At 30.2% G+C, this 137,328-nt stretch overlaps 7 protein-coding genes, 2 long non-coding RNA genes and 2 pseudogenes across 12 annotated transcripts; 5 read left to right on the top strand and 6 right to left on the bottom strand.

The window, feature by feature from the left end:
- Nucleotides 1–9,241: 9,241 nt before the first annotated feature.
- Nucleotides 9,242–11,162, bottom strand: LOC146887152 (uncharacterized). Its single transcript, XM_085672146.1, has one exon. It carries the CDS (start codon nucleotides 11,031–11,033, stop codon nucleotides 10,203–10,205), a length of 831 nt encoding a protein of 276 aa, XP_085528272.1. The 5' UTR covers nucleotides 11,034–11,162; the 3' UTR covers nucleotides 9,242–10,202.
- Nucleotides 11,163–16,056: 4,894 nt separating this feature from the next.
- LOC114181351 (uncharacterized) lies at nucleotides 16,057–18,308 on the top strand. Its single transcript, XM_028067777.2, has 2 exons — nucleotides 16,057–16,453; nucleotides 17,640–18,308. Exons 1-2 carry the CDS (start codon nucleotides 16,127–16,129, stop codon nucleotides 18,108–18,110), a joined length of 798 nt encoding a protein of 265 aa, XP_027923578.2. The 5' UTR covers nucleotides 16,057–16,126; the 3' UTR covers nucleotides 18,111–18,308.
- A 25,800-nt stretch (nucleotides 18,309–44,108) lies between these two features.
- Nucleotides 44,109–48,967, bottom strand: LOC146887151 (silicon efflux transporter LSI2-like). 2 transcript variants are annotated; one of them, XM_085672823.1, is made up of 4 exons: nucleotides 48,877–48,967; nucleotides 47,078–48,355; nucleotides 46,568–46,757; nucleotides 44,109–44,593 (listed from the first exon to the last, which is right to left on the bottom strand). In XM_085672823.1, the coding sequence occupies exons 2-4, from the start codon at nucleotides 48,248–48,250 to the stop codon at nucleotides 44,313–44,315; spliced, it is 1,644 nt and encodes a 547-aa protein (XP_085528949.1). In that variant the 5' UTR covers nucleotides 48,251–48,355; nucleotides 48,877–48,967; the 3' UTR covers nucleotides 44,109–44,312. The 2 variants fall into 2 exon arrangements, with proteins under 2 accessions (XP_085528949.1, XP_085528950.1); XM_085672824.1 differs by having other exon boundaries at nucleotides 44,109–44,575.
- A 3,519-nt stretch (nucleotides 48,968–52,486) lies between these two features.
- LOC146887149 (uncharacterized) lies at nucleotides 52,487–55,047 on the bottom strand. Its single transcript, XR_014994479.1, has 2 exons — nucleotides 54,859–55,047; nucleotides 52,487–52,833 (listed from the first exon to the last, which is right to left on the bottom strand). It is a non-coding gene; the product is annotated as an uncharacterized LOC146887149 (long non-coding RNA).
- Nucleotides 53,412–54,417, bottom strand: LOC146887150 (uncharacterized; annotated as a pseudogene).
- Nucleotides 55,048–65,384: 10,337 nt separating the features above from the next.
- LOC146887148 (uncharacterized) lies at nucleotides 65,385–68,274 on the top strand. Its single transcript, XM_085672045.1, has 8 exons — nucleotides 65,385–65,564; nucleotides 65,763–65,863; nucleotides 66,008–66,090; nucleotides 66,418–66,574; nucleotides 66,864–66,999; nucleotides 67,102–67,209; nucleotides 67,714–67,776; nucleotides 68,005–68,274. The coding sequence occupies exons 1-8, from the start codon at nucleotides 65,385–65,387 to the stop codon at nucleotides 68,272–68,274; spliced, it is 1,098 nt and encodes a 365-aa protein (XP_085528171.1).
- A 5,775-nt stretch (nucleotides 68,275–74,049) lies between these two features.
- LOC114182730 (silicon efflux transporter LSI3 pseudogene) lies at nucleotides 74,050–78,146 on the top strand (annotated as a pseudogene).
- Nucleotides 78,147–89,199: 11,053 nt separating this feature from the next.
- On the top strand, nucleotides 89,200–90,462 carry LOC114181239 (steroid 5-alpha-reductase DET2-like). Its single transcript, XM_028067642.2, has 2 exons — nucleotides 89,200–89,601; nucleotides 89,904–90,462. Exons 1-2 carry the CDS (start codon nucleotides 89,281–89,283, stop codon nucleotides 90,372–90,374), a joined length of 792 nt encoding a protein of 263 aa, XP_027923443.1. The 5' UTR covers nucleotides 89,200–89,280; the 3' UTR covers nucleotides 90,375–90,462.
- A 2,125-nt stretch (nucleotides 90,463–92,587) lies between these two features.
- On the top strand, nucleotides 92,588–94,258 carry LOC114182645 (uncharacterized). 2 transcript variants are annotated; one of them, XR_014994195.1, is made up of 2 exons: nucleotides 92,588–93,261; nucleotides 93,745–94,258. It is a non-coding gene; the product is annotated as an uncharacterized LOC114182645 (long non-coding RNA). The 2 variants fall into 2 exon arrangements; XR_003604155.2 differs by having other exon boundaries at nucleotides 93,610–94,258.
- Nucleotides 94,259–104,878: 10,620 nt separating this feature from the next.
- LOC114181910 (sterol 3-beta-glucosyltransferase UGT80B1-like) lies at nucleotides 104,879–116,479 on the bottom strand. Of its 2 annotated transcripts, XM_028068579.2 has the most exons (15): nucleotides 116,272–116,479; nucleotides 115,547–116,155; nucleotides 114,494–114,645; nucleotides 112,342–112,581; nucleotides 110,575–110,686; nucleotides 109,476–109,646; nucleotides 109,001–109,064; nucleotides 108,354–108,411; nucleotides 108,062–108,239; nucleotides 107,463–107,593; nucleotides 106,773–106,875; nucleotides 106,271–106,347; nucleotides 106,014–106,061; nucleotides 105,752–105,901; nucleotides 104,879–105,390 (listed from the first exon to the last, which is right to left on the bottom strand). In XM_028068579.2, the coding sequence occupies exons 2-15, from the start codon at nucleotides 115,701–115,703 to the stop codon at nucleotides 105,187–105,189; spliced, it is 1,845 nt and encodes a 614-aa protein (XP_027924380.2). In that variant the 5' UTR covers nucleotides 115,704–116,155; nucleotides 116,272–116,479; the 3' UTR covers nucleotides 104,879–105,186. The 2 variants fall into 2 exon arrangements, with proteins under 2 accessions (XP_027924380.2, XP_027924381.2); XM_028068580.2 differs by lacking the exon at nucleotides 115,547–116,155 and having other exon boundaries at nucleotides 116,272–116,475.
- Nucleotides 116,480–128,585: 12,106 nt separating this feature from the next.
- Nucleotides 128,586–131,151, bottom strand: LOC114180762 (UPF0496 protein 3-like). The gene is made up of 2 exons (XM_028067055.2): nucleotides 131,115–131,151; nucleotides 128,586–129,550 (listed from the first exon to the last, which is right to left on the bottom strand). Exons 1-2 carry the CDS (start codon nucleotides 131,149–131,151, stop codon nucleotides 128,586–128,588), a joined length of 1,002 nt encoding a protein of 333 aa, XP_027922856.2.
- Between the last annotated feature and the right edge of the window lie 6,177 nt (nucleotides 131,152–137,328).

The raw sequence follows: 137,328 nt of genomic DNA, 5'->3' as shown, positions 1-137,328 counted from the left end.
TCACTACAACTGACCCAATATACTTGCTGGAAAAGTTGGGCATTTCGTTAGGACCATCAACAGGCCACTACAAGTGTAAATTTCCAGTGAATCCGATTTCATTACACATATCTGGATAATTGAGTTAATATGTCTTCTATGTTTGGTAATACATGTTGATTGTGTTTAAAGTGGCTTGACGATTATTTGCTCATTTTATTTTCATTAACTTATTCTTTTCCTTGTGTTTCTATTTTTCTTGTTTGTCTTTTCTTTTGTAATGATCACCAAAAATTGGTGTGAACAAGTGAGGAGGTGGTTATCCTTACCTGGTGGAGGGAGATGTTGTTGTTAAATTAGATGTTATAAATCAATTTCTTTCTTTTAACGTCCTTTTGAAAAAAAAATTCAATTATTTATGTTCGTAGTTTGTTCTTTGAATTGTTTTGTACCATTTGATATTATGTATACCTTGTATATTTTGGATGATTGTAACAATTCCTCTTGTTGCTCAATTATATTATATTATCTGATGTTTTATTTAATAGTGTTTTTTAAATAAAAAATTATTGTGAAATATTTGTAAAACCTTTTAGAATTATTTTTTTAATAAAAAATAACATTATAAAATAAAATTGTTGTTATCACTATGTTTTGCCTTTATTTGACATTTTGAGTCTTCCAACTTGAACATAGACCTCTTAAAGTCGCTTATTTACGCGTTCTTTTGCGCCGCACCAAATTTTGAATCTTCTCAAGTAGAATTAGAATGGTTTCGGCATAAAAATTGTATTTTTAATAATTATATTAAAATATTAATATAATTATTACAAATATAATTATACTTTTACGCGTTCTTACGCTTCTTTACGCATTCTTACATATTAATAATTATATTTACAAAAATGATACTAAAATATTTTGTTAACAGAGGCAATGTTTTACGTATTAATATTTATATTTATATAAATTACAAAATAATATTTAAAAAATTCAACTAAAACTTTTTAGAAATATTTTTTTAATAAAAAATCAACATAATAAAATTGTTACTATAATTCTCAGTAACATCTTTTGTTCAATAGAAAATTATATAAAGGTTATTAAAATATTTTTTAGTAACATTTTTTCAATAAAAGGTAATATTTTAAAGATGTTATTAATATATATATATATATATATATTGTAATTTTCAAATAATGGTACTAAATTGTTTACTTAAAAATAAAATGAAATGTTTTTTAATAAAAAATCACACATTGCTAAATATTATGTTTTCATAAAATTACAAAATAAATATGAAAAGGTTTAAAAGATAGATAAAAGAAATTAAAATGTTGATTAATCCAATTCGGAATCATAAGTTGTGGATCCAATTATTTTACCATCAATAAAACGACCAAGCATATTCCTATGGCTTTGCTACGATATTTATTTATATACAATCAGAGAAAATATATTTGTGAAACTTTATTACAAATTGGATGTGTATGTCGTTTAGGATTTTTATTTCAGAAATAAACTTTGCTCCCAACTAAAACCTTTTTCTACGTTACGTGAGTTGAAATCTCATCAGCTTGTATTTACACAACCTCACATGAATCAACATCATTAAAATAGAAAGAAAAGCCCAGCAGAAAATAAAAAACCAGGGGCCGTGTGTACACTTAAAATAAGGGTGCAAAAGAAGAATCGGTCAAGCCACATGCACTCCATCTCCAGGCCCACTCACATTTAACATATCTTAGGTTCAATCAAGGACCGTTTTTCCCTGCACCTCCAATAATTTCTTCCGTACCTCTAAACTTTTCAAAAATTCCTCAAAGTTACCTTTTAATTTTGATCCGCTCATCCCTAAAAATGAAGGTACTGGATGTTGAAATCCAGTTAAAAAAATTATCTAACCAACTTTCGACATCCGAAATATATATATATATATATATATATATATATATATATATATAAATTTAATTTACTAATTATAAAATGTATAAGTACTCAAATGTAATCAATAGATTCATCTCATTCTTTTTGTTAATAATTTAAAATAAAAAACTTTTGTGAGTTGTAATTATAAACTTTTTTTTCTCAAATAATATTAGAAGTCTTTTTTTTTTTTTTTATCATCGTGAAGATTCTATTTTCATTACAACTATTTAGCTCTTCTTTTTAAGGGAATTAAAAATTGTAAAATCTTATGAAAATTTACAATCAATTCATTCGATTTTTTTCTTTTTCGAAGTTGAACTTATATATTTAAATCATAAGTCAAATATATAAATACCTCATCTATCTATTCAGAAATCTTGATTCAAATTTTTCGATATTCGATAAAAGATATTATTATAATTAAAATAGTATTTCACACACATATATTTTTTAACTTAATTTATTTCACAATTTTATTCATTTATTAATATATTATATGAAAATAAAATTATATATATATATTAACATTTTATTTTATTTTTAAAATATGTATTAAAAATATTAAAAATTAAAATATAAAATATATCTTAAATACTATTATTATTGATCTTAAAATTTTGAAACTTGAATTATTAAGCATGCATTGTGTTTGATATTTTTATTTATCTTTAAAATTTTCCTCTACCATAAAACAAGTAACGAAAAAACTAATGTAATATTATATCATTGTATAGTTTAAAAATTACATAAAATTAAACCAGTATAAAATAAAACATTGTTGAATCTTATAAATTTTTACATAAATTAGATACAAATTTACTCAATATATATTATCAAGATAAAATATATATTATCAAGATAAAATAATGTGAATAATTTAACTAAGAGAAGTATATTTGGTATGTTAAAAAAATTGCATGATTTGTAATTAATTATTTAAATATATTAATATAATTTCTAATTTTATAAAATAATAATTAATCACTTTTTTTCTATTTTTAATTCATACTTATTCTTATTACAATTAAAACAGTGGCATTTCATTATTCATAAATAACGTTAAAACAGACGTTATCGTGCCTACACATATTTTAAGTATTTAAAAATTATTTAAATTGAAAAAACAAATATATATATATATATATATATATATATATATATATATATAAATAGCAGTTATATATAAAACAAATTTTAGTTGAAATAAAAAAAGATATTATAAAAAAATATTGTGTAAATAATATTATGAATAATTAAGGAATAGTTACTAAAATTATAGAACTGAAAAATAGTTTTTATTATTATAATTATTTAAATTTAAAAAATAATAATTAAGAGGATAAAATTGAAAAAAATAAAAGAAAACATAAAAAATATATCCTGTTATATACTGTTATATACACTTATAAATATGATCTAATTATAAAATTGGAGTAATAAGTGAAATCAAAGAAATTGAAAGTTGAATTAAAAGCCAAGTATAAACAATTGAAAATAAAGCTCAGTCAAGTCAATGATGAGGTTCTTCAGTTTTCCTCCTTCTATTTGACCCACCAGTGTGAAGAGAGATACATCATTCATATACACCTTCTTTCATATACAAAAAATTCAAACCAAACTACAAAGTAAATAACAAATTTTTATGACATGCAAAGAAATTAGTTATTTTACTAACAAAAATAAATAATCTATCCCCTTTTTGGGACCATCTAGATTTAATTTCTGTCTCCGTTTATCTGGTGGAAGAAGAAGACATAAAAATTATACATTTGAGCAAATATTATGAAAAACATACAGGAGAGTTGAAACATACTCATAGAAAAGAATATGGGCTAAGCTAAATTAAGATGAGGTGAATTGATTTTAGAAACTTTTTAAAAGATTTATCCTTTTAAATTCTTTGAAAAACTATTTCAATATAAAATTTGAATGCAATAGATTTAGAAATCAAATTTGATGAAAGATTGGTAAATAACAAAATAAAGAAAAAAAATACACAAAAAAATTATATAAGTTCAAATTACACACGTTGAATTTAGTTATTCAAGTTAAAAATATATGAAATCCAATATCTTTTGTATGTTTGTATAAATACTCACCACAGGTAAACCATATACGAGAGAACAAACTGTTAGAAGTGGGTTTTAAGTCTAACTCAACCTCATAAAACCAGCTTGTAAGGTGAGATTTGTACCTTACTTATATATTGTGAATTAACCTTATCTCTAGTTGATGTGGGACTTCCAACACACCCCCTCACGCCGAGGTATATTTATCTCGTGCGTGGGACAAGAAATTAGTGGGTGGTTCGTTAGCGGCTCGATACAGGGTGAAACAAAATGTCCAAGAAAGTTCGCTAGGATAGGCTCTAACATGGCTTTGTTACCATGTTATAAGTGGGTTTAAAGTCTAACTCAACCCCACAAAATCGGCTTGTAAGGTGAGGTTGACACCTCACTTATATATTGTGAATTAACCTTATCTCTAGTCGATGTGTTTACAATTGGTTGCTGCTGGGTTTACAAACTCAAACATAAACCAGATGGCAGTAGATAGGTTTAAAGCACGGTTGGTGGCTAAGGGTTTTACTCAAACCGAAGGGATTGATTATTTCGAAACTTTCTCTCCTGTTGTTAAACTTACTACTGTCCACATCCTTTTAGCCTTGGCCACTGCTAGTGATTGGTTTATTCATCAGTTGGATGTTGACAATGCTTTCTCCATGGAGACTTACATGAAGATATCTATATGAAGCCTCCACCTGGTCTTTCTCTTCCCCAGCCAAATCTTGTTTGTAAGTTTAACAAATCTCTATATGGTTTAAAACAAGCCAGTCGTAATTGGAATAAAAAATTAACTTCAAAACTACTTCTTCTTGGTTACACACAAAGTTCTGCTGATCACTCTCTCTTTGTGAAGAAATCTGCCTCTGATATTACTGCTTTATTGGTTTATGTCGATGATGTGGTTCTCACTAACAATAGCATTGCTGAAATTAATGCTGTAAAAGCTCATCTTCATTCTAGATTTCATATTAAAGATCTTGGCCCTATCAAGTATTTTTTGGGCCTTGAAGTTTCTCGTTCTCTTGATCGATTAGTTTTGAATCAAAGGAAATATTGTTTGGACCTCATTTCATAGACAGGGATGCTTGGATGTAAACCTGCACCAACACCATCTGATCCTTCTATCAAACTTCATGCCGACGAGGGAGCTCTTCTACCAGATCCTTCTTCCTTTCGGCGTCTGATTGGTCGATTACTTTACTTGACTAACACCAGGCCTGATATTAGTTTTGCTGTCCAACAACTTAGCCAATTTGTTTCTTCTCCGCATGAACCACATATGCAGCAGGCTTTACGGATCATTCAGTACTTGAAAAATGCTTCTGGATATGGCCTTTTATATAAATCCAACACCTCTTTTAAAATTTAGGCGTTTTCTGATTCTGATTAGGCAACATGTGCCACTACCCGACGCTCTATTTTTGGATATTGTGTTTTCTTAGACACCTCTTTGGTTGCTTGGAAGTCTAAGAAACAAACCACTGTTTCACGGTCTTTTTTTGAGGCTGAGTATCGCGCCTTGGCATCTCTGGCATGTGAACTACAATGGATTCAATACCTTTTTCAGGATTTGCATTTTTTTGTTCCCACCCCCTACACTGCCTTTTGTGACAACAATTCTGTTATTCACATTGCCAAAAATCCCTTTTTTCATGAGAGAACCAAGCACATAGAACTTAATTGCCACATTATTTGACAAAAGCTTGTTGATGGTCTTATTCACCTTCTCCATGTTCCTTCTAGAAGTCAACTTGCTGATATGTTTATTAAGCCCTTACATCCTTCTACTTTCTGGATTGCTACTTCCAAGTTGGGTCTTTACAATCTTCATGCCCACCTTGAGAAGGGGTGATAAAGATATTATATATCTCCTGCTTTTATTTATACTGATAGAGATATCATATATTTGATTCTCTTTTATTATTATTATTATTATTATTATTATCAAATATTCTATTTTATTTGGTTTTTACTTTTCCCTCTATATGATGGGACATTGTAGTCTATATATTGAACAAATGTTCTAATAAATCAATAAGCAAGTAAGCTCTCTTTGAGTTGTTTTTCACCCAAACTTTTCTTGTGCGTTTTTTTGTATGCATCCTTTCTTCTTTCTCTCATGGCTTACACATGTCTAACACGATATGATGCACTTTTAGATATAAAATACCGGGATGGGTAACGTTTAAATATTTTACTGCTTTTAAGATAAGTCATCTTCTAATAAGACGATTTCAATATTGAATTCGTATCATATGCACATGACTTTAAATAAGTCAGGTCCCATACATACAACTTCCTATAAGTCGTGATCTCAAAACGCGATTTATGTGCAAATGGGATTATGCTAACATTGTGATCATTCATTGCTCATGACTTTTAATTTGGAATCTGAGTGATCCACACCAAATTGGTAAAAAACAAAACTTTCATTCTAATTCACTAGCACATAACCGATGATCTGACCGGTGCAGCCCAGTTCTAGCTCTGGTGGAGAAAGACCAGCCATGGAGGATTGTTTTATTTACTCTAATATAGATGTTGGTTAAGGTAACATATGCATGTGTTGTTAATTATTGGTTAATTATTGGAGTTTTATGATTGCTATCATCTTGATAAGCCAAAAGATATGAAAAGAGAAAAATGAAAGCAGAGAGAGAAAAAAAAGAGAAAACTTTCTTATATATTCACTGTACTGTGGCCAAACATGGCTTATATATATAGAGTTTAGAAAAAGGAAAACTAACTATATACATAGAATCTAATTAACTATATACGTAAAAATTGGTAAAACCCAACACCGCCCCATAAGCTCAGGAGTGAATATCAAGTAATCCGAGCTTAGACACAACACTTTTGAAGATGCCAGGATCAAGTGCCTTTGTGAAGACATCAACGGCTTGATGTGTGGAAGTTATAGGTAGGAGCTGGAAGAGTTTGTCCTGAACCTTCTCACGGACGACGTGACAATCTATTTCGATATGTTTCGTTCGTTCGTGAAAAATGGGGTTCAAAGCAATGTGACGTGTTGATTGGTTGTTGCAGTATACCACAACTGACTCTTTTGGTTTAATTAGCAGTTCATCCAACAAGTATTTCAACCATTGAATATCACAAGTGAGAGTGGCAAAGGCCTTATACTCTACTTTTGATGAAGACCTTGAGATGGTGGATTGTTTTTTTGATTTCCAACTTATTAAGGATGAACCAAGGAAGACACATAGTCCAATTGTAGATCGACGTGTGTTGGGGCAAGTTGCCCAGTCAGAGTCACAAAAGCCCTTTATTTGTAGAGTTGAGTTGCTAGGGAAGAAGAGACCTTGTCCAGGTGCTGCTTTAATGTAATGAAGGACACGATTGGCAGCTGCGAGGTGTTCTTTTGTGGGGGATTGGATGAATTGACTTAGGAACTGTGCGGCATATCCGATATCAGGCCTGGTGTTTGTTAGGTAAAGAAGTCGCCCTATCAGTCTTTGATATGGGGTGATGTCTTTAAGAGGAACTCCTCCTTCGAACAAACCTTTAGTGTCTTTGGTAATAGGGGTAGCACAAGCCTTTGAAGCAAGGAGACCGCTGTCAGCTAAGATGTCTAAGGCATATTTTCTTTGTGAAACATGGATTCCCTCACTTGATCTAGCAATCTCCAACCCGAGAAAATATTTCAAATTTCCCAAATTTTTGACTTTAAAGGTGTCACTTAGGGATTGTGTGATTTGCTCAATATCAGAGAGATGATTTCCTGCAAGTATAATATCATCAACGTACACTAAAAGAACAATGATGTTAGTCTCGAATATTTTTACAAACAATGAATGATCATATGCAGATTGAGAAAAACTAGAGGCTTTAAGGTGAGATGACAGTTTTGCAAAACATTGCTTGTTGGCTTGCTTCAAGCCATACAAGGATTTCTTCAATCTACAGACCTGCCCGCTTTTATTATTAGCACACCTAGTGGAGGAAGCATATAAACTTCTTAATCTAGATCTCCATGGAGAAATGCGTTATTCACATTCAATTGTTTCAAAAACCAATTCTGGGCAGAGGCAATGGCAAAGAGGAATCTGATGGTGGTTAACTTTGCTACAGGGGAAAAAGTATCCAAATAATTGGTGCCCTCCAGTTGAGTGTAATCCTTGGCTACCAACCTTCCTTTGTAGCATTCTACCTCACCATTAGCATTATATTTTACCTTATAAACCCATCTGCAACCTATGGGCTTTTTGTCTCGAGGTGGATCAACAATTTCCCAAGTCTCATTTTGTTCAAAGGCTCTAATTTCTTCTGTCATGGCCTTCCTCCATTCGAAAAAATTGATAGCTTCACTATAAGAAGATGGCTCTCTATTGGTGGACATAGCAAGAACATATTTCAAGTGTGAAGAAGAAAGTTTACTGTAGTTGAGACATGAAGATATAGGATAAAGGATATCTTCACTATTTTTGTTTATATAAGAGCTAAGTTGGCAATGATAGTCTTATAATAAACTAGGTGCTCTTCTATTTCGAGTAGAGCATCTCAAAGAATCAGTAACCTTTTCAATTTGAGATTCAGTGTGTGGATGATTGTGTTCAGTTTGCACATTTCCAGCGCTGTAATTGACTGATTCAAAATAAGGATTAAAATATGATATTTGACAAGTATTATTTGTTTGCAAAACAGGATCAATATGGTTGGCATAAGGAAACGCCTTTTCATAAAAACCAACATCTCTGAAAACAAAAATTTCTCTACTTTTAATGTCTAGCACAACATATCCTTTGGTTCCATTCTGGTAACCTAAGAACACACATTTTCTAGCTCTAGTGTCAAATTTAGACCTATTTCCTTGCAAGCTAGAGGCAAAACACAAGGATCCAAACATCTTAACATCATTTAAATTTGGAGTGATATCATAAGGGATTTTTTCTTTCAAGACTTTAATTGGTAAATAGTTTATTAAAAAAACAACTTGCATAACAGCATAGGGACCAGAAAATCATAGGAATGTTAGATTGAAAAATAAGGCTTCTACTAACTTCCAGAATATGCCTATGTTTTCTTTCCACAATAGAATTTTGTTGGGGGGTTTCTATGTAGCTGGTTTGATGAATTATACCAAGATTATCATACAAGTCTCTACACATAAACTCACTTCCATTATCAGAACGTATGATTTTAATTTTCTTGTGAAATTGAGTGTTAATCATGATCACAAACTTTGTTAAAGCATCTCTAGTTTCAACCTTCGTTTTCATTAAGAACACCTAACAAAACCTATTGTGGTCATTTATTATAGTCAGAAAGAATCTATGTCCATGTATAGAGGTGGTGCCATAGGGCCCCCAAATGTCAACATGTATCAAATCAAAAACATGCTCAGAATACGAGCTACTATTACTAAAGGAAAGTTTAGTCTGCTTTGAAAAATGACATACATCACAGGGTTTGGTTTCACTAAAAACAATGTAAGGAAAACGTTTACTGACAAGATGTAGAACTTTATCTAAGGGATGTCCCAGCCTTTTGTGCCAAATTCCCCCATCTTGATTCTTCGAGTTATCATGATGTCCCTCAGAGATACTAGAGAAGGAATTTACAATCTTCTTTGGGGTTGACAATTATAGCAGGTACAATCCTTCTTGGAGCTTAGCTTCTCCAATCATCTTCAAAGAACGGGCATCTTGGATCTGACACAACTCCGAGGAAAAAATTAGTTTCCAGTTGTAGGATCTAACAATCTTGTGCATAGAAATAAGATCGGGTACAAGAAACATATTATGCAAGAAAATATTATCAAATTGTTGTACAGTCCCATCATAGTGTGCAAATATATGTGACCCATTTGGCAGTTTAATACATGTGGGTCTTATTTTTCTAAAATCTACAAAATTAGAAACATCAAAGGTAACATGGTCTGTTGCTCTGGTATCTAGAATCCATGTAATGTTTATGTTCTTACCATTTGAAACCTTCTCACCAGTAGAATCAAACATCAAATTGTTAACTTTGTGAGAAACGTCACCTTTGGCTTCTTGGATCATTTTTATGATTTGAAGCATTTGTTCATCTGAGAAAAGATTACCTTCCTTGCTCTGTCGTTGATCATGCTTTTTTAATCACAGTTTCGTCTTTTTCAGCAATAGTGTTGTTAACCACCTTTTCACCTTTGGTCTTGTACCAAGGGGGATAGTCGTGCTTAGCATAACACTCATCTATGGTGTGGTATAGTTTGTGGTAATAGTTGCATTATTTGCCATTATTATGATTCATGCTTTTGCCTCGTCCTTGTCCTTGTCCCTTCCAATTCTCATGATTCTTAGAATTTCTTTTATCCTCAGTGTTCACTGCAGCCACCAAGATCTTACTGCTTTCTATGGTGGTCCCAATTAGTTGTCGTTCTTGTTGCATAACAAGAGAGAAGACACGGTTTATACCTGGCAGTGGCTCCATTAGAAAAATTTGTGTCTTCACAGTACCATAAACGTCATTGAGCCCTTTCAGAAAACACATGATGTACTCGAATTCTTTGTGCTTGATAACAGTTTTGATGAAGTCACATTCACACTTAACCTTACAGGTGCAGCTTGGCGTTGGTCTAAGAGACTCAAGTTCCTCCCACAATGCCTTTAGATCCGTGAAAAAATCTGTGACAGATCTTTCTCCCTGTTTGGTTGAATGTAGTTCTTGAAGAAGATCAAAGATCCTGAAGTGGTCTCCCTTAGAAAATCGCTCGCATAGATCATCCCATAAATCTTTTGCGTTTTCAATGTACACGACGCTTTGGGCGATCTGAGTATTCATGGCACATGTAAGCCATGATATCACCATCATGTTACATCTTTCCCAAGCATCATGGAGGATGGTTCCATGTGTTGGAGTTTTGACACTATCGTTAAGGAATTTGTGTTTATTCTTGGAGATCAAGGCATGTTTCATGACGCGACTCCAAGCATGGTAATTAGCCCCATCAAGCTGAATATTGATTAACGTTGCTCCTGAGTTTTTACCAGGATGGAGGTACAAAGAACTCAAAGGATTATGGGATTCATCCGTCGTGGCTGTGTTTTCTGATGCCATCAAGAAAAAACAAAAGAAAGATTTTGAAAGACGAAAAAAGAAGCAAAGAGGGAGACTTGGCTTTAGCGGAAGGAAACGCTCTTGATACCATATTGGAGTTTTATGATTGCTATCATCTTGATAAGCCAAAAGATATGAAAAGAGAAAAGCGAAAGTAGAGAGAGAACAAACAGAGAAAATTTTCTGATATATTCACTGTACTGTGGCCAAACATGACTTATATATATAGAGTTTTAGAAAAAGGAAAACTAACTATATACGTAGAAACTAACTAACTATGTACGTAAAAACCGGTAAAACCCAACATTAATCCATATACATTGTATATAATTAAATATAATATGAGTTGGTTTGGTTGTCTAGATGATTTTTGGATTGAATGGATCAATGTGCGATGCAGAATGGAGCGGTGGCTGAGTGAGCTAGGGAAAGGAATAGGGATAGAAGGTTGGGTACGTCAAAGATATTGACTATAATGCACTTAGAATAGGAAGTCATGAAAATTCACTCAAATGATTTTTCCCTTTGTTTATTTCGAAAAAAGTTGAAAAATATTATGTTTTTAAGTTAGTTTTGTTATATATGTGTATGTCACTGATTAGTAAACTTATTATCAATTAAATGGATTTTTTTCACTTGCGCACACTTTCTTAGTCAGAAATTTTATTCAGCATGACTTCTGGAAGTCGAATGCATAATACATACTTTTGTATTTTAGGTTGAAGTCGTATGCATTAGATACAAATTCCTCATAAATGTTATTAGGTATAACATGACTTACTTCAAGATTGTAATAAGTTTTAAAGTTGCCCATTTTGGTATTTTATATCTAAAATTGCATTACATCTGTACAAAAATCAATAGAAACACTCCAACAACTCAGTAAAAGAAAAAATGTATTGTAAATTTATCACAACATAAATAATTCTTAAGATGGTTTCAACGTTACAACACAACCTTTTGAATTTGCAATCTTGAAAGCACTATTTAACAAATTAAAACAACTACAATGATTCTGAAGGATTTTTCTTTTTAAAGTAGTATTAGATATATAAAATAATAAACCGATGGTTGTATTCACATAGTTCTGTAAATGTTAATTAAAAACTAATTCAACTTTGACATTGTTTTTCAAGTCTAACATTTTCAACGTGAAAAGTTACTTTTATTGTAACACCAAATGCACTTAAGTCACCACTAGTTCCTTTAACATAGTCAACAATCTTTTACATATCTTGCTTCTATCACAAACTACCATGCATGTTAAATTTATTAGTTTCTAAATCATATAGTTTTAGATTTTGTTGACTAGAGTATAATTACAAAGCATAACAATTAAACACAAAATATAATGAAAAATAGTAACTAAACTTTAAACTTAACTCAATCTTATAAATCTAATTTTTAAGAAGAGATTTACATATATTTATATACTATCCACTTACTTTATCTTTGGTCGATATAAAATCTTTATCAAAAATAAACAAAAAAATTTCCCTAATATTAGAAAACATATGAGAAACCTTTTTCACAAAAATCACATTGTGATTCTAGTAATACACATGTTTACGAACCAAAAGCACAACTGAACAATTGAAAACAATATTGGAAAAGTCAGACTTGGATCTGGCTTTGAAAGCTCTGAAGGACATGTTTATGACTATAAATGTGATATGCATCTATCCTTAACATGATTAATGTGTAAATGGTTATTAATTTTTTTTTTCTCTAATCAAGCTGGTTAATTTTCTTTACATGTTGTCTCTTGTAGGCTGAAGAAATAGCTGAGAAATTATGTAGATATGTGACAACAAGTTTGAAAGATAAATTAAATAGTGTATTTTATGATGAGTAGTGTATTTTTTTTTAATATTTTGATAGAAAATGAATAATATCTGGAAATAAATATTTATTTGTTGTATTCTAATTGACGTCCACATAACTTTCTGCGTTTTAATTATCTATCTTACACTCAGTACATTGTTTGGTTTCAATCAAGCATGAAAAAAAAAAACTTGTCAAGACTACAAAAATAATAAGCTTAGTAATATTTTTTTAATTCATTCATATTTTTATTCTCATGATTTTCTTATGGTTTTAAATTTTTATGTTTTGTTTATTTATTATATTTCATTTCAAATTTTAAATCTGTTATATTCATTATTTAAGGTATCACCGAGAATAATAGTTTATTTAATTAAGATATAAAATATATCGATATAGAATTTACATTTGGATAAAATCATAATAAAATAATATATAAATAATAAAATAACAATAATAGGTTTCAAAAAATAATTATATATTTTTTAATTTATTATAGAAAATTCTTGCGAAATTTCTTGTAAAAATATTGGTGAGAAGATATACTTGCAAATTCAATCTTGCAAGAAAAGTTAGTTGGGATTATTGCGGTTTTCAAATTGATTTTTTTGAAGAAAAAATGTTTTGAATATTCTTTTTATAAGAAAATTTGTTACGAATATATTTTTTTTAATTTTTGCTAGAAGTTTCTTACAAATTTTTAAATTTCATAATAAGTAATTATTCACAAAAGTATTACTGCCTATTAATCAAAATTTGTAGAAAAAATGGATAGAAAACATTTTTCCAAAATTTTTGTAAGAAATCCACGACAAAATCTCCGTGAAATATAAAAAATTCTAGTAGAGGAGGATATACTAGTCTACTTTAGAAATAAAGTTGTAAAACTATTAGGAGGAGAATAAATAAATAATGTATAATTATGTTTGAATTTATGTAAAATATCAATATAAATATAAATAAAAATGTAAATATTTTAGGGTGTTTTAACTTTTCTTTAGAGACTATAAAATATTTTAGAATTGTATTAGTATGGTAAAAGAAAAGATTACTAACAAAATTCATAAATAGGATGTAACACATTTTATTTATTATAATATCTATAACAATATATAAAGGGGATTCTCCTTTTTGTGTCCACATTTCAAAATACCAAGTTTACCCTTTAAATATAATAATTTATTAAATTTTTTAAAATTGACCATTACTTTTACAAGTTTTTTATAAAATCGGCTATCTATGCTTCTTTTCTTCTTCTTTATTTATCAATGGTTATTTTTTCATCTGTTCTGATATACTTCACTTTATTTTTAATAAATATAATTTTAGTTTATATATTAACTTAATAACATTACAATATTATCATCTACTAATATTATAATTTTAGCTTATATATTAACTTAATAACATTTAAGTTTAAAAGATGCATACACACAGGCGCGATAGCGCCTGTGTTTACACTAGTAATAATTTAATATCATTGTCATGAGATTTTTTATCGTCATTTAACATAGACTGAAATTTAAAAAGTCTATGCTAAATTTACATTACTATTAGGTTTAACTGTTGTTCTTTGTACAATTTCATTCAAGTAATGTATTATAATTTTTATTAGTATATGAAGATAGAGATTTTACTAGAATATAAAAGAACAAAATAAAGAGACATTTGAAATATTTTTAAACTTGAATATTTGTTTTTTCTATATAATATTTAAAAAAAACATTTTTTTATTTTATCAACTTTGCTTCCTTAACATTTGAAAAATCAATAAATATTTTGATTGTCATCAAATTTTATTTGATACTCTAATTTGAACTAAAAAAGTTATAATTTCTCTCTAAATATTTAATGTTAAAAAAATAAAAATATATTTTTTAATATTAAATATTTAATAATATTATATTTCTAAATATTATTGAAAAAATAACATATTTGTTAATGTTAATTAATAACCAATAACACGCGAGGAGATAGATAAGCACCTACATTAGAAATACGAAGTCTTACAACAAAGGAAAAAAAAAACATGAAGCAAATTGGCTTGACAAATCTCCAAAGAAAAAACTAACGTATTTATGAATGTCAATTAATAAGCAATAACTGCCAACTGCCACGAGAGGACATAGATGATCAGCATCCTTAAGAAATATGAAGTTTTAGAATCACGAAAAAGATATATAAACCAATGAGAACTTTACAAAGAAGTGAATTTGGATTTGAATACACTTGTTCATACATCACACACACATGGTGTGTGGGAACAAGAAGAAAAAAATTAGAGGATTTTTTATGATTTCTTTATAAATATGTATGATAAATTTTAAGAAAAATAAAACCAGTATTTTAATAATTAACTTTATAAAGAGTTAAAAAATAAATTTTGAATAAATTAGTATTAAAGTTTTTTTAATTAACTTGTATACATAATATAAAAAATACTTACATGCACATTAAGCTCATTGTATATAAAAATATTTACTTTTAATAAAATAATTTAGAAACTAATTAGAAGATTATTCAATGGAATTTGTTAATGTACAACTATATTCAATTAAAGCAAGATAACAATAACAAATATTAGCTATTCACACACTCGGATTAAATATGTTTTTTTCCTTTTTAACTACAAATAAAAATTAAAAATATTTTTTTTTTAAAAATTTGGACTAATTTAGTCTTCCAATAATTTTAAAAATACGTGTATTTAGTCTTTTTAACCAATTATTTTTAAGTTTATCTATTGTTTCAAATGTGTTTCAGATTAGTATTTGAGTTGTATACACGTTTAACATAATCACATTTTCACTTCAATCTTAACTGAGAAACGCGTTTAAAACATCAATTAAACTTAACAAAACTTGGTTAAAAGAACTAAATTCATCTACTTTTTAATGATGAGAGACTAAATTAGTTTAAAATTAAAAAAAAAAAGACTAATTTCAATTTTTAATAAAAAAAATTAAGAATAAAAATATATTGAATCCTTATTTATCTCGTAATTTTTCTGTTACCAAGAGTATGATGAATATTTTAATAAAAAAAAAACAATCAAACACAACAAATTGAAAAATTGAAAAAAAGAGTAATTTAACTTTCATCGAATTTATTATTTTAATATCTTTCTTTCATTATTTCCTTACACAAGTATGGATCCCACTACTACTATCTTCAACCCAAAATGTGGCTATAAAATTGCTTCATCATCAACCCCTTTAATAGGTAAAGAAACAAACCATAACAGTGCGTAGCATCTTAACACCTCAACAATGGTGATGTCTACGTTTCTGAGCTTCATTTTCGCGCCGCCACCTTCTCTGGTGGTTTCTACCTTGTCAGTGGTAAGCCTCGTCTCGCTGGCAAATGCTGGTTTGTCAGAAATTAGAGGGAAGCATTTGAACTATTCGAAGTTTTGGAATGCTAATCCTTCTTCAGAAAAGCAGATAAAGTTGTCAAGTAAAACTGGCATGCTTCTGTTATACACTCCTGCTTTTCTTGCTGCCCTTGCTTCCTTCTGGATCTTTCCTCATGAAGGTCTCAGATCCACCCTCCTTCAATCTGCTGTTACCCTCCATTTTTTCAAGAGGGACTTTGAGGTTAGTAACACTGATTTTATGCTTCTGTAGTTATGTTCTCACACTGCTACTTACCAATTACCATGCACGAAGTTAGTATTATATACGGACGAAAAAAAAAATAGTTGCTTGGGTTTTAAATATCATGGCTTTAGGTTCTGTGAGAATGTTGTACTTACATTATGTGAAATTGTTACCGATGCAGTCACAATTGTGGTTGTGAGTAAGAAAAACCTTTATGTTGCGGTTGCAATTAAACTTTAGAGTGCTATTTAAACCCATGCTTTAATGGTTTGTGATGAAATGAATTTTAGGAGTGTTTAGTACAGGGTTGTTTTTTTTTTTTTTTCTTTCCCTTTTTGTAATGATTTTTCAGTTTAGGTTGCCATTTAATTCTGAAAACTGTCTTGGTAGTTTGTTACGATAATGGAGTATATATAGAATTTAGCAGGCTTGGTTTTGGGGTACCTTATATTTGTCAGTAGTTTTCTGAAATATTACAGATCGTGTTAAAAACTCGTAAAACCTTGGAACTGAGTAACTTGTAAAAGGGTTCTATCATATACTTGATTTTAAAGGACAAGGTTTTATGTTGGGGCTAGGGTTTCATTGCGATCTTTGTCATCTCAAGAAATCGAAGTTGCAAAAAATATGGTTAATGGAGTTGACTGGAAATGACTGGGGGTTTTTATTTTCAGTGCTCAAATAGCTTTTCTTTTTCTCTGTTTTGGTTTCTGGTACCTGGGCTTATGGTTTTGTTGCTGCTCTATGATTGGTTTTGGGAGTTGTAGAGTACACAAAAATGAATGCAGTTTTAACTCCACTGTGTAGATTCTGTTTGTTCACATGATTTGGAATAAAATGAATTGTGTGGAAGAAATTATTTGCCTTGCTTATGATGCAAATGAGTTTTAAATTATGGTTTTTGGTCACAACTGTGTTGGGGCTGTTCTGGTTTGATGATGTCCATAATCATGGCTTGAAAGTATTGTGGAGGCTGCCAGATCACCATGATGCAATCTGCAATTTGAATCTAGATGACACCAATTTCAGGAGGATTTTTCAATTTGAATAAGAGAGAATCTAAGCTCTGTTTTGATGGGAAATCATTAATTCTTGTTTTGATAACACTAAACAACTCATGGTGCCTTATTTGCTTGTTATTTTATTGGATTTCAGCTCAATTAAGAATGCTGCTAATGTGTAGGTTCTGTTTATTCACAAATATAGTGGGGGCATGCTTCTTGATTCTGCAATCCCCATCACTCTGAGTTATTTCCTATCAGCTGCGACTATGGTCTATGCTCAACATTTAACACAAGGGCTTCCAGAACCACCAATCAATCTGTTGTATCCTGGCATTGTGATGTTTGTGGTTGGCATCATTGGCAACTTCTACCACCACTACCTTCTGTCCAATTTGAGGGCAAAGGGTGAAAAGGAGTACAAGATTCCAAAGGGTGGCTTGTTTGGGATTGTGATATGCCCCCACTACCTTTTTGAGATTATTCAGTTTTATGGGATCTCCTTCATTTCTCAGACACTATATGCATTCTGTTTCACTTTAGGCACTACTTTCTACTTGCTAGGTAGGAGTTATTCAACTAGGAAATGGTATCTTTCTAAGTTTGAGGATTTCCCTAAGAATGTTAAGGCTATCATCCCTTTTGTCTTCTAAACTTCTATGAACAACTAGTTTTTTACTTATATGTGTGTTAGGATTTGTTTTTCGGAACTGTGACTCACCAATATCAGAATTTTGGTCATCCAATCAGTTATTGTAACTTTGGGTGATTATTTATAGTGAATCTATTGAAAGAGGAAAAGAAGTAAGTACCTAACTTTATCTAATGGCATTTGGTGGCTTTAGAAAATACTTCAAGTCTTCTAATCTTCATGTTGACACAGAGAAACGTATTCTGCAGTGTCAACCATTTAATAATGATTAAGATATGGAAGTTTTATTACTTTCAAAAGTTGTATTGGCTAAGAGAATGATGCAATAGAAACTCCTAAATTGAGTGTGGAGAGGATAAGTTTAAATTGGATGATAACAACAACTTTCAAAATATCTTTCAAACGATTGGAGTCTCAGTCAGAGAGAACTTGAAGATTCTGGAAATGTGATTGTTTACTGAATAAGAACTGCTTATTGCATTTTCTGATTACTCAACGTATGTCAATCAATAAATATTATTGAAATCGGTTTTAAGATGCATTGAACACAATCTAAAATATACTTGCTGGAAGCAAATATTGTGGAGAAAAATTTCTTAAACTTATCAATGTCTAATATAATTATGAAGATTATTAATTTAATTTGGACATATGCTATAAATTCATATAATTTTAAAATGTATTATACTCTATTTTTTTTTAATTAACTAGTTTTCATAATCACGAAACAAATAAAATGTTAGTCTATGTCAACTGTTGATGTAATTTATTATGAATTCAACCTTATTTTCATTAGAGGTCTCAATTGTGAAGTTGAGCAAGGGAATGCTTTTTCTTAATAGGCAGAGCATTACTATTTGTAGAAAGTGTAAGTCAATTAATCCGGGAATAAATATATTAATAAATTGACTAAATTATAAAAGAACGTTACCAAAACTTTTTTTAACATAAAATGCATTTTTATCAAATAATAACTATAAAAGTTGAAAGTTGAAAGTAGTTAATGTGAATAAAAACATATTATTTACACAATAAATTAGGTTACATTAGAGAGAAGATTTGTTTGAAGTATTCTCCAACACTTTCTTGGACAGCTTCTTTGTGCACCCTATTTCTTTTTGCACTTCCAAATTAGTTGATGTTAACAAAAATTGGGACCTAATTGAACAAAAATAACAAATATAAAAACTAAATTGAATATATAACATTGACTTTGACACATGGCACGTTACTGGTTTGACACATGAACATTTATAAAAATTTTAAAAGAAATAAAAAAAACCACGAAGTGACATGTGGCACGCTACTGGGTTGACACGTGTATATTTTATAAAAACTTAAAAAACTTAAAATTAAAAAAATTTAAAATAAAAATAAAAAAAATTCAAAAAAATCACAAAGTGACACGTGATCGTCACTGTTCATGGTCGTTAATATTTAAACGGTGTTAGAAAAAAGGACCCAATTAAATAAAATTGACAAAAATTGGGACCTATTTGAACATAAAACCAAAATTAGGACTTATTTAAAAAAACTTGAAAAAATTAGGACAAAAGGTATTTTAGTAATATATTTTTTATTTGACTCCTTTTAGATATTCTGTTTCCGTATAGTTAATTTTTTGTATAGGGTAGACATATTTCCGACACAATACTAATAATATTAAACTTTAAAAACTCATGTACAAATTTTTATTATAATTATAGAAATACGGTACAGATTCTATGTAAATCAATAATATTTAAATTATATATATATATATATATATATATATATATATATATATATATATATATATTATTAGAAATATTTTTATTTATCTTTTATATTTTTTAATATAATATGAATTTCTTAAAGTTGTAAATGTTTTTATATGAATCTCTACTAAAGAACATGACATGTTGTCTTTTTGTGGTTGCCATTGTAAGTTTTAAGCCTACAACATCTTCATCTTTGTCTTGGAGTAATATTGATTCCTTCTTTACCATACCTGCAAACCTATACACCAACACAATTATTTAGATTAATTTTGAAAGAAATAAATTAATTCAATATTATCATTTATTTATTTGCAAAATAGAGATTAGTATATATCTTGTCTAATAGTTTTGCTTGTCTTATCCTAAACATAATTAAGAAAATTTATTTGTACTATCTTTTCCTTTCTCATACCTGTACTATCTTTCTTCTTTATGAGAACTTTACAATTAGTAGAACTATCATTTTGATTCTACTTTCAGCTAACTAGTAGAACTTTATTTTCTCAATTTGATTTGTTTATAACGTGCATAAGCGTCATGATCAAGAAATTGTTATGTTTTGCATACAATCTATATATTGGAAATGTGTTTCTGCTTGATCGATTATTTGCTTAATAATTTTATTTGTGGGATTATTTGTAGATGGATTTGACCATGATAATTTTATTTGTGGAATTACGTGTAGGTGGGTTTGATCGTGCGGTTTTTTTGGTTTGTCTAGGTACAATACATCATGTATAAAGTCAGACATTAATTTTGTTTGTAAATGTAAGAATTAGAGTTTTCTTGTATCAGTGATTATGACTAAATTTGAATAAAAGATTTGAATTAAGAATTTTATTACCATAAGAAATGGCAGAAGTTCTTCCACTATAATTCATTTTATCAATGCAATCCATTTTTAAGATTGAATATAAATTCTGTTCTACCAAATATGTTTTTCGTTTCGTGAAACATAATTCATTTTTGAAATAGTGTTGTATGACAAATTGTTGATTAACACACCAAAAAAAATTATGAAAAAGAAGTGAAAGAAGAAATTACGGAAGCATAAGAACCGACACACAAAAGTTGTGTTGTATAACAAAGTGAGTGAGTAATCGTGTCATTCTCTATTATGAGTTGGAATTGTGAGTGTGTATGCAACTAATCCATCTTTTCTTTGATTGAGTCGCATGCTTTCAACTTTGAATTTCATATGAAGATACATGAAGCTAACCAAATATTGTGTTCCTTGCAAAAATAAAAACAGTAAAATGCATTCATCTAGTGTCTTCAACTTAAAGGGCAAATTGTTTACTAATCAGGTTATTCATCCAATTCTCGATTCACCAAATGTTGGGATTTTTTAATCTATGATCCTATGCCACTTTTTAGTGGGAACTTTTAATTTTCCACTTTCATCTCTAATGTTGGATTTATAGTGGGAACTTTGTGTTTTGTCTTTAACTTAAACTAGCACGAGACCCGTGTATGCACGGGTCGTGTTTTTTTTTTTTTTTTATATTTTGTAAATTTTAAAACAAATTTTTTTTTATTATATAAACTAATTATTTGAATGACTATTATTAGTTTAATTATATATATAATAATTAGTTTAATTATTTAAATGTATTATTAATTTAATTTAGATATATATATATATATATATATATATATGTATATGTATATATATGTATGTATATGTATATATATATATATATCGTTGTTGTAGTAAAATGTAAATATATGATGTATTATAATCCATAAAATATTATATAATATAAAATTGATGTTAAAATTTTTAAATAGAATCACATATAAATATAAACATATAATTATTACTTTGAAAATATTAAATTTATAAATTTTTAAATTAAAAATAATCAAATACACTTTTATTATTTTCGCAATACGAAGGGCCAGAAATCATAAAAGTAGAAGTAGAAGGGACCAATATTGATTCGATCAACCGAATTTGAAATAACAGAGTAAATCACATTTTTTTTATAATTATTTAACTTGTTATCATATAATACTTGTTTAAACCACAAATTTTGGTCAAGTCTCGGATAGATAGCTTATTCATACAGTGAAATGCTTATAATACAAAATCATCACATAATCTCCTCAAGAGAAACTATTGTTGAGAAAAAATACATAAAAAAATGTATTAACTTTCTTGTATTTTGTAAAAAAAATATTGTTATGAAAACATTGATATTTTAATTTTACGAAGACTAACACAATTATAATGTTTTAAAGCCGTGCAAAGATGGTTAACTCTTTCGATATAATGTTTTACAATGTTTTACTAACACATTTACAATGTTTTACTATAGCTTCGTAACCATATACAATATAATGTTGTTACTCTTTTTTTTTTGTGAAAAACAATATAATGTTGTTACTCATGTTTTTTTTTTTTTGGTGAAAAACAAATTGTGGTAAGACTTTATGTTCACATCACATTATTTTACTTTTAAGTTAAAAATTAACGTTAATTATAATTTTTGTCTCAAATATATTATATAAAATATATGTATTATATTTTATTTTATGACTTTGTTTATTATAGTTGTAACAATATTTAGTATTAATTTACAATTTTAAAAGATACATAAAATGCATATTATATACAGGTTTTATAAAGTGGTCATTTATTGTAATTATTTAGAGTTATATAAGATTTTATGGTTATATAAGATAGTAGTTTTAATTTGTTTCAATAACAGAATATTATGTATTATTATTACTGTTTAATTTATTTAATGTCACATAAAGTAATTGCATTTGACAAATTATTTGGCACTAGACTATCCACCTCCCTGACAATGGTTACTCTTGGTTTTTACTTGGCCTACTATCTATCATTGCTTCCCTTGCTTCAGTTGCAAAGAATCACTACCAGGAGTTTGTTAAGTGTTCTTTATTCAATGTAATGATCTTGCACCATTTCTTAGTTAATATTTGATTGAAATAGATTCAAACTACCCAGTGAAGAGGTTGTGCAGAACCCACAACATATTGAGTGTAAATGGGCAATTTCCTGATCCAATTAATTGTGGAAGCAAGAGATGGAGATTCTCTTGCAATCAAAGTAGTAAATGTTGGACCATATAACATCTCCATCTGTCTTAAGGCAGACACAACTCATGGGAGATAGAACATGAAATTGGATAACAATATTAATGGTTGAAATTATGTATAGATTGAAAAAGCAACACTACTGGAAAAAACAAACACCACAACCTTATTGATCCTATATGGAGCCAAGCAAGTATGCATACAACATCGCTAAACAAACACCCCAACATTCTTCATGATGTCAATGTTAATATGTGTAATTTAATGCTCCAACAAAGTCTCATAATTGTAACTCAATCGATTATACACCACTCACTCAACTATGTTTACCATTGCTCTCTCCATACAACTAAAAAAATAAAAGGGGAACATAAAAAGCTCATGCTCCACCATAGAAAATAAAATGGAGTACATGCTACTATTTAAGTTAATAACAAGACACCCTTTTTTCATTGATATCTTTCTTCAATACTATCTTCTCTTCTCTGGTAATGTAACTTATCTTTTGATAAAATGTATAATCTATAACAATATATAAAGGGGATTCCCCTTTCTGTGTCCACTTTCTTTAATTCCTATTTTACCCTTTTTAATAATATAATAAATTATTTATTATTTTTAAAATTGTTTCAAAAGTAACCGTTATTTTACAGTTTGTTTTTCTCTGCAACCACATCATTTCTATTCCTTTCGTGAAGTTGTTTTGCCTTGCTTATTGTCTTTGTTTTCACACTTACTTTGTCGATGTTATTTATCTTCATTGGACTTCATTGGAGAAAACAATAACGGTATTTTCCATTGTTCCTTTTCATTTATGATTATTCGCTTTGGGTAATTGTCCAATTTCCTTTTTTCATTTATGTTATAGATGTTGGCGAGATCTTCTTCGTTGGTGATGGAAATCAGGGTCTCCAAGTCTCCCTTGGGTAATTGACACTTCAAGATCACGAACGAACCGCAAAACTCAGTAAGTTTGACCATCACTTCTGCACAACGACGCATCAAAACGTTAAATTAAATTCATGAAACAAAGTAGCGAATGAAAATGTTACGAAACGAACCTGAAAAGGAGATGAATGAACAAAGGAACAACAAAAGCACTTACTTTCGGAACCTCCAAAACATGCCAGATTCAAAGCCAACTTAAGGATACTTCATATCTGGAACATTGTAATATATTTCATATCTGTTTTCAAATTAAATTAACGCAATGTATTCTAATTTATTTTAAAAAGTACCGTAGCCACTATAAGATAATTATCTAAACAAAAGCTGTAGTTTATATATAGATTAAATTATTTTAACTTTGAAATTTGAAGGTTAATTAATTCTTAAATTATCAAGCACTGTGCAAAGGAACAGTGTAAAGTTTTTCGTTATGGAGATGGAAGATGAGTGAAGATGGTAATAGAATAATGTTTGGCGGGAGTGAAAAAGAAGAGAAACATCATTTTAGAAAACAGTAACAATTATAAATATATTTTTAACTTATATCTATTTTTAATTAATTTTATCAAATAACTACATATCAAACTTTATTTACTACATGTGCATAATGAAATAACAGGGTTTTCAATATAAAAATAATATTCTTATACATAAGAGGGGTGTGTTTGTTTATATCATATATAAACTTGACATAAAAGCTACCATAGTTATCACAATATGTTTTAAAGTTCAATTTTGTGACAGAGAATACCGAAGAGTATAGTTTTCATCGGTTTTTAAGTTTGATTATTTATAGAAATCAATTAAACTTAATATTTTTAAAAATAGATGCTTGAACAATTTTAATACGGTTGGAAACAAAAAAACTTAAGGCACTAATGTTAGATTTATTTATATTTAGCCAGTATACATCTTAATGTTCTAATTAAAACATATTTTATAAACTTTTTAATTCAGCCTACATTTTATATCCATTAATCTCTTTGTAATATGGTTATCAATTTATTTCGCTATTTATCACGTAAAAATTTATGACACTTGATATTGGTTTTTAAAATTATAATAATAAAAATTAATCAATGTATTGTTTTGTGATATAACAATTACATTTACATTACACTACCCCTTCATGTATTATTTATTTTATCAATTTACCAAATAAAAAATGTAAATGGTCACAATGGTCATTTGATAATAAGATTAGTGTTAAAGTAATAAATTATAACAGTATAATCATGTATTAATATGAAATTTAAGATGTAATTTTCTTCTTATTATTGTACAAATCTCTATGTCCCTAGCCTTATGTCCAAACAAAACATAAAATATACTAATACTAAGCAATTTTTTTTAGAAATTAGCAACTTTTTTACATTCTGTGTTATTTTAAAACTGACAAATTACTTTTTTTAATTACAAATTTTTTTTTCTTCAGTAACTTGCTAACTAGCCTGTCATCATCTGCATTGCTGCTCTTCATTGTTACATCAAATCAAATTTTGTAGTCTTTCTACTCACACATTTAGGTATTTCTTCCTATATCATTATCTTCTTTTAGTTTTATTTGTTGTACATATTATGCACTACTTTCATTGTCCTTCTTTTCATTCATTACTTTCTTCCAAGTAATACATTTTTAAATTTATATTAATTTTGGATTTATTATTTATTATTTTTTGTTTAAATAGACAACATACCTAAATGGAAAATATTCCTTCTAACAAATCAACATCAGAACAACAAAGACAAAGATGGAGAATAAATGTTGCAAATAGAAGACGTAGAATGACCCCCCAACAAAGACTTATTGAACAGTCTAAAAGAAGGAAAAATAATCCTGAAAACACAACCAACATTGTCCAAATGCCAAACAGAGCTCCCCGATTGAGAATGACATCTATTCGACAAATGGCTCGGTCCGTAACTAATGCAGGTAACATCACATTTTTCCTCATCACTATTGTATGTAAACTATATATTCGATTTAAATAAAATTTAACTTATCTTCTAAATATTAGGTTATGGTTTGGTCCCATAAAGGTTTGCAGGACGTAATGATAATGACGAAGAACCAAGTAATACACACATTACTGAAACTCTACATGGTCAGTCAATTTTATTCATCAATATTTAATCCATGTTATTTACTTACCATTTTATGAAATATTTACATATTTATATTTATTATGCTTCATGCTTTCACATAACAGGTTCTCCTCATGCACCGCAAAGGTTTGAAGAATATAATGTATATGAAGCATTGTCAAGTACTTCACCTGTCAGTAACATAGATTGTGGTTAGTACACTATATTTGTATTATGTACAACAGTAAAAAACATATATAAACAATAATGTATTCTAACAATCTTAAAAATACTTCATAAATAATTACATTTACTTACGCTTAAATGTAAAATTATATCTAACCCTATACAAAAAAGTATAATACAACTTCTTTGTTTAGGTTTAAACCCACCTCATCACTACTGTATGTCATTAGCCGAGAAAATCCTTCCGAATATGCTTACATTCTTTTTTGTTCTTTCCTGTAAAGTATATATTTGATTCAAATACAATTTATCTTATTTTTTAAATATTAGGTTATGGTTTTGCCCCACAAAGGTTTCCAGGACGTAATCATAGTGAAGCAGGACCAAGTAATACGCACATTACTGACAGGTTTCCAAGACGTAATGATAATGAAGCAGGACCAAGTAATACGCACATTACTGACAGGTTTTCAGGTCGTAATGATAATGAAGCAGGGCCAAGTAATACACACATTACTGGCACTGAACATGGTTAGTCAACTTTATTCATCAATAGTTAATTGATGTTGTTTACATTCCATTTCAAAAAATATTTTCATTCTATTTATTTACTATTATAGGATTTGTAATTATGATTTTGATATAATTTATTACGATGTTGAAAAATAAAACACCTTTAAGTATCGTTAATTTTCGCAATTACTTCCTTTTTTTTCTCTATGTATCAAGATATGATTATACTTTATTACCAACTATCATGGTTTTTAATTTACTCTTTATTTATTACAGTGATATTGGTTTTTTATTATGCACTTTTTTTCATTGATTTAATACCACACAGGTTATGGTTTTCCTACACAAAGATTGGAAGGATGTAATCATAATGAAGCAGGACAAAGTAATACACACGTCAATGCCCTTCAACATGGTTAGTAAATTATTTCCATCAATAGTTAATACTAATTTTGGTACCATTGAACCTTATTTGTATCTTTTTCCTACCATAATTAATACATGTTGTGCTTTAAGAATGCACTTTTCATACTTTTGGAATTTATAATACTACATTATTTACTATTCCTCCAATTTATCACAATAATGTAGATATGCTACATGGATTCCCCCGAACACATAATAGTGCTAGAAATTTTTTAAATACGGTTCCGATGCTCAAATTTCAATTGTTTACACCAACTACATGTCCACATTGTCATGCACGATTATTTTATCATGAATCGCGCGATATGTGTTGCTCTGGTGGGAAAGTCTTACTTCCACGTGTTCCTCCTCCACATGAGCTTCTTCAAATATTTTCAGATCAAACATTTGAAAGTAGACATTTTAGACAACATATAAGAAGTTACAATCATGTCTTCTCATTCACTTCTCTTGGTGTTCATATGGATGAAACTATAGTAGCAAATGGTCGTGGTATATATAGTTTTCGTGCTCAAGGTGCAATCTATCATAGGATAGGAGGATTTTATCCAAATGATGGGTCCAGACCCCGGTTTTTGCAGTTGTACATTTATGACACTAAACATGAATTACAAAATAGGATGTTGGAAAACCCTCAACTTCATCAAAATATTGTTCATAAATTGCAACAAATATTACACCGGTGCAATCCTTTTGTGCATGTATTTCGACAACTTGCTGAAGAACCAAATATTCAGATATGTTCTTTACTCATTAAAGAGCGTCCTGCGAATCAACCACAGTATAATCTTCCAACTTCATCTCAAGTAGCAGCTATTATTGTTACTGCAGACACAGAATCAATGGCACGTGGCCGAGATATTAAAGTTGTAGGTCATGATGGAAATTTAATAAACATACAAGAAACCGTAGGATATTATGATCCTTTACAATATCCTTTATTATTTCCATTTGGAACATATGGCTGGGACACCAACATAAAAAATCATAATGGCCAAAGTATCTCTTGCCGAGAATATTATAGTTTCATGCTTCAGGTAACTTCTATCATAATTATCCCAGTTTCATTAAATTATGTAATATTAAGAAGGCTAACATATTTTAGAAACACGTGATTATTTAATGTAGATTCGTCCAAATGATCAGTCTGTAATATTACAAGCGGGACGACTTTTACAACAATATGTTGTAGATAACTACGTTAAGATTGAGACCGGAAGGTTACGATGGATTCGTAATCATCAAAACAACATTCGTGCTGAAGTGTACCAAGGTTTGCAGGATGCTTTGCATGAAGGACAAACTCATGCATGTAAATATATTTAAAACAACATTTATTACATCTAATTATATTATCATTCACTCTTTCATTTCTTTGAAGATACTGTTGGAAAGAGGACAATATTACCAAAGTCATTTATTGGTAGTCGTCGAGACTTGACACAACGATATCAAGATGGTATGGCAATTGTTGCTCACAATGGAAAACCTGATATTTTTCTTACAATGACATGCAATCCATCTTGGAGTGAAATTTCTTCTGAACTACAAAATCAACAAACTCCACAAGATCGCCCTGACTTGCTCACAAGAATCTTTCGAGCAAAATTTGAGCAATTGAAGGAAGATGTTGTTAATAAAGGAGTCCTCGGAAAAGTTAATAGTTATATGTATGTTACTGAATTTCAAAAACGTGGGTTGCCGCATGTACATATGCTATTGATCTTAGATAATAATGATAAGTTACGTGATCCATAAGATTATGATAGCATTGTGAGGGCAGAAATACCAAATAAGGCAGAAGAACCACAATTGCATGAAGCTGTGTTGAAAGACATGATACATGGTCCTTGCGGAACTCTCAATCCTAGATCACCATGTATGAAGCGCAATCAATGCCAAAAGAGATTTCCCAAGGATTTCTTGGAAGAAACACGACAAGGTAATGATTCATATCCACAATATAGAAGACGTTTTGATGAACCAATTTCCATAAATAGAAATGTGACTGTTGACAATAGATGGGTGGTTCCTTATAATCCTTGGTTACTCTTAAAATACGACTGTCATATAAATGTTGAAGTCTGCAGCAGCATCAAAAGTATTAAATATTTGTATAAGTATGTTTACAAAGGACCGGATCGAGTAGCAATGGAGATTCATAGAGGACCAATTATAGATGAAGTCCAGCAATATCTCGATGCTAGATGGATTTGTGCTCCCGAGGCTTTATGGAAAATCTTCAGATTTACAATCTATCGAATGAATCCAGCTGTTGAAAGATTGCAAATTCATTTACCAAATCGACAACAAGTGCGATTTTATAAGCACCAAAACATCAATGACGTGTTGAATGATGATAACAACTCCAAAACCATGCTCACACAATTTTTTGCACTCAATCAAAGAGATCCCCAATCTAGAACATTTTTGTATCGGGAAATTCCAGAGCATTATTGTTGGAATAATAGACATAAGGAATGGTATCCAAGAAGGTCAAACAAGAAAGTTATCGGCCGAATGTATATTGTATCTCCTTTTGAAGGAGATAAGTTCTTCTTGCGGGTTTTGCTTTCTCACATAAGAGGAGCAACCAGTTGGGAATATCTATTATCACCAAATGAAACATATTGTCACACATTCAAAAAGGCAACTGAGAAATGGAGATTTTTAGAAAGTGACAATAGTATTCATGAATGCTTAGTTGAAGCATCAACTTTACAAATGCCATATGCTTTACGAAGACTATTTGTGACCATATTACTTTTTTGTGAACCAACTGATATTAGAAGCCTTTGGAATCACTTCCACACCTATATGCTAGAAGATTATACTTCAACCAACACTTCTGTCAATGAGAACTTGATTCCTATGTTATTGAGGGATTTAAATGACCTTTTAATTCAGCATGGTAAAACAATCAAGGATTTTGATTTGCCACCTTTATCTTATGATGCATTGGCAACTACTTCAGTACCAAGAATTATACAAGAAGAATTATCAATACAGATACCTAATGAAGATGTTGACAATGTACACAGATTGAATCATGACCAACTCATTGCCTTCAATACCATTTTAGATGTAATCAACCGTAATCAAAGTCAAGTCTTTTTTGTGGATGGACCAGGCGGAACCGGTAAAACATTTCTTTATCGTACTTTAATTGCACATTGTAGGAGCAACGGTCAAATTATTTTAGCTACAGCCTCCTCTGGTATAGCAGCAACATTATTACCGGGTGGTAGAACTGCACATTCTCGATTTAAAATACCTATCAATATCGAGGCCGGTTCATTTTGTTCTATAAGTAAACAATCAGATCTTGCAAAACTAATAAAAATAGCAAAGGCAATTATTTGGGATGAAGCACCCATGATTAACAGATATGTTTTGGAGGCACTAGATCGAATATTAAAGGACATTCTAGATTCTGATGCTCCATTTGGGGGGAAAGTGATCATATTAGGAGGTGATTTTCGTCAGGTACTGCCAGTTGTTCAAAAAGGTACAAAAGCACAAATGATTTCTGCCTGTATTATTAACTCTCATTTATGGAGTAACACAAAGATATTACATTTACAACAAAACATGAGATCATTACAAGATCACAATTTTGCTGAATATCTCATGCGCATTGGAGATGGTATTGAACCAACACAAGTTGATGACATGGTTAAAATACCCCAACAACTAGCAATATCATGGGAAGGAGAAACCTCAATACAACACCTCATACACTAAACTTTTTCTCAGTTACAATTTCATACATGGGATGCATCTTATATGGCTGAACGAGCCATACTAACTCCAAAAAATGAAGATGTAGAAAAACTTAATGACATAATTATCGATCTATTTCCAGGAGAAGATCGTAATTTGTTGTCATTTGATGAGGTTGAAGGAGACACATATCATTTATACCAACATGAGTACTTACACACTATTTGTCCAGGAGGTTTGCCACCACATAACTTAAAGGTTAAAAAAGGATCACCGTTAATGTTGTTGCGAAACATAGACCCTAAATCTAGGTTATGTAATGGGACAAGATTATTATGTCGTGGGTTCTATATGAACATGCTGGATGTTGAAATATTGACAGGTCACCATGCAGGAAAAAGAGCTTTCTTACCAAGAATTAAACATAAAACAACAGAGAGTGCAGGTCTTCCTTTTGTGCTTATTAGGAAACAATTCCCTGTGAGATTGAGTTTTGCAATTACTATAAATAAATCACAAGGACAAACTATACCTACCGTTGGAATTTACCTTCCACGACATGTTTTTAGCCATGGTCAATTATATGTTGCTTTATCAAGAGGTGTTTCTCAAACTTCCACAAAAATCCTTATTAAAGAAGGACACCTTGAAGGACAAGAAGGCATTTTTACCAAGAATGTTGTTTATAAGGAAATTTTGTTATCTCAAAACTAGGTATTGTTCGTTTTTTACTTCATTTATGTCATTAAAATGACTATATTTTCATATTCTACCTAATTATACTTATATTTACAACTACGAAAATAAAATTCATCATATTTATTTTATACCTTGCAGGTACGATAATAACTAAGGACAACTTACACCTCAATGAAGAATTACATGTAAGTCATTTCCACACATTTATACCACAAGAGGTGATATGCGATAAGTGTAGTTTTAAAAGTTTAGTTCCCAATCTTGCAATAGTTGACATTTTCTTCGTAGAATGCAAAATTTATGAACCAATGGAACACTTGGAAGGATGAATATTCACTTTCATTGGTTAAGCCAATAGACAACAAGGTAATCAAAATAATTCATTTCAACTATAATATGTCATGTTTACATATATCAATACAACTATATTGTGCATCGTGTTTACATATATTGTTCTTCAATTGTAGATTCATCATTTGAAAATTTATTCTATTGGTTGGGGATCCACTGTGATAACTGATAAAACACAACTTTCAAATCTAATCAAACGAGAATTACTTTCTCAAAAGACATGCAGGTATTATGCACATTTAAAATTATTTACTTTCTTCCATTATACTTTCTTCCATTATTCTTCTATAATACCACAAAAAATCTTTATTCTTTTTTATTTAACTTCTTTCCATTACCAGGAAACAACAAAAATCATTACCAATCCATACTCGCTACAACAACAATCTTTGTGTTTATCAAAATATATGCATCAATGAGGTTATTACTATTTCTTCAATATTTGTATACCATTACATATACATTTAATGACTCATAAGTAAATAACATTATTCAATGATATTTTTTAGTTCTTTAAAACTCAACAACTTATGGACCATGTCTTCTACAAAGAATTAAAAAGACTGCTTCAAAGGTAAATAAAGTTTTTTTTATTATCTATACATAATTCAATTGCTACATAATATTTCTGTTATTTGCATATATATTAACAATAATATTTACTTTTTTTACAATGCAGGGAAGCTGAAACACATCCTAGACATCAATCTTTATTTGGCCTCCCAATTAAAGAAATGTTTAAGGATGTCAATATATGATACTTTCATTTACTATTTTTTTCTGCATCATGTATGTATGAAATATATATTTCATTCTTTTAATGAATGTATATTTATAGACACCTACTAAAATAGTTTGTATATTTATAAACAACTACCATTGACTCCATCACATATAACTCATTAACTCCAAATCTTGATCAAATGTATTAAATATTAGTTGATATATAATTTTATGACTTAGTAATTTACTGTTTTCTTTTTTAACCAATCTACTTATACCCATCATAAATTGTAATCGATTATTCTTAATATTATACGTATAAATACATAAAAAAAAGCGAACACACAGGCGCGACAGCGCCTGTGTTTTCGCTAGTAACAATAATATAAATAGTTAACAATTATAATGATAATATTAGCAAAAGTAATACCAATTATACTAATAGTAATATAATACAAATAATATTAATAATACGCGCGAGTGATTGCTGTTTTTTTTTAATTTTTTTTTGTTTTTTATATTTCAAAAATAAATAATATTGTTATTATATTTAAATTGGCAATTTTTTTGGAATAATTATATTTATACGGTTTAATTATTTAGTGTATGAGATTAATAGCTATCGAGCTAAATCAAAATTTTCAACCGTAAGTTGTCTAAGATTAAGTAACTAAATATGACTACAAACAATTTGAATATAAAATAATTGAAATAAAGTAAATCAAATACCACAAAATATATGACTTACCATCACCCTCCAACAAACAACAAAATTAACACACGTCCAATTAAATATTAGCACAGGAGAAAAAAAGTAAAGAGAACCACACACCTAATCTTATTCGTAGCTGACATTGATTTTCATAACAATAATATTTAATAAAGATAATTTCTTTTTAAGTCTCTTTGTAAGAATAATATTTAAAGGAACATTATTTTATATATTTATCTATATTATTTTAAGAATAACCATATTATTTTTTGAGATATAAATCGTAAAATTACAATAACATAAATATAATTTAATAATATAAACGTAAATTTAAATTTAGTAACTAAATGTATCAATTTAAAATGATGATTATAATATCATCTTATGGTGGTGTATTTTTTAGATTATAAATATATATTATATTATAAGTTATTTAGGTATTTCGCAAGAGGTGATAAGAAAATAGTTTGTGTATTTTATAATTACTTGTTAAGTTGTTAAAAAATTAATCAAATGCTCGTGACATAACTGGTGTTAGAAAAATTAACAAATATATGAAATAAATACTAATTTTGGTTCTAAAAAGATTGAAATGGAAGAATGGTTTATGAATGTTAATTGATATAAACTAATCATGTGTTCTGCCACTAATATTGTAATCATTATTACAATAAAATAAGATCTTGTAGGATCTCAAAGAATCTTGCCATTAATTATCATTCCAAGGTTTTAGCATAAGTTATATCCTGCAAACATTGAAAAAGTCAATTATCAGCACCACAATATTCACATACAATGTAAAAAAATAGAACATTCATTTTGAGTGAATATTCTTGAATGCTAAAGATACGTACTTTCTTATTACAATTTAGTGTTAAAATGATATATACAAAGAGATACTTATATCTAATACATTACAATTCAAAGAAGGGTAATTAAAATATCTCAATTTTATGAGATACAGTGAACCAAAGCTAATTGCAAAACAACAAAACAGAATCAATGATAAGACTCTAGACTTTGTCTTGCAACTTCTCATTGTAGGTGATAGCATCTATAATAATTGTTCCTCTGTTCATCTAAAACAAAATTTAGAATCTTTAATGAGATTATATTCCAAGAATTTGAAAATCAAACAATGAAATTGAATATCGAATGAACTCTTAAACAAAGATGCAAGAGTCAAGAAAATAAGGACTTAGGTAGTTGCATTTGTGATGACAGGGAATCATACATCTATAGTTTACTCTAACACACTCCTCCTACAATTGAGTTCAAAAATAGAGCATGCAAGATCAACACCATCCATGCTAATAGCTTGAATAAAATAGTTTTTTATTCAACATCAAAACCAAAGCTCTCATATTATGTAATTTAGAAGAAAGTAATATTTGTTATGCCTGATTGGTCAGAAATATGTGTTTTAATAGGAAAAGATGGCTAGAATAAATACTAATGATCCTAATTACAAAATATAAATAAGGAAAAGATGCAAACGTACTAAAAAATATTTATGGTTGTTGAGTAGTTTATTTTTTTCCCGTACAAGATGGATAAAAATTCTCAACACATAAAATTCAGATATAGGGTACCCATACTAATTTTCCACACAATACTAATGTGTTCCTTTATGTAATCCCCTCGGAATGTGATCTTAATGTATTCAAATTCTTTTCCAAGCTTCACATATGCCCCAATACTTGTAGTACACCCAAGCAACTGTAATGACCAAAATTATGATGAACTCGTTAAAACCAAAAGATAAAGTTTAAACAACACACCCCGATTGAATTAAAATAAAATCATGTCAAAATAAAATATAAAAAATGAGTATGAAGTACACTAAAACAAAACACAGTAAAAAAAAGTCAAAATTTCCTAATTTTTTAATTTCAAACAAATATTGTCTTTCTTCTACAAATTTACCTCATCTGGACAATTCCAACATTGACCACCTTTTGGATCTTGTTCATCATCATAGGATTCTTCGTATGTTCCTATGCAGCCTTGGGATTTTTCTTGAAATCAACCAACACCTGCATATATAGTACAAATCTAACTTTGTTAAGCATGTCTGATTCTTCAATCCACAACCATAGTCATCAAAGAAGCAACTAAACACACAACACTGAGATTAAAAACGAAAAATAGTAAATATGTCTTCTAAAATCAAAAGGTTTAACCTTTTATTCAACCCACAATGATAGGTTTACGAAACAGAAAAAAAAAAGTAGAAAAAAAAGTAGAAGAAGACCATGAAGAAGAAAGAAAACTCAAGCTATTGACTTTCAACAACTACTAAAATGTACTAATCCACGATACACCATCTTCAACACAAAAACCCTCGAAAAAATTAAACCTTTATTGAAGAAAAAGAAGGAGCACAATAAGAAACAAAAGAAAAATAAATAACACCATAAAAAAAACCTAGTAATATAGTTCATGAAATTGATATATACCTCTTGAGCAGCATCTCCAAGCTTGTTTTTGTTGTCTACCTTACCTACTTCTACATAATTTTTCCATGGATATCTAAGCATTTAATATTGTACCATGATGTGGCTCCCATACAGAAAAACCCATATTCAATGAGAAATACGTATTAATGAGTCTAGGATTATCAATATTTTGTTGTGTAAATGAAACAGAACAAAAATAAATGATAATAATGAATCCTTTCTGCTTGTAGATTCAACAATTGGTCTTGTAACCTTTGAAAACCACATCCTTTATTCAATAGTTGTAGTTCCTGCTGTCATTAAATTTAGTTAATTTCCTTAAAACTTGAAGATGTAGATAAACATAAGTGACACATTTATATTTTGTACCTTCGTGCAGGAAAAAACAATTTGTTCATGGAGGGATCTCCTATTCTTACCCGCTTGCCTGTTTAAAGTTCTTTCAATCAAACATATAATTTGATGGAATTGTATGAAGTACTCAATATCTTTCAAAGAAAAACATGCATGGGTGTTTATACTTTTCGGACATTATGAAACTTCCCAAAGTAAAATTGATCAAAATCAGGAGCAATTTCTTATAGGATGAATATTATTTTATCACATTGTTAACTTTGTCAAGTAAGCATGAACACCTACATATTCATAGTAGTGAAAAGATGAATCACATCTCATCTTTAAGTTTCTTATGAATTTGATAAATAACTGTAGTAAAAAATAGTCTTGATTATTATCATTCTCAGAATCACCTGTAATCATAAATGCTCCTTCTGTAGTAGTGAGATTAGTATCCATGAGCTCAATGCTAAAGTAATTGAGTGTCTTCATCACCTTGTTGAACCTTCCCCTCTATTTGTGCCACAAAGACTTGTTATTTCAGAAAGTAAGAGTGTTAAAATTAGTAATAAATAATTTTTGGGATCTTTTTAGAGTATATCTATCATTGCATTCATACATATTAAGAATATCTATGAATTTAGAGTGATTTCAATTTAAAACCATGAAAGAAAAATATGGAGAAGGCAAACTTATAGTAAACCTTCAGCAACTCCAAACACACATATCAAGGATTATGCTCCATAAGATTTCATAAGGATAAAGAAAGGAAAAACATTAGATACACATTCACGTGTAAAGGCTTTTTTGGATTACAAAAACATATTCAAGATACAAAACAAATAGAAACATCGAGATAGAAAACAAAACCTTAACAACAAAAGCCAAAGCAAACCTTAACAGCAAAAGCTAAAGCAAACCTTAATAACAATCTTCTCATGAAAGAAAATAAAACCTTAATAACAAAAGCAACAAAGCAATCCAACCATCAATATAATAAACAAATACACAAAAATAAAAATAAAAACGCAAACCCATTTGATAGATCCACGGAAATACGGTAATAGGAGATGGAAACAAAATAATCATAGGAAATGGAAATAAAACAATTAGTTGATTAAGGAGAACAAAACTTTAACAGAAAAAAGTCAAAGGAAAAATATATAAATCTGGGGTTTCAAAAATATGAGCAGGAGAGAAAGGAGGGACCGTTTGCGAGTTCATTCCACAAAAGCATCACAAAATATAGAATTTCAGTTGTGGCTAGAAGCTTCCTCGACAATTTTTTCATTTTGAAAAGAAAGCTAAATCACGTCCTCTACAGTGTTAGCGCCATTACAAATGCTCTGCTTAGCAAAAGTCCAATTGATTTGCAAAGGGCCTTAGATCCTTATCCATGAGCCTTATTTTCTTCGACGTCAAAGCACTTCAATCTAAAAAAAATCAAACCTTTCATAAAGAACAATCAACACAAAGTAAAAAAAAAAAAAACAGAACACAAAGTAAAGAAAAAATAACAAAGTATGAAGAAAAAGAAAGTAGAAGGATCCACAAAGAAGAAGAAAAAGAAGAAAAAAGGAAGAAGAACAACAACAACTAACCTTGATGAACCAAACGTTCTGTTATGCATGAAAAACAATAAACAGGAAGTTGAAGAAGAAGAAAGAAAAAGGATCGCGAAGAAAGAAGACGGAAGAAGAAAAAGAAAAACAAAAGAAAAATATGCACAACTTCTGTAAACCTTCAACAACAACAATCACAAAAAAAAGACCAACAAAAACAATAAAAAAACTTAGGCTGGTATGAAGAAGAAGAAAGAATAAACATTAAAAAGAAAATCCACGACCAAAAAAAAATTAAGAAATAGAAGAAAAAATTACCTACACCAACCAAAACTTCTGTCAACCTTCAACAACAACAATTAGCAAAAAAAAAACAGACAAAAAAAAATGAAAACACTTACGTTGGTATGAAGAAGAAGAAAAAAGAAGCAATGAAGTTGAAGAAGAAGAAGAAGAAAGAAAACAAAATAAGGAAAAGAAGAAAATAACGGAAGAAGAAAAAAAATCAAACACCTCGATCAACTGCAATGGCTTGAAGAAGAAGGCTCCGCCTACAGCAAACGTCAATCACCATTTAATGTTGTCAAAAAAAAAAATCAAAAGACTAAATTACCCTCAATTTGAGACAGGTGTCAATGAGTTACGATGTCTATCTCAGTAAATTACCTACACTAAGAATTTCTTAGATATATAGTAGACTAAACATTGCATGGTACATGTCTCACTCATGCTCTCCTATGATTCTTTCATTTTAGAAATATGCTTGCCATTGCAACGTTGAGGACAGAGTTTGGTGATGGTAAGTTGAAGAAGTGGGAACATTAGTGGAAGACATCGGGGATACGAGTGCTTGTTCTTCAGTAAAAGTGAAAATAGTTTAAGTAAATGTGTGAAATGTTATTTGTTTATTTTAATTATGCTTTTGGATCATTTATAACAATACATATTTCGACCAAAACTCAATGATTTATTTTATTTTTTTATTCATCTAATATTTTTTACGGTAGATATTACTTATAATTATATTTTTTATTTATTTTAGAAAATTAAATCAATAATGTTTCTTTTTTGTAGTTTTTAGAACACGAATCAAATTAATAAAATCCAGAAACTGACACATGGCACCCCCAATGGTGTTACTGTACCACTAACGAAAAGGACTTTATTGTAACAAATTTGCCAAAACAGGGACCAAATTGAGATAAGAAAAAAATAGAGGGACCAGATTGAGATTTTACTACGAAAATGGGGACCAAAGACATAATTAAACCTATTTTTAATATATAAAAGCTATAACATATTTCTACTGAAACTTTTCATTTCCATTAACCTTTTATTTAGTTAATTTTAATTTCAAAATAAATTATGAAATATATAATAAATGTTTTATTTTTGGTTAATCCATGCATAAACAATACGATGATTGTTATTGTTCATAACCGTTGAATAAAATGATTAATAGGATGTCACATTGTTTAATTTAGTGAAAAACTTCATGGTGTCTCCCTAGCTACCCCACTTATGATAAAGAGTTGTACAATTTGGTGTGAACCCTTCAAACTTGGAAATACTATTTAGTGTCCAAGGAGTCAGAGATAGTTATGTAAAGGGACAAGAGGGGGCCATGACCCCCAAACTTTTTTTAAAATTATATATATATATATATATATATATATATTAAAATTTATAATTTTTTTTTAATTTTTTAAATTGTATATTATGTTTCTTTCTTTTATAAAGTACAATATTTAATGTAAATAAATAATAAAACATAAAATCAAATACAATAAAGAATAAAAATAATTATTAAGATAGTTTTTTATTTTCTTTTGATTTTCTCACGAATTGTATTCATCTCTTATTCTCACCCATTTTCTTTTTGTTCCTAAAGAAAAGATGGAAGCTAGACACAAACTAATTATTTTTGCTCATATTTCTTATTTGTTCTCTTCCATTCTTGAAAAAAGAAGATAAATGTCTCTTATCTCACTTGATACTTAAATATTAGTTTGATAGTTAACATTATAATATAGAAGAAAAAATAATGTACTATATTTTTCCATAATCAACTTTTTATTTGACTTGATTATGATATATTTTTCTTTTAGTAATTACATCTCAATTTTTTATTAGATTATGATAAATTTTTTTTATTCTTAAACTTGAAAAAGAAAACAAGTATGTTGATAAATAGATGATTAGTTTATAATTTCAACTGCAATATTTCATTGTTGATGCTCCTAACCATCCATATCTGAAGAATTTATCAACTATTATTAGATTATGTCAATCTTTTGCAAGAACAGAAAAATCAAAGACATTTTACTTGATTGATCGTCTAATTCATCTTATTTTATCTCTTCATGTATCATTTCCTACAATAAAGATTATCAAATAATATTGCAGAGTAAATGAAAAAATGAATTTCTTGCCAGCAGTATGGTTATTTACATTGAAAAGGGAATAACTGAAAAATTTAGTTCTTATTCAATTATTGATGAGTCTAAACTTTTTGAGTATATTATTTTGGCTCTCCAAAATTATTGACCAATATCTGTCACTGCAAGGAGTTTGTTATTCATAGTGACCTTGAATCGCTCAAGTATTTAAAGGGTTCCACGGTGGCGGTGGGTGCCAAATGTGAATTAAAACAAAAATTTTCAGGTACTTCTTTTATATGTGTAAGAAATCCATCTTCCATCTTATTTTGTAATCTCATTTTAATAATTTGAATTATATAGAATGGTCTCTTTTTTTTGTTGAAATAGTAGAAATAAAAAGAATTAAAATAAGACGGATTAATAATTTGAATTATATAGAATGATATCTTTTTTTTGTTGAAATAGTAGAAATAAAAAGAATTAAAATAAGACGAATTAAGTTATTATTCAAGTAAAATATACTTGACTTCCCAATTTTTGTCAAATATTGACATAGTTCATGATTGATAAATTCTTCAAATCTTGATGGTTAAATGCATCAACAAAGTTGAAATTTCAAACTAATATTTTTTTTTCAAAGATCTAAAAGATAAAATTTGTTCATATGTTAAAAGAAAAATTGTGTGCTACAATTGAATTGATTTTGAATTTTGTGATATAAATCTAAAACTTCTAAAAGTAAAATGTATTTTTTGATAGATTACGTCATCGTATTAAAATTAATTTAAATTTTTAGATTTAATAAATTGGCATAAACTTTACAATACAATGTTACTTTCCATTTTTTTAAACTATAATTATTTAAAACAAAATTTACCCAAAAGTTTATCAACTACATTGTCTTAAGTGTATTTGGTTTGCAGGAAAAAAAACTGCTTTATCATATTACTATTATTTACAAAATCTACTCCACTAAATAAAAAATATATATTTATATTTAAATTCTTCTACATTGAAAAAATTTACTAAAACAAGTGAAGAAAAAGTCAAGGTTCAAGACTAGGGATGGCAACGGGACGGGTTTCGCTATCCCATACCCATCCCCGCAGAAAAAATTCATCCCCATACCCATACCCAAACCCAACGGGTATTAAACTTTTGTCCCATCCCCATTCCCATCGGGTAACGGGTATAATCTCGTACCCATACCCGTACCCGTGTTCTAACAACTTCAATATTAATTTTTATAAGAGAAAAAAATTACGGTAAAGAAAACATAATATTATCAAATATTCAATATTAGGAGGATGATTGTTTCTTCCATATCAAATACTTTGAAATAAATTATAATTGTCTACATTTTATATTAGAATATCAAATAAAATTTCATGAGAACCAAAACATTTATTAAATTTGCAAACTACAACATTAATGAAACTTAGTTGATAAAATTAAAAAATATTTCAAAAAAATATAAAAGGAAAACAAATATTCAAATTAAAATATATTTTAAATGTTTGTTTACTTCAATTTTTTAAATTCTAATGAATCTCTTTTTTATCTATAACAGTATATAAAGGAGATTCTTCTTTTTGTGTCCACATTTCAAAATACCAAGTTTACCCTTTAAATATAATAATTTATTAAATTTTTAAAAATTGACCATTACTTTTATAAGTTTTTTATAAAATCGACTATCTCTGCTTCTTCTCTTCTTCTTTATTTATCAATGGTTATTTTTTCATCTGTTCTGATATACTTCACTTTATTTTTAATAAATATAATTTTAGTTTATATATAAACTTAATAACATTACAATATTATCATCTACTAATATTATAATTTTAGTTTATATATTAACTTAATAACATTTTAGTTTAAAAAATGCATACACATATTCTACATGATGAAAATAACCAATAAATAAAAATATTAAAAAACTAACCAATGTGTGTTTTAGAAATAATTTGAGAGACTATCGAAAGAAATCGCACAAAGAAAATCAAATGTATAATTAAGGTATGATAAGATGAAAAATACCTTAGAGAACTAAGGAATTTTTTCAAATATCAACATATATACTCAATAGTTAAAAAATAACGAAAATTATTTTAATGAAACAAAAGAGTTCTTCAAATTAAACAAAAATTAATAATAGTAAGTAAAGAATTTTTTTATATTACCTTAAATTGAGAGTATAAACATTCTTATGTGAAAGGAAAATATATAATAAATAAAAATATTAAAAAATAATAGAAATATTCAAATGTAAAGCATAAAAAAAATTTAATTAACATACATCATTTTAGCATAATTACATAAAGGTTATGATAAGATAAAAAATATATTGGAGATGTGAATGAGTTTCATGACAAACCAAATAATTAAAAGAAATAAAAAAAAAAAAAATATATATATATATATATATATATATATATAGAGAGAGAGAGAGAGAGAGAGAGTTACTTAATTAATTATGAATATTTTAATAATTTAAAAGGAGACAGATATGGCGGGGACGGGTATTATGGTGGGGATATATACATCCCCATACCCAATTGAAAAAGTCGGGGATTCCCCATACCCATACCCATACCCATACCCAGTCAATGCGAGGATTCCCCGTCAAAATGAAAACGGGTTCGGACAATACCCACTAGGACGGATTTATTTGCCATCTCTATTCAAGACAAACATTCCTCCGTGCACACAAGGGGCTTCTGGTAAGAAAGTTTATGGGCCAACTCTTCCTGCATCTCCATATATTTCTTCCTGCACCCCTATAGATGTGATAAAATGATCACTTACCTTTAATGAAAAAAATAATAAAAACCTAGATTATTTTCCGATTTAGAATTGAAAATACACTGTGCAACTTGGAAAACTTTCAGATTACACGATCTAGAAGAGATAAAAAATAATTAGTTATAATAACCCATTTAAAAACTAATTTATAAACTAAATTTAGTGTCAAATAGTCTTTATCATAAATAAAAAATTATAACTCATTTATTAGATCGAAAAATACATTATAGATAGTGCACTCTTTCTCCTTGCACAATATCACCTATGTTGTTACCTTGGGCCACCACCGTTATGCCATTGTCTCCATCATCGTCGTCACGTCCTTTTCCAAATCTAATATAGTCATTTTTTTCAATTAATTATTATTTAAGAATAATTATATTATATTAAATCTTTGATAATATATATATATATATATTATAATTTTTTCATCATATATTTTATAATTTATATTTTTCTCAATACTAGGAAATGGAAAAAAATAATATTATTAAATAAATCTTTTAAATTTACGTACTTAATTTGTATCATATTTCATAAAAATTGAAATTAATTTTGTAATGGTTAGTCAAATGAGTTTTACCTTGATTAAAACAATAACTCAAAAACTTATCATTTTGAGTAAAATTAATCCATTTAAATATTAAAGGTCAAAATTTCAACTACAATAAGCAAATCCTTATTTATTATAAATTTTAACATTTCACACTAACTATTATAATTATATTTACTTGTTATAAGCAAATAAAATGATAAATATTATAAAATGATAAATATTATAATTGAATAAATAAAATGTTGTATAATTATAAGTAAATATATATAAATAAATAGTGTCTAATTAAAGATAAATTTAAATAAATAGAAAAGATGTTAGATAGCTCGATTAATACAAATATATAAATAAAATATGAATAAATTATATATATATATATATATTAAATAATTTTAGTTGTTCATTCTTTTCCTATGATAGCTTTTAAAATTGCTTAAATGCTTACCATTATAAAATGAAAAGTTATGATAATTCATTTGCGATCCATTTTCTTTTTGGAGTTTCATAGTTTATTAGGCTCTCAAAATTCTTATATCAAAATAAGATTATGTTAGTCATCGGTACTAAACTCTTATATCATTGAATATATAAGATCCCAAATAAGACCAACATTTATGATCAATTTAACAAACTTCTAATAGAATGATAGAAGACTCACAAAAGCATGTGTTTTATGAGTCACAATTAACATTTCCTTGTATAAAGAAACATGTCTCAAATTAGTCTTTTGTTTCATAGTTGAAACATAAACCAACTTTTGGAATAATCATTGATTATATTTGTATGTAACATAAATGATAAGAAGACAAAAAACTGATTATTGTTACATATATTTTTTCAGAAATCATAAACCACACTGCAATAAGCTTATTCTACTATAAGTATTTGTGTTGAATGAAATTATTAGTATAATCATCTTATGAGTGTCAAACCAATAGCAGTGATTACGAGAGTTGAAGGAAGACCAAATTTGAGATGGTTCCAGAAAGTTAAAGTGTATGCAATGTTAGGAGTACGACGAGCTTGTTCACACACTATTAAGTTTGCTGCTGATCCTAGAAGTGACAAGTTTCCTGCAACTGTACTTGCCCAAGCCAGTATCAACCATGCTTTCTTTTCACTTTCTTGCGAGATTGCAGCAGCTGAGGCTGCAACCGGTCCTCCGAGTAATAGAACTACAAAAAATATAACATCTTCATCCGGTGTTTCATGTCTCGTCAAAAAATAACATCCATAAACATTAAGTTTTAAGATTCGATGTTGAAAATGATATCTAATCTATTATATAAACAACTTATTTTAGAAATGGTCAATTTGAATCTTTTATGATAAAACAAATTCTGAAAGATTTAACTATTTTTTTAAGCTTTTGAAATTTTCAAAAGTTATTCTAATTTCCATATAAACTCCATGTACTATATCTCATTTATGTACTTATTGTTACAATGACATTATATGCTATGAATGTCTTGAAAAGTGAAAACTATAGGAGAAGTACAAGCTTAACACATTTATTCATGGTATGAAACTCTTCCAAGCTCTAAATTAAAAGTTTAAAGACTATTCAAAACTACAATATTATAGAAAACATGTATTTGAAGGTTCCTTTTACAAAAGACAATAACTTAAATTTTGAGGATTATTTCCATTGTTTATTTCTTATAAAATATATAAACCTTATTTATAAATTATTATATTGAAAACTGAAAATGACTTTTATTTATAATATTTCGGTTCATTGTCCGTGTTACGTTGAATTATTAACTAGTGTTTACACCCCTTTTCCAACTCTTTTCATTAGTGAAACATGTCAATAATGAACCTAAATAATAAAGTGGAACTCAAATTTTAAAATTTAATTAATGAAAAACTATTATACGAAAATAGAAGATACAATACCCAACAAATATGATAGAAAATATATAAGATTAAAATATCTACAGAAAACTTCATAAACAAGATTAACCCAATGTTTAATTTTTTTAAAGTAATTTTCTTTAAAAAAAAATGTAAGTTAAAAGCCAATCACTTAAAAGAAAAGTCTTTTATACCCATGAAAAAGAAGAATTTACTCCGCGATTTAATTTAATTCATTAATATTAATATTATGATTTAATATAACTTAATTATAAGTATTAAAATCACAAAAACAGAACTATTTTTATAACATCGTTGATAAAGAAAACAGAGTTGTCATATTATTTAATAAAGTTATAAAAGAGGATGAGAACTATATACGGTCATAAATTAAAATGCACTTCATCACAAAATAAGGACATTGTATATTTAGTTTATTAACGAATAAATGCATTTACAATTATTTTTATATTTACTCATGGTAAAAAATATATCTTAATATATTAGGGAATTGGTAAATAAATAAATTAATAATACAGTTATATTCTGTTTAAATAAATTTATCATGTTCATAATATTAATAAATTGGAAAGATAAGTTGTTAATTAACATAAAATCTTTTTTTTTCCACATATGAAAATTCAAAGATAACTTTTTGGTCTCGATGTGGACCATCATTGTTGCAAAATTCTAAGCAACCCTTCCCAACTTTGACGGAATAATTTGATATTTGTGAAAATAAAAAGTTAACAAATTAACTTTAGAATTACATTTTATGATATTAAACAAAATTTATTGTAATATATATGTTCTAAAAGAAAACAAAGAATAATCACAAGGATAAATTTGTGACATTTGGCACTTTCTTTAGCAATGTAAAATTATTTAAACCCAAACTAACTGAAATTAAACTATTAGGATATATATATATATATATATATATATATATATATATATATATATATATATATATATATATATATATATATATATATATATATATATATATATATATATATATATATATATATATATATATATATATATATATATATATATATATATATATATATATATAATCATTCACAAGTTTTTATTTGGATACTGATAAAACTTTTTTTTAAAAGAGCATTTTAAATACCAATGAGTGAACATGGACAAAGAAAACATTACAAATCAAGTTTCTTTTCCATGACAATGCATTCAACATTAAAAACAATCATGTGACGTGAAGAACAAAAAAGTTAGAAGAAAAAATAATTGAAAAAAGTAAAAAAGTAAATGGAATATTTGAGTAACATGACACGTACCAGTTGGAACATTAGAAGCCACATTTGATAAGATAAGTATAACCAGAGCAAGTATTGCTATTCCACTAGCACGATCAACTCGAGAATAAGGTTCCATAACCTCCCAAAGAGCACCTGGAATTCCAGTTTTATTGAAACCATCTACTGTTATGAACATTCCACAAAAGAATATCAACAGTGAATAAGAAACCTGTTCCAACAAAAACCATTATCCAAAGTTAAATTTGCACCAAAATAACAATTTTTACTTGCTGATTTTGTTTCAAGAGAAAAATAAAAATTAGGGTTAATTATTGTTTTTGTCCCTATACTATAACACGATTTTGATTTTCGTCCCTATCTAAAATACTTTAATTAGGCTAAATCCCTGTACTTAAGATATAGACGTAGTCCTTTCCACCCAATAATATTAATTGTTTTTTTTACGTGACAAACGACAACTCAATTCGGATCAGTAATCGTGTTATAGTTTAAAAACCGAAAACATAACCCATGAAAGATAAATCTGACCTTTTCTAAGGATGGTCCAGCATCTTGGAAATCAAGAACAACCAAAGCTAGAGCAGCTGAAATAGCACTCCATGACATATTCAAACCAAGAAGCATTGCAACCAACATTCCCAATGTGATTATGTAAACACACGACTTCCATAGTATATATCTCCATCTTACACTCAAATTCTCCTTCACTTCTAAAGTGTTCAAGACAGTTTCCACAACTGGTTTAACCCCTTTCGCATCAATTTTTGAAGGACTAGTAGTTTCCTCACGTGTCTCATAACTCATACCATTTGTCTCCTCCTTTGATGCATTTGAGTTTCTCGTGGAATCCAACGTGTTACTGAGAACCTTGTCGATTTCACCATCACCCACTACCGATCGGTTTCTTAGAGTCTGAACGTGAGGGGAACTCGGAAGATTAAAATTTTCCATGCGTGTATTCCACTGTTCAGAGTTGAGTGAGCTAAAATGAGACATTGTGGCTGGGGAAAAGTGATGAGAATTAACCTCTTCCTCTGCTGCATGACTTGCTAGTGGATCCTCTTCATCCTTTTGAATAGACAACACCCTCCAATACATGACCATGAGAATCAAAGCATTCATTACAACCCCTACAAGCATAGCTGGAAGAACACCAATCAGAAATTGCCCAAATGAAATTTTACCCTCAACTGCTATGACAAGGTTTTGAGGGTTCCCAATTGGAGTTGCTGCAGAGCCAATGTTAGAACTTGTGGCAAGTGCAAGCAACAAAGGGTGTGGTGGGAGGTTGTGTTGCTTTGCGATTTTCAATATGAATTCTGTGAGAACAACACAAGCAGTGTCGTTGGTGAAAAGAGCACTTGAAACAGCAGAAATCACACAAATTCTGAAGAGTAAGTCCTTTGCTCCTCTGCTTTTCCAAGAAAGCAATTTTCCTATGTATTTGAACATGTCAGCTCTTTCTAGGTAAACACTAACTACCATTGTGCCGAAAAGAAGACCTAGAATTGGAAGATCGATTGCTTCATATGCTTGATCTGGACTAATAACTTGGAATATGACCATCAACATTGCACCTAACAATGACCCTGCAGTTCTTCCAATAGGAAGGAATGGCACAGCAGGAAAAACTGCTAGCATCCAGAAGATTGCAAAGGCAACGGATCCAAGCACTAGTTTTGGAATAGATGCCAATGCCATTGTTGTAACTCTTGAAGAACCTAGTTTTGATCAAAGACTCAAATTGTCACCTCTAACCGTTATTCCAACTTCATAATAGAATGAAGTTTTGTAGAATGAATTTTCCTGAACATAAAAAGTCATTTGATTTGTTAACAAAAATGCATGAAAACCAGAAAATTCAAGTGAGATTTCCTCCATAAAAGTCTAATCTACTACTCTATAACTTTAACTTTTACAAAGCATTAGAAATTTAAGTGAGTTTTGAATTGATTTTCTAACGCGGAATCACTACGTATTTAGTTTTTAAAATCAATTAAAGAATAAAAAAATCACGTTAAATGATGTTACTTTTGCATTGGAGAATTGATTCTAATCAATTCTCCGACGTTGAATCAAACATATTCTAAATCTCATATTGAATAAAAATGAGAAAATTTAACCATAATCATAAGATTTTAGGTTGAAAATAGTGTTAGTCTCTTATATAAGTTTAACTTAATAAAAGTAGAATATATGTGAGTGAAAAATGGGAACATTCATAAGCATGAATTGATTGTAATTTTAATCGAATCATGTCAAGTGTATCATGGAAACCATTACCAAAGATAAGAAAAAACGACACTACACATATTCAATTCACTTACCTTGGAAAGCCACAATCTATCACGCCCTCTGATTTAACGTATACGACCTTTCACCAATTTGCTGTCTTTGAATAGGAATTCATGCCATCTGCATGAAAAGCTGTGAACTTTAACAAACTAAAGTTTTTTTTTTTTCAAATTGAAATTGAAAAATAAAAAAATATCTTATTCAACTCATAAGTGTTCTCAGGACAACTCGTAATCACATGGAAGAAAGTGACCCTTTCTCAACATTATATAAACACGGACAAACATTTATGTAACCATAAAGAATAAAAAATTTAGTTATAACTTCATTAACTCAAATGTATAGGCAATGTAAAAACTATGGGTCTTCTAAAAAATAAAATTGATACCCGAAAATTGATAGATATTGAATGCAGTACCAACTTTGTAATAAAAAAATACATACTCTGACGTATTTATATTGGCATAACGTCACTCTACATTTACTGTTTATTCATTAAATTTTAAGATCAAGTTATTGCTTGATAATAAAGAATTTATATTAACACATTACTTAATCTAAAGATAACTTGTAAATTAAATACAGTATTAATTATAAATTTAATTAATCAATATAATTTATTATATAAAGTAATATTATTAGAATTCGAATTCGGACCATTTGATTAAGGGACAAAATCTTAAAACATTTCACTAACATTTAACATTGTATAATTATCTTGAATTACTAGATATATTAAAATATTTAAAATTAAGTTAAACAAATTTTAAAAACTACATCTAGCTTTGTAAATTAGATTTTATTTTATGATGGTTTTCAGTTTTAAATTTATAAAAAATGAATTTTAATTTAAAGGTTGTTTATCACATGTCAAAAATATTTTGAATGTATATTTGTATACTAGGTATATGGATAGACTAACCTACATAATAATAATTTTGATATTATACTAACAAGATAGGGAGAATTTGACAAAATACAATAATAGAAGTAGTATATTATGACATTTGATTTTTAACGATGATGGAGATAAAAGAGGAAGTCATGGTAAAAAATAGTAAAAGTGTTTTAAAACTAAAAATCAAATTCATAATTTTTTTGTGAATGTAAAAAAGTATTTTAAATGAGTTAAAAATTATTTCAGATTCGTTATTACCAGATTTATTTTTGTTTTTAAAAAATAATTCACCACCATTTTGGAATGCATCTTATATATTTTAAGAAAGCTTTATAATATGACAATGCAATATGGGAGAACGCACAAATCGTTTAAATTTAGTGATGATAACTATATTTGAACTATGGGACGAAATGAGACGAAAATCAAAGCATCGTTATTTCTACGTAGCTTTCAAAATGACGTGGAAATTACAACCAGATGAAAGGTGCAATTTCGAGATCTTACAATTTATGAACGACATTTTTCAACTTTTGTTCGAAAGAATTATATTCTCCACTTCAACAAAATTTGTTTTTAGAAACTAAATTATTGCTATCTCAAATAATAAAATTACTCAGTGGCTCAAATAAAGAGTAATTTAAAATCTAATCTTAATAAATATAATTAAAACTTTGGTAATTAATGCTGCTAAACAATTCAGATTTTGATCTAAAAACAAATTTATTTATCATTATATAAATTTAATTATTTATCATTATACAAATTTAATCTAGTGACCAACTATATCAAAATTAATTTTGTTACTATATTATATAAGAATTAGTTCCGTAATCATGTTAATCAATGATCATACTTTGTAAGAACTAATTCATCTACCATAACATAAAAATTATACATATATATATATATATATATATATATATATATATATATATATATATATATATATATATATAACTAATTCCCTAAACCATATCCCATAGAAACTCATGACCACATAAATAAGGTCTAGGAGTTTATCACACTATATTGATCAGAATAGTAAATATTTATTATTCAAAATTTTCTACTTTCTTATATGTTTATTTGATGTTTGAAATCTTTATCTCAATTTCTAAATAAAACATAATTTTTTAATTATATTTATTTATTATTAATTATAATTATAATTTAATTTTAAACATTTTAAAGAAATATTTGGGTTAACACATGCCTTGGGTGTGGATAACAAATAAATTTTCAAAGGCAAGCTTTTCATGCTCCCTTATACAGAACAAAACTGCATCAAAAGTACACAAAAATAAGATTAGAAAATGTCAAACAAGATAATTTGACTTACTCGAAAAGAAAAGGGAAATAAGGAAAACACAAGAAAACAGAACATGGGAGGCACAAGAAACCAACAACATCTTATGACATAAGGTGTTGTCAAAAGTGACAGGGGTTTCCTCTGCCTCTTACTTATTCTTGGATCTGGTTAAGGTAACTGAGATAAACATAATAGAAACATTAGTGTAGCTGGATAAAAGACAATGAATTTTTTCATGAAGTCAGAAAGAATGTAATGTATTTTAAGTGAGCCTTGTGCTAGAGGACTTGAGGCTGTTATAGTCAAAGTAACATAAATAGGAAGAAGAAAGCCTCACATCTGACGCAGAAGGAGGAGTAAGGGAAAATGTAGCAACTAAAAATGGTTCTAAGAACTAAACAAGATCGTATATGAAGGAGTTCGTATTCTAGGAGATGGTTTTAGGAGTAACAAGCGTTCAGGGTGCAGAATTCAATTCTGATCTGAGAAGGTAGAAATAGTGGGTTATTCTTGGCAAGTTTTGACCCAATGGTTCAGGATGGGATAAAGAATTTATAAGCCGTACAGAGATTTCAATATTCTTAAAGAGACCTATGTTAAATAGAAGCTCTATGGTCTAGAATGTAAATGGCCCTCTAAGTGGTCTGTATTCAGGCACAATCGTTAAGTGGAACCTATAGGCTATGGTAAACAGTGTGAGTGGTTAAGAGATAGCTATGTTTTTTATCTGTTAAATACAAGCACTACAACTCTCTCTTTTTTGTTATCCCTTAAGTTCTCAAGCATGCCCTTTGACTGGCTGCTGGTGAAACTATGCAAAACAATATTCAGACTCGAGTCTAGAAAATGCTTTGTTGATGCTTGCAGATCAGACATGGCTTGGAAATGATACAGAAAAGCTTCTGCCTAGTGGTGGTATCAGAAGTTTTCAGTGGAGGCACTCTAAGATAGAGACAAGAACAACAGGATTGATAAAAGTTTGGGCGAGACTAGTTAACCAGAAAACTACCATACTAAGAGTCAGGACCAGTTCCAATACTCTGCATGGAATTGCAGGAAGCAGTCAGGCAGTGTGCCAAAACAAATAGTTTCAAGGGGTTTAAACACATCTCTGTACTAATAGGTATGTTGGATGGTTAATAATTATTTATACTTTTAATTATATATATATATATATATATATATATATATATATATATATATATATATATATTAACCTTCTTTTACTCATTTTTTTCACAGATTTGGTTGTTTTGTATATGGATTTGAGCACCCCTAGTATTCTTTATATATATAGTTTTGTTGTCAGTAAAAAAGAAAAGATCAAGCAACATTATATAAATTCTACTGCCACATTCTCATGCCTCGCATCTCTCATACAGGATTATGCAGAAAAACCAAAAGTGCAATAACAATAATAAAATTAGAAAAGTTGTTTGAGTTATATAAAACAATATTAAAGTATGTGACATTATTCAACCACTGAATAAGCTCACAAGAGTAGTTATTATTACATTGTATTTTTTTTAATAGACTACCAAGGACAATAGAGCACAATACTGCAAGTCCATATAATAAAATACCAATCACATAATTTTTCCAAGTCCATAAAACATGCACATAATACTTCAAACTCAAGTAACTGTCGTAACCACCACAGTAGAAAATAGACCAAGGAAAGCAACCTTACTTCCCTATTATGATTCCTCTCAAAACACCTCCAATATTTGCTTCAAAACCTTACTTCTTTGCATGATGAAGGGTGTGTTGCAGGATATGCTACACAAAGAAGATAGTAAAATTAATATAATTGCTGCAGGGCTATAGTTTGTATTTTAGACAGTAGATACATGGAAACACAATAGGATGACTTACAATAATTTTACACTGATCAAGGAGTCATCCTCCAGGAAAAGTAAAAGAAGCCAGAAAGCAAACATAATTTTAATAAAAGAAAGGAGGAATTATAATTGAAATGTTTGCTAATATTGAAAAGACTACCGTGTATATGCTTTTAAAATCAAATTTGGTTTGAACACAACTTTGTATAAGTTTATTTTTTTATTTTTTAATAACTACATTATTAGTATTAATAATTTTTAATTTAGGATTTTCACAACAATTATAGAACACAATAGGCTGGCATTGTGTTTTCATGTGCCTAAAGTTTATACGTACTTCTCTACTAGTTAAACCTGCATCAGTGCATTGCATTGCACTAGGTCTGCTAAGGATCTTTGCTATTCAAGGGTACAATGATAATGGGGTGGAACCTATATAGCCTAATTTCTATACAAGTGGTAACAGATATTGTGTAGTTCAACGGCAACATCATCTCCGCTGCATGCATCCTTCAAAATCGGAAAGGGAAACACTATGCCCTGTTCAAATCAATGAAATTTTCTGAATTTAAAGCACACTTGCCAATAACTAATATTTGCCTCACATGGATACAAGTATGGACAAGTATAAGTTCCTGGGCATTCCTTCTCATGGAAAGTTGCTTAAGGAATTCATAAATAGTGATCATACGTGTCGAAAACATTGACATTGAAGCCCGCCTAGGTCCCAAACCTCTATAACATGCCATCCAAGCACCCTCCCTAAACCAAATTCATCATTGTCTGCACAACAGTAGGTCCATGGCGGCCATTCTCATCTCCATCCAACACTTGCATCCTTGTCTTCATGGTGTCCGGTGGCATAGTATTCAAAGCAGACATGCACTAGCCACTGCTGCACTTACTCCCTGAACTGCCATCATTGTCTTAGAATCTGGCCTCAATTCACTCTCATCACCACCTTTTTCGCCTCAATTCACAGCATTGGAAAATGCATATGTCAAAAAGGTCATATCCCAGAAACTCCTATACAACTACTACCACCATAATACTTGATCATTTTGTGGACGGCATCAATCCCACAGACATTTCGAGGTGATGAAATAACTTAAACACATCTTGAACCATCAAGCGCTGACTCACAACATCAACTGGGGTCCAAGCAAGTTGAGCTGCCAAGAATGCACTTAACTTAGCAGCAGCATTGGCAATAGTGGCAGCGGTAGGTTCAGCCACCCCAGTTGGCAATAGTGGCTATAGTGCCAACCTATTGCACAATCAGAGAACCTAGAAAACTAATTTGGGTTTTGTTTATAATTTTAGGAGTCTGAAGATGGTTAAGAGATACTTAAGTCATTCGTTGATATTCTATTTAAATTCAATTTCTCTTAAAGGATCTTTTTAAGAAGCCGTGGATTTGTATTGTATTAAGATAATTTCATTAGCTACTTTCAGACAAATATATAACCCACTCATTACTCATTAAATCACCCCAACGCAAAATTACGGTAGAAATACTCATTACTCATTTTCAAGAATCACTTCAACTCGATGAGCCTAACATTCTTATATTTCTTCATTCATCTATTTTCTCAACTTCCCTACCAACTCAAGAAAGGTATCAGAAATGGATACTACTACGTCTAGACAAACTATGTTTCGGGCAAAATATCGAAACAAGCATATTCCAAAAAACCAAATCAGAATATATGTGTGTGTATGTTTGTGTAAACGCCAAGCCAATGACGAAACCCGAAATGCAAAGCACAATCACTGTTCACAATCAAAATAATCAAATTGATTAAAACTGTAATATATGCTACTCACCGTAAAGATTAAAATCAAGAAATAGGAAGAGAAGTGGAAAATAAATTTTAACAAATATCTCAGTACAATTTCAAATCTGAGACATATATGAGAGGAAAAAGGGAAGTAAACGATGGATATAAAGTGAGGAGAGAACCTGAGGGAGGACAGAACGACACCGTTAGGAGAGATTGCTCGGCAGAAATGACGGTGACTGGCCAGCGACTTAGCCGGAAAACGGTGCTAGAAGAGAAAAAAGAGAACGGAAAAATGAGCTGAACGATGAACCGTGGCTTCGCCGGAAAACAAGAAGAGAGAAAGAGAGGAAGAGAATGGCCTCTAAATATTAGAAGAAGTAGTGGTTATATACAAAGAGGAAAATAATTTTTTGACAAAAATTTGATTTTAAAAGTTGACAAATTATTAAATAGAGTAATTTTTTATTTTTTAATGGAAGTTAAGATAATAAAATAATTAAATTTTTAAGATTTTTTTATCAAAAATAGTTATTTGTTTAAGTTTGTTAAAAAAAACTTTGTTAACGTATATAGACATGTCAAAGAGCCAACTCGGCTCACACAGGTTGGCTCACCACGAGCCGGGTTCAAAATGAGTGAACCCAACCCGGCTCACTTTCTGGTGAGCCAGAAATTTTGTAATCCGGCTCAACCCACCACGGGTTGGTGGGTTAAGTGGGTTGGCTTACCAACCCACTTAAAAAAATTATTTATTTATTTTTTTAGTATTCAAAAATTTTTAAGTAACCCATGAGATGACAATCATAGTAAAATCAAGAACCAATGTTTTGATCATGCTCACTACTAATATATGAAGAATTATTTCCAAGAAAGTATCCATTAGTCTAAGAAAGCATGACTAATATTACAAATTTTCTGTCATGTTATTCAACAAAATATAAATAAAAAAAACTATACATTTTCTTAATGCTAATTTAGAAAAAAATGTTTATAAGATGTTTACTTGAGTAATTTACTATAAAGATTATAGTTAAAGATTAAAGTATCAACATATATATAACTTACAATCAAATTAATTAAACATTCAAACTATTCAAATATAATTAAGTAACATTCTAGCATTTAAAAATACGAAATTGTGAACAAATATAATAGGAGTATTAAAAAAAATTAAAAAAAATTAAAAAAAATTAAAAAAAATTAAAAAAAATTAAAAAAAATTAAAAAAAATTAAAAAAAAAATTGTAAAAAAATGTTGGTGGGTTAAGTGGGCCACCCACCTTCAACCCGGCTCGAACCCGTTTAACCCGTGGGTTAAGTGAGCCGGGTTGAATTCAACCCACTTTTAAAAAAGTTGAATTTTTCTCAACCCAACCCGGCTCGAACCCGTAGTGAGCCGGGTTAACTCACGGGTTGAAACCCATTTTGACATCTCTAAACGTATATAAAGAAGACATGTGTACTTCAATTTATCAATGGATCATGCAAAGTTATTAATCTATTACATATTAAGAAAAGAAGATACTATCAAAACTACTACAATACCCATTTTCTTTTATTGACACGTGTCATAAAAATTAGTTTTTTCGTCATTTAAAAACTTTGAGACAAAAGGATTCGGATTCAAATCCTACAAAAGTCAATTTGTTTATATTTTTTCATTTATTTATGATTTCAACTATAATATTAATTATAAATAATATTATTATTGGTAGTATTTTTATAAGTATTAGTATTTCTAATTATTAATAATATTATTATTATAAATATTATTTATAGTGATAGTAGTAAAATTATAACAAATATTAGTATTATAATAATAATAATAATTGTTATTATTATTATTATTATTATATGTTACTATTACATATTATTACTATTAGTATTTACTATTAGTATTATTAACATTATCAGTAGTTAAGTTATTACTCTTATTAGTAATATATAATAATATTACTATTATATATTTTTATTAGTAATTATATCTCAATCTTTATTAGATTATGATAAATTATTATTTTGTCTTAAACTTAAAAAAAAAATAGGTATATTGATAAATATATTATTAGTTTAAAATTTCACTCCAAAATTTCATTGTTGATGTTCATACCCATTCAAATTTAAAGGATTTGTCGACCAATATTGAATTATGTCAATTTTTGACAAAAACAAACAAATTAAAAATATTTTACTTGATTGATTGTCTAATTCATTTTATAATGAACTCTTAATGTTTCATTTTCTACAACGAAGATTATCAAAATAAATTTCGGAATAAGATGAAAGATGAATTTCTTGAACGGTTATTTACATTTAAAAAGGAATAACTTGATATTTTTATTTCAAATAAATTATTGATGAGTTCAAAATTTTTTACTATAAATTATTATGGCTCCTCCAAAATTATTGGTCAAGATCCATTACGGGTTATAATTATCAACTATAATTAATAATCATTATTACTATCAACTATAAATATTATTATCATTATTATTAATTATAATTATTTCTATTATTATATTACTATTATTATTATTATTAAGAACTATAATTATTATAATAGTTATTATTATTATTATTATTATTTTTATTATTATTGTTAGATACACATTTTTAGGAATGTCAACGGGACGGGTAGTAGTACCCCCATACCCTAGTCCACTGGAAAAATATTTGCTCCATACTCGTATGCATATCCATCGGGTATCCGTTATGCGGGTATCCGCCTATTTTTTTCATATCTACGGATATCCACGAATACCCGCAAATGTTTACAAAAATATTTAAAAAACAAATATTTAATCATAAATTCAAATAAAATAAAATAAAATACATCATTGTCATAAATTTTAAATAAAGTTCAAATAAACTCAAGTTCAAATAAAATAAAATATATCACTGTCATAAATGACCTTCAACACAATGAAAATTATTTAATTAGTGCTTTGATCAATAAGCTCACTTTCTCCGATTGATTCCTAAAAAATAAACAAAATAAACAAATAATAAAACTCAACTGCCACGTGCCAAGTATTCTTATTTTGATTCCATCATTTGACAACAAACATACCATAAACGTCACTGTTTATATAGGGTTTGATGTATATGTCCAATTTCAAAGAAAGGAAAGAGAAGAATGTCAAGAGATGTGTATCTGGAAGAAGACAATGTACAAATTTACTCATAATAATAATAATAATAATATATAATAATAATGTTAATAATACCAATAGTAATAATATATATTAGTAACATATAATAATAATAATAATAATAATAACAATACTAATAATTATTATTATTATTATAATATTAATAATGGTTATAATTTTATTATTATCACTACACATAATATTTATAATAATAATATTACTTATAATTAATATTATAGTTAAAATCATAAATAAATGAAAAAATAAAAACAAATTGATTTTTGTAGGATTTGAACCCGAGTCCTTTTGTTACACAATTTTAAAATAAAGAAAAAATTAAACTTTATGACACTTGTCAATAAAAAAAGAAGGATAATGTACTATGTAAGGCCCACTTCTTTTATATGCCTTTTATCTTAAAAGTTGCCCCAAACCGTTGGGCCTTAGGGCTGGCCTAAAAAGGGGAAAACAGACCCTAAGTCTGCCCTAACCACCCTTTCCCCTCACTTGTTGAAACAGATCTCCCAAACCCTTTGAGCAGCCGCAATCACCTCCGCTAGGGTTCAATCTTTGGTCTCCGCCGCGCTTGTTCGAGCCAGTTCCGTCCCGCGTAAGTTGTTCCCACCCCATACATCTTTTGTTTAGCACTGTTATTTCGGATTTCCAACTGGGATCATACTAGGTAGCTTCGTTTCATAATATTCTTTTGTTTCCAGCTCGCTAAACTGCTTTAGGAGCTGTTGTAGTCCCAGTTCATGCCCAAGAACCTAGCTGTTAGCCCTTTTTCCAGGTACGGGAAGTTAGGATTTCGAGTTATATTGTTTGTGGACTGTTTTTGAGTTTGGTTGTCGTTGTATGGATGAATCATTATTTTGGATGCGTGGAGTTCTTGGCATGTTTCGTTGGTTTGGAATGATACATCTGTTGCAGGCGAATCAGGGCGAGAACTGTTAATCTCGCCCAGGCGAGTCGGGCTCGCCTAAGCGAGTCTGACGAAGGCTCGCCCACCCCTTTTTCGCGAAGAGTCGCCCAGGCGGCCTGCTCATCATTTTGAGCGAGCGAACCACTCGCCCAGGCGAAAGGGATCTCGCCTAAGCGAGACTCCGCAGTGGTTCTTGTTCCTTGTTTCGAGCCCTCGCTTAGGCGGAGGGGGACTCGTCTCAGCGAGACTGTCTCGCCTGAGCGAGGCCCTTCCGCCTGAGCGAGGGGCTGGGCGAGACAGCGTGTGGTTTAGTTGCTTTGTTACCTTCGGATGAGTGGTAATTGCTTGGGTATGCTTGTATGTTGAGACGTATGTGTATATATATATGATGGATAGCCATGTGTGTGTGACATGATTCTTGAATGGAATGATGGGTATTGTGGAAGTTCGACATGTGAGACTTATGAATGAGTTGGAACTTATGGGACATGTTATCGTTATGAGGTGAGGCCCTATACTCATGGAGGGGTGGTGATCAATGGTAAGAATTAAACATGCGATACGAATGAGGTGTCATTGTGTTGAGATAGACGTGGGATTGTGGGTATGATTGATATTCTCCTATTGTGGATTTATTGCTTGTTGGGTCTGTGTCAGTGCGTAAGTCCTTGGGGATCTCTAGGTGAGATTCCCAGGGCTGCGCTTCAGTGGTCGGGACATAATTCCATGGTCCCTGTTAGTGGGTGTCCATGGTGGTGCCCCATCTGTATAACTAGGTAAGGATTCAAGGTAAGGACTGCATCTTAACACTCTAAGGGGCCAATTAGTCTCACTTAGAGCGGATTGACTCCTGTGGTGAGAGTAGTAGGAGGCCTGAAATTCATTAAGGGCTAACCTTGTGGTGAGGGATATTTGATTCATCGTAACACTTGTAACACATAGCTCGGAGATGAGCAGCTCAGGGTCGAGCAGGGGTATCCACCACAAGTGCAAGCATCCGCTGAATCCGACTAAGTTATACGTATCCGGATGAGTCGAGTCAAGTCGTAGTGTATTGATTGAAGATTCATAACATGCTTGGTTGTTGTATGGACATTGGATGGTGAAATCATGTTTAACTATATGATGATTATGTTATTGGCTCTAGCTTACCCTGTGTATTGTATGGTTGTCTTGTATGTGGTTCTTCTTTCTTGCGATGATCATCAATTTAATTGATGGGAGCAGATGGGCGAGGTTCCAGAAGTTAGCAAGGAAGTGGAAATTCTGCTGCATAGTCCGTGTGGACTAGTTGTTATTTCTGCATGAGTTCGTTTAGGGTTGCGACCCATGTATCTGTTCGTCCTTAGTTTTATACACTCTGGTTAACTTTTCCTCTAGTTTCTTTTGGGCATCATGGTATGCCATGGGTTGTATGGAGTTGATCCCAGACCGCGTTTTTATGTTATCTCTATTGTGACATTCCTTTAATTTCACGTACTTAATTAAATGGGGTGTTACATTTATGGTATCAGAGCGGTCATTCCTTAGGTCTGTGGACTTGGATGTCCACTTAGCTTTCTCTATGTATCTCTGAGTGCGTGGTTAAAATTATTGGGGTTAAATATGTTTTTGGTCCCTCAAGTTTGAGCGAAATTTGGGTTTAATCCCTCATCAAAACTTTTGACCAATTTAGTCCTTCATCTTCCAAAATGCGTGAATTTAGTCCTTTTAACCAAACTTTGTTAAGTTTATCTAAAATTTAGTCCTTCATCTTCTCAAGCGCATTTAAATTATTTATACTGTTTGACACATTTTTGCTTCAATGTTAACTTAAATACTATCATGAAATGCGCTCGAAACGTCAGATAAACTTAACAAAATTTGGTTAAAAGGACTAAATTCACGCATTTTGAAAGATGAAAGACTAAATTGGTCAAAAGTTTTGATGAGGGACTAATTCCAAATTTCGCTGAAACTTGAGGGACCAAAAACATATTTAACCCAAATTCTTGCCTTTATCAAGCCTAACCAAGTGATTTTCTGTGTGCCAGTGAACTATGGCACCTCCTCGTAGGACTTCGCAATCGTCTCAGGGTGACGTGCCCGATATTGCCAAGGCTATCGAGGCGATGGTAGCTGCCATGACGCAGCAAAGTACAGCGATGATTCAGCAGCACGAGGCATCTATGCAGCGACAGGCAACATCGCTAGAGCAACAACAGTTGGTGATGCAGCAGATGGAAGCTGCAAGGGTGGCTGCCGAGGATGCTCATCGACAGCATATGGAGGCCCTCCGCCAACTGGAGGAGAACAGGGCGACTGCCCCTGTGTTTGGCCCTGAGCCACGACCACCAGTCAGGGAGTGAAGTCTGGAAGACTTCCTGAAACACCATCTCGTGAAGTTCAACGGGAAGACCAGTCCAGATGCAGTCGATCAGTGGCTGAAGGATACAGAGAGAATCTTCGATGCGAAGTGTAAGACCCGGGAAAATTAAATAGTTATTTAATTAATTATTTAATTAGGACGGGTAGCGAGAACATTTAAAGCAATAAATGCGAGGAGCTATGACATGGAAGAGTACTAGCTCATGTGGTTGAGAGTATTTTATTGTGTGTGAGGACTTGGGTTCGAGTCCTATGAGTGTCACTTGGATGTTATTTAAATTATGCGTTTTTGTGTGCTTATATATTGAACTCGTATGGATGATGATAAATCCTTAAAATTGTGGGAGTCATCATGAAACATGTGTTGGTTGAGTGGTTTGGCCTTGGCTTGGTATGTGCATGAGAGTGGGTTCAAACCTTGGTGAGAACTAAATAATTCCTTTTTGCCAAATTTTCTTATGCATGAATGTGGAAGGGTTAGAAACTTAGCCTCCAAGAGGGAGGTAACTTAAGGGCTGGAAAACAGAGGGTTAATTAAGCATTTTGGTTAGCTTTTGTATCATTTTTATTTAAAATTCGTGCAAGTCACTAAAGGGACAATTAAGTGAGGGTGATAGTGGAAGAGAAGGTTAAAAGAGGGGGAAAATAGCATTTAGGGTCGTGGTTATCATAAGAGAAGTCTTTTTCAGAGGATTGGGGCTGATAGAGTAAGGCAGTGAGGCTGAAATTGAAAAGGTTGGAGTGGGAAGTCAAGGCTAGAGAGGTTTTGGTGAAAGGATAAGCACACCAACTCGAATTTAGCAAGGAATCCAAGTAAGGGGAGTTGCTTTCGATGCTTTTAGATACATACACATTGTTTTATGCTTTTGTGATCGAAACTATATGCCTTCCATCTGTTTTTCTGTACTGTTCGATTGGGTTTCTGGGTTTTTCCCAGAAACCGCCTGGCGGTTTGATCCCTACCGCCAGGCGGCTCATCAGGGATGAGCGAGTGTTCTTATTTTGGTTTGAGTCGCCTGGCGGCGATGAGTTCCTGCCTGGCGGCGCGACCTTGATCGTGTTCTGTTTGATGGCGTTGATGCTAAATTGGGATAGTGTAATGAAATGTTGAGTGCCAAATGATTGTATAAGATTGTGTGATAGATTATTGTCATATACCCCTTGTGGGAATAATTGTGTTTATATTGGGGTCTTGTAAGTGGGATTGTTGCGTGAATTAGGAATCAACTGGGATTGAGGAATGTGATAATTATAATATTGTTAAGTTTAGACGCTGAAAAGGTTGGAACTGTATGGTGGTCATCTGGGAAGGAGGAAAATAGAATAGGTTTGTGGGAAGTGCAGAAACACATTGCAGAGGGTCTGGTTCTGGTGTGCCGCCTGGCGGGGCTGTTCTATCTGCTAGGCGATGACGTGGGGCAGCCTTGAATGAGTGATGTACAGGGGAGTTCTACGAGAGAGAGAGTCTTGGGAATTGTAAAGGTTGTTATAGTGGAAATGAGAGAAATGTGAGTGGGAGTTGGAAGGGAGAGATGGCTTGAAAGGAGGCAAAGAAAAGGGGATAGGAAGTGAATTTAGATTATATAGAGTGTAATGAGTGAGAGGAAAGTGCAATTGGAATGTTTTGGTGCTAATCGAATCTGAACATGACCCTAAATTATTAGTGGATGTTGAGGGTCAATGATAGTGAAAAGGAGTGGGAAATAGAGTGAAGGATGATTTCATGTATGGACTGTCAATTGAGTATACTAGGTGTACGAGTGAGTATGATTGTGAAAAAGGGAGATATGGGAATCGGATCTGTTAAATTGTGAATTAAGGCCTGGTGGCATGACTTAAGAATAAATAAACCTCTAGTTGGAATGAGGGAAGGATGAGGTTGGGCTATAACGATATTAAAATAGGATGGGAATTGGCAATAAATCAGAATGGGGTATTGAGTCAGAAGGTGAGTTGCTCTTCGAGTAACTTAGGCTGTAGAATTAACCAAAATGGAGTGCCAAATATCAGCTGCAGAATGCCTCTGACATGGCGCCTGGCGGCTTGTTGATCACCGCCAGGCGATAGACGCAGCGTGAGGGAACCCTGCACTGAGAGGCGCCTGGCGGCACGGTGAGGTCCGCCAGGCGGTGACGAGAAAACAGTGGGTCTGGGAGGACGCTGGCGCCTGGCGGTGAGTGAATACCGCCAGGCGGTCTGGAACAATTTCGCCTGGCGACGTGTGGGCCGAGCCAGGCGGAAACGCTGTTGCTCCTTGCTTTCTGGTGTGTTGTTTTTAACTGACAATGATGCTTTGCTTGGATCGGGAGATGCTGTGCCATGAGCGGGTAGGTTCATGGATGGTGTGACATGTGATGATATGAGCGGGGAGGTTCATATCAAGTTACTCTCACGTGGGGATACGAGCGAGGTAGATTCGTATGTTCCGTGCTCACGTTGAGAGATGCCACGTGCGGGGAGGTACGGGGGCTGGTGGATCACATGTGTTGGACTACGGGCGGGTAGGTCCGTAGAGTAGGACTACGAGCGGGGAGGTTCGTAGAGGCAGGACCACGAGCGGGCAGGTTCGTGTGAGCATCAGATTCCCGAGCTCAAGGCTAACAAATTGTTTGATTTGGAGACTGATAAGTCTTGGGGTTAGGATCTTGGCCAAGAATTATATATATAATGAATAAGATGGGTATATGATTTATCTGGCGTTCTACATGTTGTTATTTTATTTTCTCAGCTCACCCTTTCTGTTTGTGTGTGGCGATGATCGTGTAATTCGTTACACGGGAGCAGATGTTGATACAGGTGGTGCTGAGGATGCTCAGATGGCGGAGTGAGGGCTAGCATGGGATTAGAGCTAGAGTTTTACTCATATGTATTTTATATTTTAAATGCAAATTTTGGGAACTTGTAACATTTTATGAATTTAGTTATGAGTTTTGGCGCGCTATATTAATGAATTGAAATTTTCCCGCGTTGGGATTTTTATCGAGATGGCTATTAATGCAATTATTTATTTTAATATTTATTTTTAAGTAATAATCCCTAGGGATGTTACACGAAGATGTGCCCAACAGATAACAGGTTGGCATTTGTCGTCTACATGCTGACCGGGGAAGCTGAACACTGGTGGATGAGCATGAAGTCCATCATGGAGGAGAGAGGAGAGCCTGTGACTTGGGAGGCCTTCTGGGGAAAGTTCCTCTCAGAGTATTTCCCCGACAGTGTCAGATATGCCAAGGAGGTGGAATTCCTCCAGCTCATACAGGGAGGGAAGTTAGTAGCTGATTATGCTGAGAAGTTCAAGCATCTCAGCCGTTTTTACACCTTGCCTCTCGATGAGGAGTGAAGATGTCGTAAGTTTGAGAATGGACTCCGCGGCGACATTCTCTTGATGATGGCACCCTTGTCCATAAAGGATTTTGCCGCTCTGGTGGAGAAGGCCAGGGTAATGGAGAAGATGAAGAATGAGGTAGAGGGTTCGCGGCCTCAGCAGCCTCAGAGGATTGGTGGACCATTGGGGTCCAAGCCCAGACATGACGAGCGGAGGAGACCGTATGACAGACCTATTCATCAGCCTCAGGGGTCTAGGGGTCTTCCTCCTCAGCAGGGTCAAGTGCAGTGTTACACATGTGGAGGACCCCACCCGAGGAACGCTTGTCCACGTATGGAGGGTTACCGTAGGTGCAACAACTGTGGCAAGGAAGCCCACTTTGGGAAGGACTGTCCCAACCTTGCCAGGGCAGCGACACGCCCTCCAGTTCAGACTCCCCATTAGCATCAGAGGAGGGACAGAGGCAACAGGCCTCAGGCGACAGGCCGGGTGTATGCTATGACAAGAGCAAAGGCGACTGGTTCAGGTAACTTGGTTATGGGTTGCTGCTTGATAGCTGGTGTGTCTTGTTGTGTGTTGTATGACTCTGGAGCGACACACTCCTTTGTGTCAGATAGTTGTGTGAAACGTCTAGGTTTGCCAGTATGCGAGCTTGCGGTGTCTACTCCAGCGTCGGGATTGGTCACGACGTCGTCTTTGTGTGCTAGGTGTCCAGTGGAGGTAAAGGGACGCAGGTACAAGGTAAATCTAATCTGCCTGCCTCTGCAAGACTTGGAAGTGATCTTAGGGATGGATTGGCTCTCTGCCAATCGCGTCCTTATAGACTGCCGGGAGAAAAGGTTGTTGTTTCCCGATTCAGAGGATCTCGAGTTGGTGTCCCCTTAGGGGGCGGTGAGGGAGATTCAGATTGGCGCGTTGTGCTTCATAATCTTCGCCCGTATGGAGGTGGGAGAGAGAGACAGACCATCAGTCATACCTGTGGTACATGAGTTTGGAGACGTGTTTCCGGATGAAGTACCAAGGTTGCCTCCTAGTAGAGAAGTGGAGTTCTCTATTGACCTGGTACCAGGGACGAGTCCGGTATCGATGGCTCCGTATCATATGGCTCCGGCAAAGTTGGTAGAGCTCAAGAAACAGATAGAAGATCTGATGGAGAAACAGTTCATCCGACCTAGCACCTCGCCTTGGGGAGCACCAGTGTTGTTGGTGAAGAAGAAGGACGGGAGTTCACGTCTGTGTGTGGACTATAGACAACTGAACAAGATGACTATCAAGAACAAGTATCCGTTCCCGAGAATTGATGATTTGATGGATCAGTTGCATGAGTCATCAGTGTTCTTGAAGATAGATCTACGATCAGGTTACCATCAGATTTTGGTAAAGGCTGATGATGTACAGAAGACAGCCTTTAGGTCAAGGTATGGCCATTATGAGTATGTGATTATGCCGTTTGGTGTGACCAACGCTCCGGCAGTGTTCATGGACTACATGAACAGGATCTTCAGGCCCTTCCTAGATAAGTTTGTCGTGGTCTTCATAGACGACATCCTTATCTACTCCAGGACTCGGGAGGAACATGCAGAACACCTGAGGTTGGTACTTGGTGTCTTTAGCGAGAAACAGCTGTATGCCAAGTTATCCAAGTGTGAGTTCTGGATGGATGAAGTTCAGTTCTTGGGGCATGTGATATCGGCCCAGGGGATTGCAGTGGATCCGGCGAAGGTCGAGGTAGAGGTAAAGTGGAAAAATCCTAAGTCGGCCACAGAGATCAGGAGCTTTGTGGGGTTAGTGGGCTACTACAGGAGATTCATAGAGGGATTCTCCAAGATAGTGGCGCCTTTGACTTTGCTTACCCGGAAAGACCAACCTTTCACTTGGACGGATAAGTGTGAGGAGAGCTTCCAAGAGCTAAAGAAGAGATTGACGAGTGCTCCTATATTGGTAATTCCGAATGTGGGGAAACCGTTTGAAGTCTACTGCGACGCGTCTCATCTCAGACTTGGCTGTGTCTTGATGCAAGAAAAGAGGGTGGTGGCGTATGCTTCACGACAGCTTAAGGTGCATGAGCGTAACTACCCCACTCATGACCTTGAGTTGGCAGCGATAGTATTTGCCTTAAAGATCTGGAGGCACTATCTTTATGGTGCTCAGTTTCGATCAGAAGGAGTTGAACATGAGGCAGAGGAGGTGGATGGAGTTCCTGAAGGACTACGACTTCGAGCTCCTACACCACCCAGGGAAGGTGAATGTGGTGGCAGACGCCTTGAGTAGGAAGATAGTGCATACTGCACACCTTATGATTAAGAAGGTGGAACTACTGAAAAATTTTTGAGACATGAGGATATAGGTGGAGTTGGGGTCCGAGTCCATTAGGTGTAGTAACCTTACTATATCTAGTGACTTCTTGGACTCGATCAGAGAGAGGCAGTTGTTGGATGTTGGTCTGAACAGAGTTAGAGAACAGATTGGGTCAGATGAGGCTAGAGATTTTGCTTTGAGTGATGATGGTATACTGCGATTTCAGGGTAGGGTATGCGTACCTGATGATGCAGAGGTGAAGAAGTTGATCCTTGAGGAAGGGCAAAAAAGTCGTCTTAGCTTGCATCCTAGCATGACTAAGATGTACCAGGACCTCAATGAGACCTTCTGGTGGCAGGGAATGAAGAGGGATGTTGCCCAGTTCGTATCAGCCTGTCTGACTTGTCAGAAGGCGAAGGTGGAGCACCAGAGACCCGGGGGAATTCTACAGCCTTTAGAGATACCAGTGTGGAAATGGGACAGCATCTCCATGGACTTTGTGACTCATCTTCCACGGACTTTCAGAGGACATGACACCATCTGGGTGATAGTGGACCGATTGACCAAGAGTGCCCACTTTTTGGCAATGAACTTGAGGATGTCCATGGCCAAGTTGGGTAAACTATACGTTAAGGAGATTGTGAGATTACACGGGGTACCTTCGAGCATAGTTTCTGACAGAGACCCGCGGTTTACATCTCGATTCTGGCAAACCTTACAAGAGGCATTGGGGACCAAGTTGACTATGAGCTCAGCTTATCACCCTCAGACCGATGGCCAGTCTGAGAGGACGATTCAGTCATTAGAGGATTTGTTGAGGACTTGCATATTGGATCATCTGGGGGCTTGGGATGAGGTATTGCCTTTGATAGAGTTTACCTACAACAACAGTTTTCATGCGAGCATTGGCATGACGCCATACGAGGCTCTTTATGGCAGGAGGTGCAGGACTCCTCTTTGCTGGTATTAGGATGGAGAGGCAGTGTTGGTTGGACCAGAGTTGTTAGAGCAGACCACCAAGAAGGTGAGGATGGTGAGAAACAGGATGCAGGCTTCTTAGAGTAGGCAGAAGGCCTATGCAGATCGTAGGAGGAGGCCTTTGGAATTCGCAGCCGGTGATCACGTGTTCTTGAGGGTGACCTGAACCACGGGCGTGGGAAGGGCTCTCTGCTCAAGGAAGCTTTCACCCAAATTCCTTGGCCCGTACCAGATCACGAGGAGAATTGGACCAGTGGCTTATGAGATAGCTTTACCCCCGCAGTTGGCGAACCTTCATCCAGTGTTTCATGTGTCGCAGCTGAGGAAATATGTATTCGATCCGGCCCACGTGTTGAAAGCTGAGGATATACAGATCAGGAAAGATCTCACGGTGGAAGTACCACCCATCGCTCTTGAGGACAGCAAGGTTGAGGAACGTCGTGGAAAGACCGTCAGTCTTGTTAAAGTCATCTGGGATCGGAGGATGGGTGACTCGACGTGGGAGTTGGAGGAGGACATGAGAAAATCACATCCACATTTGTTTGTCTGGTGAGTCTTTATTTTCAAGATCAAAAATTTTCTTGTTGGGGGGAATGTAAGGCCCACTTCTTTTATATGCCTTTTATCTTAAAAGTTGCCCCAAACCGTTGGGCCTTAGGGCTGGCCCAAAAAGGGGAAAACAGACCCTAAGTCTGCCCTAACCACCCTTTCCCCTCACTTGTTGAAACAGATCTCCCAAACCCTTTGAGCAGCCGCAATCACCTCCGCTAGGGTTCAATCTTTGGTCTCCGCCGCGCTTGTTCGAGCCAATTCCGTCCCACGTAAGTTGTTCCAACCCCATACCTCTTTTGTTTAGCACTGTTATTTCGGATTTCCAATTGGGATCGTACTAGGTAGCTTCGTTTGATAATATTCTTCTGTTTCCAGCTCGCTAAACTGCTCTAGGAGCTGCTGTAGTCCCAGTTCGTGCCCAAGAACCCAGCTGTTAGCCCTTTTTCCAGGTACGGGAAGTTAGGGTTTCGAGTTATATTGTTTGTGGACTGTTTTTGAGTTTGGTTGTCGTTGTATGGATGAATCATTATTTTGGATGCGTGGAGTTCTTGGCATGTTTCGTTGGTTTGGAATGATACATCTATTGCAAGCGAATCAGGGCGAGAACTGTTAATCTCGCCCAGGCGACGTGCTCATCATTTTGAGCGAGCGAACCACTCGCCCAGGCGAGAGGGATCTCGCCTAAGCGAGACTCCGCAGTGGTTCTTGTTCCTTGTTTCGAGCCCTCGCTTAGGCGGAGGGGGACTCGTCTCAGCGAGACTGTCTCGCCTGAGCGAGGCCCTTCCGCCTGAGCGAGGGGCTGGGCGAGACAGCGTGTGGTTTAGTTGCTTTGTTACCTTCGGATGAGTGGTAATTGCTTGGGTATGCTTGTATGTTGAGACGTATGTGTATATATATATATATGATGGATCGCCATATGTGTGTGACATGATTCTTGAATGGAATGATGGGTATTGTGGAAGTTCGGCATGTGAGACTTATGAATGAGTTGGAACTTATAGGACATGTTATCGTTATGAGGTGAGGCCCTATACTCATGGAGGGGTGGTGATCAATGGTAAGAATTAAACATGCGATAAGAATGAGGTGTTATTGTGTTGAGATAGACGTGGGAATGTGGGTATGATTGATATTCTCCTATTGTGGATTTATTGCTTGTTGGGTCTGTGTCAGTGCGTAAGTCATTGGGGATCTCTAGGTGAGATTCCCAGGGCTGCGCTTCAGTGATCGGGACGTAATTCCATGGCCCCTATTAGTGGGTGTCCATGGTGGTGCCCCATCTGTATAACTAGGTAAGGATTCAAGGTAAGGACTGCATCCTGACACTCTAAGGGGCCAGTTAGTCTCACTTAGAGCGGACTGACTCCTGTGGTGAGAGTAGCAGGAGGCCTGAAATTCATTAAGAGCTAACCTTGTGGTGAGGGAGATTTGATTCATCGTAACACTTGTAACACATAGCTCGGAGATGAGCAGCTCAGGGTCGAGCAGGGGTATCCACCACAAGTGCAAGCATCCGCTGAATCCGACTAAGTTATACGTATCCGGATGAGTCGAGTCGAGTTGTAGTGTATTGATTGAAGAGTCATAACATGCTTGGTTGTTGTATGGACATTGGATGGTGAAATCATGTTTAACTATATGATGATTATGTTATTGGCTCTAGCTTACCCTGTGTATTGTATGGTTGTCTTGTATGTGGTTCTTCTTTCTTGCAATGATCATCAATATAATTGATGGGAGCAGATGGGCGAGGTTCCAGAAGTCAGTAAGGAAGTGGAGATTCTGCTGCATAGTCCGTGTGGACTAGTTGTTATTTCTGCATGAGTTCGTTTAGGGTTGCGACCCATGTATCTGTTCATCCTTAGTTTTATGCACTCTGGTTAACTTTTCCTCTAGTTTCTTTTGGGCATTGTGGTATGCCATGGGTTGTATGGAGTTGATCCCAGACCGCGTTTTTATGTTATCTCTATTGTGACATTCCTTTAATTTCACGTACTTAATTAAATGGGGTGTTACATACTAATATTATCAATTAATTTGATAATAACAACAATCATATATAATCATAATATTAATATATTATATATTACTATGTTTAATAATACTTATAATAATAATAACAGTAATAATTTTATTATTACTAATAATGTTAATAATTTTCATAATAACAAAATATAATAGTAATAATACTAATAATTTCACTATTAATTTTTGTATTAATTTTTGTATATTATAGTTAATAATTTTTTTAATTACTTCTTTACTCATAATAATAATAATAATATATAATAATAATGTTAATAATACCAATAATAATAATATATAATAGTAACATATAATAATAATTATTATTATTATTATTATAATATTAATATTGGTTATAATTTTACTATTGTCACTACAAATAATATTTATAATAATAATATTATTAATAATTACAAATAATAATAATAATACTTATAAAAATATTACAAATAATAATATTATTAATAATTATAAAAATATTACAAATAATAATATTACTTATCATTAGTATTATAGTTGAAATCATAAATAAATGAAAAAAATAAAAATAAATTGGTTTTTGTAGGATTTGAACCCGGATCCTTTTCTTACACAGTTTTAAAATGACGAAAAAACTAAATTTTGTGACACTTGTCAATAAAAGAAGATGGGTAATATAGTAATTTTGGTGGTATCTTCTTTTCTTAATATGTAATTATTTTCTTAATATGTAATAGATTATAGATTATTATTATGTCAACATTAGACTTGGTATTTGCATTGACATTAATATTTATAGCATAAAAATTATTATTATTATCAGTTGTTTATTATTATTATTATTATTATTATTATTATTATTATTATTATTATTATTATTATTATTATTATTATTATTATTATTATTATTATTATTATTATTATTATTATTATTATTATTATTATTATTATTATTATTATTATTATTATTCATAGTGATGTTATTAGTATAAATATTTTTTTAATTATAAAAAACGATACTAAATACTTTTGCTAAATAGATTTTTAATCTATTAAAAAAATTATAATTTATATTAATATTGTTATTATTATTTTTAATGGTTACATAAAATATAATAACAATAATATTATTATTCTAAACAAATTTGAAATAAATAAAAAAAATGTGCGTACATATACTATTATAATTATTTTGTAAAATCAATTAACTGCACCATATTGTGATATTAATTTTATTTATTATAATTAAAATTGAGTTTACAACTTCATCTCATTAATAATAATATTTACAAAAGTACAACATAATTTTCATGATATTTATTATTTTATTTTTATATTATTGTTATTATTATCAATTATAACTCTAATTATTGTTATTATTATTAGCTCTAATTATAATAATAATAATTATTAACTATAATTGTTGTTATCAAATATAATTATTATGATCAATATTACTATAAGTATTATTATTATCATTATTAACTACAATTATTTCTATTATTATATTACTATTACTATTACTATTACTATTACTATTATTATTATTATTATTATTATTATTATTATTATTATTATTATTATTATTATTATGTTTAATTACTCGGATAGTACCCATTTTGGTAGGAGTGTGTCAATTTGGTATCCGCGGGAAAAAAATGTCAATTGCGTCCCCACTTTTGAAAAAGCACCTCAATCATATCCCTTTCAGTTCAGTTGTAGCTTAGGCGAGGGACATCACTTTTGGGTGAAGAGCAATCTCGCTCAGGCGAAGAGATCTCGTCCAAGCGAGAACTCGCGAAACCTGCAGTACTCTCTGGTTATGAAAAATAAACAATCATCATATTGTTTATGCATGGATTAACCAAAAATAAAACATTTATTATATATTTCATAATTTATTTTGAAATTAAAATTAACTAAATAAAAGGTTAATGGAAATGAAAGAATCATAGGAGAGCATGAGTGAGACATGTACCATATGCAATGTTTAGTTTAAGTTAAAAACAAAACACAAAGTTCCCATCATAAATCCAACATTAGGTCTTGTAGATGGGGTACCTAAAAAAGGAGTCCTCACTAAAGAGGTGGCATAGGATCATACATTTAAAAACCCCAACATTTGGTGAATGGAGAATTGGATGTATAACTTGATTAGTAAACAATTTGCCCTTTAAGTTGAAGACACTAGGTGAATGCATTTTACTATTTTTATTCTTTGAAGGATGCATGCAGCGGAGATGATGTTGCCGTTCAACTGCACAATATCTGTTACCACTTGTATAGAAATTAGGCTATATAGGTTCCACCCCATTATCATTGTACCCTTGAATAGCAAAGATCCTTAGCAGACCTAGTACAATGCAATGCACTGATAACAGGGAAGTAAGGTTGCTTTCCTTGGTCTATTTTCTACTGTGGTGGTTACGACAGTTACTTGAGTTTGAAGTATTATGTGCATGTTTTATGGACTTGGAAAAATTATGTGATTGGTATTTTATTATATGGACTTGCAGTATTGTGCTCTATTGTCCTTGGTAGTCTATTAAAAAAAATACAATGTAATAATAACTACTCTTGTGAGCTTATTCAGTGGTTGAATAATGTCACATACTTTAATATTGTTTTATATAACTCAAACAACTTTTCTAATTTTATAAAATTTGTTTAACTTAATTTTAAATATTTTAATATATCTAGTAATTCAAGATAATTATACTATGTTAAATGTTAGTGAAATGTTTTAAGATTTTGTCCCTTAATCAAATGGTCCGAATTCGAATTCTAATAATATTACTTTATATAATAAATTATATTGATTAATTAAATTTATAATTAATACTGTATTTAATTTACAAGTTATCTTTAGATTAAGTAATGTGTTAATATAAATTCTTTATTATCAAGCAATAACTTGATCTTAAAATTTAATGAATAAACAGTAAATGTAGAGTGACGTTATGCCAATATAAATACGTCAGAGTATGTATTTTTTTATTACAAAGTTGGTACTGCATTCAATATCTATCAATTTTCGGGTATCAATTTTATTTTTTAGAAGACCCATAGTTTTTACATTGCCTATACATTTGAGTTAATGAAGTTATAACTAAATTTTTTATTCTTTATGGTTACATAAATGTTTGTCCGTGTTTATATAATGTTGAGAAAGGGTCACTTTCTTCCATGTGATTACGAGTTGTCCTGAGAACACTTATGAGTTGAATAAGATATTTTTTTATTTTTCAATTTCAATTTGAAAAAAAAAAAACTTTAGTTTGTTAAAGTTCACAGCTTTTCATGCAGATGGCATGAATTCCTATTCAAAGACAGCAAATTGGTGAAAGGTCGTATACGTTAAATCAGAGGGCGTGATAGATTGTGGCTTTCCAAGGTAAGTGAATTGAATATGTGTAGTGTCGTTTTTTCTTATCTTTGGTAATGGTTTCCATGATACACTTGACATGATTCGATTAAAATTACAATCAATTCATGCTTATGAATGTTCCCATTTTTCACTCACATATATTCTACTTTTATTAAGTTAAACTTATATAAGAGACTAACACTATTTTCAACCTAAAATCTTATGATTATGGTTAAATTTTCTCATTTTTATTCAATATGAGATTTAGAATATGTTTGATTCAACGTCGGAGAATTGATTAGAATCAATTCTCCAATGCAAAAGTAACATCATTTAACGTGATTTTTTTATTCTTTAATTGATTTTAAAAACTAAATACGTAGTGATTCCGCGTTAGAAAATCAATTCAAAACTCACTTAAATTTCTAATGCTTTGTAAAAGTTAAAGTTATAGAGTAGTAGATTAGACTTTTATGGAGGAAATCTCACTTGAATTTTCTGGTTTTCATGCATTTTTGTTAACAAATCAAATGACTTTTTATGTTCAGGAAAATTCATTCTACAAAACTTCATTCTATTATGAAGTTGGAATAACGGTTAGAGGTGACACTTTGAGTCTTTGATCAAAACTAGGTTCTTCAAGAGTTACAACAATGGCATTGGCATCTATTCCAAAACTAGTGCTTGGATTCGTTGCCTTTGCAATCTTCTGGATGCTAGCAGTTTTTCCTGTTGTGCCATTCCTTCCCATTGGAAGAACTGCAGGGTCGTTGTTAGGTGCAATGTTGATGGTCATATTCCAAGTTATTAGTCCAGATCAAGCATACGAAGCAATCAATCTTCCAATTCTAGGTCTTCTTTTCGGCACAATGGTAGTTAGTGTTTACTTGGAAAGAGTTGACATGTTCAAATACATAGGAAAATTGCTTTCTTGGAAAAGCAGGGGAGCAAAGGACTTACTCTTCAGAATTTGTGTGATTTCTGCTATTTCAAGTGCTCTTTTCACCAATGACACTGCTTGTGTTGTTCTCACAGAATTCATATTGAAAATCGCAAAGCAACACAACCTCCCACCACACCCTTTGTTGCTTGCACTTGCCACAAGTTCTAACATTGGCTCTGCAGCAACTCCAATTGGGAACCCTCAAAACCTTGTCATAACAGTTGAGGGTAAAATTTCATTTGGGCAATTTCTGATTGGTGTTCTTCCAGCTATGCTTGTAGGGGTTGTAATGAATGCTTTGATTCTCATGGTCATGTATTGGAGGGTGTTGTCTATTCAAAAGGATGAAGAGGATCCACTAGCAAGTCATGCAGCAGAGGAAGAGGTTAATTCTCATCACTTTTCCCCAGCCACAATGTCTCATTTTAGCTCACTCAACTCTGAACAGTGGAATACACGCATGGAAAATTTTAATCTTCCGAGTTCCCCTCACGTTCAGACTCTAATAAACCGATCGGTAGTGGGTGATGGTGAAATCGACAAGGTTCTCAGTAACACATTGGATTCCACGAGAAACTCAAATGCATCAAAGGAGGAGACAAATGGTATGAGTTATGAGACACGTGAGGAAACTACTAGTCCTTCAAAAACTGATGCGAAAGGGGTTAAACCAGTTGTGGAAACTGTCTTGAACACTTTAGAAGTAAAAGAGAATTTGAGTGTAAGATGGAGATATATACTATGGAAGTCGTGTGTTTACATAATCACATTGGGAATGTTGGTTGCAATGCTTCTTGGTTTGAATATGTCATGGAGTGCTATTTCAGCTGCTCTAGCTTTGGTTGTTCTTGATTTCCAAGATGCTGGACCATCCTTAGAAAAGGTAAGATTTATCTTTCATGGGTTATGTTTTCGGTTTTTAAACTATAACACGATTTGTATTTTCATTCTTATTTCAAATTTTGATTCTATTAGGTTCACATACTTAATGCATGGACCGAGTCCTTCTCATTCAACAACGTTAACTGTTATTTGGCATGACAAATGTCGAATCATGCTGACTTTTTAAAATGTTGTCAAGAGGGGAATTTGTGAACTGATCCGACTTGAGTTGTCATTTGTCACGTAAAAAAAAAACAATTAATATTATTGGGTGGAAAGGACTACATCTATATCTTGAGTATAGGGATCTAGCCTAATTAAAGTGTTTAAAATAGGGATGAAAATCAAAATCGTGTTATAGTATAGGGACAAAAACAATAATTAACCCTAATTTTTATTTTTCTCTTGAAACACAATCAGCAAGTAAAAATTGTTGTTTTGGTGCAAATTTAACTTTGGATAATGGTTTTTGTTGGAACAGGTTTCTTATTCACTATTGATATTCTTTTGTGGAATGTTCATAACAGTAGATGGTTTCAATAAAACTGGAATTCCAGGTGCTCTTTGGGAGATTATGGAACCTTATTCTCGAGTTGATCATGCTAGTGGAATAGCAATACTTGCTCTGGTTATACTTATCTTATCAAATGTGGCTTCTAATGTTCCAACTGGTATATGTCATGTTACTCAAATATTCAATTTACTTTTTTACTTTTTTTCAGTTATTTTTTCTTCTAACATTTTTGTTCTTCATGTCACATGGTTATTTTTAATGTTGAATGCATTGTCATGGAAAAGAAACTTGATTTGTAATGTTTTCTTTGTCCTGCTCACTCATTGGTGGTTAAAATGCTCTTTGTAAAAAAAAGTTTTATCAGTGTCCAAATGAAAACTTGTGAACGATTAGTTAACAAGAATCTTTAATAGCATTGAAAGTCTTCATTATGGCAACCAATCAATGAATAAACTAAATATTCATCAAAGTACTAAAACTCTACAAATAAGGATAATATCATTTTTGGGACCTTTGTCTTATTAGTTAACAAAGAACATTATAAAAGAGAATAGTGACTCGTTTTGTATGCATAAATATATATATATATATATATATATATATATATATCCTAATAGTTTAATTTCAGTTAGTTTGGGTTTAAATAATTTTACATTGCTAAAGAAGGTGCCAGATGTCACAAGTTTGGGTTTAAATAATTTTGTCTTCTTATCATTTATGTTACATACAAATATAATCACTGATTATTCCAAAAGTTGGTTTATGTTTCAACTATGAAACAAAAGACTAATCTGAGACATGTTTCTTCATATAAGAAAATGTTAATTGTGACTCATAAAACACATGCTTTTATGAGTCTTCTATCATTCTATTAGAAGTTTGTTAAATTGATCATAAATGTTGGTCTTATTTGGGATCTTATATATTTAATGATATAAGAGTTTAGTACCGATGACTAACATAATCTTATTTTGATATAAGAACTTTGAGAGCCTAATAAACTATGAAACTCCAAAAAGAAAATGGACTGCAAATGAATTATCATAACTTTTCATTTTATAATGGTAACCATTTAAGCAATTTTAAAAGCTATCATAGGAAAAGAATGAACAACTAAAATTATTTAATATATATATATATATATAATCTATTCATATTTTATTTATATATTTGTATTAATCGAGCTATCTAACATCTTTCTATTTATTTAAATTTATCTTTAATTAGACACTATCATGTTTATTTATATATATTTACTTATAATTATACAACATTTTATTTATTCAATTATAATATTTATCATTTTATAATATTTATCATTTTATTTGCTTATAACAAGTAAATATAATTATAATAGTTAGTGTGAAATGTTAAAATTTATAATAAATAAGGATTTGCTTATTGTAGTTGAAATTTTGACCTTTAATATTTAAATGGATTAATTTTACTCAAAATGATAAGTTTTTGAGTTATTGTTTTAATCAAGGTAAAACTCATTTTACTAACCATTACAAAATTAATTTAAATTTTTATAAAATATGATACAAATTAAGTACGTAAATTTAAAAGATTTATTTAATAATATTATTTTTTTCCATTTCCTAGTATTGAGAAAAATATAAATTATAAAATATATGATGAAAAAATTGTAATATATATATATATATATATATATATATATATATATATATATTATCAAAGATTTAATATAATATAATTATTCTTAAATAATAATTAATTGAAAAAATGACTATATTAGATTTGGAAAAGGACGTGACGACGATGATGGAGACAATGGCATAACGGTGGTGGCCCAAGGTAACAACATAGGTGATATTGTGCAAGGAGAAAGAGTGCACTATCTATAATGTATTTTTCGATCTAATAAATGAGTTATAATTTTTTATTTATGATAAAGATTATTTGATACTAAATTTAGTTTATAAATTAGTTTTTAAATTCGTTATTATAACTAATTATTTTTTATTCTTCTAGATCGTGTAATCTGAAAGTTTTCCAAGTTGCACAGTGTATTTTCAATTCTAAATCGGAAAATAATCTAGGTTTTTATTATTTTTTTCATTAAAGGTAAGTGATCATTTTATCACATCTATAGGGGTGCAGGAAGAAACATATGGAGATGCAGGAAGAGTTGGCCCATAAACTTTCTTACTAGAAGCCCCTTGTGCGCAGGGAGGAATGTTTGTCTTAGACCTTGACTTTTTCTTCACTTGTTTTAGTAAATTTTTTCAATGTAGAAGAATTTAAATATAAATATATATATTTTATTTAGTGGAGTAGATTTTGTAAATAATAGTAATATGATAAAGCAGTTTTTTTTTTCCTGCAAACCAAATACACTTAAGACAATGTAGTTGATAAACTTTTGGGTCAATTTTGTTTTAAATAATTATAGTTTAAAAAAATGGAAAGTAACATTGTATTGTAAAGTTTATGCCAATTTATTAAATCTAAAAATTTAAATTAATTTTAATACGATGACGTAATCTATCAAAAAATACATTTTACTTTTAGAAGTTTTAGATTTATATCACAAAATTCAAAATCAATTCAATTGTAGCACACAATTTTTCTTTTAACATATGAACAAATTTTATCTTTTAGATCTTTGAAAAAAAATATATTAGTTTGAAATTTCAACTTTGTTGATGCATTTAATCATCAAGATTTGAAGAATTTATCAATCATGAACTATGTCAATATTTGACAAAAATTGGGAAGTCAAGTATATTTTACTTGAATAATAACTTAATTCGTCTTATTTTAATTCTTTTTATTTCTACTATTTCAACAAAAAAAAAAAAGATCATTCTATATAATTCAAATTATTAATCCGTCTTATTTTAATTCTTTTTATTTCTACTATTTCAACAACAAAAAAAGAGACCATTCTATATAATTCAAATTATTAAAACAAGATTACAAAATAAGATGGAAGATGAATTTCTTACACACATAAAAGAAGTACCTGAAAATTTTTGTTTTAATTCACATTTGACACCCACCGCCACCGTGGGACCCTTTAAATACTTGAGCGATTCAAGGTCACTATGAATAACAAACTCCTTGCAGTGGCGGATATTGGTCAATAATTTTGGAGAGCCAAAATAATATACTCAAAAAGTTTAGACTCATCAATAATTGAATAAGAACTAAACTTTTCAGTTATTCCCTTTTCAATGTAAATAACCATACTGCTGGCAAGAAATTCATTTTTCATTTATTCTGCAATATTATTTTGATAATATTTATTGTAGGAAATGATACTTGAAGAGATAAAATATGATGAATTAGACGATCAATCAAGTAAAATGTCTTTGATATGTCTGTTCTTGCAAAAAGTGACATAATCTAATAATAGTTGATAAATTCTTCAAATATGGATGGTTAGGAGCATCAACAATAAAATGTTGCAGTTGAAATTATAAATTAATCATCTCTTTATCAACATACTTGTTTTTTTTTCAAGTTTAAGAATAAAAAATAATTTATCATAATCTAATAAAAATTTGAGACATAATTACTATAAGGAAAATATATGATAATCAAGTCACAATAAAAAAGTTGATTATGAAAAATACAGTACATTATTTTTTCTTCTATATTATAATGCTAACTATCAAACTAAGATTTAAGTATCAAGTGAGAAAAGAGACATTTATCTTCTTTTTTTCAAGAATGGAAGAAAACAAATAAGAGATGGGAGCAAAAATAATTAGTTTGTGTCTAGCTTCCATCTTTTCTTTAGGAACAAAAAGAAAATAGTTGAGAGTAAGAGATGAATACAATTCATGAGAAAATCAAAAGAAAATAAAAAACCATCTTAATAAATATTTTTATTTTTTATTGTATTTGATTTTATGTTTTATTATTTATTTACATTAAATATTGTACTTTATAAAAGATAGAAAGAAACATAATATACAATTTTAAAAATTTTAAAAATTATAAATTTCTAATATATAAACATATAATTTTAAAAAGAATTGGGGGATCATGCCCCCTCGTGTCCCTTTACAAAACTACCTTTGACTCTTTGGACACTAAGTAGTATTTCTAAGTTTGAAGGACTCGCACTAAAGTGTATAACTCTTTATCATAAGTGAAGTAGTTAGGGAGACATCATGAAGTTTTTCATTAAATTAAACAATGTGACATCCTATTAATCATTGTATTCAACGGTTATGGACAAATAACAATCATCGTATTGTTTATGCATGGATTAAAAAAAACATTTATTATATATTTCATAATTTATTTTGAAATTAAAATTAACTAAAATAAAGAAAAATTATAATTATAAGTAATATCTATTGTAAACAATATTAGATGAATAAAAAAAATAAAATAAAATAAATCATTGACTTTTGGTCGAAATATAAATAAAAAGTAGTAATATGTATTGTTATAAATGATCCAAAAGCATAATTAAAATAAACAAATAACATGTCACACATTTACTCAAACTATTTTCACTTTTACTGAAGAACAAGCAGCTGTATCCTCGATGTCTTCCACTAATGTTCCCACTTCTTCAACTTATTGTCACCAAACTCTGTCCTCAACGTTGCAATGACAAGCATATTTCTAAAATGAAAGAATCATAGTAAAGCATGAGTGAGACATGTACCATGCAATGTTTAGTTTAAGTTAAAAACAAAACACAAAGTTCCCACTATAAATCCAACATTAGAGATGAAAATGGAAAATTAAAAGTTCACTTCTCTGTTTTTTTTTTTTTTTTAACTTTTCTTTAATATTTAACTCTTTTAATGAATTTAGTAATAAAAGTACAGTTAAATATTTCCTTTGATTTATAGGTCTCGTAGATGGGGTACCTAAAAAATAGTCCTCACTAAAGAAGTGGCATAAGATCATAGATTAGAAACCCAAACATTTGGTGAATCAAAAATTGGATGTATAACCTCCTCACTAAAGAAAAGGACGGTGATTCTCTCACAAAAAAAAAATTGTAGAAATTTAAATTCAATAATATATATATATATATATATATATATATATATATATATATATATATATATTTCTTTATCATTAATTTTGGTGATCTTTTTGCTTATATTTTCTACATAGAGGACTTTTTTTTCTATTTAAAAATAATTTCAACAAAAATAAAAAACTATTGTTTATTATAGATGTATTTATTGTAAATATATAAAATGTAATGATTAGTGATGATGCTTACGTAGTAATATATTTCAATATATTGGACATTGAAAATATTGATTTCATATATAACATAATAGAAGTTAATTTTAAGAATTCTAGTTAGTTAATGCAAGGTTTATAAGAGGTTGATAAGAGTGAAATAGTTTGAATGTCATAATCTTTGTCATAAGCTTATGTAAATATTAAAATTTATAGGAATTGTTCTCAAGATATAATGAGAATAAATAAAAGTAATAAATAAATTTAGCTGTTTGATTTAATTATAGATATAATGTCAGAGTTAAGTTTTTATATTATGATTGTTTGAATATATATATATATATATTTATATATATTTGAACTTTCAAAATATATTAACAAGTCAACTTTGAACTTTAATTACTACTTGTACATTAACTATTTTGCAAGAGATATAAAACTTAGATACACTGTAAAATTTAAATTTATACTTAAATTCTTCAACACACAAATAACCGATGGGTTTTGTATTTAAGAAGTTGTAAGAGTCGCTTTTTTTAGGAAAAATTACTACTTTTTCTTAAACACGACAAATTATGTAAATTATTATTATCTTATCAGTTTATAACATTCGTCATAAAACGGTGCTTTTTTTTACATATGAGAAATGAATGTTATTTTTTTTAAAAGTTTAACTTTTCAAAAGATAAGAAAAAAAATGATATAAAAGAAACAAAAATATAATTTTAATTTTTGGATAGTTCAAGGTTAACCCGCTTTTACGTTTTCTCATTTAAAATAAAAAATTAGGACCATGTAGTTCAAAATAAAAACTATTTAAAAAATGCTTTTGAAAATTTTGAATTTTTTGAAAGTGAACGGAATTAACATGAACCTACGTATCTCCATATATGATGGAGAATAAGAGATAAAATATTTTGTAAGAAAACATTTTTGGACGGAAAAAAATTATTATCATTTTTAATTTTAATATAATATTTCACAACACCAAATTTATGAATATATATAAAATAATTCTAAATAATTTTAAAATTATCAAATTAGAAATATATCTAAAATGATTTAAAATATTAGAAATAATTAAATTAGAAGTAGATCTAAAGTGATTTTAAAATTTATAAATAATTAAATGAGAAATACAGCCAAACTGATTTTAAAATTTGAAAATATTTAAATTAGAAGTGAATATTTTAAAATGTTAAAAATAAAGACAACTAAATTAAAGTATTAATGGTAAAATAAGTGTTGTAAAGATTGAAATAGAAACTTAATTTAAAAAAAAAAAATTAGGGCGAGGCGTGCGAACAGTAATAAAAAATAAGGGTGCGAACAATAAGTAGCGTGCTAATAGCGTATGAAAGCAAATAGTAGACCGTGGTGTGGCGAACGATAAAACATGGCCTACCAACAAGTATATGGATGTAAAGAACTGAAAAAGGGGTGCGTAGAGCTAAACAGTCCAAAAAGAAATAAAGGGCAATCAAGAGGTGCAGAAAATGAAAGTCCAACAATAAATTAGGGATGCATAAAGTAAACATAGGGTACAAACAGTATAAACCCAATAGCGAATTAAGATGGGTGGTTCGGTGTTGTAAAAATGGAGGAAATGGAGGGAAGGGTGGTCTGCTGGAGATCGATAATCTGTAAAGTCCCATTTAAATAATAAACTTAATTAAATGAAACGTCACACAAGATAATATAAGAAGCAAAGTTATAAAGTATAATGTCACTCCTTACAAATATCTAAGGTACTTAGAATGAAATATTAGGCCACACCACGATGCCAATAACAAGGCAGGGAAAAAGATAAACAATATTCAAAATAAATGCTCAAAGAGCAAGACAATACATGGGCTACAACCCTAAAGAAACTAAAAAAAAGAAAAAGATATGATCCAAGACGAGCTAAGCAATGAAATTTCCATCACACTGATGACCATGAGGAGTCCTCCCATATGCTCACATCAATAAATTGATGATCATCGTAAAAGAAGAAAACCACAACAAACACACAAGCAAAACAAAAGTGGTAAGCTAGAGTAGAAGAACATTTTATCATACCATTGCATACAATTTTAAAAGCAAAGATACATACATCAATCCAACATGTGATGACCAGCAAAAAAGACACTAAGACTCAAGACACGATTATCCGAATACATATAATCAGTCGGATTCACCGAATGCTTGCACTTGTGGTGGCCTCTACTACTCTGCAAAGCCAATTGGCAATGGGTTTCACCCTACCATTCACAAGGTTAGCCTTCAAACATCTAAGGCCATTATCTTGCCAAAGACTAGGGCCTCCTGCTACTCTCACCACTTGAGTCAGTACGCTCTACGTGAGACTAACTGACTCTTTAGAGTGTCAGGATGCAATCCTTACTTGAATCCTTACTAAATTATATAATGAGGCACCACCATGAACTTCGTGGAATTACATCCTAAGTATGAGACATCACCATGAACTCCCACTAACAGGAGTCATGGAATTACATCCTGACCATGAGGCACCACCACACAACCATCGTGGAATTACGTCCTAACCAATGAGGCACCACCACGAAACCATCATGGAATTACGTCCTGACTAATGAGGCACCACCATGAGATCTCACCTAGAGATTCATGGAATTACGTCCTAAACCACATAAAATCATGTCTCACCAACCCATTATATAGTTATCATGCATACCAATTCCATGCCAACATTTATAACCAACCATTAATTCATGTTTCATACTAAGATCATACCAAACTTATTATTTCCAGTCCATGAACCATTCAACACATGCAAAATCAATCATTTCATGCTTTAACATAGTAATCCAACCAAACATGTGACAATCATCTAAGAACAGAGGGGAAAACAGGACTTGAGCACATTCTCGCCCAGTTCTCGCTCAAGCTAAAAGGCCTCGCCTAGGCGAGAGGATTTTCTCGCTCAGGCGAGCTCTTTTCGTCTAGGCGAGAGCTCGAAAAGTGGAAACAGTGGCATTCGCGTTCTCTCACTTAGGCGAGACCTCCTCGCTTGAGCGAGATCGACTCTCACTCAAAACAGGAGCTCGTCGTGAGCGATAACTCGCGCAAGATCCAAGAAGCAACATCTGGTACTCTCGCTTGGGCGAGACTCGCTTGTTTGGGGAAAATACTAGGTTCCTCCATTGTTCACGCATGCAAAATACAGAAACAATACCAAAATCACAGTTCAACCAATGGCAAGCAACCATAACAGCAAGCATACCTCATGAATATGGTTTACACCTAGAAAACATGGAAAAATCATGAAAAGTTGTAAACCCTAGCTTCCCTTACCTCAACGGAAGTCACTGTGAAGGGTGTAGGCACAAGTAGAAAGCACACAGCTCCAAGAACAGTTTTGTGAGCTAGAAACAGTGACACCAGAGCAAGGACAAGGTACTACAGTTAGCTCTAGTTGGAAACACGAAACTCAAACTGGAAAAAGAAAGAGTATGAGTTGGAAAACAACTTACGTGGAGCAGAAAATGGTTGAGCTAGCTAGACCAAGATTGAGACCAAACCCTAGCAGAGCACGGCTGTTGTTCTAAGAGGGGGGAAATGGGTTGTTTTTCTGAAAAGTGTAGAGAATGAAGTGGTTAAGGCAGTTTAGGGTCTTGGACACCCTATGGGCCAGCCTTAGGCCCAACTGATTAGGGAAGACCTTTAAAATATTGGTGCAGAATTAAGTGGGTCTTACAATTTCATAATTTTTTGTTGTTTAAATTCTTATGTATTATTTGTTATGGTAATAAAATTGCTAGAATGCATTTCAAAGAAGAATTCAGAAAATTGTAATCTCTACAAAAATGATATTTAGTCCATTCATCTAAAAATTTGAGAAAAAAGTGGTTATCTTACAAAATATCGTACTTTGGACATTTCAGAGTTTTAGTGAATCCATTAATTTGATGAAATTTCAAAAACACAGGTAAATCATAATTAAAATTCAATTTACTCCATAATTATTTATTGTTTAAACTCTCAGTATTATTTCATAGTTATTTATTTTTCAAACTTCTATATGTTATTTGTAATCATAAAAAAATCGATATTTAAAGCAAAAGATACATTTTATTTAGTTCTCTCATAAAAATTGGTACAATATTGTAATTTTATTGACATCAACAAACAAAAAATGTTCCTTACTTAACACATACAAAATGTTTAGATCTTTGTCCGTTGCAACATATTGTACAAAATTAGTTCCTAAATTGCATTTAAGTCCATTGTAATATAGTGGTGGATCACTCTTCACTCGTATGTTGAGAGTGGTTTTGCAACAACTGGTCCTGCAAAAAAGATAATCATATAGTTATAATAATTTTGTTTCATTTGTTCTTTTGTTTTTCATAAAATAGAGAAGATTGAAAAACTATAAGGGTCATCTTTTGAATACATAAAAGAGAGAAGATTGCAAAACACAATAATATTTCCCTTCATGGGACATGAGATAAAAAAAAAGAATTAATCTACTAATTACCTGAAGGTAGAACTAAAACCATATAATTAAAACTCTTAATAAAAGATGTTAGTTGAAATGAGAAGCCATATAGGAGGAATGTTATATAGTATGAGGTGTTTTTCTAAGATTTTGAGTAAACTTTACCACAACAATAAAATATAAGAATATGTTTGTCCTGGGTTAGAAAATCATATTTATACTTCTTCTTTCTTTCAGATGAAATACACTTAATTTTTTAGTATTATATCCTCAAATTATATCTTTTGTGATCGGTGAGATGAGATTTAAAATAGTGTAATTAGACAATATTGGTATGATATGATTTTAATGACAATTAGTATTAAGTTATAACGATGGACTAAAAAAAGAAACAATTAATTTACAATTTAGAAGTACTAGTAGTTTAAAAATAGTGAAATTCGAGTATTTTAATACTAAAAATTGTTAGTATAAATTGAATTGTTATAAACGAGTTTCATTATTTTAAAATCCATAATTTCTTTTTCATCTCTCTAAAAACCACTTTTCTAGACTTTCACTGACTTCTCTCTAAGGCTTCTCCTCCTTTGTTCGCCTGATTGAAGATTTGATACTGTAGGAGTGATTCTTATCGCGAGCACTTCAATTTGGACCGATCAATTTCTTTGTTCGCGTAAGTTAAATTTCAGCCATTTTTCCTTGGTTTTCTTTTAGTTTTTGTTGCATGTGAGGCTTTTCTACTTGCATGTGTTCTTTTAATCTTCTATATGAGTCTCAGTTGATCAGTGATTGTAATGGTGAGTCTTGATCGTTCTTGTGTTGTTCCTAGATATAGATAGAGCGTTTAGTGTAGAGTTGAAGGTGTTTTGGTGTTCCTTGAGTCTGTTGAGCTGTTTGGGTCAATTAAGTCGTTTTGTCAAGTAAGGGAAGTTAGTTTTTGTCTATGTGAGTGAGTCTGGTGAAAATTGATGGTTGCATGTTGATGCTTATAAATTAAGGAATGAGATTGGTTGTGATTGATGAATTCTGATATAACATGTACGAGATTGGCTGTGATTGATCAATTCTGATATAGTATGATGGTTGAAAAAATTGGTATGTTGAATGCTTATGGTTTTACCTTAGTGTGTGAATTAGGTAATTAAGATTATGGTTCAATTAGCAATTTGGTACCACATCTAATTGGTGAAATTTTTTTTGAAATGAAGTGATAAGAGAGAAGTACCAAATTGAGCTATTAGATAGCCCAAATTTACCTAAATCATAACACAAAAATCTAGTTTTTCTGATATACTAAGCCTCATGTGACAGCGCTAAGCGTTTATTTTTACGAGCCGAATAACATTGAGTGTTGGCTAGACGTCGCTGAGCGCTAAAGACCTCTACAGGTTTGGGAGTAATTAATTTCCATGACTTTGAGCGTTATATGCTGGCATTGAGCATTTGTTTTTACTAGGCAAATGACTTTGAGCGCTAGTGTTGAGTGTCCGATGCCTTGTTTTAACTATTATGCTTGATTTAACTTTTTAAAGTTATTTTGGGATTTATATGAAGTATGTTCATGGTTCTTATTATGATAAATTGAATATAAGGTAATGTGATGAACATATATGATGAAGTTTGAAGGATTTCAAGGGAAATTCCTTTGTTGTTATTGTTAGTGTATGCCTTGATATAGTGGAGTCTGGAAGGAGGTATCATGAACTCTAATAACCATTCAAACTCACATAGAGTAGAATTGATTATGCGGTGAGAGTAGTAGGAGGTTATAGTCTATCGATTTGTTCTCTGGTTATATGCTAGGATTAACCTTTTGTGGTTGGGTGATGACCCCTTGTGTCTTATATTCTGCGGAGTCTAGAGATCGTCATAGTTGCATACGTTCAGTGATACCTATATCTATGACATGTATCAGGATAATTGAGTTTAGTATCAACTTCTTGTGTGATTATAGATATAGATATGACACATACCATGTTGTAGTTTTTTTTAGGAAGATATAAATATATGTATTAATATTTCTTTTGAATACTAGCTTACCTTGTGTGTTTTTGTGTCTTCTTGTGTTGTTCGTCTCTTTTTTTACAATGATTACCTATTTGGTGGGAGTAGATGAAATTGCAAGTATAAAGACACTTCTAGTGAGTGAGGAGTTATTAATTAGAGTAGTGGAAGGTCTCGAAAAATTTTATTAAGCGGTTAGTTTTGTATAGAGTTTATTAGTTAAGTTTAAGTATATACATGATGTATGTTTATAATCTTTTACAAAATTCTATTAATATACCTTATACACTATATTACTTGTTTTTATATTATAAAGAAGCGTACTATTTTATTAATTTTAAAATGCTAATATGTGATGTCACATAATAAAATATATAATTAATTCTAAATTTACTAATACATTTTTTCATATTTTCTTAACTTTAAAATTTTCATCCTTTAAATACAACAAGTATTTATTATTAACAATGAATAATTTTCTATTGACTTTAGCTAATTTTTATTATTTATAAATTATTTAACTTTGAAAAACCCATTACAATTGTATTTTTTTTGGGTTTAAATTGCAAAGTTAAAAATCAAGGAAATTGCATATCGTGTCAAATCAATCGACCTTCAAATTTACACGTGTCTGTCTTCCCTCATCCCCTGATTCCGTATATTTCTTTTTCTCTCAATACAAAAATTGCTGAGTCTTGTCCTTTTTGGTTGCCATTATTCTCTTTTATACTAAAGAACAAATACCATGATAATATGCAAATTATTAGATAATCACATCCAAAATATTTGCTAATTTCAAACTTGTTTTGTAATAACTTGTAAAGACATTTTACAAAGTGTGGTGGTTCCTATTAATGCCATCTTAATATACTTGATATAAAATACTAATTGACTTTTAATATATCAAATTAAATTAGTAATATTTTCTACTGATTCACCAGCAACAATTGAAAATTTTCAATATCATATTATTTTTTAGACCATTTGTGGGAATAAGTTTTCAACTAAATATTATCACATTCATTTTCATTTTTTAATATGTAGGTGAATTACCATAACAAGTTTGTATCTTTAATTAGTGGGGAAAAATGGTTGGAATCCTATCTTAAAATTTAAAACAATAGCCATTTTAGAATAATCCTAAAATTTAAAAGATAAAAGAGTAAGTAACTTTTTCAAAAAGAAAAATGACCAGATTGAATTAATCTTATAAATAAGATAAATGAAAATTATATAATTTAGCCCAAAAATATAAGCAAATACAACTTTCCTTTCATCTTTCTCAATTTCATTTTTTATCATCTCGTTCTTTTATCAATCACTTATTACATTTCTTACTTGTTTATTAAAAAGTTAGATGAGTTGAATTATAATCGACAGACATTTTAAAATTAAAAAAAAAAAAACAGATACAAAATATTTACTAATATAATTTTCACGTGTTTGACAAGTTGGTTTATTCCATTCATGATTCTGTTCTGCTTTAATCACAAACCCAATCGATGTGGATCCCACTATAATTATTTCAACATAATATGTAATTAACTATATAAGTGAACCATTATGATGCATTTTCTTTAGCTGAGTCTGAGAAACAAAACAAGGTCTGAAGAGAGGGTAGAATTAGCATACACCGCCATTGTGATGTCTGTTTTGTTGAGCTTCATGTTCCCACCGCCACCTTCTGTGGTGGTTTCGGGGTTGACAGTGATAAGCTTCGTGATACTTGTGAGTTCTTTCCTGTCAGAAATTAAAGGGAAGCATTTGAACTATTCTAAGTTTTGGAATGCTAATCCCTCTGCACAAAAGCAGATCAAGTTGCCAAGTAAAGTTGGCATGCTTCTCTTGTACACTCCTGCTTTCCTCGCTGGCCTTGCATCCTTCTGGATCTTTCCTCCTCAAAGTTTGAGGTCCATCATCCTTCAATCTGCTGTTACTTTCCATTTCTTCAAGAGGGTCTTTGAGGTAACACTTTCCTTATGCTACTATGCATAAAAACAACACCTAGTATAGTACAAGGTTTGAAGTTTAGAATCTATGTCTGAATTTCTTCTGTATGATATCATTCATGATCAAACATGTAATTTTCTCAATCTGTATCATTTTCTCTGTTCCAACTTTGACTTTTTATCAATCAATCCACCATATTTTTGGGGAGAACTTCTGGACTATACTCTACAAGTATCTTGCAACAATTAATTGATTATGTCATATACTTGTTCTTTTACTGGATTTTAGTTCAAGTAAGAATGTTTGGTGATGTGCAGGTTCTGTTTATTCACAAATACAGTGGAGGCATGACTCTTGAATCTGCAATCCCCATCACTCTGAGTTATTTCCTATCAGCAGCAACTATGACCTATTCTCAACACCTCACAAATGGCCTTCCAGAGCCACCAATGAATCTGTTGTATCCTGGCACTGTAATTTTTGTGGTAGCCATCATTTGCAACTTCTACCACCACTATCTTCTATCCAACTTAAGGAAAGAGGGTGAAAAAGAGTACAAGATTCCAAAGGGTGGCCTTTTTGGGCTTGTGATCTGCCCCCATTACCTCTTTGAGATCATTGTGTTTTATGGAATCTTCTTCATTTCTCAGACACTATACGCATTCTCTTTCGCTATAGGCACTAATTTGTACTTGCTGGGTAGGAGTTACTCCACTAGGAAATGGTATGTTTCCAAGTTTGAAGATTTTCCTCAGAATGTTAAGGCTGTCATTCCATTTGTCTTCTAAATGTTGCAATCATAATATAATTTTACTTGTGTGTGTCTGGATGAGAATGGATAAAGCAGAATAAAACTGATTTTGATGTTGTGGTTTATGTTTGTATGCTTTTACTGTGAAAGTAAATTCGCAGTAAAAATTAGAACAGCATTTTTTGTTTAATACAGAAACATGGATCTGAGACTTCACGCACCAAATCAAAAAAGCACTTATATTCTAAATAAAATCTGAACATAGAAGGCTAATTAGTATCCTAATGTGGTTAAGATTTTGGTTGATGGTGCAGCTACAGAAGTAAGAGAAGAAGTAGAAAAATGTCTAATTTTAAGACTTCAATTCCTAAAAATTTTCATACCGACTCAATGGAACATCTTCTTTCAATCATTTTAACTATAGTATAAGGATTTTAACATAAGGATCGGAACTCATAAATTTATGTTTCATTGGTATTGTATCTTTTAAATAATCTCTTTGGAAAGAATCAATTATATTCAACCAAGCTTGTACAAATTAAAGAAATTATAGATTCCAAAAGCCATTACTGATGTATTTTTAATCCAAGTCTCAAATGGTTAGAAAATTAGATCAATAGAGTAAGAGCTACATTTGGACACACCTTGTGCTCCAATTTTGGAAATTATATTTTTTTCTTTAAAAATAAGAGTAAAAGAAAATCTTTAAGGAGTAATTGTGCAAAAAGTGTGGATTGCTAAAAGGAAATTCATTTTTTCCAACTTATTGTGACATTAATCTTATACAACAAAACAAAATATTATTGGTGTTCAAAGTGGCTAGAGTTGGAAAAGGGTATTATTGGGCATTTATGGTGAAGGATGTAAGGAATTTTCTTCATTTAAAAGTTGTATTATTTGGCTTGAGAGTGATGCATGAAAAGCTTTGTTTATTATATATTATCTTTTTCTAATTATAATATTATAGGAAGACCAATATGAAATTTTTTATTGTTTATCTTGTTTTTATTGCTTTTCTTCCAATGATGAGATCAAGGTTGTCGTATCTTGAATTTTAGGTCCTTGTAAAAGATTCATAAGATAACTTCAGATTTTCTAGAACAATATCTTTCTAATTAAGCCATTATTTATTAATTAATTTCTTAAGTAACGTTGCACGTTTGCCTTGCGATGCTTTTATCATTATTCTCTCTATGAAGAGATTATGATAATTGTTTATATATATTTAACCTTGATTAGTATGGTTTTTGTTTTAAAATAATAAGGCTGAGAGAAGAAAGCAACTTTCTAATAAACAAAGAGTTTGGAAAAGAAAAATGAGAGAGAATATAGAGAGATTGAGTTGTCTACAAATATGAAAGAGGATATGGATCGATCGTCATTAGCCATTTATGTAATATAATGTTGAAGTTTTTAATATTTATGTATGATGAAAAAGTGTGACGTGATGATTAATCAGAAATCTTAATGATAACAATTTTAAATAATTGTTGTAGAAGTTACATAATTAAATGATCATCTAACTTTTTTTTTTATCTTATTGATATTAATGATGTATGTAATAATGATTTAACTATTTTTGATAGAATAAGATGGAGAGAAGTTTTGTGAATTTCAAAGATTTGATGATGGAAGACGTATTTATGGGACGGAGACGTTCTTACCAGGTTAATAATCTTCTTAATTTTGTTTTATATTGTTTTATGAGGTTAATTATTAATTAATATATATTTATGAAGCTTTATGTTTTTGTCTTTTATGGCTGATTTTACTTCCTTTTTATTTTCAAGTGTATTGAAGAAAAATAAAATAAAATACTACTTTATTTTTTTTAAAGTTGTTTTTGACAATTTAATCATCAAATAATAATATAGTTCTTAAATTTGTTAATTGTGCAAAGTTAGTTGATTTCACATTAAAACAACTATAATTTATCATAAATGGAATGCTTTATCAATTATGTATACAAGTAAATTTTTAGGACCAATTTAAATCAAATTTATTTTTCATTATTGGAAATGAAACACCATATTATTCTAAACATTATTAAGTAATATACAATGTGAGACTAAAAACAAGTTACAAACAATCATTTTTGAAAAAAAAAACATATATTGATAATTGTGTTTATAGTTTGTACCAAAAATGTATAACATTCTTTATTGTCCTATTGGGAATTTGGCACAGTTTGTATTTTTCTCGTTTTTTTTTCATTCTCATCTTTGGTTTAAATATAAAAGATATTGAAAACAGAGAAAGAGATATGGAAGGTAAAAAATTAAATGATTTAAAATGTCAAGTAAAATATTGTTTTGTTGAAAATTTTATACGAGACAAACGAAAATATATTTGAACAAAATGTTTTAACAAGATTTTGACAAATTTGACGTGGCAACAAACTTTTAAAATTTTTATTACAAAAAGCTTTAATAAGTGAACGGTTACATGTGCGGCATTGGTTTCTTTGGAAATTGAAAGGGAGAAGTGAATTAGAGAGAAAAAGGGAGAACGGGCGAAAGAGAGAAGTGAAAGAGAGAGAGAAAACGAAGTTCCACCACACTCTCGCCGAAATAGCAGGAGACACAGAGAGAGTGAAAGACAGTAATCCCTTGGAGCATTGCAGGCAGAAAGTGAAAGAGAGATAGACACCGAAATACAGAAAATTTTTTGAGCAGTGGTGGAGATAGAGACGGAGAGAGAAAAAGTGTTGCAAAGGAAAAAGAGAGGAACAATCATTGAAGACATCGAGAGAATGAGAGAAGTGAAGCACTGCAGACTAGTGGTGGAAAGTTGGATGCATTGCAGCTGTTTGGGTGGGTTACCAGAGACAGGGAGTAGCGGAAGTCGTTGACGACAACCGTTTCATCGTGCCCACCGTACCATTGAACCCTTCTGTGATCACATTTCATTTATTTAACCCAAAGGTAACATATTTCGTTGGTATAAAGGATTGAAATGGGTAGAGAATGATTTAATTTAGTTTTGAAAGTTTGACTGAATTGGGGGAGTTTGATTTTGTTGGCGTGTGTGTGTAAAGTTGATTGATTTGTGGTTAATGTATTGTTGGCTCTCCATGTGGTTGTTGGTGATGTGTTTTGTTTGTATGATATGCTTGGTCAATGAACATTTTATCTTTGTGTTTGCTTAAATGTTGGTGGTTGATTTGGTTGTTTGGTGTGTGTAAAGGTTATTGATGTGGGATTAATTATTGTTGCCTTTACATGTGATATTTTGTGATGCGGGTGGTTTGTTTAATATGTATGGTGGTGTAGGAGTACAAAATGGACAACAAACGTGATGAATATGTTGATTGCACTGAGGAGAAGAAGATGTGTTAATTTGGAGTCATGTATTGATCTTTCTTCAATTATAATGAATGACGTTTACCTGTTTGTTATGTTTTTCAGATGTTATTTCGTCATTGCTGCAAAACAAAGTTTATCGGTGCTTTAAACAATAGATTAAGTGTGCAACAAAAGGAGTATATTGCAGTCACTCCTTTTTGGTGGTTCACCATGTTAAATGATTTGGTCAAGATAACTAGAAATCTTTTAAGTCATTTATGTTATAAATGGGTTGAAAGAAGGGGCAGTTTTGATGTTGGTGGCCAAGTCGTGGAATTTAATCTATTAAATGTTTGTTTAGGGTTAGGTTTGAGGATTTTGGGTGAAAGAAATGATTTAAATGAGATAGTTGTGGATAGTGACAATTGGAATATTTTTGGGGGTGAAATAATTAATGTTAAGTTGATATATGATTATCTTTTGAAATTTGATGATGATATTGGTGGTGTATAAGTCTTTTGCAGGATTATCTTTTGAATAACAGCTAACTTTTTACAAGCACGTCGTAGTATTGAAGGACGTCATACCTGTGCATATTGTCAACATTTAGAATCCAATCCCAAATGTATTGTTGTCTTATCTGTTGTAGTTGTTCCTGCCACACAAATAACAAATATGTTACTGTAGATACATCAAACTCAAATAGAAAATCAAAAAATAAACTTCATGAACTTACTATAACTTACATTGGTGTAATGGGGCATGTTATTGCCATCAAATTTCTTATGACCATCCCACAACTCCGTCATTTGAAGAATAATAATGTGACAATCATATCTAAACAGGCCCACAATAAAATAAATAAACACACTCAATTAGCAAACTACAGTGACACTAAACAATGGTTGAATTACAAGAAATGTAAACACTCACAAGTTCAGTTGAAAATGAGAATTATATCGCATTGAACTTCAAATTTTGGTCGGTCATCTTCTGAACACTTCATCAACATCCCAAAAAGCAATTCAAAATTATGAGCCTATAGTGTAAACATAATAAGCACTCATTAAGTGAACCAACTACAAATAAATGACAACCTATAAATAACCAATATTACAAAATGGTAATTTTACACATGCGTTGTCTATTCTTTTACGGTTTTTGTTCGAATGCCCTATCCAATCCAGCACAAATAGCTTCTTCTCTTGACAATTTACAACGTAACACCACCAATGATCCTCATGCACAATTGGGGCAAACAAATGCAACACAAAATAACTATAATTAATAACCTTACAACTATTTAGGACAAAAAATACAACATAATAATTAAATAATCTGACAAAATCAGCAGCCAAAATGTCCTCTAACAATATCAGTCCTGAACGAAAGTAGGCAAGGTAGTTTTTCAATGTCCATTGTCGTCTCTTAACCTTCATCCTACGTGAATCGTGCAACACATGGGTCTACATTCATAACGAACATTAGTTATTTATAACTAAGGTCAAACTAAATAATTCATAACCAAACATTCTTTTTACTGTATATAGAGGATTGAAATGTATTCTTTTCACATGACCATATCGACGTTGTTCAAAGTACATCATTGTGCTCCCACCAAATAGAATAACTTACAAAATATTATGTACAATTCATGGTAAGAAATACTTGAGCAATTCAAATCTTGTAAACACGCTTCTTACCATATTGTCCACCTTCTTTCCAAGACCAAAACCCCAACACTCAGAGATACCCAATATCTGCCCATTGATGTTGGCCACCACCCAACAGTTAAACTATGTTAATAACATATAAAAAAATTTATATAACCACTTCATAACAGTAATGAACAAAAAGATTACTAATACCTGTAAGGTACACTGAAATATGTTACACTCCTATACAACTTCATGAAGTCAACTTTAAATTCAGTCATTGATGGCTGTTGTGCAACATATGGAACTATGGCTTGAAGCAGTTCAACTTCACCAGAAATGCCTACATCGAATGCAGAGTTCAAATCAAAGGCTTTCCCAACATCATCACCATTCATTCTTTCAACGACATCTGCATCATCAGGACGAACTTCATCATCATGCTCACCTTCTTCTCCCTCGACATCTTGCCCACCTTTATCATCCCCACCATGACATCGAGAAGATATTTCTTCGCGCAATACACTCATTTCCTTCTTCATCCTTCGTAGGTGTCTTCCATGGTTTCTCAACCTCTTTAGCAAATCTTTTGTCGAAGCCAACTTTACATCCACATGATTTTTTGGAGTTTGGTTCCTCACTCAGTTGCAACGCTTCACGAATCATTTTATTTTGCTTATCTTCTTCTTTCAACCTCCATTTCCAAAATATCTAAAATAACACCAAAACAAAGAACTTAGTGTTAAAAATATTAAACATTGTTATAAACCATAAATTGTATGGACTTTTACTTGGCTCTCTTGGAACAACTTCTCAATGCGTCTTGACTTGAAGTGAACATCCGATCAGGCCAATATTCTCGGAAACATTAACTGTAATTCTAGCCCACACAAAGAAGTCTTTCTACACCTCAAATCTACACCAAACAACATGCTAGATTATAACATTTTAAACATTATACAAATAAATAATAATAATTAAATGAAGTACTGTGTACCTGCAAAACTGTTACTGACCCACTTAGGCAAAGCTCTGTCTGCCCGAGTGCCAAAAACGCACGACTTAAACTTTTAACCAAATAACTATGAACTGCTTTACCCCAATTGTAATTTGATAACCTGTCTATATCATCTAAAACATTACAAGGAATAATAGTTTTTGAATTCCTAGGAAAGTAAAGCACAATAAAACAAACAAATATGTACAAACGACATACATTATCAACTTCATCAGAATCACTCTCAACCATACTCTTAATGATTTCAATAACAGTTTCAACAATTATTATTCTATCTTCCAAAAGTCCACCCACTACCCCACAAACATTTTTATCAAAATCTACATTTAACCCAACAACCCTCAATCCTAAACACATGCAAATGTCAGCACAAGTAAACGGGATAGACCGTTGCATCACACAAAACGATTCCTGAGCAGGTAACCAACGCTTCAACATCTCAAGCAAAAGAGGGTTACATATCTGCAATGGTTTTCGCATGTGCAAACACTATTTGAATGGTGTATCTTCAATCCTTGCACGATGGCTATCCAAGATCAATCCATTCATTTCGGGCAATGCACTTTGTGTAACAAAATGTACGCAATCGAGCCTAACAATAAAAAAATTGAAAAAATTAATACTTCATTTTAATTTAGACAACAAAAGAATCACAACAGAATATAGAAATAACATCATGTCAATACCTTGTCATTAAATCCAAATTAACCAGCCATAACGTTTTCATATCCTACTACTGCAAAAAAATTGCGATCAATGTCATTGTTCCAAAGTGCAACACAAACCAGAGGACATTTCTTACACAACACGGAATACATGACATTGGCGAACCACCACACATTGAAAACCACCTTCTGCTGAAACCCTAGAAATTAAATAACAATTAAGTAACTCACTACAAATTTAAAGTCCAAACAACAACACACCATGACCCAAATATGGAAATAGAAAACATGTGTTTTCTTCAAAATTTGCAAAGAGCCACAACTCTAGAACACACAACAGCGAACTACAACAATGGCCACTAAAAATGCACAAAAAACTCACGACAACACCACCAAATCAGTTTTCCAAACTTCTATGAAAAATGAACATCTTCAAAACCAACTTTTTAGCACAAAACCTCAAAACTTTACGAAAATGAAATTAAATTCATCATCATCGAACACCGTAGGGAAGTGTCTAATGGAAGCAAAGCTAACTTACAATGCAACGCTATGGAGGACGAAATCCTTGCTGTCGATGACGAAAGGTAGCCGTAGTCTCCGCAAACCCACACCAAACTCTGAATGCAACGGTCTGAATGAATGATAGTGTATGAGAATAGTGTAAGTGACTTCCGGTGTGGACAGCGAAATGCTTGCCGGCTCGGTGGCTCTCTGAATCCGATTACTCCGACGACAAGTACTTGGTTTCTCTCTCTAATTCATTTTTCTCAATCAGTTTCCAAATAAACCAACCCCGCACGTGTAAGCGTTACCTTATTAAAAAATTTTGTAAGAAAAATTTTAAAAGTTTGGTGCCACGTCAGATTTGTCAAAATCTTGTTAAAAAATTTTGTTCAAATATCATTTCCGGACAAAACTCTAAAGAAATAAAACTTGGGTTTCCAAACACGTTGGAAAGAGATGTGAGAAGCACGTGTTCTGAAGTGTTTTCAGAAATAGAGGAATAACATTTAAAAGGAATTCTAGAACTTATCTTCAAAAGGGATGAATTTGGAAGCAAACTTCTATAAACAACGATGACTTTTAAACACTTTATTTTTTTTGAACACTTTAAAAATTATTGCTATATATTTTAAATTTATATGCATTATCTTTTCCATATTATTATTAAGTATTTAGTCCTCAATAAAAAGTAAATACACCGACACTTAATTCATATAGTACTAAAGAATATATTTAGAATAAAAATTTATTTTATGTTATTATTAATTAAAAATAACTAAATATTTTTATGATCTTGATAGATTAATTTTTTATTTAATTATATTTAAAATCGTAATAGTACTTGTTAAATTTACTTTTAAAGTAACTTAATTTTCTTTATATAATAAGAAATAATAATAAAACATTTTAACTCTTACAGTGTTGTTAAAAGTAGATGATGAATTAATATGTTTCTACGGCTATTATTTCAATTCGGTTAATTTCTAATCGACGAATTTCTATATTGATTAAATATTATATGGGTATAAGTATTAGTACGTGTGATACCTTATCTTTTAAATTGGTATGGGTAACGATGAAGTTTGTTCATTCCTAACTTTTTCTTTATATATATATAAATGAATAATAAAAGTAATTTCCTTTAATGTTAATATATTTTATAAATTTGGTATCAAAATTTTCTACTTTTACTTTGATACTCATAGTGGCGGAACTTAGGAAAAAATCCTATAGAGTTGTCAAATTAGATTTTTATTAAAAATTTAGGAGTATTAAATTATATTTTTATTAAAAATTTAGAAATATCAAATTAAATTTTTTAAAATTTATTATATGGAACTTTAAGAGTTTTAGATAGTTGTTTTTCGTAGTCTTTAATTTTTGGATTCTCATGAAATTTTTTAAGTTTGATCGATGAACATGAAAATTTGAGGGTATCCAAAATCTTTCTACTCTTACTTTGATATCTACAATGGCGGAACTTGGAAAAAAAAAAACTTAGGGATGTCAAATTAGATTTTTTTTTAAAAAACTTAAGGTTGTCAAATTAGATTTTTTTAAATTCATTATATGCAACTATGAGAGTTTTAGATAGTTGTTTGTTGTAGTCTTTAATTTTTGGATTCTTATGAAATCTTTCAAGTTTGATTGATGTACATGAATAAATCTTCTTAAAAAAAATCAATTATTTTACTTTTTATCATAATTTTTCTAATATAAATTTACTATCTCTCACCTATTTAGAAAAATATGAATTTGACACCACCTAATACACAATAGACAAACTTATTACATATAAGAGGAAAACATATACTTAAAAAAAATACAAAATAAATCAATTCAAAAGAATAAATTAATTGATCTAAAATATTTTTTAACTCATCAATTTTACTGTGTTACAGTTTTATTTTGAAAAATAAAAAGAGATAGCAAAACAAAATAAAAAAAATGAAAAAAATGTATGTATGATATTTTAAGAAAAACTTAAAAAATTAATATAAATAATATAATAATATATAAATAAATAATACAATAATATAAAAATAAATAATTTAAATATATATAGCAAATTAAATAAAAAAAATTGAGGGAGCCGTAGCTCCCTCTGTCATGCGGAAGGTCTGCTAATGGATATCCGCAAAATATTTTCTTAAAATTCCTTCCTTGATATGAAAACGAGTGAATACATATTCTTTTCATACTCATGCATTTTCCATTACTAAAACAACTTTATTTATTTTTAACTAATCTAAAATATTTAACTTTTCGTCATTAGTTTTGTAATTTATTTTAGGGTAATTCTATATTTAACATTTGGCCAACTATTATTTGATGCTTTTATTTGATATTCAATGTTATGATTTCTTTCTTGATATTTGATTGTAAAAGGAATATATATATATATATATATATATATATATATATATATATATATATATATATATATATATATATATATGATTTTGACATTAAATACTTAATTATATTTTCTTTTGTTGTGATTTTATTTCTTTTAAAAGAAATATTTAACTAATATTCGAAAGAATAAAAGGACGGGTATAGACCCCATATGGTACTCCCATTGTCCAATAAAAACGAGAATGAAAAAAAAATTTATACATAATGGAGATGACCATTAAGATGAATTTTTATTTAAAATATAAGATGACATAATCAAACCTACAATCATCTCATTCCTATGCTTAGTTAAAAAAGAAAAAGAAAAATTGATAGGTTATAACTACAATTTTTTAAAATACGTTCAAGTTAACTCAAACTTTGAAATATCTTTAAATAAAAGTTTTGTTAACTTAAACTAAATAACGAGTCTTTTATGAAGATTACGATTAATTACTTATAACTATAAATTTCTTAAAATAGACCCTTAAAATATATTTAAGACGTAACTTGCTAATTTATTTTCTTGAAAAAATAACTGTAAATTAGAAAATTTCTTTTCATACTTTAATTCACATAATACTTTTTCTTAGAAGTCTCTCATTTAGACATGTATTTGATAATTAGTATTTTTATTTCAACCAAACTTTTTAAAATATAGAATATGTTTAGTTTTAGTCAAAAGATGAATACAATTAACTAGGACATTTAAAATAATTCATATGTCTTTGTTGAACCTCTTATCTCCTCTTATCTTTATCTCCTCTTATCTTAATTTGTCATGCTTTCTGAAATTCCTCCATTTTTTTTATTGTTTCTCAACATTCTATTTAATTTGGTCATTCACATTTATTGTCCATCTTTTATTGTCCAACCCTTCACATCCTTTGTGTAACTCTCCATAAATATTTATCAAGTCGGCCTTTTAGTAAATGAGTCCCCAATAATATTTGGCCTACTATCACACAACCCACTTAGCATCGCAGAGGGTAAGGGTGAATAATTTTTAATTATCGATTCAAATAATATATCTCTTATTATAAGTTCAAAAGATGTTGGGCCTCCAAAAAGAACTACTAGGATGCATATCGTTCTTAATATCACATTTTGTAGTTTATAATGTTCAAGAATATGAGATCGTTCTTAATATCACATTTTGTAGTTTATAATGTTCAAGAATATGAGACGTAAAAACTTATCGTGAATGGCTCAATGTTCCTTCAAGGATGAATTTAACGTTGTTATTGACCAAGCAAAAATCATCTTCTTTCTTGATGCAGACTTTTCAAATTTTAGATCCCCTGAAAGAAGTTGTTGATATCCAAATTGTAAATGGTTATCTTTGGAAGATGATTTTTCCTTCCTCGTTCGAATTATGTTAATGTTATTTGTTATCTTGATTTCTATTTTAAAATGGTGTATAACACATATCATATCTTACATCTTTTTATTTCTTAGTCTAATTGCTAGATCTTGTTTAATTCTTTGGAGACTGGTTACTTCCATCGAATTTTTTGTCATTTTAAGAGACCGATTGCTCTCATCGAATTTTAGGATATCTTCTTTATTTCTTAGGAGATTGGTTGCTCCCATTAGATTTTTGTTCCTTCCTTAAGGGATTGATTGTTTTTATTAGATTTTAGGAGGTCTTCTATATTTCTTTCTTAAGAATGTGGAATCTTTTAACCAAACCTTTAAAGAGACATTAAAGATACTATATATATATTCTCCTCCAACGGAAGCTGTCCAACCACGAGTACTCCTTTTCTGCCCTTTTTTGTACCGTCGTTCTTTTTAACGGGACACGCTTACCTGGAACCCTTACCTGGGACCCTTGCCAGGAAGACTTTCGATACTAGGATCATACTGCACTTGTTTGAGCCGGTTTTAACCATCAGCTCTGATACCACTTGTCAGGTTTTACAGAGGGGGTTTCACCGGGGAGAACAACAACAATGAGATCTGAACCTAACCACATAAACCTAACGCCTTAAGGTTTTGGGTTGAGAGTGGTGTCAGTGTCTTATGTGATCAGACTCATATCTCATTGGTGTAGTTCTCCCCAATAAAACTCCCTCTGTAAAACCGGATAATATATATATATATATATATATATATATATATATATATATATATATATATATATATATATATATATATATTACATAAATAAAGATGTGGGAGAAAAATAAGTCGCAAACAGTATCCCTAGTGATCAAAACGACAGAAAAGGAAACACTCTCCCCATAATTCACACGCTCATCATTTGTCATTATTGTTCAAACGTGGCCACAGAATTAGGAACTTGTAGTTGTAGATATGTAATATCAACCCTAAGCAGTTCATAAAATTAGGAACTTGTATTTCTATCCCCAATGGCGGAGCATAGAAGGAGCTGGGAGGGGCCATGGGCCCCCAAAGATTTTTGAATTTTTTTTAAATATATATATTTTAAAAAATTTTAAAATTTTTTAAATTATAAGTAGTATATTTTATAAATGGATGAAAACTTTTTATTTCTTTTATAAAATACAATCAATTAATGTTAATAGATAATAAAATATAAAATTTAATATATAAAGAATAAAAATATTTAGGTTTAATTAATCTTTTCGTCACTATTTTCATCTAAAAATATCAAGTTGGTTCTCAAGTTTTTTCTAATCTCAATTTGGTTATGACTTTTGAAAAATTGATGCAATTTGGTTATTCTCATTAAATTTGTTAAAGCGGAACAAGGATTTCATCAAGATTGATAGTGAGAGTATGCTAATTATACCAACAAAACAAACTATCTTTATTTGCAACTTTAAGTTTAATGAAAAAACATTGATTTGTTTCAAGAAATTTAATGAAAATAACCAAATTTCACCCTTTTTTCAAAATTCAGAACCAAATTGAAACTAAACAAAATTGGAGGACCAACTTAAAATATTTGACCTAAAAAATAATAAAAAAATAATAATAATTAAATCAAATATTTATTAAGATATGTTTTATGTCATTTCTTGTTGTCTTGTTAGTTTTACAAAAATTGTATTTATCTCTCACTCTCATATTTTATTTTTTAAGAAAAAAATAATTATTTTTTCTCTCATTTCTCATTTGTCTTATTTCTTTTTCGAAGAAAAGAAAAGTAATTCTCTTTTATTTTACTTGATAATGAAATATTAATTTAATAGTTAACATTGTTTTTTTTATCTTATGAGCCTTTGGTATATTCATTTTTATGAATATAAAAGAAAAAATAATGTATTATGTATTTTTCATAACCGAATTTTAATTGTTACTTAACTATACTATATTTTTTCTTTAATATTTACACTTCTCAATTTTTTTAGTAAGGTATGATAAATTATTTTTAATATTATTTTAAAAATAGGTATATTGATGAAGAATAAAAGAATATATTCATTATTCAAAAATGATAAAAGTGAAATTATTCGTGAAGATGAAAACAAGATATATTATATTTTTCACAACATTAAACTAAAGATCAAATTATTCAGTTAGAGGAACTAATTTTTAAAACATTATACTAATGATCCAATAATTTAATGATGAAAGAATTATACTATTTAGCCCCTTCAAAACTTGTGGTTAAGATCCGTCACTGTCTATCCCTATATGCTGTCACATCAACCCCAAAGCAACTTAAAGCATCTACCAGTAATATATACCGAGTATGGATGAACATGTTCCATCTCAAAGACACTTTTTTCATCTACCCTCATAGCTTTTTTTTGTTTGCACTTTCATAATCTTTTTTCTATTCTTTTTCTTCAGATTATTCAATTTAAAAGTTTTTTCTTTTATTTTTTAATTATTTAATTCAAAAGTTAATTTTAGTTTTCAAATTATTCAATCTGAATATATTTATAAGAAAAAAAATAATTTTAAATAACACAATCCAAATATCATTTTTGACCTCTAGATTATACAATTCAAAAATTTAAAAATAAAATCTAAATTATACAATTTTAAAAGAGTAAAATGAAATAAAAAAGACTTGTGAGATTTATGAAGGTATATGATACATCAATACTTTAACTTGGATCACATATTTTTATCTGACATACATCAGTGTTCAATACTTTAAGATACTTTATCAATATTTATCAATAAAGTATATAATTTATAAAGTCATAAAAAAATATTTGAATAATGACCAATTTTAGTAACAAAAAATAATTAATTACTATATAATAATTAATTTAGGTTCCGATTTAAAAACTAAAAATTATTAACAACTAAAATAGTTCTAAAAATATTATAATTAGATTTTAAATTAATAATTAAAATAATTTTTATTATGAATCAATTTTTAAATTGGTCATTAACATTATCTACCAAAGTTTTGATTACCATAATAATTGATTTCTGAATTAATCACTATAATTAACTACCAAAATTTTAACTATTAAAATAATTAGTCTCTAAATTAATTTCTAATTAGGATATTGATCTCTAAATTAATCTCTAACATATATTTGGTTACTAAAATTTGTATTATTTAAAAGTTTTTTTATAGTGATACTTTTATGATAATAATAATTTATATTTTTTTATATTGACAGTTTTAATACATATAATTTTAATTTAACTTCACACAATAACAATCAAATAATTACTATGCTTTTAAAAATTATTGTACATTTCTAAATATTTATATATCATGTATATATCGCATAACATGTACTATTATTTTCAAAATAAATGTATCAACATATCAGATATGTATCGTATCTATTACAAATATCGTATCCGTAGATAAAACTACAAGAAGAAACTTTCCCTCTTGAAATATGCAAGTTTAAGAATGCAGTGGTCTATATGCATATACTTGTGTATATATATTATTTAGTTAAATTTTTATCATGAACGTGTACATCTAGTTGACTAAAATAACATCATCCACAAGGATAAGTGTTTTGGCCTGAGAAGTACTTTTATTATTATGGGGTAATTTTGATTATGATTAGTAGTAATTACTGTAAATAAACAACAGGACTAAATTGTTATGTAAATGGACTATTCCATATGCAGATGATTTAAATGGTTAGTTCTTCCAACTGTTCAAAAGGAAAAAAGAAAAAAGTCAAAAGACTAAAGAACATACTCCAAAAATGGGATGCTCAACTTCGAGATCACTACTATTAGTCAAACCCTCACAAAAGGAGATTTTGACAGAAATGAATGGAATATTATACTAAGCTAAACACTGCTTTCATTACTAAGAACAGGGAAAACTCCTACAAAATATAATTATGCAATGAATAAAAGATAAAAAAAGAATATACTTAAAGTAAAAAAAGCAAAAGAACTATACACTCCCACAAGGTAAAGTGCACAACTTTGCTAGTTGGAGAAAAAACCACTGCAATGGATTTGCATGGTCCTCCACCACCGGAGATGGAGTTGGTAGTGGTAGCTCTGGTGGTAGATGGCGGTGAAACGCATCAACTGCGGCTGTAACACCGTCTTCATTCTCAATCAACTTTGCAATTGCCATTGCTTGTGATTTTACCTGAAGATTTTGCATTCATTACTACAAAGACTTTGTAAACCAATAGTATTATTATATCATATTATAATAGGTAATCAGATTATTGTTAAGAATCCAATTTTGAGTCTAACTTCCTTATCGAATAAAATCAAGAAAGTTGAACATCATATAACAAAGAAGACTCATAAAGTTATTGTCTTAAGTTTTTAGATTAAAAGTAATGTCAATTTCTTATGTGCGAATTTGACTTACTCTATTGATGTTGTATCGCTCCGGTTATTCTCTCTCAAAAGGATGTAAAGGAATTTTTCCATATTTAAATTCAAGGATTATTCACATATTTTGGGATTAGGGATGCACATTGCATAGAATTGGAAGTTACCTCTGGCTGGAGCATGAATTTTATGGCATTTGTTAAATTCTCAAGACTAAGCTCAGATATAGGAATTGGAACAGGTCCCAGTCCTCTCTGATATATTCTGTCTCCCCAAAAGAACTGATCTCCAAAGAATGGAACAATGGTTGTTGGACACTGCAAGTTATGGTATTGCCATTAGTAAAAAAGAAGAATGAGAAAAATCAAGTAATACATATCCTTGAATTAATGAAAAACACTCCTTTTATGACACAATTGAGCATATTACCCCAGCCTTTAGTCCTGTAGCCGTTGTTCCAGCACCACCATGATGCACCTGCATTTTTGTGCCAAAATATCCTCAGTTAACTATTTATTTTGTGATCAGACATGTAAGTGTATATTTCCTACATAATCTCAATATTAAGAAAGAATCATATCCTAAGGACTGAGCTGTAAATCAAAGGGAAATTCCCTCCAGGGGACTCAAAGATTGTTTTTTTTCTTTTCAAAATCAGCCACAAGAAAATATAAATTGGAACTTACCAAAGCAGAACATTGGGGAAACAACCAGTCATGAGGGCATTCCTCTAGCACGAAAACATTTTCGGGAACTTCTGCCGCTGATTAATGGAAAACATAATGCAAGTGAATATAATCAATATCTAAAATGAATAACATATGTTCATATATATTAGTTAAGGGTAATACAATTTTTATACTATTGTCATATTTATATCTTTGTTGTGCTTTCTAATACTCTTACATCTAACATCCTCTATGTTGGAAAGTTTGGGCAAATTCAATTTATTTTAAGCTGAAATTTAACATGATATCAAAGCTTATAAGACTGCAGAAAATTCAAGAATTTTTAACCAGGTAACTATACGTAAGGGAAAGTAAATGGAAAAGAAGAATAACCCTATGATAGTGTAAAACATAATGTATTACAGTCATACACATAGAGGAAGGGTATTTATATAGAAAATTATTATTTGAGAAAAAGGAAACAAATGGTGATAGAATGAAATTGAAGGAAAATACTTACAATTGCCTAGATTCCCCCAGCCCCGGTCAATAATTCCTCGTTGTCCTGTATCCTTCAGTGCCTCCACTATAATATCAGTAGTTCTTTTAGGATCATCAAGAGGCTAATAAAGTGAAACAATATTTTCATTAGAGGCTACGGAATTTCATTCTAAAATTTTGATAATGGTACAAGTACAAAGGTAAAAATATGTCAAGTTTCTAGCTTTAGTGTATACCTGAAACTGTTAATGGTGATAAGATAAATAACTAAACCGATTCTATTGCATAAATGCACATCAACTCTAATATCAATATGCCAAATCAGCCAATAGTTCACATACAATACTCATTATCTTGGGTTGGATCCCATGATGAACCAAAACCAAGCAAACTTTTTTTTCAATAAGCATTAGCTAGTACGTACATACATATATACATATACATATATATATATATATATATATATATATATATATATATATATACATACATATATATATATATATATTATATTTTTAATTTAGTTGTAATCGTGCTTCTTGGTCCATTGCTTTATTTTCTTTTGAAGAAAGCTTTGAGTTCACAAGATAGTAGTAGCAAATATTAAAACCCTGAGTGTAGTAATGTTCTCCAAACACAAAAGGACTAAACTGAAAAAAAAAACAATTTGTTCATATAAAAAGAATATCTACAAGTGAAATTATCATACCATGCTCCCAAACCCAAAATATAAAGGTTTTTGTCCTTTTTGAATCCACCGGACAAAGTCTTCCTGTGGTTGATACTTTGATCCAAGGTTCAAGAAACAATAACCAACGACATCAACTAAGGGGCCCCAGTCTGCAAATTTTCAAATGACATTAGTGCAGGGAACACACTCGTGACAGAAAGTAAAAGTGTAAAAGCTGTTTGTATAATATACTAAGCATTTCAAGACAGGTATTATTGAAAAACATTATCTAGAAATTATGTACTGGACTCAACATCATAATATGATATAAATAAACTGTACTGTCAGATTGTCCTCAGCTCCATGATAAAACTTTATATAGTAATGGGAAAAAAACTAACCAATTATTTATTACAACATAAAATTTGATATATCCACATTCAAATTATCCATCTTTAAGCAACTCCCAGTCAGAATTACTCAAGGACTGAGGCTACCTTGACTGTAACAACTTATGGTTTATCTCATACTTCAATAACAAAAAGATTATTCATTAAAAAAATACAAAAGGATAAAATCAAAAGATTATGCTACTTTCTTAAAAGAACATTAAGCTACTGTATTGTAGCATTTCATACCAGTTGGTTTTGGAACCACATGAGGACTCCACATATAGCCAGTAGGTAAATGAGTTATTGATCCACTGTACATACTGAAGTATGCAATAGGAGCAAGCTTCAATTTTCTTTTCCTGAAGTCATTGATGAGTCCCCGTATTCCCCACCATATCAGTACATCCACAATTATATATGACAGCTGGATAAGGCAAGGACATATAGAAGGGGTGTTTATAGGTAATTAGTTCAGCAATTTATTCACAAAAATTAATTGAATTCACATAACAGAAACTAATTTCGGCAAAGGAAGTACCCAATAACCAGCACTTTGAGGAACACGTGCCAAAGGGTGTGAAAACTCATATGTTGGCCTGCCTATTGAAAAATTTATATGTAAGAAGCTAACTCAGAATTTTGAAGTAATTATAAAAATAGCATTTCAAAAGAAATAGCATCAACTTTTCAAGCCATGTTTTAAAACCTTGGGTTTATCCAATGGTAATAACAACTAGAAAAGTCCATATTTCTTTTATAATGTTTGAATACATGATTAGATGACAGAGTACAATAACTTTACACTAAGATTATATCAAAATTAAACCCTCAACACCCTTCACTCTTTCCAAATGGTAAGTTCACTTAGGAGATGTGTATTTTCATTGATTCCTACCTTTGATCTATGTATCAAAGCAAAGTACATCTTTCAAAGTACACCTTGAAAGATAATGCACTTTCCTTGACCATTGGATAATAGGTAATTATTTGATAGGAAAATGTTCCATTTACCTGAATATTTGAAAAATTATTCCTGCTTTAATTTCTTAGAAGGTATGTGTGCGGTTTTGACTTTTAATATTTCAAGTACACACTTCTATATTTTTACCAAACCTTCTTTTTTCCATATTTAAAGTGCTCTAATGTAATGTTTTTACTCAAAGGTTATAAACAATTTAAACTCACGTCCAAGGCATTGTGAAGAATATGTGAAGGGGCACCCCGAGGGCTTCAGCAATGTGTGTATGTCCTGCAAGACACAACATAAGTTAATTCTATCTATTTTAGTCAAAAGCTCTTGCACCAGACCAATTTACAAAAAAGAGCTATGAAACAAACAAACAAACAAGCATACTCTTGTAAATGAAAGGAATCTTCGCTAGGGAGAAAATGTAGTGCAATTCAATCACTCTCACGAATTTGAGAAAAACAATAGCATCGTTCTTCACACTTTTAAAATGATCGCCCTTGAATTTCAAATTTTAATTTTAGCATCCTTTTTTCCTTAAGAAGAATAGTAGGGTCCACTAAACAATTAATGCTAATATTAATTGGAGTAATACATAAGTAAAGGAATAAACCGAAAGATAAATCAATAGTAATCAAAGTATGAAATAAAGAAAAACATAATGCAATAATCTTCTGGGTTCTAACCACTCACCACATGCAGTAGGATTGGCTATAATAGCCTGAGCTCTAAAAGGAATACCAGTTTCCAAATCAGGTTCTATGCATGCTGGAAGAAGAGAATCAATAATAGCCTTCAGCTGCTTTCTTTGGATAGATATTTCAGTTGGACCAGATGGGATTATACCTTTATTCCTCACCATATCTATCACAGAAATAACTCAATTAGCATACTTCAAAAATAAACCCTCCTACAAAATTTAAAATATTTATGTGAAGGCTTATGCTTGTTTTGTATCTGAGGAAAGGCCTTGTGCTTAAAGCACGAACAATGTATAGGCCCACCCTATCAAAAGTTCAAATTCAACTTTTTATCTGAAGAATAAGTGGCAAGGATTGAAACAATGACAATTTAGTCATAAAAGCTCAAATATATAGCAAGGACCATCAATCCCAAAAACTTAAACTCTCAAACCACGGTTCATGATTGGTTTTACGTTTAACATTTGGTGAAGATATACAATGAACAGAAAAAAGAAATAAGACAGATAAATGTAGTGTTTGGCGGCAGCAAAATTTCTTGAGAAACCTTCTCCTAAGAAATAGATTTTAAATCTAACTCAATCCTATAAAACTGACTTATAAAATTAGATTTATATTTACATATAGTATAAATTAACCTTTTTGAGTAGATATAAAATTTCCAATGCATCTTTCACGTTGAGATATTTTCATTACATATTTGGGGGTCATCCAATGTCGGTCGATAACATGTGCTATTAGGTGTAATGTTGGTTTTTTTTTTTTTTTTTCTTTTCGTAGATGGTAGATGGCACTTGGCAATGACATGGATTTTTAATACAATCCTTGAGTATTTAACAAAGAAAAATCTTTTTCATCAGAGGGAAAAGTTTGAAGCTTAGGATTCTAAAAAGCGGTCAAATTATTTTCTAGCTAACTTTTGCAATCCCATTTTAACCCCCACTATTACTTATATAAATACCAACTACAGCAGATAACTTCACAATCATTTTATATCGAGAAGGATATTCTTAGACAATTCAAACAAATAAGATTATCTGAAAATGAAAATTATTAGATACTAAGGGCAGCATTAAAAAGGAACCTCTTACATCTTGCCAAAGCACGAGGATCACCACCCAACGGATAGAAATCAACACCAGCACTCTTTACAAATGTGTCAAAATCAGCATGTGTTGCCAGCCTAACACGATGACCATAGTCCTGCAAAAGAAGTGATAATTCAGTAAAGCTAATGGTTTTGATATAAAACTCATTAACAGTAATTGGAAAATCATGATTTTTCAGTCTCTCAAATAAGATAAGTAGCACAAATCTAATGACAGCAATCAGGGGAATATACTATCATCACAACAACGTAAAAATGAATACAACTGAATTAAATACTTAGATAATATGCCATGCTTTTTTGTTACATTAACAATAGAGCCACCGGCATTTCATTGAAAGATACAGACAGATGATAAGTCAAGATCTATAAATAAAAATGCAATGGTAAAAGGGAATGACGTAAGAGGAAAAACTTCAATGAATGTGAGTAAGTAATGTCAAAAAGAAGTTAATAATAATAAAGTAGAAAAATTTAAGTCTCAACTCTACAACACCGTCTCAATAAGGTGAGGTTTGACCTCACCTATGTACTGTAAATTGGTCTTACCTCTAGCTAATATGGATCTATAACACACTCCCATACATTGAAGACATCAAGTGTGGGAATCGAGGGGCCCTGATTGTAGGTTGTATGATAGGCCTAAATCTCAACTAGAATAGTCTCTTAATGGCTCTGATACCATATTAAAGTAGTGAAATTTAGGCCTAACTCAACTCTATAAAAGTGTTTCAATAAAAGAAGGTTTGCCCCACCTTATATAATATAATTTGGTTTCATCTCTAGCCGATGTAAGATGTTCAACATATTCACTCATGTCAAGGACATCGTGCATTCACACCGAAGACGTCGTGCACGAGAATCAAGGGGGACGTCGTGCACGAGAATCAAGGGGGACCCATTAGCAAGTGGCGCAGTGGTCCCAAATCTTGTCTAGAATAAACTCTGAATGGTTTTGATACTATATTAAGATAGTGGATCTACTTTAATTTGAGATCCCACATCAGCTAGAGTGATAGCTAGAGTGATAGTAACACTGCAAAGGTATTGTCCTTCATTGCATTACTTGTTGTTAATTGATGCTAATGAGCTAGCACATTTTGCTAAGACTATGTGGGGGATAGTTATTAAGTGGGAGCTAGCAATGGAAGATGATTTTAAATTTCTTTAGAAGCATAAAACTTGGTCTTTACTCAAGCTACCAGAAAGAAAGAAGATTTGCAAAACAAGTGGGTCTATAGGTTAAAAGAAGAACCTTGCAGTAGCAGAAGATACAAGGTTACACTCTAGTAAAAGGATTTCAACAAAAGTAAGGAATAGACTTCACAAATATTTTTTCTCTTGTTGTCAAGATGACTACCATCATATTTATCTTGAGTATTATAGTTGTAGATCTAGACTAACGTGCATATCAACAATTTAATTATTCTAAAGTTTACATTCTTTTTTTATTTATTTCTGGAGTCTATACAATAGAATCAAAAGGTAAACCTGACCATGCTAAAGAATGGTATAAACCAAAGTCGGCCTATGGATAACCAGTAAAGGTTTTATCACTGAATAGGGAAAAAGAAGTACCACAAACTAAAAAGTCAAAAATATTAAATTGGGTGGAAAAATTAACTCTCACAGCAAATGTTTATCAACATCTCAAACATTTGTTCTCAATACAATAAGCAAACACTAATCACAGTTATTTGACATCTCTGCTCTCATGTGCACCATGAAGAATTGGATGGAACAAACATGCCTGGAGTTTTTTTGCCATGGCCAGGAAAGGTTGTACATCGCCTCTAGTCCCAACCACAAGCATGACAATTTGTAACCACGGAGCTGATTTTTTTGATTCAGAAACAACACTTGCACTCATTGTTGTTGACTCTTCAGAAGATTGAAACTTCAACAATTCGGATACAAGAGATGCATCTTTTTCCAGATCAACATCAACAGTCCCATCATTTTGTATCTTTGCAAGGTTAAGCAGCTTTTGCTGAGAAACAACATAGAAGTATTGTCACCAATCAAGAGAATTTGGCAACTCTAATGCATAAATCACAAACACAGTAATGTCAAGAACAAAGCTTCAAAGGCAGGCAACCTAAAGGCTTTCGGACGTCATAAAACTCTTAATGCTTCAATTTTGGCAGAAAAGGAAAACAAAATGAACACATAATACATTTACTTATGAGAAGTTATGAAGTATTAACATGAAGAGATAATATTTAACTAAATTTCAAGTATTTGGATACCATGTTTGAAAAACTTTTCCAGTTATTTCTACGAAAAATAAGTTGTTTGCAAAATAAGCTAGATATTTGGGACATCAGCTGAAATTTAGTAAATTTTCTGAAAAATAATTTTTTTTCATGAATCTGAAAATTTTTCAACAGCTTTTTTTTTTTTTTTTCCATTCCACTTCACACAGACATGTGTTTTAAAAACTAGACAAAATTGGCCAGTCGAACAGGATAAGTAGTCAAGTAACCCATTTAAATAAATCATGGCATTGGTTTGAAGAAAACTGATCAAAGAACCAAAAGCCGGTCAAAATCCAGCAAAAAACTGGTTTGTAGTAGATCAATGGAAAAAAAATGGATACAACATCTTTTTAATTTTCTTTCTTAAAAAAGATAGATCTAAAAAATTTGATATGTTCTTTTTTAAACCAAATATAAACTTGTTATTAATATTATTCATAAATAAGTACTCTAATATATTTATTTTGAACTTCTGCATGTATTTCATTTAAATGTTAAGAACCTACAAAAGTAAGTTTTAGTTTTCACCATCACAAAGTTATGATATTATGATTCTTTACTTTTTTTTATGTATTACTTAATTATTATCATTATTTTATTAAACCGTTACAATCACAGTTAAACAATTCAACCTTAAATTAGTGTCTGGAGGGATTCTATGATCCATCCGATTATAAAAACATTGATACATTTTGTTTTTATTACAAAAAAAATTGATTTTTTTTGTTGCATTCAAACAAAGTTTATCATCTTTAAACTACTTTGCAGTAGAATTACCCAAACAAAAAATGATTCTAATTACAATCAACTGTAACAATAATTGATTATTGAAATAATCTAATTTTCACAATTACCTCAAAACAAACCTTAAGCCACACTATAAACACCACATATTCCCCAACAAAAAAATGTAAAACTGAGTCCAAATTGTGAATCACTAAGTTAACTTCACTATTGTGAGTCCAAATCTGTATCGAAACGTAAGATGCAGAGATAGTACAAAATAAATTCAAATATATAACAATATGATATATAATATTCAGTGAGAATTATAAACTATACGTGGACAAAACAATTTAATCTCAGTTCTCATAAAATAACATGAATAGTTTTATCTGAGTATATGAGAATTCTCTATGTTAGCATAAAGGAATTGATACAATAAAATATTGAAAGAGTACATTGTTGAATAACTGAGTGAAAAATAAAGTAACAAATAATCAAATAGAATAAGATCATAAGTTCACTTTCCATTATTTTTTGTTTACCAATTTAAGCTTACTAATTTTTCAGTTTATTTACGAGAATTGGTGAAAGAAAAGATAATGAATCATAGAACAGTGTGATTCATATCCATGATACAAAATTGCATTGATTATGCAGTAAATATCTTTGATATTATTAGAATTAAACCAATATCTACTGTATCTTTCATATGTATATGATTCAAATTCTGAATCATAAGTGTATGAAAGGTAAAAAAAAGCAATTGTCCAGATTTGCATCTTTGAAACAATATTAAACAGAACATATAAACAATTATTAATATATGAACATAACTTACTAAAATTTGAATGAAATGCACAAGCACGTAGAAAAAGAATATATACACACACACACACAAGATATAACTCGGGAATCTACCTTCTCACACTCTGAAAGCCTGTCCACTATTAGGTCTTGCCTTGGAGAATCCCAAAATTCCATCATTGATTTAGGAAACAAAATCTCATTGTCAGCAGCAACAAGCAGGTTACTCTCAGTTCCAACTGGCTCTGGGATGAAATGATCCAAACCTTTGCGAGCAAATTTCAACAATATAAAACATCAAATTAATCTTCAAAAGAACCAAGAAACAATAGTCAAAGGTACAAGGCCTATAGCTTATAGTCATCCAATACAGCATATAACCAAGATAGGAGGTAGACAAGCACAATAACAATCAGACTAGGAGGGTCAGCCACATGAATCAGTCGAGGCCAATCACATATATGAACCAGCAAAATTCCTTTTAAAGGATAAAAAGCTTCTGAGGATGAAAATAACTTGATCTTTTAATGTAGCATTTAAATTTGTGAAAGTCAAACAAAATGTAAACTGGATACTTTATAGAACTGAAGGTTCCTCTTTGGATAAGGCATTTTACACAAGCAAAGTAACTTAGAGTCCTGGACAGGACAAAACAATGATGAATGCATAACAGCAATGACTAAAGGATTTCAATTCAAAAAGCAATTTCTAAATCTCGCCATTAATTCTATTGAAATCCTTTTAAATCCTTTCCCCTTCTCCACTTCTCAATCTCTGTCCCGCTTCTTGTGTGTACCACACTTTCACAAACTCCTCCATTATCAACTCTTCATTTTTTTCGTCTTTTCATGGTCAAATCCTCAAATATTATTACAGCTCTGCTACTGCCAAATTACTCTCTGCAAAGTTGCGTATTAATCGTACAAAGCCAGAAAACCTTTTTGTTGTGACATCAGAATATACCTTAAATAAATAAAGTGTGCTCCAACCATACTTGGGCAAAAAAGTTAGTTCAGCTAAAAACAACCTAAAAGAGGCTAACAAGGACTGAAAACACTTTCGTTAACCTACTTTACAACAATTATAATGCCTATTGCACAGTCATCAACTACCTAATAGGATAGGAGTCATAAAAGAATCCTTTCCTCAGGGCTAATGAGCACTTACCTACTCCAAGTGTAGAATTAACCTCTGAAGATGTAGAATTAACGTCTGAAGAATTCTGCTCCAAATTTTCACTCCAATTCTCTTCCTTCTCAGAAGAAGTTGATTCAAGCTCATATCTGGATACGTTGTCAACTGTCACCAACTCGTCGTGTCCCATCTGACCACGATCTTCCCTTTTGTTTGCAATCAAAACCTTCTAATGATTCTTTCGAGCTTGAACAAATATTCAATCCCATTACTAACCATCCCAGAATCTGACCAAACTTATCATACACAAGAAATCAAATCTGCATCACCCTCTGAACACACCCGAATTTACCACAGAAAACCAAACCCACCTAATCTCAAGCTCATAAAGACTTGTACCAGTTTCTCCTTTTAACTCTTCATAAGCATGGCACGTGGGCCTCAGAAGACCGAATCGTCACTTAATAATTAAAAGCTTTTGTAAAGAGCACACTTAACCAGCTAGTAAAACCCACCAGTCATTTAAGCAACAAAGAACGTTTGGTAAGCATAAAGTCAAAACTTTATGGAATTATAACTAGACCCAGATGAAGTATCAAGCTTGATTTCACCTCAACACAAGAACAAGCTCTAGCTTCAAACCTGAAAACCCAGAACAAGAGTAGTGGAAAGTGCCCAGAAAAGATTCACATCAAAAAAGGGGAATGACACCACAGAAAGTGAAGCGAGAATTAGAAGACCAAAGGAAGAACAATCACCTTGCTCTCTCTTCACATCAACTGTGTCACTGCCACAGCTTCAACTCCGGTGGGAATTACACGTTGAGATGTGAAAATTATAACAAAAATTAGAATGATTGAGAAGTTATGTTGACGTATTTGGGAGAAGGAAGTTAGTATCTGACACATAACAACAAAAATGGACTGCGAAATCCCAAGAATCCGAGCACGAGTAGTCATTTTAAGAAAGTGACCTTTTATATATTGGTGGAGGAAAAACAAAAAGAAAATATCTCAAGAGAAAAGGGAAGAAAAGAAGCAAAATTTTATTATTTATGTCAAATCAGATGTGTTACTCTAACTTTCAACACGCATTAATTCAAACACTAAAAAAAATACCGACATGGAGCGAGATTTATCGTATGTTCGAGTCGCAACAGGGCATCTTTGAGGGAATAGAGTTACAAATATTACAATATGAAATTATAATTTTTTCTGTAATAAGTATTAGTAAGATATATATTAAAATAATATTTTATGTTAATACAATATTATTGGAGAGGCACTTGCCATCTATTCTAAACAAGATAATTCATGTAGTTAAATAAATAAAGTGATTGTTAGGTGTTATTCGGTGCATGGTCGGTTATGTGTTAAAATAATATAAAATTGGTTAAAATTGATTTTTTAATATAATTAATAATTTTTTTTTCTAAAGATAAATAATTAATATTGAAGGATTTTTTTCTTTTATTATTTGTGATTCTTAATAATTTTTTTAATGTTAACTAATATTATTTTTTTAATTAATACATGTATTTATTATTAAATATTAAATACGTAGTAATTATTAAACTCATTTCTTACTCCACGTTTTTGTTATGCTAGATGCTTACTGATATTTTAAAAAAATAACTATAACTTTGTGAAAAAGTCAATAATTTTATTTAGTTTAAAAAATATAATTAAAATAATATATAAAAGTCATACCAAAAATCACTTAGTGTAATATATATATATATATATATATATATATATATATATATATATATATATATATATATATATATAAACTATTTAAAAAGTGGTCAAATCAATGAAACACAATCTTTTTCCATAACCTATTAAGCAATATTTATAAATAAAAATTCATTAAAATATATTATGCATTATCTCACTTAAACATTAATTCACTCTATTAAAAATGTCTTCTTCACAAAAATCTTCACTTGCAGATGAAGAAGTAAACACGTGGACACCTAAGAAGAAGACACATCAAGACGCAAGAAAAGAACATGGAAATATATTTAGCAGTTGAGAAGGAGAACGTGCCGACATTATAAACTCATCCCTTAGAAGAAAAATATCTTAGTAATGTTCATTTACAATTTATCTTTGAAATTAGGAGCTTTCCACAGACACAAATATCTAAATCTCAATTTTCTAGTCAATTTCACAAAGGAAAATGTCAGCAACAAATTTCACTTTCAATGTAATTTTGCACATAAACTAAGATATAAATTTAATATTTTTTTCTTATAATATTTTAATATCTTAATTTACTTACATTAAAAGTAGAAAAATGAATCGTTATTAAAATAAAATAAAATTCCATTTGAGTATATACCAAAATTCATCTGTGGAAAATATTCAAGTAATAAGTGACTTCTCATTCTAAATCATTAATGATATCCTTCTTTTATTTTTCCTCTATCTGAATTCAAACTGTGTATACTAGAGAGTGCTAGTATAGGTAATTAAGGGTTCGTTATTACTTTAAAAAAAAATTGAAATGTGTTTTCTAGTTGTTTCTATCTTGGTATGATTGCATTTCTTGTAATTAAATAATTTCAATAATTAGTAAAAATTTAGGTTGCTTAGATTTTCTAGTTGTAGATTTGGGAAAAATTGAGTGTAAAATTTCTTCGTGTGTTTCTTTGATAATTTCTTGTACTTTTGTATTATTAAGATTTTTTATCACTACATAATAATCTTTACTTATTAACAACTTTCAAGATAAAAAAGCTTTTTAGGAAAAATTTTGAAGATTTATTTTCTTGATCCATTCAACCCCTCCCACTCTTTGCACCTTTGGGTTGTGATTGATGTAAGGACCTAGGTTTATGTGCTAAGTGTTAAGTATACAAAACGTGCAAATAAGTGTATCAAACGATGAGGAATAGAAAAGAGCATTAGATGAGTCTCGCATACACAATTGGAGTAGATATTAGTTACACTAAACATAATAAATTCTATGAGTTACATATGGCAAAAATTATGTAGTTGACAATATAAGTAAACAAGAAAGAATAGATTGATACATGTAACTAAAGGGGAGTAGACAATACAAGTGAAAAAACTTGATTATCTAATTAATTAATGATTTGATTACTTGATTAAATAATTATTTAAAAGCTCAAGCTATAAAAGGTGTCATAACTAAGTTGAATTTCACTTTTATACGAGCTATTATCTCTTTAAGAAACTTTTGTCTCCTCTTCCTCTATAAATCTCTCTAGATTTTTGCTAACTTTTTTTTTATCGGCAAAAGATAAATAAATAAAATAAGAGCACTTGGGATACTTTAACCCTTTTACAAAGAGATAACCTACACTATTTGCATAAGATATGGTCTCTTTAAAACACACCTACACAAAAGCTAAAACACTAAAAAACACAACAAGATACACGACTACAAAGAAAAAAATATATCTTTTCAAACTTAAAGTAGAGAAAGACAAAGTTAAGAGGTATGCTATAACTAGAAAGATGTTGCCTAAACACACATGAGTAAAAAGCACTCTCGAGAACCATCTTGTAGCTTGAACAAACATGAAAAAACCCCACAAAAAAACTACCATTCCCCTTCTAAATACAACAAAATGCATGAAGCAAACATTCTCCTTGATTTATGCCAATTCTACACCTCCGAAGTAACTCTACTCCCTACATTGGACACATAGATAGAGGTATTTCCCACATTGACAACAACAACCTTGCATAGGCCATGGGTTGCTTTTTGGACTGATTTAGCCCCATTTGTATTGGCAGCTTCAAAAAGCACTCATGTTTTCCTTGCAAAACATCATAACAACATAGATAGTTAGTATGTCCTAAAAATATAACCCCACCTTTACTCCCACACCCGAGGATAAACACACACTTATGCAATCTAGTATTACCACCTGACCCCACCTTTTGTAGACTATATCAAAGATTTTAAGCATGTTATGGGGCTAAAGCACCAATCTAACTTACCCATTCTTTTAAAAATCTGAGAGCATCATAAGACTTATAGTGTCAAGGGCTAACTTTTAAATCAATCAAAATTTAAATCAGGGTAAGTTCATCTTTAATCCTTTGTTTAAGTCAATGTAGTGATGTATTGTCAGGTTGGTGGTTCTTTCTTATTTATAACTTTTTTTGTTCAAGAGGGGTCTTTATATATCAAATATCTCTAAAGTATGTTCAAATTGTAGATTCGTAGTTTTTTCTTGTGTAGAGTAGAAAACCCTAGAGATTGCGCCAATGGGTAAATCTCGAGGAAGGTGAAAGCTTTAAGATAGAAATGGGAGTTAATTGTTACTATCAATGCTAGATTGTTGATTTCGTGGTTCTGTGTTGAATGATGAAGATGTGATGATGTTGTCTGATTGATGTCATAAATGTTTGAGACTTCTTATGATGTTGTATGCTATTGTATGTGGATGACTTGTTAAATTGTCATTGCTTGTCGTTAAAGGAATGAATGAGTATTGCGTGGTTTTGTGGGTTCTATTAAAATCAATTGATTTTCTAAGATTTTAGGAAGAATCGAGAAAGTTAAGTTTTTAACTTGGTCAACTGAGTCCAAAAGTTATATTGTGGGTGAATTTCTTTAAATATTGTAATTAAGACTTTAAAACCTAGAAAATGAATAAGTACACCCCAAATAGATCAAAGGGGTCAGTTGAAGTAGTTAAGAGTTGTATTGATATGGTGCAAAGAAAGTCCTAAATGATGGGATGAGTATATGAATTTGGAAATTATTTGGCTTAAGAAATAATCTAAGCAAATGAAATGTCATAATACGAAACTGGTATACCTATCAATCATATGAATTAAGCAAATGAAATGTCATATATGCAAGCATTCATTAGACAAAGTACTCACCAAACGATGTACTTAGTAGATGAAGTACTCGTCAAATGATGTACTTAGTAGACACAATACTCATCATATGATCCATTTATTAGTACTTGTTAAATAATACACTGATTAAACAAGTCATCCACCCACTTATTGAAAATTATATTTTAAGTCTCCATAGAGAGCATCATAAAATACCTTCATTACTTGAATATAACTCACTCGATGATCCTAGTGGAAGAAATTGCCAAGGATTTGAGTCATCTATTGAGTAGTATCCTACTAAAGAAGAAATATTTTCTAATTATTCAACGAACTTAAGGATGGTTGGGTTGTTTAGTGAAGACTGAAATAGGTGGATTTTACGCTCGTAAGATAATGCATTCATTAAATGAGTGTATGATATCCCTAGGTGAAGAATAAAGAAAACAAGTCCTTTTCAAGTGTGATATTGAAACCTAGATGTTGGTATATGTGTGATTTGAGGGGTTGAGTAGACTTAGGACAACAAATATTTGCATAGATTGATTCCAAGGGAAAATAACTATGTTTGTGCATTTTAGGTGTATTGAATCGGGAACGCGACTATAAGAGATTAATCTAACTCTATTAGTTGTTGGACTCGTGTGGAGGAAAATAGTTAGGCAGTGAGAGTCAAATGAGGTTCCTATGGTCATGGTTGGTGGTAAGAAAAGGCATTGTGTGTGGCTAGACCAAAAATAATTCACCTATCATATGGGGGTCTTCATTATTGTGGCTCTGTGGCAGTAATATAACATGTGGCTCGATTTGAGCGGGAAGACATGTGACAATTGCAAAATTAGAGTTCTAATTCAATACACACCCATCTCCTAGAAGTAGATTCATATCATTATGAATAATGTATAACGTTGGGTAATATGTGTAATATGGAATGTATGATGGGTGAAAGGTATATGTTGCTTCTAAATTTGTACCTATGTTTTATCATGTTAGCTTACCATGAGTCTTGTGTTTTGTTTGTTTGTTTATGCTATGAATGTGTGTTACACATGTGAAAGGGTTGAGTGTTGCCAATATTTTATAGAGGATAATTATATGTGTATTTTTTTATGTTCCTCTTAAAAAGATATTATCCACGTAAATGTATTTCAAAAAATTTAATATATGAAGAATGTAAATCTAATGACATGTATAGAGGTTCTTTATCTATGAGGGCAATGGATAGACAACTTGTCAAACTATATTGTTAGGTGATTTGCATATGCACCAAATGATTAGTCTAACTTATGTTTGTTAGACGATAAGCACATGTTATGTTATTAAATGTTAAGCTAAACAAGTAGTGTAGCTATGTAGCACCTTGAGAGTAGTGTTACAATGAAACCACTATTTGTTTACAAGATTTTATAGATAAGGAAATATAGTTTGGATGATCTTAGTTTATAAGTATGAAATAGGATCCATTTTATTGGTGAATGTTTTAGTAGAATAATGTATATTGCATATTGAGTATAAAGTTTTTTAGTTGTATAAGAGTTTAAAGTCTTTTGGTTGTTCGTCAACTCTGAAGCTCTTTGGTTGCATGTGAGTTTACAGTTTCATTTGTTGCATGAGTCTAATGTTTTTAAAATGTATGTATAATTTGAGGTTTATCTACTATATGTAAGTCTAGCATTTTTAGATGCATGTTAAATGTAACGTTCCTTAGTTGTGTGTTAAGTTTGAATTTATTGTTTGGCATTGTTGAATTAGGTTTTCTTTTTCATTTTCTTTAGTCTTACAGGGAAAGTAAATTTATTCTAGTTTTTTAAAGGAATAATTTTACGAAATGGTATACAAATGTGTTTTGAAACTCAAGGATGATGGTTTCATTGTGGTGCTTGAAGAGAATTATTTGTTTTTATCAAAATCACAAGTAACTTTAGATAGATTATTCATACATAAACTAGTGTCTAATTTTAAATAAATTGTATATTAACAAGCTTTCTCTTTTTATTTTGATAAATAATATTAGTTTAGTTGAAAAAGCATCTACTAATCGTTTCAATTAATTTTGAACTTTGAAAGAAGCTTAAAGTTTTAAGAATTATGGATGATACGTTTGTCATTGATTTCTTTTATTAAAAATATATATGAAAACATGTTACATTAGTTAGAAAGTGCGCATATATATTACTATGATAAATATAGATACGAGCTAAAGATTTCATAGATTTAATAAATCATAAGAACAAAAAAATAACATGCATATGGTAGATCAAAGCATAGGTAAGATCTTAACAAGGAGATCAAGAGAAATATATATATATATATATATATATATATATATATATATATATATATATATATATATATATATATATAAAAGTATATAGACAACTTGTTAGACACTTTTATAAGAAAAGAATCAAAGTTAAAAGAATAAGAATCATCGGGAGTTTAATAAGCTAAATGAACGTGTCTAATCTACATGAGCTATGGCTATCTATACAAGAAAATTATATTTCTTCTCCTTGAACAAATTATGTTTTTTTTTAACAAAATTGCTCATTTTCTTCCCATTTGTCATAAGTAAAAGAATAGACAAAAAGGGAATATCTTTAACATCATTGTTTCGAAAAGTTCAGTGTTGAAGGTGATATTTACTTGAAAAATAGTTGTATAAACACTATTTGAAAAGTAATTCTTAGACACTATTTGAATAACTCAAAAGATTAAAAAAATTGAAAGAGGAATATTTGAAGGTGTAAGAATAATGGTCAACCAACTTGTCGAATACTTACCAAGTGTAATATATTTTGACACATTTTATTAGCAAAAAATGTGTCATCTTTATGGTTTGGCGTGCATCATAATAATTGAAGACTTGGGTTTGCGAAAGAAACTCCATTGTTCTTTACAAAAAAGAAGTATATATAATATTATAATAATAGATTATGTAATATTTTAAATAACGAAAAGAATATATGAATGAGTTACAAAAATATTAAGAGGAAACAAAAAATCATTGATAAAATCTTATACTAATTCATAGTTAACGTTAAAGTTGGCGTTAAATAAACATGAACCCACCCCACATCAGCACTTATCATACAAAAATAATAACATTGTTTATTATACTGTATCCCAGAATTTAAATTAAAATTTATCTTCGTCAACTCATTCTTAGTTTTCGTGTACATACTTTATCTCTTAGACTAACAATATTATAAGATTATATTATATATCACCATGCACCAAATTATAGAATTACGTTATAGTTGAATTGGGTTTACGTGGAATCCTTAACTGTTAAGCTACTATAAATAGGAGATTAGAATGAAAAAAAAAAAAAATATATGATGGGCTATGAAGAAGATAGTAAAATCATATAATATTAATTTATCATTGAGATGTTAAATGATAGTTTTGACCAAGAATGTTGTTTGAAATATATGTAAAAAGGAAAGAGGAAAGAGTGGAATTATGGATGTCTCCAAAAACAGAGATAAGACCCTTACCATGTTGCTCCTATCCAATAAACTTCAAAGTACTAGATTGGTTACACGTTTACTTGTACAAATATTCCAGCACCTTCGTCATCCTGATTTTTTAACTTTAATAATATATATATATATATATATGTTTTTTTAATGCTGAGATTTTCTTATTTGAGAATTTAATTTCACATAAAATAAATTATTTTCTTCTTATTTATTAAAAGAAAGAATTATAAAATAAAAACATTACAACTAACACCGCGTAACATGTCTTTAACTTGCAAGATACTAATGAAAAAGATTTTATTGAGCTAATTTTTCAAAATTTGGAATTGATTAAAATAAATATAAAACAAAAAACCTATTTAAAACTTTTCAATTAAAATGGAAATAAAATAAGTAATTAAGTCTAAAATTTTTTAGTTGTCTACTCAACTATGATAACAAAAAGAAATGGAGAACTAGTAGGTGAACTCACCAATTTTTCTTTTAAAGACCAATTTTTCTATTCAACCTATGTTTTAAACCTAGTTATTGTGAACCTTTTCTATGATAATAATGTTAATACCTTTTAGTTCCATCTTTAAAACACAATAACCACCATCCTACTTGTAATAATATGATTCACAATCTTGTATATAGTTTAAAATGTAGGTTAACTCTTTACAAGAAAATAATATATTAGAGTCGGCCATAGACTCTAAAAATGAAAAATGGACTCTATAGTGTTACCTAAGCATCCCAATAGGCTGCAACGCAAAATCTAGGGACATTATAGAGTTGATTATAAGTAGATACTATAGAGTCAACCTTTCGTAAATGCTATAGAGTCGGCCATGAGTAGACGCTATATAGTCTCTCATAAGTAGATGATATAGAGTCAACCATACGTAGACGTTATAGCGTAGGTCTATTTGTCTCTACATGTGACGTTATAGTGTGATCCAATCTTGTACGATAGAGTGGGCCTAGCCGATACAACCCATACAATTTATAGCAAACCAATTTGATGAATTTGCACGCTCCATTTAGCATTATACTTGATAAATAGGCATATATACATTCAATCATAATTCTTCCCAACTTCAATTAGAATCACTCTCAACATCAAAAGTGAGAATTGAACATCAAATTATAATTACATTGTAGTTGAAAATATAGTAATAAAGGAAGCAAATATTTGTTCAGAAAGTGGTTGTGATTACATTAGTCAATAAGTTTATTATAATGTTCACTATCATACTATTACTGAAGTTCAAAAGTTCTAAATAATACATCCAACTTGAGTCGAAAGTCAAAGTCACATAGAATGAGAAAAGTTCTAAATAATACATCCAACTTGAGTCGAAAGTCAAAGTCACATAGAATGAGAAGTCGAGGTGTAATTAATCATAACTAAGTGAAGACTTGTAAAATAAAAATTTAATATATATAAATATGTGAAGTTTAAAAATAGTATATACCACAATGCAATCACTTTAAATATGACTATCTACCTAATATAGTATGTGAGCATGTAAACAAAATGATTACAAAATGAACATTTCAGAAAATAATTGGGCAATAGAGAAGGCTTCAAAAATAAAGAAGATAAGGGTGATTAATTAGTACTTAGGAGTTGACCATGCTAAGGTTTCTTCTACATTGTTGATAAGTGTCAAGAATAAGTAAATTTTTCATTTGAAATTGACACTTATCATGTATCAAATAGTGTTATTTGTGTACAAAACAAACCTCATTAGCTTAAGATATAGAATGAGATATTGAGAAATAGAATTTTATGAATTATAATGATATTTTGCTATTTTGCAGTAAAAATAAAAGAAAATATCAAGTATGCAGCCGAGCCATAATACTGGAGCTGAGCCATGGAAGTAGAAAATACATGACAACATATTTGGACTTTCTGGCTTAGCACAAAAATGGACCTGGGCCTCATTAGGAAACCCTCTTTGCAAGGTAACGTAGAGCGCAAATCTATGAGGTTGAGAAACCAGGAAAACCCTTCCAAGAAGGAAAGGTCACATGCTAAGCACCAGAATAAGGGGCTAAGCTGAGAAGGAAACTCACTTGTAAAGTAACCCTTGTAGCTGAGCACCAAAAGTTGGGTTGAGCACCGTCCAAAAATTCCAATAAATAAAGACCTTGGGTCTTCATTCTAGGCATTGAGTGGAGGCTCCACAATGTATAGTAGGACAAAATAGGGTCTATGAAGCATGAGGGAGACGCTTTTAGTGTAGATCTTATGTATAGATGTTGCTGGAATTGCATTGTAATATTCTATGAGTAGTTGAACTCCCTCGTGTCCAAGTTTGATGTAATCAATTCTGGTTCTATTCACTTCTACTTTTTGGGTATTTATCTTTGCTTTCATTCAATTGTTTGTGGTTTGATTTATGCTTAATGATGACTTGATCACTCATCTATTTAACTGGCTTGGATTTTGAGTTGAGAAGTCGGTCTCAAACTGTGGTCCAATCAAATCATCATACATGTACTAGATGATTCATGGCATACTAGAATGGATGCTAGAGAAAAGAGTCTTGCACATTAAAGTAAGGACTCATTCTACTAGGAGTTGAGAGATCACACTGGGGTTTGGAGTCTTTAGGTCCTAGTGTATCAAAGATAAACCTAGATCTACATAGAAAGAATACTCCCAGAACATTGAATGATTTGCAAAGTAAACAAGAATATAGTGGTGTAGTAGAAGATGAGATGAAATCAATTCATACCTCCTACTCCACTCAATCTATATAATAACTACCATCTAATTTTACTTGCACTTCTTATCACAAGCCAAACACAAAAAAAAAAAAAATCAAACTACCAATATACTTGCTAAATCCTTGCGGATATGACACTTGTTGATACTACTATGTACCATTACACTTGTTGAGAAATGGTTGTTGAAAAATAGTCATCAACTGTAAACTAATTTTCTTTATGTTTTTTATTCAATCATAATTCAAATTCATTCTTTGAAACCTCAAAAATAAAGAATACTTCCTTAGCGTTAAACATGAGGTTAACATTTCAATTTTTCATTTTCATATGATTTCATTCAATGATCCAAGTCTGCATTGGTCACAAGATCCACTATCATTGGATTAAATAACCAAAACTGGGTTCCTTTGTCTTGTTGGAGCACATTAGATAATGCAAAACAACAAGGGATTAAAGGATTTTCTTATCTAAAAACAATTTAAAGAATCACTTTCAATAGGTATATAAAATCTACGATGTTACATTCCTTAATACTAAAAAAATCAAAGATGTCATGATTGACTTTAGCCCACGTGTCAACAAACTAATAAAGGCTCTCTTTTTAGTCGATATGAGAATTTCAAACCTCTCACATTGAATCATATACATCTTGAATGTGAGACTATATATTAATGATGATCCACGATAACAATTCTATAGTGGGTGAAATAATAAACTAACAAAGAACAAACTTTGTTACGATATGTTCTACCCATGACTCTTTGATACCATTTTAAGTAGACTCTAAGTCTTACTCAACCTTACAAAATCAGCGTGTAAGGTGAGATTTGGACCCACTTATATACCGTAAATTAGTCTTATCTCTAGTCGATATGAGACTTCCAATAATTTATGCAAAGTATAAAAAACGGTTTTTTTGTATTTCAGGGTCCCTTTGACCAGAATATTGTAAAATAGGGGTTGATTTTTTTTAAAAAAAAAATAGGTCATGTCGTTAGCTGGGAGGACGACTTCTCGTCATTCCCAAGACCGGTTTCGCTTTTTTTTTTTTTTTTAAAATAAATGTCATTACTTCACATAACGGTTTTTGTTTAATAGAAAAATGAAGTTGTCCTGTAGCATGACGACTTCTCTTTTCATTTTTTTTTAAACTTTTTAGTTTTTCAGTTTTAATTATTTCTTTTTCTTTATTTTATTTTTTAAATATTTCAGATTTTTTTTTTATAAATTTAATGGTTTTGCTTATTTTTTTTATTTTTCAGTTTTGATTAATTTTTTTATAATTTTTCAGTTTTCGTTATTTGTTTTTTTTTAAATTGATTAGTTATTAATATTTTTGAATTTTTAATTTTTTTTCAAATTTTGTTAGATATAGAAATTATGTTTGATTGTATTTGTAATAAAATAAACTTAATAAAATAGATTAGATAATATAAAATTATATAATAAAAATAAACTAAAAATAATTACAGATACAATCAATATAATTTTTATATCTAATAAAATTTAAAAAAAATTAAAAAATATTGATAATTAATCAGTTTAAAAAAAAAACAAATAACGAAAACTGAAAAATTATAAAAAAGTAATCAAAACTGAAAAAAAAAACAAAACTGTTAAAAAAAAAAGAAATCTAAAATATTTAAAAAATAAAATAAAATAAAATAAAGAAAAAGAAAAAGAAATAATTAAAACTAAAAAACTAAAAAGTTAAAAAAAAATAAAAGTGAAGTCGTCAATTAAAAAAAAACCGTTACGTGAAATAACGACATTCATTTAAAAAAAACAAAACCGGTCTTGGGAATGACGACTTCACTTTGGAAGTCGTCCTCCCAGCTAACGACATGACCCATTTAAAAAAAAAATTCAACGAACCCCATCTTACAATATTTTGGTCAAAGAGATCCTCAAATAAAAAAAAAAAAAAATCTATAAAAAACAAATTCCTACAACAATTTATAGAAAAATAAACTAATCTTAACCACATCGTACAATATTCATAGGTTTATCACATATACATGTCTAGATTCCAATGCCTTACGCACACATTTTTGCCATTTCCTTAGTGACCAAATCCCTTGATCGGTTAATCGTCACAAGGCACAAGCACGCATGCTCTTTGAGTTCTTCCACTTTTTTCCCAAATCCAGCATCACTTTTCGTAAGCTCCTTCACTATTTGCACACAGAATTTATCAATCTTCTTGTCCAAACATAGCTGCACCATTGCCCTTACATGTTCAATGTCATCGTAAAGCCGATCCACAAGCCTACTCATTGTATCAAAGTCTTTCTTTAATATATAAGATCCCTTGGTTGCCATATCAAGCTGCTCACAAACTTTACCAAGAAACCTTCTTGAAAACCTCAAGTGTAGAAGCTCCCTCTCAAGACTCTGAGTGACTACTGAACTTAAAGTATGTGTTGTTACAGCAACCATGTCACACACCACAGTAACACAAAATTCTAGTGTCTTCAAATATCTCTTCATCTTGAAGTTCCTTTCCAGCTTTTTTCTCATTGAGTTCAAACGATTCAACACTGATGAGTTTTCATCGCTAACGAGCTTGAAGTGATGATGCTCGAGATTTGAAAAAGGGTTAGTCAAGATGAACGAGTTGAGCTCAGCAATGATGAGCTTCAACTTTTCTTGTGAGTCATCATCATCATTGTCCATGATTTCTAAAGCTCTTTGAATGAATTGGTAATTACACTGAATTTGATTGATGTTTTTGAGAAGATGGCCACAAAGGAGTGAAGCCTCAGCACTGATGTGAAAGTAATCGAGCATGAGATTCTTGAGTTCTGGTTTGTGTGAAAGGATCGTTGCATCAATGATGGTGTGTACAGTTTCTTGGTCTGGTTGAAGGAGGGTTTCTGAATATTTATTCTGGTTGGAATGAATGCAAAATTGAGCTTTGTCAAAGAAATCAATATAGGATTTTGACCTTAAAGCCCTTAGGTATTCCTCATGGAAGTTTACACTTTTTGATACATCTGAAACTAGAAATGTAATTTTGTTATGATAGAAAACAAGGAAATTATGTCACGAGATCATATAATATAATAAAATGATATATATGTTGCCTCGGGTTTTAGAATAAGATGTGTTGTTAAAAGAGGTTTAGTTAAATATATAATTCTAAGTCATTATGCTTTTAATTGGGTTTATTATAGAATAATTCAGCTTATCCGAATAAATTTAATTTGATTAAAAGTAGGCTACTTTGATTCTTCTTATTGGGTTATAATAATTATAGTGATTATTATGAAAATGCATATAACTACTATATAGGTTTATGTAAAATTTAAAAATTGATTCAGAAATATGTTAAAAATTAGAAGTTCACAAGTATTATGTTTATTTAAATTATAAATAAATTTTAGTTATTAAAATAAAAAAATATTATAAGTAATATTGTGTGAATAATATTATGAATAATTATTTAAATTTTAAAAAATAGTTACTAAAATTATAAAAGAATTAATAATTATTTTATATATTTTTTTAAATTATTATATAATTATCTGAATTAAAAAAAAAGTAGTTCTTAAAATGATAAAACTGAAAAATAGTTTTTTTTTATTATAAATGATATTTAAATTTAAAAAGTAGTAATTAAGAAGATAAAATTAGAAAAATAAAACAGGACAATATATATATATATATATATATATATATATATTTATATAGTTATATTTTTTCACCATTTTAAATTTTAATAATTTACATATATTAAATATTATAAATGAAAATATCCTAACTTTTAAATCAAAAAGTTCTCAATAAAATACTAATAACTAAATATCTCAGTTAAACTATAAAGTATTAGATAAAAAAGAAGAAGAAGAAGAAGTGTGTTGTATGTAATCAGTAAGTTAAGTTTAAACATTAATCAGTTATATTTAAATATAAAACAACATGACTAATGTGGATTTTTTTTTAGATAAACTGAATATTTAATTGAATAATCGGAAATTTTATCGTATGCTCACAAAAATCTTCTCCTTTAGAATTAATGATATCATTTTTTTATATTTAATGGAATCAAGTTTTTTAAAGAAAATATTTTGAATTATAATATAAATATTTTTATTATAGATGTTGCTTGAAATTATGCATATATTTAAGTTCTACAAAGTTTTAACTCATTAATGTTTTTGAGATAAGCAAGAAAGCTAAAAGATATCACATGGGGAGTAGAAGTTTTGACATTTATTTATCCAGAAAAAAAAAAAAAAGCTAAGTTTTTCCCTTAACTTCTCAAGTTCTTGATTTCAAAAACAAAATAATCTAATTGATCATGGAAAACTTCCTAATTAGGACAATAACATCTAAGTTTTTTTCTAGATAAAAGAGTTAATCAATTATCTCTACAATTTTTTTTTCTTATTGTTCTTCATTGCCTTGAATAAAGACATATATAAATAAGGTTTAAGTCACGCAAAGCATCTTTTAAATAATTAAGCAAAAGAATGTTTTGAAGATCCATCATAGTAAGGACTATAAATTTGTAATGTTTTTGGACAATAGTCAAATGAAAAAGATGAAGTGATAAGAACATACCTTGATTAGGCTTAAGAGCTCTTAATTTTTGAAGCATGGTTGGTGATTGATCTTCTTCAATTCTAACAAACTTTCAATGTTGAAATTAAAGTATAAAACTCTTTCTCAATCACTTAGGTCTTTATGAGAATGAAGAAAGTAGTATTAATTGTATTGTGTTGAAGTTCATAAACATTGTTTGCAATCTTTGCTTTTAAAGCTTCTCTCCATGGATATTGTTTCAATAATTGAAGTTTAAGCTTTCTTTAATTAAGACATAATCATTTCAGTTCTCTTTAATATTCTGATATAACTTTTCCAAGTTTTAATGCTCAAAAAATATCCCTATTCTCCTCACAGCTTACACAACTATGTCAATGATGTGAACATATAGGCCTCTAGATATTTTTTTAATTAAAATAATTAAACCCTTCCAATATTTGTATATTATTTGAAGTCATTTAATAAATCACTACATTATTAATTTTATGTTAACAAATTACCAACACTGCTGGTCCAAATTAAATTATTCTCAATGTTTTAAGCAAAATTTTATATTCGAATCATATAAAAAAAATTCGAAAATGAATTTTACTAGTCATAAATTTCATAGTAATAAAAACAATACTTAAAAGGAAAAAAATGAATTAAATTATATTAAGCAATTGACAATATTAATAATATATATATATATATATATATATATATATATATATTATTTAAGTTAATATTTACTTTTAACATTTATGTAGTTAGGGTCGATTAGACAATCCAATTTAATTTTAATAATTAATAAAATTAATATTAATTTAGTAAACATAATTTTATTTAATTTTAATATTTATATTTATTTAATTTAATATTAATTATAGCTAGTCTAATCATTTTTAACATTTAATTAAGTTATTATAAATCTAAATGTTCCTAATATATTTTTTTATAATATTATCTATTTAAATTAATATTAATTAAGTGCATACTAATCTTATTTATGTGTTAAATTGGTCTATATCTATATACAAAGGAATTTTTTTTCATGTCCACAATTATTTTCTAAATTTATCTTTAAATAATTATTTTTCAAATTAAAATAATTATTTAATAAATTTTACTATTTCTTTAAATTTAACCATTTATTATTTTTTAAAACTTAAGAATTTTTTAAATTATAAAACTACGTATAAAAAAAACTATTTACAAAAAATATTATCAAATGTCTTTTCACTAATTTAGAATAAAGAAAGTCTCAATCCAAATACTTAGATTTAAACAATAATATAATATAATTTGTGAATAAGAAAGTCTTTTTTCTTACGTTGTTATTAATATTCACTTCAACCATGTTAAAAAAGCTACGCATCTTAAAGAGTTTAACCTCCTTCAACTTCTTTCTGCAACATTTACTTTAGAATCTTAATTATGTTATACTTCGCGGGAAATACTGAATGATTTAAAATATATAAAACACTCAACATAACATATAAACTAGTTAATATATTATTTTATACTAATTTATAAATTTTCAAATTTAAATAGATTATATTTGACTTAATTATAATTATTTTTTTCAGATATTGTAACTCATTAAATATTTAACATACTTTAGTTACATGATATTTATCGTGAAATTAATGTGTAGTATTAGTTATCATTATTTAGCGTCAACTTATCCAATATTATTTAGAATCAATTATGAAATTTGGTATTATTAATAAATTATAGTGTTTATGATTTTAGATTATATATATGAGGCTTTATTATTATGTAGTTATTGTGGATTTGTCTTTGTTAAATATCTAATTTTTTGAAGTGTGCACAACTTGATGAAATATTGTTGTTATGAATGTTTTGTTAATTGTCTATTATGGTGCAATTATGTGTTGGTCCCATGACATGACAAGTTGGAGAGAAGAAGGGAAACACCAAACTTGAGAGTGGAGGAACCAATGATTTGTTACTTTTGAGTTTGAATTTCCCTAATTTGGCTATTAAAATCATTCAATCATTTCATCATCCAACACTTATTTTCTGGCGTGCAAAATATTTTGCCACGCAATCCCCCGGCAATGAAAGAGACTCCAAACATACTAATAAATTTATACAAACCAATTGAATGAGTCCACATCTACTTACTATGAATCTAATTCTTCCAATAAAATCTTGAGTTTAAATGTTGTGATGAAAAAAAGAAGTTAATAAGTTTAATTAATTCGTTAGATTTATTGATGGGAATTATTGAATAATAACAATACTACACATTAATATCACGATAATCAAGAAAATTAGTGTTAGAAAAACACTTTAACTTTCATAGATAAGGTTTATTAAAGAGTGTAAAAGGTGAAATATTTGTCAATTGGAAGTTTTGTTTTTACGGTTGGTAGATACTCTTTATTGTGATTTGGGTTGAGCAATGATCGGGTTGGATCGAATCCGGGCTCAACATAACCAATTCAGCACGATCCGAATTCAACATTTCAAATCTATATCCAACCATTTAACAATTCAAATTAGTCATATTTGAGTAATTTTGAATATGATTAACTATGAATGGGTGACGAGTTATTTGAATTTAACATTACAAAGTTCAAGATCTCTTTTATCAGTGCTTTCTCTACTAGAGTAGATTGCAAGCTCCACCAATAAAAAAAGAGAATGTGTCTTCACCACTATCGTTAACCATCACGTCGCACATCAAAAGTGTGACCCACACATATCAACGTCCAAATCCACTATGTCAATGCAGATCAAGTCTCCATACGCATATCTGCATCGCAAAGCCGCACTATGCGAGCGCAAGTCAGTCCACACCTCGTTGCAAGAAGACAACACATTTATCTTATGTGAAACATGCAACGCTTTCTACACAATTTGATGACATCTTTGACGATGATGAATGCTCCCCTCTACGTTGCCTAGGTCGCCAAAGATGTCCTTTGCACGAGCATAGGATCTCCACGACACCAACAAACCAATGTAGATCTCCATCGCACTAGGCTTAGAAGTTGAGGAAGAAGAATGAAAAAGAATGGAGAGTAGGGCGTCATTGTTTGCTATCAATTAAAGATTTGAAAAGGGAAAGAAGGAGAGGGGGCATCATTCTTTGTTTGCAATTAGGGTTTTGTCATCTATATTTTCATTTTATACATACAAAATAAACATTCTAATATATTCTGAGTCAAGTTGGATACCCATGAACTCATAATTCATTTTCGTATATGGTCGCTGCTACACCCTTTAATCCGTTTTATTTACTTAATCTAACTAATTATCCAAATCAATCGATCGTTAAACCAATTCACATTTCAAATATTGAGAAATCGGACGATTTCTTTTATTTTTGCTCCCCTTAATCTAAATATGAATCATAATATGAATTTTGAGAATAGATTTTAATTAATAGAACAAAAACATTAAAAAAACACATATTATATATATATATATATATATATATATATATATATATATATATATGATAATATCCTTATTACTCCTCTTTATCTTTTATCTTTTATCTTTTTACTCCTTTTATCTTTTATCTTTTGCATATTATATGTTGGACTCCCATTTTCTTTCATTGTGAATAAATTGTTATATTTATTTAATACATTTTAAGATAAATAATTAATTTAGTATAATAATTATCAACATATTTTATGATAAGAAACAAATACAATTTTAATATAAAATTTTTAACTTTTTTAAAAGTTGTTTGAAACAAACACATGTTTAATCTTTAGTAATTGTTAGATTATTAAAGAAAAAAAATTTATCATGTGTTTAATAAAGACAAAACACATGTTTAACTATCCCAAAATATCACATAAAATTAGTTTACAAATATTTGTGACAATCAAATTAGGACGTAATTGTAATCGGTTTAACTAATTCTAATTTTTCTTTAAAAAAAAAAAGTTAAGTTATTTAAAACTAATTTTAGTTTTTTCTAATAAATAAACATTTGTGCTAGTATTGAATTAGTGTAAGTTAAGTCGATGCTAATTGAGTCTATTTAATGTTAAATACCAATAGACCGGTTAAACTCATTCTAATTTGATATAAGATTTTAATTTTTTAAAAAGTAATACAAATATATTTTATTTTTTATAAATAAATATTTATGTTAGCATCTTAGCCGAACTAACTACAACAAATATTAAAAGTAAATATTTAATTTTAATAAATATTAAAAATAAATAAGGTTAGTGTTGAATTATAGATTATTTTTAATTCAAAAGTTCAAATTAAAAGATAATAAATATCTCCACTCACAGTTCCTACTCCCTTCACTTTCTATATAAATTTTATCACACTTATATTTTTTATTCAAATTCATAAATCTATTCACACTTATCTCCTTCAACCAAATTCATCTCTTTCATGCACACAAATCTTCATATACATTTTTTTCCTCATGTCCTTTATCGATATTCTTCTCCTCATCTTCTTCATTTATACTGATTCCTTTAATCTATACTCATTTCTTTGATTCATATTTATCTCCTTCATCCACATTCACCTTCTTTATCCACTATAACTTTTTTCATTTATATTTGTTGAACATGAAAACACTATAGGAGAATTTTTTTGTTTGAAGTTACTCTCATGAGTGTTGACTAAACCAATACAAATTAAACTAATATAAAAAAACATATTTTATTTCACTAGATTAAATAAAATTTAAAATAAAAGTGCATTAGTGTTGACTTGACCAATATCAAACTACTTAAAAAATCAATTTAAAAATTAGTGATGGATTAGTATCGACTAAGCCAATGCTAGTTAGAATCAATCTTCAAAAAATGATGCTAACAAATTAAGGTTTATGATTTTAAATTGACATTCACATGTAACACAAATTCAATGCTATTAACTATTTAACATTGATTTTCGCTTGTTAGTATCGACCATCATCTAATTTATTGTAGTATGAGTTCAAATATAATTTAAATTTTTATTACAAGAATATAATTTTTTTATTATACTAAAAATGAAAAATGTCCAAATAAGATAATGTCAAATAATAATTTTGACGTCTAAAATTAAAATATGTCGATACTTGTTATACTAAACAAACTATTTAACTTATAATTTATTTTAGCAGGAAGAAGAAATTAAAAAAAACAAAAACTAACATTTAAAAGAATTATGTATTCCACTAGGATTGATTAACAAATGTTTGAAGTAAAAGGGTCGAGCAATGATGTTCAACTTACAATGCTAACATTACCAACATCAAATACATAATACCATATGAAGCTTCAAATTTGAAACCTTCCAAGATCTTTTTCTTTTTCTTTTGTCATTCGAAATTGAAACTTTAACGCAAGGGTTATGAAAACTGTGTTGTTTACAATCATTTATGGATTAAACATCAGATACACTGTTCCTATTAACTTATTAAGTTTAGAAAACGGTCTCAAAAACCTACATTGCATGAATGTGTACTTCATGCTTCAACATTTCTCCTAGTGACACATTTTTAACTAATTCTTGTAATAACTTGTTTATGTATATTATTCCCTATAATTTAACAAAACTCTATCATAATAACTAAAACTTCATAAATAAATATTGAACCACAAAATGTTGGATATTTTTTAATAAAAATGTCAAAACAAAGTCTAATAAAACTGAAAAATATTAACAATTAACATTTATCAATAAAAAGAAAAATAAGGGAGAAGCTAACAAATCAATAAACCTAGATAACCATGCATAGGAAGCAACATTAGATACCCAACCCAAAGTAAATGAATAACTATATATATGCGTATACGTGAAGAGTTGGAATTGTGATATTTAAAAGGTTCTAACATAATGAGTCAGTTCTCGTGCCTAATGTTTCTATATCAGGAATTTGAAGCAATGCTATTAAGAGGGGTTTTCAACGTTTTCAACCTGAATGCTGCTATGCAGTGTATTTATTAACGAAACGGAACAGGCAACTAGTCCATTTCTTTTCAAAAATTAAAATAAAAAATAATTTAAAATTTTAACTTTTGTATATTATATTACTTAAAAAAAATACAAATATATAATAATAAAGGATAATGATATTTTGAACCATTTTTTTTTACTTCTAACTCATTATTTCAATCACCTATCAATTATCTATTTGATTTTTAATAGTAGTGTGACATGATGATGTAAAGGTGATTGACGTGGTGGATTAAGAAAAGTGATCAAAATATCGTTATCCTATTATTAACCATTCAAGCATCATAGTTTAATA

The sequence above is a fragment of the Vigna unguiculata genome, chromosome 4, assembly GCF_037176805.1.
Source record: "Vigna unguiculata cultivar grain cowpea cultivar isolate G323 ecotype 2 chromosome 4, ASM3717680v1, whole genome shotgun sequence".
NCBI classification, from domain to species: Eukaryota; Viridiplantae; Streptophyta; class Magnoliopsida; order Fabales; family Fabaceae; genus Vigna; species Vigna unguiculata.
This window is presented reverse-complemented; position numbering and strand designations above follow the sequence as displayed.

Excerpts from the sequence above, each read along its gene's own strand:
- LOC146887152 (XM_085672146.1), bottom strand. The coding sequence starts at position 11,033 with ATGGCATCAGAAAACACAGCCACGACGGATGAATCCCATAATCCTTTG.
- LOC114181351 (XM_028067777.2), top strand. The coding sequence starts at position 16,127 with ATGGTGATGTCTACGTTTCTGAGCTTCATTTTCGCGCCGCCACCTTCT. Across the intron at positions 16,454-17,639 it reads TTTTCAAGAGGGACTTTGAG|GTTCTGTTTATTCACAAATA; the intron begins GTTAGTAACACT and ends GCTAATGTGTAG.
- LOC146887151 (XM_085672823.1), bottom strand. The coding sequence starts at position 48,250 with ATGGCATTGGCATCTATTCCAAAACTAGTGCTTGGATCCGTTGCCTTT. Across the intron at positions 46,758-47,077 it reads CTGGACCATCCTTAGAAAAG|GTTTCTTATTCACTGTTGAT; the intron begins GTCAGATTTATC and ends TTGTTGGAACAG. Across the intron at positions 44,594-46,567 it reads GGCTTCTAATGTTCCAACTG|ATGTTATATTTTTTGTAGTT; the intron begins GTACGTGTCATG and ends CACCGGATGAAG.
- LOC146887148 (XM_085672045.1), top strand. The coding sequence starts at position 65,385 with ATGGAGGTGGGAGAGAGAGACAGACCATCAGTCATACCTGTGGTACAT. Across the intron at positions 66,575-66,863 it reads TTTGCCTTAAAGATCTGGAG|AGAGAGGCAGTTGTTGGATG; the intron begins GCACTATCTTTA and ends GGACTCGATCAG. Across the intron at positions 67,000-67,101 it reads GCGTACCTGATGATGCAGAG|GGAATGAAGAGGGATGTTGC; the intron begins GTGAAGAAGTTG and ends TTCTGGTGGCAG.
- LOC114181239 (XM_028067642.2), top strand. The coding sequence starts at position 89,281 with ATGTCTGTTTTGTTGAGCTTCATGTTCCCACCGCCACCTTCTGTGGTG. Across the intron at positions 89,602-89,903 it reads TCTTCAAGAGGGTCTTTGAG|GTTCTGTTTATTCACAAATA; the intron begins GTAACACTTTCC and ends GGTGATGTGCAG.
- LOC114181910 (XM_028068579.2), bottom strand. The coding sequence starts at position 115,703 with ATGGGACACGACGAGTTGGTGACAGTTGACAACGTATCCAGATATGAG. Across the intron at positions 109,065-109,475 it reads AGCCAATCCTACTGCATGTG|GACATACACACATTGCTGAA; the intron begins GTGAGTGGTTAG and ends TGTGTCTTGCAG. Across the intron at positions 105,391-105,751 it reads AATTCATGCTCCAGCCAGAG|GTAAAATCACAAGCAATGGC; the intron begins GTAACTTCCAAT and ends CAAAATCTTCAG.
- LOC114180762 (XM_028067055.2), bottom strand. The coding sequence starts at position 131,151 with ATGCTTCAAAAATTAAGAGCTCTTAAGCCTAATCAAG. Across the intron at positions 129,551-131,114 it reads AGCTCTTAAGCCTAATCAAG|TTTCAGATGTATCAAAAAGT; the intron begins GTATGTTCTTAT and ends TTACATTTCTAG.